A 144,179-nucleotide genomic window follows, 5' to 3' on the forward strand; every position below is an offset into this window, starting at 1 on the left:
ATTTAAAAGTCAGGAGAGATGAGGTCACAATGGAACCGTGCTCTTGAATGCAGAGTAGGACAAGCTTTCGCAGGAGTGAGGAAGTAAGAGTGGAACAACTTGCAAGAGCAGCTCGGGAAGACAGAGGGAAGTTTTATAAGGAAATGTACAAAGACATAGAGACAAAGGCCCAAAGGGAAGCGCATGCTCAGCGCTTCTCAAGCTGAAGGAACGGAACTAAGAAAAAAACTCAGGCCGTGAGCTTCAGTATTGAAGGATTCTCTGGGCAAACTACTGCAGGAGGCGGGAGGCATACAATTAAACCAGCTAAAACGCATCTCACTTTAGTGGCGATTTCTTCAGTTTCTCTAAGCAATGGTCCCTAGTTTGGAAAAAACAGATTTTGAATATATTTAGTTAAAGGGATCCCTAAACATTTCATTCGGGGTGCTTTTTAAAATGGCAATTTTTAATAATTTTCATCTAATAATTTTCAAAATGTAACAAACGTTGCCTTTTTAGCCACTTTAAAGTGTAACTTTAGGAGGATTCATTACAGAAAGAATATTGCACGACTATCGCTACTCAAGAGGTCATCAAGTAATGTGACTCATCTTCAGGATCCCTTATGTCAGTGGCCTCAACCTTCCCAATGCCGCGACCCTGTAATACAGCTCTTCATGTGGTGGTGAACCCCCCACCATAACATTATTTCTGTTGCTACTTCATCACTGTCATTTTGCTACTGTTATGAATTGAGCGACCCCTGTGAAAGGGTTGTTCGGCCCCCAAAGGGGTCGCGACCCACAGGTTGAGAACCACTGCCTTATGTGATGCATTACAATTCTGGATGCTGTATGTGTGGCTGTAATCTCAGTCTGAAAGGAGTTCTCTGCTATCCTAACGGACAGGATTAAGGTGTGGTAAAATTCTGACTTTACTCGAGGGTGTGGTCCAAGCCATGCTCTTTGTCTCCCGGGATTCTAAAAGACAAAGACCACACCTCCATCAAGGCCATTCCTCGGTGTATATATAAGAGCCTTCTTGGACACAGAGAAAGCCCAGGACCGTCGAAAGAGTGTATTCTAGATTTCCGTCTGACGTGGTGGAGGCTGAGACGCTGAGATGCGAGGCCCCAGAGACTGTGGCCTGGAGACTCAGAGGATCGGCACCAAGTCCCTGAGGTACCTTCTCCTCATCAGGCCCCAAACTATGGCAGGGGGAGGCAGAGTGGCACATGGCTTCCTGCTTCATGAAGGCACAGCCCAGAGAAACACTTGGCTGAGAAGCTGAGGACGAGAGAAACTTGGCTGCTAGCTGAGGAGAGGAATGGTGTGGGCCCGTGACTGCATTTTTACTGTTTACTGATACTGACTTGTGGTAACCGATTAGCTTCCCTAACAATCGTCCATACTTCTGAGAAAGACAATGGAAGGAATCAAATCATTGTGCCACGAAGAACGCGTCAACACTCAACCATTTCACAAGGTCCAGTGGTCTTGAAGGAAGAAGTCCAAGCTGCATCGAAGGTATTAGTGCAAATCGGCAAAATACGAGTTGCAACGTTCCAGAAACGGCTGCAGCACTGGGGGATGGCTGCATGGCCCACGGCTGAAAGAGATGCATGTCCGTGCCCATTCCACAGCAAGGTGACCCCGTATCATTCAGGAACTGTTGAACAATGCCATCAATATCACCTCCAAGGAACATTTTCCTGAAAATAATGAAAGAATGGTGGCGGCAACCCATGGACAGGGAGCCGCCGGGAATTCCAACCAGATTCTCAAGAGGCCGTGGCACAAGACATACCATTCCTGATGTCTTGGTGGATCATGGCTGAAAATAGCAGGAAGCTGTTTAGTTGTGTTTCATTGGCTATGTGTGTGGATTATAATGAATGGCGTAGAGAATGGGAATTCCAGAACACTTAATTATGCCCAAGGAGAACCTGTACGTAGGCCCAGAGGCAGTCGTTGGAACTAAACGGTGATCCTGCATGGTTTAGAATCAGGAAAGGCACGTGCCAGGGTTGTGTCCTTTGACCTTACTCAATCAATCTGGAGGCTGAATAAAGCACCCGGCCCGCCGACACTCAACTATCACCCACGATTGTTTTGATTCTTTCTTTTTGTTTAAATCACTTTATTGGGGGCTCATACAACTCTTATCACAATCCATACATCCATCCATTGTGTCAAGCACATTTGTACATTCTTTGCCCTCATCAGTCTCAAAATATTTGCTCTCCACTTCAGCCCTTGATATCAGCTCATTTTTCCCCCTCCTAATTTATAATTATTATTTTGTCATGTCTTACACTGTTTGAAGTCTCCCTTCACCCACTTATCTGTTGTCCATCCCCCAGGGAGGAGGTAACATGTAGATCCTCATCATAGCGACAATCTCTGGAGAAAAATGTCTGTGTAATGGCGGTTGAAAAAAAAAAAGTTACATTGTATCAGAACATAGGCATGTGTCAATGACAACAGCTTGGTCTAGAGGAGAAACTGATGGTGAAGAGGGGACGGGGAGAATGGAGGGAGCAAATTCCTTGAGCAGGTGAGCTGGAGTGGAGTCCAGACCAGAAATAGAAATTCTTCATTCATGTGACCCAAAGGGAAGATACCAAGTTTGGATTTAGATGCTTGCTCTCTACCAGTAGGCTGGTAGGTTTGGTTGGAAGACGGAGAGGGAGGCTGATTTTGTCCAGCAGAGGAGAAGAAAGGGTTATGTGTGGGGTTTGAAAGCAACCTGAGGTAGATTCACTAACATTCCAACTTCTTCGTTTCCAAGGGGAAATACCTAGCCTGAGGGCACAGCTCTCTGGGCTTGACACCGAAGGCTGCTTAGCGAACAGATCCCACAGACAGGAAGTAGCCTGAGCGAAGGGACTAAGACTCCCTCGGCCTGCTGCATCTATCCATCTCGCCTTTGAGATGAACTTGCCACTGGGCCCTGAAATGCCAAGCTGTTTGGCTTGGGTCATCTGGATCTGACTTAGAAACGGACAGAGGCCACGTTTCCCTCTCTCCTAGGCAGGACCGAAGGGTCCCCGGTGGTTCTGTGGTTCAGTGCTGGCAGCAAACCGAAAGATCGGCAGTTCAAATCCATCAGCCTCGCTGTGAGCAAGGGCTGCGGCAGTCTGCTTTCCAGAAAGATCCCAGCCTTGGAAACCATCTGGGGAAGCTCTAGTCTATCCCAGTGGGTCTCTAGGGGCTTGAATGGACTCCTGGCAACCGACTTTGTCTCGGAAGAGACACCGCTCACCTTTACCCTCAGGGTCCTCACTTCGGTCTGCTCCCTTTGGACCAATAGAGTCTTAGCTTAGATCTCTAAGACATGCTAAATAGGCAATAGTCCAGAAATCTTGCCCCCCAATCTTTAGGTGACATAGAGCATATCTCGGACTCTGATCCATTGATTTAAATGGCCTCTCAGAGCCTCATCTATTCCCTTCGTCCCCACACTTTCCACTGCTCGTCTGTAATAGAACGAAGCTCTCCCTTGACTTCCCAATGCTCTCCTCCTTCCCTTCCCTCCTCCCTCCCAAACGGTGCCTTCTCACCTCCTTCAAGGTCTTTGATCTCCTTGAACTTTGACATTACTGTCCTGAACTGGACACCTTCTTCCCCGGGTGCCTTGATCCATGTCCTTGGCTTTAGTGGTGCTCACTGGTGATCTGATGAATTCCATACACGCACCTCCAGCCTAGAGCCCTCTCTTGAGCTCTGGACCGGTAGATCTAATATCTCCATTTCATCTTTTCCAGAGCTAAAGGTCGCCTCCATGACAGAGCCCTTCGTTGCTTACTTCCCACTGCCGATAGTATTGTATTCATTGTTAGTCTCTGTGCAGATTTCAGTCTTACCATCTGTAACACAAATGTTTGATACTTGTCAGTTTTCCAGGAAGCCTTGGTATAATGGGTTACGTGCCAGGCTGCTAACAGCTGGGTCAGCAGTCGAGGCCTCCAGCCTCTGCAGGAGGAAAATGAGGTTGTCTCCTCCTGTCAACATTTCTAGGCCAGTGTGTGATCATGAGGTGCTGAAGAGATCCGTTATCAGACATCAAAGAACAAAAAATCGTATCATTGTGTGCTCACCTCCTTGACATGATCACCGAAGACAAAGCAGGTGCATAAGCAAATCTGGTGAAGAAAGGTGATGGAGCCCGGCTATCAAAAGATATAACGTCTGGGGTCTTAAAGGCTTGAAGGTAAGCAAGTAGCCATCTAGCTGAGAAGCAACAAAGCCCACATGGAAGAAACACACCAGCCTGTGTGATCACGAGGTGTCAAAAGGATCAGATATCAGGCAGCATCAAAATAAAAAAAAATTGTGAATGAGGGGGAGTGCAGAGTGGAGACTCAAAGCCCATCTGTAGACAACTGGACAACCCCTTATGGAAGGTGCAGTGTAGCAATGATGAAACATACAACCTTCCTCTGGTTCCTAAATGCTTTCCTTCTCCCCCTCCACTATCATGATCCCAATTCTACCCTACAAATCTGGCTAGACCAGAGGATGCACACTGGTACAGATAGGAACTGGAAACACAGGGAATCTGGGCGGGTGATCCCTTCAGGACCAATGGTAAGAGTGGCGATACTGGGAGGGTGGGCTGGAAAAGGGGAACTGATTATAAGGATCTACATATAACATCCTCCCTGGGGGACAGACAACAGAAAAGTGGGTGAAAGGAGACATTGGACAGTGTAGGATATGACAAAATAATAATTTATAAATTATCAAGGGTTCATGAGGGAGGGGCAGAGGGGAAGGAGGGGGAAAATGAGGAGCTGATGCCAGGGGCCTACATGGAGAGCAAATGTTATAAGAATGATGAGGGCAATGAATGTACAAATGTGCTTCCCACAATTGATGTATGTATGGATTGTGATAAGTGTTGTATGAGCCCCCTAATAAAATGATTTTTAAAATTTCCAGGCCAGAGATCCTAGACCATACTTCTACTCTGCCCTATAGGGTCACTACAAGTCAGAATTGGTTGGCAATTGGCTTGTCAGTTGACCTTTCTCTCTCTCCCTCTACTGTAGAGTAAGCCCTCAAGGGAGGGAAGGCCAAGTCTCATAACCAGAGCCCCTGGGCGAATATCTAGTACTGAAGTGATTCTCAACAAGGATTTGTTAAATGGATGAATGAATGAATGAATGAATGAATACTGCTTCCTTGGTATCCACAACTCCTTATGTCTAAAGCAAAATAAAGTCTCTCATTTGAATTCCCCCTGTTACCAAATGATCCGGATACTCAGCTTAGATTTTCTATCTCATAGGATGTGACCTGGGCAAAAAAAGAAGCAAGAACCTAACAAGCCCTGGAGATAGCCTGTTTCTTTGTTCTTCTTCACTCCCCACACCCAGCTATCACCCAGGTTCTACGGAGCTCACTCTTCAGTGTCTCTCAAAACGTACAATACCATCTCACCACTGAAGCTCAGATGTGATGAATTTCTCAGCTGTATTATTTCAATAGCCACCATATCTGTTTCTCACTCTGTGTCCACCTGAGTGGTCTTTCTAAAATATCCCCTCTCCTACTTAAAATTCTACACAAAGCCCTCACGCCTTTGGGAGTACAATGAAAACATCTTATGAAGGCATTTCAAAGCTATTCATGACCCAGTCCCCGAGATGACATATGCAAAGCTCTCAGAAGAGTGCCTGAAACAGGAAAAGCACAATAAATGTTCACCATCATTACCATTATTGCCGTATAGCCTAGAGATGAAAAGAGTTTTCGAGGACATGAGAATTATCCTCAAGTATTTGATGATCTGGCATATGAAATATGCATTAGACCATTTCTGACTTGTCCCAAGAGACAGAACTGGACGGATGGGTGGAGGCTGCATAAGGCAAGGCTCATGTCCATAGAAAGAAGACATTCCTAATGGGCAGAAGCATCCAAGACTTGAAGGACATGACCACTCCTTTGGGGAAGTCATGAAAACAGAAGTGGAGGAAATTTTGAAGCCTAGTTGAGTCATGCACTGGCTTCTCAAAATCCAGATAGTTTGCCAGGGAATTCAAGGATCAGGGTCCAAGGGTCTGAGTGTTGATCCTATGAATTCATGGAACACCAACGTTCTGTGAGATGGCAGAGAGAGCACTGCACAGACCAGCTCTAAAGGTGTCACTACCTACATTTATCAGTTACCAAATCCTCCTCCTTATTCCCTCCTAGTCCCTCCAGTGCCATTGCCCTGACGGCCTTCCAACCTGCCTATTTCAGGCACCCACTCGAGCTCTCCAGGCCGGCATCCTTCTCCCAATCCAACCCAGCCTCCACTGTGCTTGCAAAAGAGAGAACATCCCACAGCAACAGTCGGGACTCTTTCATTTCTGTTCTCAAAGCCATTCCAGGTACCCACCTCATCTCACTTCCTTCATCACGTCAGATGCCCAAGCCTGTCCTTCCCGGCAGCACAAGCTCAGGCATCAGATACACTTAAGTTTCAATCCCAACTCGCCACTTACCTTCTGACAGACCTTAGGCAAACCACTTGTCCTCTGTGGGTCTCAGTTTCTTTCCTTGTAAATTGGGAGTGATCATTTGAACCCTGACATATCCCCATGAAGATGAAAGAACAGTTGTGACATCGCAGACATGGAACCAACCACCATGGATCTCAGGACCCCGGGGCCCTGGAACCTCTTTCTCGCACCACATCTCACCTGCCTGCTCCACTCCAGACCACTCACTGCCCTCTGCTCCCGACGTCCACTGTGCCACTGACTATGTGTCAACTAAGTCCCTTACAGGGAAGAGGGTGCAAATTTATTCACGATCAAAATTCCTACATTTGGCACAAACCCTGGAATGCAAAAGGCGCTCAATAAATGTTGACTTCATCCTCTAAATGGACACTCAGGAAACATAAGAGCAAGGCTGGGTCATTCCTCAATCACTGACACCTTAAAAAAAAAACTCTACTCTTTCTCTGAGGGGATAACTCAGACGCCACTTTATCCATGAACCGTCCCCTCAGCATTAATTGACCAACACAGTCATTCGCACGGCATGTGTCCCTATCTCCCTTGGAGAGTGTGTGTTATTCAGTCGGCCTCCATGTCTGGCTCCCTTTCCATCATACGCTCCTGAAGGCAGGAATCTCATCTTGTTTAGCTTTGCCGTCTCGGCCAGGCCATTGCCTAGGAGGCGTCATTCAAGTGGGGGGTTAGATGGATGGGCCTCAAGGGGTGTTATGAGTCCTTGGGAAGTGCAAACCGTTAACTGAAAGATGGAAGGTTTGAGTCTATCCAGAAGCATCTTCAAGAAAAGCTCTGGCTATCCAATTTGGAAAAGCCAGCCATTGAAAATAAAGATGTTTATGTGTGTTTTATTGACTACGCAGGAGTATTCAACTGTGCAGATACATTTTCAAAATGATGGATCGCATTGTACAGAATGTGCCATTTCAGAACACTTAATTGTGCTCATGTGGAACTTGTACATAGACCAAGAGGCGTCTCTTCAAACAGAGCAAAGTATCATTGAGCTATGTAACGGCAGGAAAGCTGTGAGTCAGGGCTATGCCCATTCTCCATCCTTATTCTGTCTGCGTGCTGAGGAAGGAATGTGAGAAACGAGACTCCGTGGAGAGCCTGGCATCTGCACTGGAGGAGAGCCTGCTAACAGCCTTTGACATGCAGAGGCCACCACCTCGCTGCTGCAGAGGACGGGGAACACTGCCTGAGTCAGATGGGAGACCACAGTCTTCAGTGTGGATTACACGTTCACATAAAGAAAACAGAAATCCCCACAACTGGGCCAATAAGCAACGCCACGATAAGCGGAATAAAAATTGAAGTTGTCAAATATTTCATTTTACTTGGGTCCACAATCAACACTCGTGGAAACAGCAGTCAAGAAATCAAAGGAGGTGGGGGTGGGGGAGGAAGGGGGAACCAATCACAATGATCTACATATAACCCCCTCCCAGGGGGACGGACCACAGAAAAGTGGGTGAAGGGCGGCATCGGTCAGTGTAAGACATGAAAAAATAATAATAATTTCTAAATTATCAAGGGTTCATGAGGGAGGGGAAAACAAGAGGCGCTGATACCAGGGGTTCACGCAGAAAGAAAATGGTTTGAAAATGGTGATGGCAACCTACGTACAAATGTGCTTGACACGATGTACGTATGTACGGATTGTGATAAGGGCTGTATCAGCCCCCATTAAAATGATTAAGAAAACAAAAAAAGGAGATCAAAGGATGTATTCCGTTGGGAAAATCTGCTGCAAGAGACCCCCATAAGGTGTTAAAGAACAGAGAAACAGCTTTGAGGAGTAAGATGTGTCTGACCCAAGCCATGATATCTCCCATCGCCTCCTGCGGGTGTGAGAGCTGGGGGGTGGACAAGGAAGGCCAGAGAGGCGTTGGTGCATGAATTCTGGTGTTGGTGAAGAATTTGGGCTCTTCCTGCTGGAATAATGAGCAACTCTCCTTTGGAAGATTGCTCCTTGCTGGGCAGGATGGTGAGACTTCCTCTAGCCCCAGAGAAGGTCGCCATGCTAGGCGAATTGGAGGGTAAAAGGGATGAAGACCTTCAATGGAAGGGGTTGACCCACCAACTACAACAATGGCTCCAACCTCACAAGAGTAGTGCAGATGGCTCCGGACTGGGGCATGCTTCCCTACGGTGTTGCCCATCGTGTTGCTATGAGTTGGAAGCAAATCGCTGGCACCGAACAACAACAGCGCCAATCTGCTTTGAAACATAAATCAGCCTTTCAAAATGAGATTGCTAACTCGCGTCCAGCCAAAGGACTACACCTCTGACGAAGTAAGTGCACCCCCATCTTCCTTATTCCGAAGAGTGTCACCATCAAGCACTGAATACTGTTCTCGGGCCTGGAGCCACAGCCTCAAACATGAAAGATCCTCTTCCTGTCCACAGAGAGTGCAAAGACCAATTTCCTCATGTTTAATATGGAACTCAACATGCCTGAATCTAACAGTCCTGGACACCACAGGAAACCAAAAACCGTTACCCGGTTCGCCATTTTCCCCCTTCTCTCCTTCCAGCTCTAGCAACTAGTGTTTTTTTTTTAATTATGTGTGTAAAACTTTACTTGACTTTTTGTAATAATGGACTCAAACAGTATCTGTCCTTTTGTGATTTGCCTATTTCACTCAGCATAATGTCCTGGAGGCTCATTCTCATTATGAAGTATTTTGCAAATTCATTATTCTCTAATATTGCATAGTATTTGACTGTGTGCATGTTATATAAACTATTTATCTATTCATCTGCTGATGAGCACACAGGTGCATTATCAGACACACACACACACATATATATACATACACATACATATATCAATGGATAGGATACATACCCTGTTTCCCTGAAAATAAGACCCACTTACAGTTTTGCCTTTCACTGAAATATAAGGCATCTCCTGGAAAATAAGACCTCCCTGAAAATAAGGCCCCCCGAAGCTACCGTAACTCTGGACCCTGGACCATAGCGGCGGGTGCCGCCACGCAGCTCACTGTTGGCTGCAGTGCAGCCGGAGCAGACAGGAAGTGTGAGGTCTCTTTTAACAAAACAATAAGCAATAATTGTGTACTGTATTCTTCTTCGTAGAAAAATAAAACATCCCCTGAAAATAAGACCCAGCACATCTTTGAGAGCAAAAATTCATATAAGACACTGTCTTATTTTCAGGGAAACAGGGTAGGCAGACCCACAAGGCGAACAGGCACAAGCAGGCAAAGAAACTGTATTCATGACGATATAAGTTTGGCAGATGATGTTCTGCTTACACGTTTGTATGCACTCGGTGATAGCGCAAACAAGAGTCAAAGGCATACAAACTTTCCAAACACCTTGAAGGAAGGAATCACGGAGAGTGATGACTAACGACTAGTGGCGATGACATCAAGGTCAACAGGCATAACAGTCCACAAAGACAGTGTTTTACATGCTAATTTGTTGAGTGGCAACTGAAGTCTTATAAGTTAGTGAGCCACTACGTCGGGCACGCCTACTGGTGTCGCCCTGTCCAGAGCAGTGGAGAGTGAAGAAAGCTGATGATGCCCAGAAACAATTAGTCCAAAGGACGAACGGACCATGTGAACTACATCGCCACCTCTCGGAGACCAGAAGAACTAGATGGTGCCCGGCCACCACTGCTGGCCACTCTGAAAAGGGTCACAATAGAGTGCCCTGAATCGAATGGGAGAGACCTGCTGATCTGAACAGGCGAGTCTGCGGCCGTTGGTCATCCATCGGGTCTGGAACGGAACTTCCCCCATGGTTCACCTTTCAGTCAAGTGAGCAATCAAACCATGCAGCTAAGCTCTCCTGAGAACAACCAACTACGCCCATCTCGAGGGCTGCATTTGCTCAGGGATAGCGCTCACAAAAAAAGGAAGGAAGGGTGAAATGGGACAGGAGGAAGAATGGAAACAGGAAGCCCAGGAAGGAAGCGGGAGCGGGGCTGTTCCATCAATGTCACGTGACAATACGTGCACAGACTGTGCCATGGAAATCCACTTTGCTCTGCAAATGTCCCTCAGATCACAGTGCAAAGTCTAAAAAACACAATAAAAGCAAAGACCAGTTGGGTGGTCTTTGCCAACTCCTATAGCTACCCCAGATCAGACCTACTCTCTGGAGAGCCCAGCACTGGCTGACTTTCTTCGGAGCTTGCTAATTGTTGGCCCTCTGTCTTCTTCTTCTTCTTCCCCAGAGAGCAGGGACTGTGAATCCGTTTCTGTCGAGTTTCCTGTGCTTAGTTCCTGGAAGGCAATAGGTGCTCAATAAATGTTGGATTCCTTCTTTAAATAATCATTTTAGAAGCTAAAGATCTCTCTCTCTCTCTCTCTCTCTCTCTCTCTCTCTCTCTCTCTCTCTCTCTCTCTCTCCCTCTCCCTCTCTGTTTCTCTCTCTCTCTCTCTCTCTCTCTCTCTCTCTCTCTCTCTCTCTCTCTCTCTCTGTTTCTCTCATGCACGCACGCGCACATATGCACACAAATGCCCACAGGCACATCCACACAGCGTCGATGAGCTCGACCCCTCTGTCTCTCAGTCCCCAGGATGAGAAGCTGTAACCTTTAGTCCGTCAATCATTTCGCATGAGCCCCAGCCCCCCTGGAGCCCCACAATCTGGGCTGGGGGAGGCGAAAGGGGAGCTGGGGGCAGAAGCACTGGCTTATTCATAGTCATCCAAGGGGCTAGGCCCTTTCCCTGCCCACTCCCACTTTTGCGTTAATGAAATGAAGCCCCTCGCAGCCCCCAGTCCCAAACCCTCCTAAGGTAAGAGTGAAATTGATTTTCCCTTTTAACTCGAAAGCCAGATAAACACATGGCGCCCTTAGGGGCGGAGGGGAAGCACTTAAAATAGAACATCTCAGGGATGCAGGCTCTGCATGCAGAGCGCCTCACAGACAAGGGCTGAATGCAAACCATGGAGGCGGCCGCTGGGTCCCTGCCTGCCCTGGGGGACAGGTGAGAGCTAACAGCCCCTTCTCCCGCTTTGCTCTTGGCCTGTGAGAGCATCCAGATATTGATCTGTTGGCTCAAACTCTGCCCTGGAAAGCCTTTCTGCTGGGTCCTCCTCACCTATGGCCACACCCCCTCCAGCATTCCTATTAGCAGCCACGAGCCTCCGGTTAGTGCCGCAGGTTTACACACTTGGCTGTGAACGGAGAGGCTGGAGGTTTAAGTCTACCCAGGAGCACCTGGCAAGAAAGGCCTGGTGTCCCATAGCCGACATTGTCAGCCTGCTCCGAAGCACCTGAGTGAGGTCCCCATGAGTCAGAACTGAAACCCATGGGCCCCTCTCCCTCCGGAGAGGCCCATGGGTTTCTAATTACCTGGCCCGGCCTAGGTAACTCCATCGATGAAGACGTGTTCCTGAGCCTGTGACCTTTCACAGCACCATGGGTCTGTGCCGCTGGACTGCCCTGCAGGGATTGGAAAAATTGGAAAAGGCTCCCCACCCCCACCCCTCAGATTTCTCCTGGGCACCCTCAGGTCCCTGGCCCTCTACTGCGGTGCTCGCTCACGTCATTTGCCCCAGTCGGCTTTGAGGTAAAACCCCAGGCCTCTAAGAAGTAGCTCTTCCAAGATGTGGTGGAGGAGGAGGCGGGTGAGGGTGGACAAGCACTTCCTAGCTGGAAGGCAATGTGCCCCGACCACGGAGGTGGGCCATCGCACAAGCCCAGAAACACCACCCACCCGTGTGGGGATCCTTTCTCTCCTCCCCTCTCCCCCCTGCATTTGTGTATGCAAGAGGGGATGATGCCACGGTGGACCACGTAGCTGTCACTCAGGATTTATTGACACGGAAAGGCGTCTACGACATATTGTCGTGAGGGGTAAAAATGACACCCCCTACCACAGCCTGGGGAGCGGAGTCTGCTCCCACGTCTTTCCCACCGCACACTCACCGGCAGACAGCACCAAGGCTTCAGGGACTGTATAAATGGGCAGGAGAATTTCCACCTGGAAAGGAGTCCCTGGGACACAGTCCTGCGTGCTTGGCCGCTAACCGAGAGGCTGCCGATGTAAGCCCATGTCCTGGGTCACAATGTGGGCTGCTAGCCGCCCAAGGTCAACGGTTTGACTCCAGCAGCCTCTCTGACACAGGTGCTGTGCTCCACGGAGATTTACCGCCTCAGAAACCCACAGAGGCCGCTCCCCCAGATCCTCCGGGGGCACACTGGAGGCCAGAATCGCATCAATGGCGGCGGGGTTCATGGGACGGAGCCCCAGAGATGACAGCCCTAGAAGGCCAGCAGAGCAATTCTGCCCTGTCACCTATGGTCAATAGGGGTCAAAATCAAGGTGACAACAACTACCCATCCCAGCAAGGATGGAAAATAAAAAAGCTAACGTGTGCGCCAGCCCTGCACGGCACCTCCCCGCGGCTGGTGCGGAGTAAACGGTTGTCCGTAGTGACAGCCCTGCACCCCTAGGAAGGCAAGGGGCCCTGGGCAGGTACGGTGAGTCCATGGGGAACTGCTGGGAGGCAAGGGGAGGCTGTCTGCTGCCACAGAGCCACCTCCTCAGAAACCCTGGGAGCAGCTCTGCCCTGCTACAAGCTTGCCGTGGGTCAGCATTGACTCGAAGGCGGTAGCTTTTCACAGAAAGATCATTGGTGGTCAGTGTGAATCTACCTCCTAGTGCCCGGAAAGAAAGGTCTGGAGCCCCACTTCCTTCTATGGCAATCCCTGCAAGCCCTCTGCTCACAGTCCTTCTCTGGCCCCTGAGTGGGGAAGGGGCTCGCGGTAAGATTTGGTTAGGTTTTATTGGGAAGGCTAGAATGCCCCAAACCTCGGGCACAGCCTCTCACCAGCGTGAGGGGAAAGTGCTTCCAAGTATCTGCAATGGCCGGCCCCAAGTCCCGCCGTTCCCAGCCACCGCCTGATAAGCTTCACTCGGCTCATCGCAGCCCCTTTTGGTGTGGGTTTAAGATGCCTTTCAGAATGGCCTTCGTGGTGGTAAAGGGTTGAAGGCAAGCAGAGCCACGGAGGCGAGAAACACACTCTATGACAGAGACCAAACCTGGCCCAGAGAGTCCGGGTTGATTGCCTGGCCCTTTGCAGAGAAAGCCCTGCCGCCCGTCTGGCCGGGATGCAGGTGCATCTGCAGAGCCCCCGAGTGCTGGCCCCGTGACAGCCCAGAGCACAGGGCCGCCTCTCTGCACCATGTGGTGGGTGCCAGCAAGCCCTAGCCTGAGTCATTGAGAGAGAGGTTATTTCAAGCTCCTCTGGCTCGGAAGGTGGGGACGGGTGCGACATTCGGGGATCATTCCCTTCCCAGCGCGGATTACGGGCTTGCAGTGGTGAAAGGGAACACTGCGGCCTTGACGTGGGGTCTGTTCTCATCATCACCATTTGAGAGTTGCACACAGCACCCCAGAGAAGTCGGGCAGTGGCTCCCAGGTCGCATGCCAGGAGTGGAGGGCAGGGCTTTGCACTCAGGCAATGCGCTCTGAGGTGTTGAGACTTGCTTACAGGGTTGCTTCAGGGCAGAGTAGGGTTGGGGAGATGTAGGCCTCAGGGAGCCATTCAAACTAAAGCCATGTCAGTTGTCATCAAATGGACTTCAACTCCTGGCCCCCACTATGTGCCAGAGTTGAACTAGGATTCCCAAAGGCCCATTTTTCAGAAGTAGACCACCAGGCCTTTCTTTCGCGGTGGCTCTGGGTGGGCCTGCATTTCTAATCTTTCCATTTGCAGCCATGGGTGGGAATTGTTTGGACCACCCAAGGCTCCCTGGGGAACCTACTTGCTTAGCCCGAACTGTGTGGCCTGGTCTCTGCTGAGCTGAGAGGCTCCTTGGGGAAGATGAGAGAAGGGAGAGGGAGAAGCCATGCTCTGACCACCCACCAGGTACCTTACATACCGCATCATCTCCTTCCAACGCCCATCCACCTCCAGGTCTGGGACGATGACCCCACTTTGCAGGGAAGGAAAACAGAGACCCAAAGAGCTTACTTCAGGTCAGGTGCTTTCTAAATCTGGAGCCCAGCTCTCTCTGATTCTGAGTCCTACTCCACAGAGATGCCTGTTCTGTGCCTGGAGGATACCGCCTCACGTGTCCCTGGAGACCCCCTTCTGTACCAGGACATGCATCAGCAAGTGCACAGTCTGCCCAGCTCCCACCAGCTCTGTCCCAGAGAATCTGAGCCAGTCAAGTGTGGCAGGAGTGGCTCTGCCGAGACACACTAATGAAGCAATTTAAAAACAATCGTTTGGAACACACAGACATCTGGGTAATAATAGACTACAAGACAACTGACCAGTGAATTTTCTCAGGGCCACTAACTGTGCCAGACTTACCTCAGCGCATGCAGATGGCCTGGGCCTTGTTGACGGGGGTCCTACAGGCATCTCTGTGATGTTCTGAGGCAGACCACCTCACAGCATATGCCTGTCCACTCCTTCCAGGTGGCCTGGCAGGGGGCTACCCTGTGTGTTAGAGGCACGCTTCCATGCAGACTTACAGCAACCAAGCCAGCCTCACTCCGATGCCCTCATGCATCGACATGCTATGCATACATCTGCAGAGATGTGGAAGGACTTGTGGGCACACATGCACCTGTACATTCTCACACACGTGAGCATAGGCAAATGTGTGTGTGCATCTGTACAATGTTGGTCCCCATTCTCCGCCTCCTCCTTGGCCATGTAACTTTGCAGTGTTTCCCATTGAAGGCTCAGAATGTACTTCTCAGCTCTTTGACTTTGTACCAGATCCTGGGATTGCTCAGACCAACAGAATAAGGCAGAGGTGAGAGCGGCTAGGGCTTAAGAGGTCTCCTGTGTTTTCACTTGGCCTCCGTCGTGATGCCGTCATTATGAAAATAGCATGTCTGGGCAAGCTCATGGGTCCCAGTGGGGGATGAAGAACACTTGGGGCAGAATTGAGTCCAAGCAGCTCCCGTTGGGCTAAGCCTGGGCCAGTCAACCTTAGCCAACTCCCAGGTGCATGGACCGTGACAACTGGCGTGTTGGTTATGAAGCAATCGGTAACCGATACATACTTCCATAGATGTACCTGAACACACGTGCTCACTCTCCTGCACATGTACATATTCGGACATAAACACCAGCTTTCCCACGAAAGACTGTGTCAAAGGCAGCAGGGAGAATGAAGCCCTGTCCCACGTGCATCCATGCTCTCGCGCCACTTACTCAACCTGCAGCCTGAACAAATAATCGAGCAGCTGGATGGTACGAAGAACGCGGCCGCAGGATCAGAGGAAGGCTTACTAACCACCTGCAACATGCAGCTGATGCCATTTTACCCGCTGAAAGCCGAAAGGACTCAAAACACACGGTGAAGTTCAAGGGCCGCAGCCTTCCATGGGGAATCACAACGCCACGCACAGAAAACCTAAATTGTCACAACAGGCCCAACAGACAAGGCCGTGACCAGGAGAGAACAGACTGAAGTGGTCCAGGGCTTCGTTGTGCTGTGATCCACCATCCATGATCCTGGGAGCAGCAGCCAAGACGTCACGCCAAGTGGTGAGGACCAAGGATGGCCCTTGGAGGACTAACGTGAGTCTGACCCAGGCCGAGGTGTTCCCATCACCTCCTATGCATGCGAAAGGTGGACAGAGACCCGGGAAGACTGAAGACTTGATGTAGTCTAATTATGGCACTGGAAAGCAATATTGCAGGGACCGTGGGACGGCCAGAAGAACCAGCAAATCTGCCTTTGAGGAAGCACAGCCAGAACGCTCCTTAGAAGTGAGGACGGAGAGCCTTGGCCTCCGTATTTAAGGCATGTTATCTGGAAGGGCCGGCACTTGGAAAGGGGCATCGTGTTGGTCAGAGAAAAGGGGGAAGACCCTCAAGGAGCTAGATTACTGCAACAGTTGCTCCAAGGCGACATTGATTTGGGGGATGGCGCAGGACCCAGCTTTGCTTTGTTCTGTGGTACATACGGGCGCCATTAGTTGGAACGGACCTGAGGGCACCTACCACCACCATGTGCATACAGCCCGTGCATACATGTGCACACAGCCCGTACATACATGTGCATACAGCCCATGCATACATGTGCATACAGCCCGTGCATATATGTGCACACAGCCCCTGCATATATGTGCATACATCCCGTGCATACATGTGCTTACAGCCTTGCATACAGACACGTGCATTCATGTGCATACATGTGCATACATGTGCATACAGCCCGTGTATACAGACATGTGGCCGTGCAAGCTTTGCATACACGTGAAAGGCACCGATCCACCTTTGCCTCTATATTCTCACACACGCACACAGACAAACATGTGCGTGCAGACAGTGATGGAGCCCAGTCTTGGCCCCGGCTCTTGTCTTCTCCCTGTGGTCCCATCCTTCACCATGGGACTTCCACAATGGGGAGACACTTTTGTTGCCAGTGGAGAGGCTGTCAGTGGAAGATATTTGCCCCCAAATTATTCCAGAGGCTTCAAGCCCAGCAAGCTGTGCCCTCAAAGAGGCCAGGTTTTCGTAAAACCTCCTCTAAGCACCTCTGAGAGAGGAGCCCGGGCTTGACTCAGATCACTCAGGATGAAGAACAGGCAGGCTGTCACCTTGTGACTTGGGAGCCAGAACAAAGGGAACTGCAGGAGTGGAGTAGGTGGGGCAGAGCGGGGGCGGCTCCACCTGTGGGGGCATCTGAAGGGCACCAGCCGGGTCTTCTCACTCAGCACCCTGGATGGGGTTACCAAAGGGAGCAGCTGTCCACATCCTCTGCAAGGCTGACCCCACAGGAGGCTCCACACCCATGCGTGCCCTTGGCCTGGGCTAGACCCCACATCACCTGCTTCTCTCTGAGCCCCAGGTGCAGACTCCTCAGTCATTAGTAGTTAAATGTAAGCATGGGCCCACTAAGGGGCTGGGGTTTAATGGAGGGGAAGGGACTGGTCAGGCTCTTAAACAAAAATGCCCCGGCTGCTCCTGGCTTCCACATTTCCTAGCTGGGCAAGTGACTTAGCCTCTATGCACCTCAATGTACACATCCCTGAAAGGGATTGTATCAGATTGGGGTTATCAATATAAAAACCCAACATAATACCTGGCAGAGCCCCTAACCCACTGCATCAAGTCCACTCAGATGGCCTGTGTCCTGCAGAACCACCAACGTGTTGGTTAGTAGGCAAGCACCAACCCCTGTGGCATCAGTGCCTGGCATAGAAGCGTCTAGGCTAGTGGCTCCCAAGGACGGGAGCTCTATCTGGTTTGGTTCAGGTTTCTACAATGGTAGCTCTAGTCTGACCCATAATTGGTGTTCAGCAATCATGTGGAATGTGTTAATTGGTGTGTGTGTGTATAAATAAATGAAGGTCTGTCTCCAAGGTCATTAACAATTAGGCTACAAGACAGACGTGATTGCTAGTCCTCCCCACGGAGGGGACATGGAGCAGTCTCTGTCCATACCCCTTCCCTGGACAGAGCCCCTGCAGCTTCTCGCCTGTTTGGTCATTGACTGCTCCCTACTTTTCAACACTTTAACAAGGTCTTGTGCAGCAGATCTACATAATGCAAAGTGTCAGTTGATCTCTTGACTGTTTCTTCCATGAGCATCCATTGTGGATCCAAGTGGGATAGTTAAAATCTATGAACCCCCCGTGGAATGGCCTGATATAATGTACTCACCTCCATAGTGGGATCTACGACAAGCGGCTCATCGGTTGGGAGGTTCGGGTGGGACACAGTTCCCTCACTCAGATCACAGCCTGCCACAATGAAAGGAAAAGAAATTTCCTCAGGGATGTGACCTGCTTTTAACATAAGTAAGGCCATAGGAAAGCTCGTTTATTTCTTTTGCTGGATATGGATTCTGAATCTGGTTTATCCACCTCTTGTTCTTTGAACCCGAGCCAACAGCCTGCCGTATTGCCTGTCAATCCCGGGAGTCATTAGTGGTCTGTCATGAAATATCGACCTTGGATTCATTCACCTCTACAGTCACGAGTCTGTGGTCTTCCTGTTGATCTTGGGTTCATCAACCCCAACAGCTGTAGGAGAAGCCTCCAGCTTACTTACAGACTTGGAACCTATCTGGACTTGGATGGGTCTGCCTCTACAACTCTGTGAGCCATTTTCTTAATATAAATCTATCTATCTATCTATCTATCTATCTATCTATCTATCTATCTATCTAAATATCTACAAGTTTCACTGGTTTTGAGTCTCTAGAGAACCCAGTCTAAGACACCTTTAGCAGAAACACAGTGTCCTTTAAGTAATGACTTTTCCTTCCCGTCCCTCTTCCCCTGGAAACCACGAATTAGCTTTCCTGTCTATACATCAGAGAAGCCGTGGTGGTGTAATGGTTACACAAGGACTGCGAGCCAAAGTAGCTTGAAACCACCAACTACTCCGTGGGAGAAAGACAGGCTTTCTACTCTTGTCAAGTCTTGGAAGCCCAGAGGGGCAATTCTGCCCTGTCCTGTAGGGTCGGTATGAGTCAGAACAGACTTGATGGCAGTGAGTTTTGGTTTTGTTTATGCACTTGCCTACTGTTGTCATTCATGAAAGGGGAACCATTGCACTTATCCTTTAACAACTGACATGTTACTCAGCATCATGTTTACAAGATTCATCCAGAACTTAATTTCTTTTTACGATTAACATTCCATTGTATGTGTGTATCACATTTTGTTTACTCATTCATCTGTTAATAGAAATTTGGTTGTTTCCACCTTTTAGCTGTCGTGCACTGTGCTGTAATAAAACAAGGGTGTTTGGGTGCCTCTTAGCACTAAGGAGAAGTCCTAGTGGTTTGGTGGGTTATAAGTTAGGCTGCTATCCACAAAGTCAGCAGTTCAAAACCACCAGTCACTGCCCAGGAGAAAGGTGAGATTTTCTACTCATATAAAGATGTGCATCCTCAGAAACCCACCGGGGCTGTTCTATATTGTCCTATAGGGTCACTGAGGGAGTTCGTTTATTGTGCCAACCTGGCCGATAAACACATGTGAGGTTAATTGAAGGGTGGAGAGATAAATGACTCAGTGAGCCTCGCCTTTCTAGTTCTTGGGTCTCTTGCTTTGTGGTGGTTGACCAGGGTACAGCTGCCTTACCCAGTTCCCTGCTTCAGTTGGCAAGGCTCACTTCCTGCAAGACATCCCTGAGGAGAAACCACATGAACCTACTCTGATGCATCCCTGGGTGCTGGAACAACCGTGTGGAGACCCCTGCCAGCGCTGAGATGCTTACATGCTCACTGATTCAGCTTTCCTCCTGCAGTCGGCATCATTGCGTGTGTTTTGAGATGAAGGAGGACTTTGTGGATCGGTGTCAGACATATGGGTTAATGTTGCACTTGTGGGCTTGGGCAGCACTGGGTTGGGATGTTTTCTTGATGTGCACTTACCCTTTATATAAAACTCTCTCTTATACATATGAGTTTCTGTGGATTGGTTTCTCTAATGTACCCAGACTAACACAGTCACTATGAGTCAGACGCGACTCAAGGACAGAGAGTTTGGTAAAACTAAGTGTCTCGGCCAACTGGATGGGTTGTGGCTGTTTGGAAGTCATTGGTCAGAATCCAACCTGGGTCTCCCACATGGAAGACATTATTCTATCAGAAGCACCACTATGCCAGGGAAAACCTGCAGGAGGGGTATGGAAACCCTGACTCCTCCAAGATGAAAGCAGCGGACTCCCATCGTTGCCATGCAAGATGGAAGGAAGGAGAAGCCAAGGGCTCAGGGAAGTCATCAGGGCCCATATGGGGCGGGGTGGTTTGCCTGTCTACAGACGGATCCCATGAAGGACAAGGGAGGGACCGGTGAAGTTCCTTGCTTCCTTAGGAAGCACAGAGGCAGGACCTGACTTGGCCATGAGCACCACCCTCTTCCTGTCACCCATCCTTTTGTTCGCACAGCATGTACTTGGAGAGAGGGGCAGAGAGGCTGACCATGCATCACCTGTGGGCCACGGTGGGGACCTTCGGGTTTGTTCCACATGCTGGGGGGAATCCTCTGGAGGGCAGAAGGGTCAGGCTGAATGGACCTGAAGAAACGGAGCAGCAGCTAGATGCAGCACTAGTTGTTTAGCGGGAGGCTGCCGGAGGAGGAACAAATAACATGCAGAAAGGCTCCAAGGAGAAGGCTTTGTGGTGCTGTGGAGGGGTAGAGCTGACCCTTGAACTTGGCAGCCTGGCCATCAAGGAAGCCAGACCTTGCTTAATGGAGAGATGGGGCTGGTGCCTGGTTGGAGGGAGTTCAAGAGTGAATGGGAGAAGATGGTGTGGGGGCAACAAGTACTGGCCGCTTCCTGTGAAGTTTTGCTGGAAAGAAAAGCAGAGCGGTAGGGCCAGAACAGCAACAAAAGAGAGGCCAAAGGAGGGTCTTCTGAGAAGTGAACCATCTCAGCCTGTATGGTGGAACAGTCCCGAAATCATGGGGCTAGGTGACTGAAGAGCAACGACCATGAGGAGGTTGGAGGGGATGGTGGAGTGGACTCTGGACACAGGCCAGAAGGTCCTCTAGAGTCGCTGGAGAGAGGACACAGAGCAGGTGGACACCGCTGCAGGGACGGCTAGAGGGGAGCGGCTGGTGAACATGTGCTGCGATGGCTTCGGTTTTCTCCGGGAAATGATAGCAAGGCCGCAGCTGCCCACAAAGGGTGGGAGAGGCAATGGAGATGGAGGTGACGTCTCTCAGAGCTTGCTCCATGGGCCGTCCCCCCAGCATCTCTCCCGTCTGGCAGAGGGGAATAAGGGCACAGCTGCCCCGGTCTGGCCCTGAGTTTCTGTCTGTCTCTCCCACACCTGCCCCAGACCCCAGAGAGCCCAGAGAGTGCTCCGCTAGCAGCTCAGCTCCTCTACAGTGCGGCTCAGCACTTTTCCTGCCGTCTTTTTGGAAACAGGTCACCAAGGGTGCAGGCTGTCCTGCTCCGTCAGGCTGTGCCCCAGCCAGTCCGAGCCAGCCCTGCTCTGCAGACAGGAGGGACTGCGAGGCACCAGGTGCCGTCTAGATGAAGTGTCTGCAGCCAGCTCTTCTCAGCAAAACCCAACCAAACCAAAGCAACCAATTAATCAACCCAACTCAACTCAACCCAACCCAACCCAACCAACCAACCAACCAACCAACCAACCAAACCAAACCCACTGTCATTGAGCTGACTCCAAATTATAGCAAGCCTATAGGACAGAGTACACTGCCCATAGGGTTTCCAGTCTGCTTTATGGAAGCAGACTGACACATCTTTCTCCTGTGGAGTGACTGAGTGGTGGTGGATTTGATCCACTGGCCTTTCAGTTTGCAGCAGAGTGCTTTAACCATTGGGCTAACAAGGCTCTTTTGAGCCCTGCTCATGAAATCCCCCAAAATAAACCTCCTGCCATAAAGTTAATTCCATCTTACAATGACCCTCTCAGGAGGAACTTCCCCTGTGAGCTTCCCAAACTTTCTATCCCTAGGGGAGCAGATAGCCTCATCTTCCTGCCAGAGAGCAGCTGGTGGTTTCAGACGGTTGACCTTGTGGTCTGCAGCCCAATGTGCAACCACTACACCACTGGGGCTCCTTGCCCTGCTCATAGTCAGCAGCCAATCTTATCTCTGGAGGCTCTTTGGTGCTCCTGCTATACATGATATGATAGTGGGCAAAGCCCTGGAAGGAAGGCACAGGTGCCCCGGGCCTCCAGATACTGTGAGCACCTATCTGCCTCTGTCTCCCTCCCCACCCAGCTGCCGCTCTGCCTCCTCACCAAGAGAAGCAGGAGGGAGGCCCCCAGGACAAGCCTCCAGCCCCAGCAAGAGCAGCTCACCTCTGAGGGGCCCTTACTCTGAGCAGTGGCTCTCACACATGGGCTCCTCTACCCTCAAAGCAACCACCAGTCACCCCCAGTTCACCACTGAGGCTCAGAGAAGTTAAGTAGCTTACCTCAAGGTCATCCAGAAGGGAAATGGCAGAGACGGGACTCAAAGCTCAGTCCATCTGTTAAAGTATGTACTCTTAAATACGCAACCAGGGTGCCACCCACGAAGGCCCCTCCTTCCTTATACTCCTGAACGTTCCAGTCAGACTGTGGGGTTCAAATCCGAACTGTGTCATTCAGTAGCCCTGAGCCTGTTACAGAGGCCTCTCTCTGTCTCCATTTCCCCATCTGTAACGTGGAGGGCGTGACAGTCCCTCCCTCTCAGGGCTGCTTCACTAGCCCTTGCCAGCCCGAGCCTGCAACCCTCCTCTCAACCCATTTCAAACTGTCGTGTCAGACCCCAGGCCCAGGGCCAAAGCAAGGCACCTCTTCCCCATCCCAGGCTTGGTTGTGTTAACGATCCCAATGACTGCATAAAGCTGTTCCCCTGGTATTCCTGGCTCTCGTCTTTATAGAAACAGCCTGCCAGGGCTCGCTTCCATGGAGCCATGGGTGGGTTCAAACTTCTACCCTTTGGGTTAGCAGCCAAGTGCTCCACTGTTGGGCCAGAGCACTTCTTTCCCGGACACTACTCACTGCCATCGAGTCAGTGGGACTCACGGTGACCCTGCAGGGCAGGGTAGAACGGCCCCTGTGTGTTTCAGAGACTGCAACTCTTTACAGGAGTTGAAAGCCTCATCTTTCTCCACTGGAGCCGCTGCTGGTTTCAAACTGCTGACCTGATGATAACCAGCCCTGTGTGTAACCTCTCGCAACCAGGGCTCTTTCCTGGACATGGCCCGATGGCTACCTCTCTTCCTTGGCCCACGCAGAACTTGCAGTGCTCCCTGCCTCCCACACCTTTTTCCTAGAAATATCAATACCCAACTGGGGTTTGCCTTAAAGAGAGCGAGTAGCCCCCAAGCTGGGAAAGAGCCTTCCTAGGGGCCCGTGTAGTCCCACACCTGCTCTCGTCATCCGGGAGCCAGCTGCTGCGTGTTCTGTGTAGCTGAGGTGTATTATAGATGCAAATTGGGAGTGGGCTGGAGATTGACTGGGGGGAAGCAAAACAGTAGGTGAAGACTGAAGACGTGGAGAAGGGAGCTGAGGAGAGACAGCACTGACGAAGGAGCCATAGCCAGGCTTGCATTCAAGGTCGACAAAGGCGCGCTTGAAAGAAGGTCCCCTAATGGTCACAGAAAAGCTCTGAGAACCGGAAGAGCTCTGGAGAATCTACAGACATAGGGTGACATCTGGGAGTCAGGGTGGAGGCCGTCCAGTAGGAGTGGCCTTCAGTTCTCCAGGGACCAAGTGACCCAGCGAGCACGGAATCCTGCACTTTAGTTCTCACACACCTTTGGGGGCGGGGGTCGCCAGTCTCCCTGACTCTCTGCATGGTGAGAAATCACCACAAACCACTTGCAAACTGCCAGTGATGGTGAGCTCATGGCCTCATGAACTCTGCACCGAGTGACTGGATGAACACTGGGATTTATATACAGATCCGCTTGATGCCAAGTCCGGGGTGCATGGGGCTTGCACACCACACGATGGGGTTCCCTGCCTTTGGGATCAGGTTTACTACAGGTTCAGTGAGCATGAACTGCCTGCTATGAGGCAGTTCATGCTCACTGCCTCATAGCAGGGCTCAGAGAACCAGGTGCTGCGCTGGGTGCGGAGGGGGACGGGGGTGGAGATGCGGTGTTTGTGGGTTGCCTACCGAGAGGTGTAACCTAGAGGCTGGGAACAGCCTGTTATTCTGGGCCAACTTGTGATTGGAGATGGAAGTGGACTGGACTCTATTGAGATGAACATAGAGAGAAAGATAGATAGATAGATAGATAGATGGATGGATGGATGGATGGATGGATGGATGGATGGATGGATGGACGGACGGACAGATAGCTAGACAGATAGATGAGTGGATGGACAGATTATTCATTGTTGTTGAGTGGTAGAGTGAGTTCCAACTCATAGCGACTCGTGTACAACAGAATGAAATGCCATCCCATCCTGCGCCATGCTCACGACTGCGGTTATGTTTGAGCCCATTGCTGCAGTCACCGTGTCAATCCATCTCAATGAAGGTCTTCCCCTTTCACTGCCCTTCTGCCAAGCAGGATATCCTGCTCCGGGGACAGGTCTCTCCTAATAGTATATCCAAAATACGTGAGACAAGTCCTTGATTGTAAGGAGCATTCTGATTGTACTTCTTCCAACACAGACCTGTTTGCTCATCTGGCAGTCTACAGCCCCATCAGTGCTCTTTGCCAGCATCACAAGGCACATGCATTGAGTCGCCTTCTAGCTTCCTTATTCTATGTCCATCTTTGACATGAATACGAGACATTTGAAATACCGTGACTTGGGTCAGGCCCACCATGGTCCTCAGAGTAGCATCCTTGCTTTTCAACATTTTAAAGAGGTCTTATGCAGCAGGTGTACCCAATTCAGTTCATCTTCTGATCCCTTGACTGCTGCTTCCATGAGCACTGATTGTGGATAGACCAAACAAACCCTTGACAACTTCACCCTTTTCTCCACTTATCATTGATCCAGTTATGAGGGTCTGGTGGGACTTCTTGTTTTGTTATATTGAGTTGTAATCCACACTGAAGGCTGCAACCTTTGATCTTCATCAGCAAGTGCTTCAAGTCAAAGCTGTGTCATCTGCCTACTGGTGTTTTTTAAAAAACATATTATTAAATATTTGTATTGGGGGCTCTTACATCTCTTATCACAATCCATACATTCAGCCAGTGTGTCAAGCACATTTGCCGCCTCCATCACTTTCCAAGCATTTTCTTTCTCCTTGAGCCCTTGGTATCAGCTCCCCATTTCTTCCCCCTCCCTCCCTGGCCCACCCTCCTTCATGAACGCTTGATAAGTTATATATTATTATTTTCATATCTTACATCATCTTCTGTTGCTCCTCATCCACTTTTCCATTGTTTGTCCCCCTAGGAGGAGGTTATATGTTGATCCTTGTGATTGATTTCCCCTTTCTCTCCCTACCTTCCCCTAAACCTCCTGGTATCTCTGTTCTCATTGTTGGCCTGGAGGAGTTTATCTATCCTGGATTCCCTGTGTTGCAGGCTTTTATCTGTAGCGGTGTGCATGTTCTGTTCTAATCTGATTTGTAAGGTAGAAGTGAGGTCATGATAGTGGGGGGGAGGAAGCATTAAAGAACTAGAGGAAAGTTGTATGTTTCATAGGTGCTGTGCTGCACCTAGACTGGCTCGTCTCTTCCTTGTGACCCTTCTGTGAGGGGATGTCCAATTGTCTACAGATGGGCTTTTGGTCTCCACTCCATGAAGCCTTCCCCCCACCCCCAATCACATTGGGTATGATTTTGTTCTGGGTCTTAGATGCCTGATACCTGATCCCATAGAAGCCTCAATATCACACATGCTGGTGTGCTTCTTCCATGTGGGCTTTGTTGCTTCTCAGCTAGATGGCCAATTGTTTATCTTCAAGCCTTTAAGACCCCAGATGCCATATCTTTTAACAGCCAGACACCATCAGCTTTCTTCACCACATTTGCTTACGCACCCGGTTTGTCCTCAGCAATCATCTCGGGAAGGTGAGCATCACAGAATGCTGGATTATTAGAACAAAGTGTTTATTGGTGGCTTTTAATAAGCCTTCCTCCAACCTCGATACCATGTTTGCCTTCATATAGTGCAGTTTCTCAGATTATTTGCCCAGCACACAGGTTGACTAGGTGTGGTGAAAGGATACAACCCTTGTGCACAGCTTTCCTGATTTTTAACCACCCAGTAGTGCCTTATGCTATTTGAATGTCCGAGTCTTGGTCCATGTACAGGCTCCATGTGGGCACATTTAAGCATCTCAATCCTATTCTTCTCAATACTATCCATAGTTTTTCATGGCCCCCCAGTCAAATGCCTTTGTATAATTTAGGAAACACAAGTAAACATCTGTGAGATATTTTCTGCTCTCAGTCAAGATCCATCTGATATCAACAGCAATATCCCTTGTTCTAGCAGCTCCCTGCAAACGTATTTCTTCAACAATTGTTGAATGATCTTCAGCAAAATTTTACTTGCATGTGATATTAATGATACTGTTGGATAGTTTCCAGGTTCTGTGAGGTCATCTTTCTTTGGAATGGGTCCAAATATGGAGCTTATTCATTCAGTTGGCCAGGCAGTCTTCTAAATGTCTTGGCACAGACTAGTAGTGAGTGCTTCTTCAGCATGTTGAAACATTTCCATTGGTGTTCCATCAATTCCGGTAACTTTATCTTTTGATAATGTCTTCAATGCATCTTAGACTTCTTCCTTCAATATCATCAGTCCTTAATCACACGCCGTCTCTTGAAATGGCTGAATATCAATTAGTTCTACAGTGACTCTGTGTATTCCTTCTATCTTCTTTTGATGTTTCATGAATCATGCAACATTTTGCCCTTAGAATCTTAGAATACTGCAAATCGAGGCTTGAAGTTTTTCTTCAGTTCCTTCAGCTTGATATAAGTTGAGTGTGCCTTTCCCTTTGGGTTTTATAACCCTAGATCTTTGCACATTTCATTAGAAACTTTCTGTTCTTGGGCTGTCTTTTGAAATTTTCTATTCAGTTCTTCTTTCTTCCATTTGATTTAGCTACTCTCAAAAATCAAGGGCAAGTTTCAGAGTCTCTTTTGACATTCATTTTGATCTGTTCTTTCCTGTCTTTTTAATGATCCTTTGCTTTCTCGGTATGATGTCACCCCACAACTCATTCATGTCCAGTGTGTCAAATCTACTATTGAAATGCTCTTGAATTTCAGGTGGAATATACTCAAGGTCGTATTTTGGCTCTTGTGGATTAAAACTTTTTTTCTTCAATCTAAACTTGAACTTATTCTCATGAGCTTCTCCCCAATTAGCCCCTGGCCTCATTTTGGCTGCTGATATTGAGCCTCTCCATCATCTCTTCCCATAAATGTAGTCAATATGATCCCAATGTATTCTATCTGGAGAAATTCACGTGTGTAGTCCATGTGGATGGATGGATGGATACATAGACAGCAATGAGAATGAACTGAAATCCAATCCAGGTTCCCTCAAGTAGACTGCCTTATAGAGCCCGTGAACATGCCAATTCTTCCCCCCAACTGAGACAGGAAACAAGCTAGAGATTCTCTGTGAACTGAGACCTGACTTTCTCAGCAGAGAGAGGCAAGCAAGTGGGAAGAGAGGCCACTTGACCAGGATATGAGAGCCCAGCTGCTGCACAACACACCTACCAATTCCCTTATTCGCTTCCTGTGGCAGACATCATTCATCGATTATGGAGCTCCTTCTTCTAAGGCAAGATAGTGGTTTAAGTCAACAGCACACAACCTTAGGGCCTCCAGTTCCCCATAGTTATAACGTCTGGTAACTGGAAATTCGTGAGGGATGAGAAAGTCAGATTGAACTTCGTCCTAGAGAATCCTAAAGGGCAAATCTCTAACAAAGCTTCAAATCCACTTTTGCAACGTATTGATTCACAAGCTACTTGGGTTGTTTGGTGCCATTTCTCTCTCTTTCTCTTGGCACTGGTCATCAGTTGCCAGTGTTTGTGCCCCGAGAACAGGGCAGAACCCACATCTGTGTATCCTTGTCATTTGCTCCTCTGCGCCAGCTGCACACCCAAGAGCTGCGACCAGCCATCCAGTAACTGAACGCCGGAGGCTGTCACGTTAGCTCCACTTAACACCCGGCCCTCTTACTTCCCTGGAACAGTCTAATCAAAGACTCAGGACTATTTTTAACTGATGAAAAGGGAAGCCTGGAATCAGGGTTTCTGTTTCAGCAGCTGTGCCGCTCCGACAAGGTGTTACTACAAACAACTGCAATCACTCCAGAGAAAGTGCATAAGGACTCGGGCGCAGCCTGACAAGAGCACCCATCTCATCAGTGTTGGCCCCTCCACCTGGGCCGTGAAGAGAAATTAGGGCAGCAGGAGAGACAGCCACCCACTAAGGATGGCCTCAGAACCCGAGCCCAGAGGATTAGCCCAATCGTCTCAGGTACTCGCAAGGGCCTGGGGCCCAGCACAAGGATATAATTGGTTGACTTTAAATAACGAGGCACCTACAGACCCAGGAGCTGGGAGTCTGCCTGGAACATAGCCATTCATAGTGTAGGGTAGCCTGGAAGAGAGGAATCCTCGGAAGGAAGCGTGGCTAGCTGTGTTCCTAGAAGGTGACTGGCAGGGGCACAACAATGGACATCGCAGCTGGGTTTCCGCACCCTGGTATGTGTCTGCAGCTTCAGCCTACGTTTTCTTCCAGCACAGAGCATTTTAGAACAGGGGTGACACACTCCAGCATCCTTTATATAACTCCTGTTGCAGACATTACTAATTGATCACGACCTTCTTTCTTGCTCAGGGTGGATGTAGATTCAGACTACCACCACTCGGTGTTCCAGCCAGCCACTGCTGATTGAACAGAGGATGAGATTGATCTAGTTCTGTTGTGTAAGCTCCTTTTCTGATTAGGTTGGATCAGAATAGGAACTGTTTACCTTCCATGACGGGCCATGTTGGCATTGCCTGACCGTTGACATGTGAGTGCAGGGCATCTGAGATGCTCATGACCTAACTTGCATGGGGCCTGAGCTAGTGCTGACTAGCTGGTGGTGCGTTGAATGTCCTGCCTGGCCAGCATTCTGCCTCTGTTCAGGAATAGTAGCTCTGCTTCTCTCGTCAACAGTGTGATTGCAGACGAGTGGCCAGTTTACGCCATGGCTACGGTGGCTAGTTCAGATGCAGACTAATTGTGACAAGTGACCTCTGCTGAGTCAGAGAGAAGCCTTGGCTGGAACAGGGGGAGAGAGGATGTTCCCTCTGATGGTCAGACTACGAGGTGTGAGATGTGGACAAAGCTGGTGGGCATTTTTGGACATGTGGAAGAAGTTGGTGGGAGGGACTAATGCTGACCCATAAAGATGAAGGGCAAGGGGGGGGGGGGAGACTGACTCCAAATCTCCCCGAAGTTAAGTGACAGTCCTTCCAGTAGGCATATGTGCCATCTAATAAATTGCCCCTTTTGTTCGCATGTTTGAACTTGGGGTCTGTCACTTTTGGCCAAGGGCCTGGATAGATACCACACATAGCAAAGACCCACAAGAGGAAGCTGAAAGCACTGAATGGGACTCTGGAGGCCAGCATCCTTGGGGAAATGGGTTCCACTTCCTACCGTGGATGCGGCTGGTCGTGATGGTGGAAGGAGCCTGACCTGGCAGGGAAGGAATCTGGACAATTTCACTTTTTATAAAGTTCATTCGTATGGGCTGCTTCTGAGATGACAGACTGCTTTATACCAAGAAGCAATTATTTATCAAGAAGGCGTCCCAGCCCAGTCCAAATCAAATCCATACGTCCAACACTAGTTCATCAGTCCTGCTTCAGGCTCACACCGCCACGTGCAATGATGCAGACAGAATACATGGAGATCACAGGCCAGTGGATGCAGGGTCGTGTGGATTGAAGGTCGGTGGGAAGATGGCAGGTCTCAGGCACCTCTGAGGGTGGGCAGGAATCAGGAAGTGACATGGCAGAGTGAGAGAACAGTTTCCAGGGACCTCCTTACAAGAAGGTGACATCCTCAAAGAAATAGTATCAGGCCGTGACCTGATTGGCAGGTTGGATTCCACCCCCACATGCTCATCCATCTTCAAGTTGACCTACATTATCTAACTACCACACGCTCTGTCAGTGAATTCTGACTCATTGTGCCCTATAGGACAGAGAAGAGCCATTCCTTAGAGTTCCTGAGCAGACAGCCTCATTTTTACTCCCACAGAGCAATTGGTAGGTTTGAAATCCCAACCTTGCAGTTAACAGACTGATGACTAAACCATAGAGCCACCAGAGTTCTCACCTACATTGGAAGCAGGACCAATTCTTAGGCTGCTTTCATGGTCAGAGATAGAGGTATCCCACACCCCGTGCTAAAGAGCACACACCTCTTAGAATAGCTAGGACAGGAGGGAGACTTCTACAGGCACCCACATGCTCATCCACACTTGGGTCCAGCATGGGTCTTCTGGTGCCTAGTGAATGCATCTTAGATGTTTGCTTGATCTCCGGCTGGGAAAATTCACATAAAACACATGGTCCTGGCCTTGAGGAATGGTCAGTTTGATAGTTTCGTGGAGGATGGAAGAAGTAGCTATTGTAAGAAGCTCTGATGGCGTAGTGGTTATGAGTTGGGCTGATAACCTTCAGGTCGGCAGTTCGAAACCGCCAAACATCGAAAGATGAAACTCTCTACTCCTGTCATGAGTTACAGTCTTGGAAACTCACCTCGCCGGGGCAGTTCTACCCTGTCCTATAGGGTTGCTATGAGATAGAATTGACTCAGTGGCGGTAGGTGAGGTTAGACTTGTTGCTGTGTGTCTGAAAATCTAGTCTGACTCATGGTGACCTCACAAGATAGAGCAGACCTGCCCCCCCCCCCACCCCAGGACTGAGGCTGTGATTTTTCTGGGAGAGTACCTCACCAGGGCTTTTTCTCTCATAGAGCAGTCCATGGGTTTGAACTGCCTACCTTTTAGTTTTCATCTGAGTTGTTTAACCCTTGAGCCACTAGGGCTCTTTAATGGAAGACAAACCAGACCAAGTCCACTGATAGTGAGTCCATTCACCCTATAATGACCCCATAGGGCAGCCTAAAACTGCCCCATAGTGTTTCCAAGGCTGTAAATCGTTACAGAAGCAGACTCCCTCATCTTTCTGTCATAGAGCAGCTGTGGGTTTGAACTGCTGGCCTTTCAGTTAGCTTAACAAGCTGAGATAGTTAAGGTTTATTGTACCAACCTGGCTGATAAACACATGTGGGATCAATTGAAGGGCGGAGAGATAAATGGCTTGGTAAGCCTCGTCTTGCTAATTCTTGGGTCTCTTGCCTTCTGATGGTCGGACCAGGGTGCAGATGCCTTAACCAGTTTCCTGCTTCAGCTGGAAAGGCTTACTTCCTGTAAAACCTCCCCAAGGAGAAGCCACATGGACCTACCCCGATGCAGCCCTGGGTGCTGGAGCAGTCACTTAGAGACCCCTGCCCGCGCTGGGATGCTTACATGTTCACTGATTTGGCTTTCCTCCTGCAGTGGGTGTCATTGCATGTGTTTTTGTGAGATGGAGGAGGACTTTGTAGATTGGTGAAAGACATATGGGCTAATGTTGGACTTGTGGGCTTGGGCAGCACTGGGTTGGGATGCTTTCTTAATGTACACTTACTCTTTATATAAAACTCTCTCTTATACATATGCGCTTCTGTGGGTTTGTTTCTCTAATGTACCCAGACTAACACGCAAGCATACCACCAAAAGGGGATGTAAATCAAACACTGTTCGATAGTTTTCAGCAGAAGTGAGCATAAGGGATTCTAGAAGTTTCTCAAAGGGCATGGTAAATTGGCTTGAGGGATTAGAACAGGCTTCGCCAAAGAAGTGAACCGTGGCTGAATAAAAGCTTATGGAGGGTCCCAGAAATCCCAGAGGAAGCGGAGTGTGGTAGACACTGAATCCCCTCCCTTCTAAGGATTCCCGTGCAATAGAGACCAGGGAGCCGACAGCTGGGTTCTTCTGACACCCTTTGCTCACGAGGATTTCACGCGTGCCTAGGTTTCTCCAAGCAGACAACGGAACAAGACGTGGGAGGTGGAGATGAAGTGCACTTAGTAGTTGTGGGGTCCCCTAGAGAAGCTGCTGTTAAGTCTCCAATCACAGCGGTTAAGCAGAGGGAAGCGGTGGCCGCGAGGCTTCCTGGAACAAGTCCATGTTCTGGTGGGGAGCATTCAACCATAACTTGCTGACCCATCCCGCTGGGGTAGATTCTGTCTGCAGCTAAGAGCCCCGAGTGATGCCCCAGGTACTTCCTTGGTCTCCCTTCACTCGAAGGTACAGTCATAAGGCACATTAGTGTGGGCATCAGAAAGACCGCGGTTCAGGTCCCGAGCCTTCTCATTTTCTATCTATGAGACCTTGGGATTGAGGTGGGTTTCTCTACCTGTGAAATGGTGTGATACTCACATGTGCCTCCTGGTGTTGGTATGAAGCTCAAGGGAGATCATATATGTAAGACTCACAACACAAGGCACTTTCTTCTCTCTGATGCCACAGGCTCTAGCCTCTCATAATGAAGTTGGGGCCGTGTGACTAGGTTCTGGCCAATGGGTGATGGAGGCAATCAGTATATATTCCTTCTGACCATAAAACCCTCTTGGGGTCCCCTTCATCAGTGACCTGTTGGTAGAGTGACATGGAGGTCATGTGTGGGGGTGGCAGCACCAAAAGACGGAAGGTGTCTGGGCTATAAAATGGACAAGAACTCCCCCTTCGGGGAGTAAGCTACGGTGCTGATCAATGCCCGGCTGGACTGCACACACATGGGCTCCGTGTTTTTCCAAGTGTGGTCTGTGACCGCCGGCATTCGTCACCCAAGCAGCTTGGCAGGACGCACGCTCCTGGCTCCAGTTCAGCGCCCCCGGAAGGGCAGAGCCTCGGTGGTGGTTGCTGTGAGCTGCCCCCCAGTCCACTCAGACTCAGGGCGCCCTTACGCAAAACCAAACCAACTCTGTCTGCTCCTGTAGCGTGTCATCGCTCCTGGGCGGGCCTGGAAATTCCCCACTTTACCAGAAGTTTCAGGACCACTGCTCAACTACACTCACAGAGCCAATTTATCACTTCGCAGTGAGAAAGAACGGCCTCGCGGAGCAGAACTGTTATGGATTGAATTATGCCCCTACTCAGCCCCTCAAAAAAATTGATGCTGTAAATCCTACGGCTATAATCCCATTGGGGAGCTGGCTGCCTTTGTTATGTTAAAGAGGTAGGATTCATGTGGGGTGTATCTCAAATCAATCTCTTTTGAGATATAAAAGAGATTAAACCAGTGAGCGGAGTTGAGAGGGGGGCAAGACTGACGCCAAGAGGTGAGACGTTGAAGAGGCACGCACTTTGCACGGAGCCACAGAGAATGTCTCCCCCAGAGCCTGTTTTCTGAATGCAGACGTCAGCCTCCTGAATGCAGAGAAGAAACGCTTCCGTTGTGAAATCTGTCCACGTGAGGTATTCCTATTGTAGCAGCGCTCCATCACTGAGATGGGGTTTGGAACCAGAAGGGTGAGGCCCTGTTCACCCAGATGTGGACGTGGCTTTGGAATTGAGTCATGGGTAGAGGCTGAAGGAGCCTCAAAGTGCCTGGATTTCCTGGAAGGGCCTGCTGGTAGAAGGATGGCCAGCAGAGACAATTCTGGTGAGGCAATTCTGGTGAGGACTCAGAGGCAAATCCGTAGACCCATGGAGAAAGTCCCCATCATTGTCAGGAATCTCTTCGCTGCTGGTGCAAATGGGGGCATTGAATGTGAGGCTCTGGTGAGGTGTTAAGAGGAAGTGATGAGCTGGGATTGGACAATGCTTTTTTTAAAAATTGTTTTATTAGGGGCTCATACAACTCTTATCACAATCCATACATACATCAATTGTGTAAGGCATATTTGTACATACATTGCCCTCATCATTCTCAAAACATCCGCTGTCCACCCAAGCCCCTGGTATCAGCTCCTCATTTATCCCCTCCTTCCCCACTCCCCCCTCCCTCATGAATCCTTGATAATTTACAAATTATTATTTTGTCATTTCTTGCACTGTCCGATAATGCTTTTTACGCAGTGATGGTGGAGGGTAAATGGAGGTGACAAAATGGGCTATCTGATCGATAAGAATTCTAAGCAAGAGCTCAAAGGGGCTGCCTGGTTTCTCTTTGCCACTCAGAGTCAAATGCAAGATGGACTTGGAATGAACTGTGTGCGATGCAAACAGAATTTAGAGGTTTGTGCAAACTAAGGACACGCATCCTTGAAAGTTCACCAAGGACATAGCTGCACGATCGTTGGCTAAAGAGATTAAGCCTGTGACTGATGGAGCTTCCCCGACACCCACAGCAGAAAGGCCGTCAGCTTACAGCGAAGGAGGTGAGAAAGAATGGAAGAATGCAGGCTGCCTCTTGGAATTTTACTGGCAGGAAATGGGCCAAAGGAGTTACATCTATTACTCTCCGAGAAAGAAATGGACCAGCCCTGCAGCGCTGCAATGTCAGCAGAACCGTTGGAAGGAGGATGGGAAGCGGGGCATTCTCAGTGTCAAAGGCTGCGTGCGTGCGGGCCACCACCTCCCAGGTTCCAAGAGTCAGCTCGGTGCCGCCTGCTCTGTGGGGCTGCTGCCTAAAGCGAAGGGCTGGACACACCACTCAGATGGACGAGGAGGATGGAGTCACCCGGAATGGAAGCAGCAATTAAGACAGCAAATGACTTTGAGCCGCTGAGTCCGGCGAGGAGCCTGCACCCCTCAGTCCTGCAACTTTCCTGAACAGATTCACAAGAAATCTCCTGTTGGTGAAACTGAAGTGGGGCATGGAGTCCAAGATCTGCCTGGTATCTGTAGATGGCTATATGAACATGGAGCTTGAGAATACAAAAGCATACCCCCCCCACCACCACCAAAAAAAGCAAATGGAAAAAAGTTCCACTGGGCGGAGCTTTCATGGTACACATTTTACCCGATAGGTGGGCATCAAGCAACTCTCTCTGAGTTGGTGCACCCAGTGGTGTCACCTGGGAAGGTTCCCTCTGGTCACAGTGAATTTTTTCATGAAAGCAGTTTCACTTCAACTTCATATTTTGTAATGGCCAATTTAATTTCCAGGTGGCTGTGAAATTTTTGTTTCCTGCGCAGGAAAAATGTTGCAGAAACTGTTGTGATGTTGAACAGAGCGTACAAGGACAGCGCTGTGGGGAAAAACTCAGGTGTGGGTGGCTTGTTCACTTCCAAAAAAAGGTGAAATGGCAATTGATGACAAACCTCATTCTGGACATCCATCAACTTCCCAAACAGATGAAAATGTCAACAAAATTCATCCACTTGAGCTTGAAGACCGACAACGGACCATTGACGAGATGGGGAAGTTATCCGGATTCTTTTGGAGCTTGGTTCAGCGAATTTTAACAGAAGATTTAGGAATGAGAAGGGTTGGTGTGAATTTGTGCCTCGCATTCTGACTGACCAGGAAAAAGAGCACTGAGTGGAAACATGCTGGGCTTTGAAAGAACAGCTCCTAAAGAACCCAGACATTTTCCAAGGTCATTACTGGTGACGAAACATGGTGCTATTCTTATGATCCCAAATGCAAACAGCAATCAAGTCTGTGTCACGTCACCCCCCAAAAAACCCATCAAGTGAATTCAAAGATCAAGAAGATGCTCATTTGCTATTTTGCTGTGAGAGGGTTAGTGCCTTTGGAGTTCATTCCACCAGGTCAGACTGTTAATCAAGGTTTCTATTTATAGGTTCTGAAAATATTGCATAACAGTGTGTCACATAAAAGGCCCGATTTGTGGCAGAAGGGGGACCAGTTTTGCCACCATGACAATGCACCTGCTCACACAGCCATCTCAGTGTGCCAGTTTTTGGCCCCCAAAACCCTGCATGCCTCTCTTACCCCACACACCTGACTCACCTGACCTTGTTCTGTGTGACTTCCTTTGGCTTCCGTGAGTGTAGAGGGACATGAAAGGATCGTGATTTGATGAAGTAGAAGAGGTGAAGATGAAAACGAGGGAGGTGCTGTCAGCCATCCAAACAGATACATTTGAAAAATGTTTCCAAGGATGGAGTCACAGATTTGACAAGTATATTAAGTTAATGAAGAGTGCTTGAAGGTGATAAGGTTGTTTTGTTTAAAAAAATGTAAATACATCGCTTTGAAAAAAAATCAGGTTTTTTGTGGGTCACTCCTTGCAGATGGGGCAGTGTCTGGTGAAGCTTTAATAAGGTATAATAATTCCCTTTATATCAGAGGTGTCGCAAAGAGGAAGAAGACGGAGAAAGGAGAGAATCGCCTCTTTTGTGGTTTTTAAATATGTATATTTCTAGGCAATAAAGATTTGTTTGTTTTTCCAAAGGAAAATGACTTATTGCATTGTGCAAATCTGCTGCACAAGACATCTTTAAAGTGTTAAAGGATAAATATATTACTTTAAGGACGAAGGTGCACCTGACCCAAGTCAAGAGTATTTTCAATCGTCTTAGGTGCATATGAAGGCTGGACCATAGAGGGACCGGAAAAGAATCAATGCCTTTGACTCGTGTTGGGGAAGAAGACTGGAACTACCATGACTGCCAGAGCAAAAAATAAAACAAACATATCGTGGAAGAAGTACAGTCCGATTGCCTCTTAGTAGCGAGGATGGTGATACTTCCTCTCACGTACTTGGGCTATGTTATCAGAAGAAACCAGTGCGTGGATGGAGAAGGATAGCAGACTTAGTAATGTGGAGGCCCAATGAGAAAGAGAAAGGCCATCAAATAGCTGGATGGACACCGGCACTGCAGCCATGGTTGTGCGCATGGTGCAGGGTTTGGGACCAGGCGGGGGCTTGTCCGGTTGTACATAGGTTGCTATGAGTTGGAACAAGCCCACCAGCACCTAACAGCAACAACACGACTCCGTGTGTGTGTTCTGGTGTGTATATGCACGTGTGAGTACATGTGTAAGAACATAATAATCTCATTGCTATCGAGTTGATTTCAGCTCAGAGTAGCCCTATGTGACAGAGTAACTGCTCCAGATGGTTTCTACACCTGTACATCTTTACTGAAGCAAGCAGCCTCATCTTTCTCCCATGGAGTGGCTGCTGGGTTTGAACCACTAACTTTGCAGTGCAAAACCCAATATACAGCCCACTGTACCGCCAGGGATCCTTAAGGACTAAATAGCTAGCATTTGTTATGTGCTTCCCACGTGGCAGGCACTGTTCTAAGCCATATGCTGTGGCAATCCATTTAACCCTCAAAACAACCTGCGTGGGAGGGAGGTGTTATCATCATCGCCCCTAACAAAGGTGAAGGCTGAGCCCCAGGCTTGGTGTACATTGGCCAGACCTTTCGGCCTGAAGGTATCTCTAACCTTCCATTTCTCCTCTAATGCTCCAGCGTAGGACGCGGTGGGAGGGGCAGATGTGGCCCTACATCTCGGTGGACCCCCACGCCTGCCCACGCAGCAGTGGCTGTTGGCCTCACCTGCCTGTTCAGCCGGGGGCTATGTCCCGAGGACCGCCATGCATGTCCTGTGTGAGAAGGACAAGAAGGGCAGAAGGGACAGGGTGTCATGGGTTCTGCAGAGCCCCAAGAGGTCACGGTGGCCACATCCCAACCTCCTCCTCCACGGGACCATGACTGACCTAGCCTGGTCTCACCGGGCCTCGTGGACTGCAAGCAGGGATCCAATAAAGCCAGGAAGCCTCACTGCTCGGACCCAGCGATGCTCTCCTAACGAACACACCTGAGAGAACCACTTGCCGCGGGCACCTGGCGACGTAGGCAAGACCATCGTGGCAGCGGGATCCTACTCATCAGAAGCTGCATACCTGTGCTATGTGACAGACATGCTCATCAGTGCCTTTGGATGATGGTGCTGGTGAAGACTATTGACAGGACCAGGGATTGCCAAGCAAACAATCTGCCCCAGAAGAGGACTGGCTAGGATGCTCTCTAGAAGCAAGGATGGTGGGACGTGGTCTCACGTACTTTGGGCATGTTGTCGGGAGAGACCGGGCCCTGGAGAAGGACGTCGTGCTTGGTAAAGTGGAGGGGCAGCGGAACAGAAGGAGGCCCTCACCGAGCCGGATGGACACCGTGCTGCCACGGTGGGCTCGGGCACAGGAAGAATTGCAAGGATGGGGCAGGACCGGGCAGGGTTTCGTTCCGCTGTATCCAGGGTCGCTGTGGGTTGGAGCGGACTCACCGTGGCGCTGTGGAGGTCCACCTGGCCGAGGGCCACACGAATGACCCGTCGCACCCACGCTGAGGAATCTTTGTGGCTCGAGGGACGAAAAACGAAGCTCCACGAGCTTTGGGTTGTTTAACAACAACGAGGAGCTGGAAAGCACAAAATCCAGGAAGGAGTCAACCAGAGTTTCACTGACTTGGGAAGGTTCTAGTTCCTAAGTTCAAGTGGGGACACCAGTGAGCATTTTAGTCTCTTCAGAATCTGAGAGCTATAAGTAGATGCGACTGTAATCGTCAACATAGATATGTGAGTATCTGATGGTTGTTCTCCAGTTTCTGATGTGTGTGTGTGCCTATATCTGTACCCCCCACACCCCCACACGCACTTTTGTATAAATCAGAGGGAGTGGGAAAGAGAACAGAGGAGCAAAAATCAAGGTCAAGTTCTCGTCATGTTGGGCCAGCATCTCCCTGTAAGAGTTACAGCAGCAAATCCCCACCCCGTTTGCGTCCTAAGTCTGCACATCACGTTCATCAGGAGACTCCGGCCCTGGCCCCATGCGGAACACTCCCTCAGCGTCAATATTGCTGTCGTCTTAGCTTCCTTCGATTCCTACGCCTAGACACCCAGGTGCCACAGGAGGACTGCCCCACATGGCCCGCCAGCTTGTGATCTAGGCGAGAGCAGATTGCCAGACCTTTCTTCTGCCGAGTGATGGTCAAGCCACCAACCTTGGCCTCCATGAAAACCCAACAAGGTGAGGGCCACCGATCACCGGCAATTTGCAGAGAGGTGACTTCTCCCAAAGACTAGCTCCTACTAGGCGGCAGACTCAGAGTCTGAGCCCAGAACGTTTCCAGCTTTGGGGTCTCCATGCCTAACTGGGTGTGCCACCGCACAGCCTCTCTTCTCCTAGCCCACGACGCACACACTCTGGGACCTCTAGGGAATGAGTGAGAATTCCCATCGTGCAGACCCAGCCCTGGGCTGCTCCACATCTGGCCAATAGCTGATGTGTGCAGAGCTCACTCTCTTGGTCAAGCCAGTGACTGATAATGGCACAGACTCGGGTCCCCCTCCAGCCAGCTGCCCTCATCTCTCAGCCACTCACAACTTGGGCCCCACCACACACCCCTTAGCTCTGAAACGGGGCTTCTCATCCTTCCTAATGCTGCAACCCTTTCATACAGTTCCTCATGTGGTGGTGACCCCCAACCATAACATTATTGCTGTTGCTACTTCATCACTGTCATTTTGCTATTGCTATGAATCGGGTGACCCCTGTGAAGGGGTCGTTCGACCCTCACAAAGGGTCTCGACCCACCGGTTGAGAACCGCTGCTCTAAAGGGTCTCCTAGCCCCGTAGGTCCTCAATCTCCCGACTCAGCTAGGATGAGCTGACCAGATAAGGCAGAATGAGCTTTCTTTCTTCCACCTCCATGGACAGGGCCCAGCAACTAGTCCCCAGGGGCTGATGGGCCACAAGCTTCAAAGCCAGTGCCTCGTTTTCCCCAAACATCAAGCAGACACAAAGGCTGCACGGTCCAGCTCCAGCCCTTCAGGGCCAGCTACTGTTAACCTGGGATTTCTACTTCCCCTCGGAGGAAAAGATTGCCTGTGGACCAGCCCCATTTGCGGGGGGTGGGAGGACATGGAGACTTTGGGGGCACGTTGGCCTCGCCCCCCACGAGTACTAGATTGTACCTCTGGCAGCTCAGGATGGCAGCACATTGCAATAGATATTAATTGCTACATTAAATTCTATGATATTGCTTAAGAGAATGTTCATTTAATTTCCCTGCAACTGTGGTCAACCTGATCTTTAATCGAAACTGACAGGCACAATTTAAATCAGGTAGCAGACTCCCCTCTCTTTAAAGGAGCCAAGAATGGCATGAATATTAAATGGGTCAGGACAGTTGGCAACACTAATACAGTTTAAATCGGAACAAGCCTCGGCTACAGCTTTTAATTATTCATGCTCTCCTGGTAAGTCGGGCCCTGACAGCAGAGTCACCAGGAGTTCAGGAAACTTCCTCAACGTGACGGGAAAGACAAGGGGCCAGGGGTGGGGGCAGCCTGACCCTGGGCCCCCAGTCAGGCTGAGCGGCCCGAGGGCAACCTGGCTGAGGGATGCGCTTGCAGCATTTGGCATCTCTTCAGTGGTGTAGGCACATCAGGGAGGGACAGAGACAGGGGTTCAGCGGGCACAGGCAGAGGCAGGCACAGCTGGGCAGAGCTGTGGGCAACCAGCGGCATGGCCCAAGCTCAGAGACGCAGACAGATGGGGGTGGTGTATGGCCATGGATGGAGAGATGGAAGCTGAGCTAGAAGCAGAGACAGAAGTAGAATCAAAGGCTTAGAGAGACATGGAGGGGGGCAGACAAGGAGGAAGACGGACAGGGAGGGGGCAGACAGAGCAAGGAGGGGGTGGGGGGTAGATTGGGAAGCGGACAGACAAGGAAGAGAATAAACACAGAGACAGACAGTTGGGGGAATAGACAGAGGCGAGGAAGGGGGCAAACAAGCAGATAGACAGAGGAGAACAGAAGAGCGGGACAGACAGGGAGGGGACGGGAGCAGAAGCAACCTGCCCCAGAGGCAGTTGTCTGGGGAGCAGGGTGGAGCTTGCCCCATGGGCACCAGCCAGCGGGTGGGCAGCTCAGGCTGTTTCTCAGGCTGAGCCAGGTCCATAAATCACTCACTGGGTGTGGGTGCAGAGAGCCTGAGTGCAGCATCTGGCCTGGGAAATGTAGGGAGGGGCCACGCAGGGCTTCGGGGAGAGGAAGGGCAGACGGAAAGACAGCTAGGGACAGACTGAGAGGAGACTGACAGAAGGAGAGACGGGAGGAGAGAGCTGGTGCTGGAGGTAGAGGCTCAGGAACATGGGGAGACAGAGAGAGGGACACCGGCAGTGAGCCGCAGAAGCCAACGATTTATGAGAGAGAGAGAGAGAGAGAGAGAGAGAGAGAGAGAGAGAGAGAGAGAGAGAGAGAGAGAGAGAGAGAGAACGTCCTTTCAACAGCTGACCTTTCGAGTGTTATTTGCAGGGAACATGCTACCCTTAAGAATAATACCCCGTGTGAGACGCCTGACGGTGTCTAATCGGGCACTTACCAAACAGAAAGAATCCTTGGTGGTGTAGTTGTCCTGCGTTAGGCTGCTAACTGCCAGGCCAGCAGTTCGAAACCACCAGCCACTCCAAGGGAAGAAGATGAGGCTTTCTATTCCCCATAAAGCATTCCAGTCTCAGATACTCACAAGGGCGGTTCTACCGGGTGCTATAGGTTCACTCTGAGTTGGCATTGACTCTGTGGCAGTGAGGAGCCCAAAGAGCAAGCCCGTTGCCTTTGCTGACTGGCCCGTGGCGAGTCGGGGGTGTATGCTAGGGTAGCGCTGTGCAGCCTGGTTCTTGCAAGAAGATTGCCAGGCCTTTCCTCCAAGGCGCCTCCAACCTTTCCATTAGAAATCAATTGTGTTCATGATTGGTGCACAAGGCACTTAAAACTCACCCCACCCCCACTCCACTGCTGGCAGGTTGATTCTGACTCATCACAGGTGTCTCATCCATGCTCTCACCTGATCCCTGCCCCCTTCCCACACTCCTCAGCTCCACCGGGCCTTCTAGCACAGCCCGGGCAGCCTGGGCCATGCTGAGATCAAGCACGTGACCAACCCACATGGACAGTCATCCAGGCACTGGTTAGTGTCTCCTCTCCCCTCGCTTATTGTCACCCCGGTGATGGACAGGCATGCTGGGGGCTTGGTGGGGGTGGTGTGCAAAGAGCGCTGGGCAGGGTCACCTCAGCCCTTGGACAGGAGCGCCTCAATTTCTCCATCTGCTTGATGCAGTGTGACAACTGGGCAGGACGCTTAGCGGAGATAACGGTGAGCAACGAAGCCCAAGGACTGTCCCTGTGCACCACGGAACAGCCACGACCACAGAAAAGGGTGGCTTCTTCTGTGGTGTTTGGTAGAGTGTGCAATGGGCTCTTGGGCCTGGGTGTTCACCCAGTCCTACCCCTCCCAACCACATCAGCCTGGGCAGGGGGCCCTTTGGCTTCCGGAATGCTCTGCCTTGGACTGCCCAACCCTGGGGGAACCCCAGGCCGGCGCTCCTGCTTGGGCTCTGTGGTTAGAATTTCCATCCCCTCTCCTGGGCTCGCTGATCTCTGGCCGAGGGCAAGGTAAACGAAAAGGCAGCTGGCTTCAGGAGCATGTTTGTGCTCCTGAACACTTAACATTTACACACACGGGGGAGGCGGGGAGCCGTCTGAACCCACCAGCCGGGGAGGAAAGGCCAGTCTCTGGCTGCACCAGGCTGCAGGGCTCGGTGAAGGTTTCCATATGTGGTGAGTCCTGCTCTCTGGGTAGGCACAGACTCTGGTGAGCAGGGTCTGCCAGAGCCCTTCTGCCTGATAGAGGCAGAATGGGTACCCAACACTGTGGGTGCAGCAAGGGCCCAGACCACCCAGATAACACGATCCCATCTCTGAGCAGCCCTGTGTCCTGGTGTTTCTCTGGTTCCTTTTGACATCAGAAGCCCAGAGAGGTGAAGTGACTTCCCGGAGGTCACACAGCAAAGAATAGTCGAGCCAAATCTCAAGTCTCCTTCTCCAGGCCTGTTTTCCAGCCGAAGTCATTACCTCTTACATACGGACTGGATGCCCCTAGACCTGGTACCAGGCTGGGTGAAAACAACAACAGCAAACTCACTGCCATTGAGTCAATACCGACTCATAGTGACCCTATAGGACAGAGTAGTACCTATGGGTTTCCTGGACTGTAACTCTCTATAGGAGGAGAAAGCCTCTTCTTTCCCCCAAGAAGCAGCTGGTGGTCTCAAACCGCTGAACTTGCTATGGATAATCTATTAGGCCACCGAGGCTCCTGTGCCAAGCCGTGAGCAAGAGGCAAAAAGAGGACCTTGTCCTGCGGGATGTAAGTCTAACTGGGGAGAAAGAGAGAGGACTGGCTACCTCATTTGCAGGGACCAGTGTAAAATGACAATATGGAGTTCTTTGTTCTGAGCTTGTTAAGAATTTGAAGATGGTGACAGCAAGGCATCCAAAGAAGCCACAGTCTGCATACTATTGACGTGGTTAAGGGATAGTCAAGACGTAGTGACAGTATGCGGCACACAGTAAAGCATCCAATGCATGACTGTGCTGGTCATTGGTTTGCTGTTGATCGCTATGAGCAAGGTCTTGCTCACCTGCGACATGTTATCAGGAGGGACCAATGTCTAATGAAAGGTAAAGGAAAGGGTCAGAGAGAAAGACGAAGACCGGCCACAGATGGCTCAGCACCATGGCTGTAGTGTGGGCTCAGGCTAGTAAAGGTGGTGCAGAACTGGATGACACGCCGTTCTGTTGTACCGCGGATGACCATGAGTCAGAACTGACCTGAAGGCCCCTGGCAACAATGTGGCCAAGAGAGAACCCACGGCAGCCTCTCCTAGGCCGCCTTCTGAGGAATCAATAGTGAGTTGGCCGGGACACAGGTCAGCGAGACAGTTCCATGCTGGGGAGGGCACCCACCTGCTGGGGATTGCCCTAGAGTTTGGACTCTCGGGGGATGCTGTTAGACTCTAGCCAGAAGGACTTCTAGCTCTAGGATATGTTATAACCCACACAGGATGTCCATCAGGCACTCAAGTGTTTAACGAATATGTAAGAGCCAGGTACAAGCAGAAGCACAGGTCCTCCACCCTCATGGGACTCTGTTTAGTTCTTGCCATGGAATAGCCAAAGAAGTGCTATCACAGTATCAGGGAACATTTTATTAAAATTTCCTATATTCTAAATACTTCCAAGTGTTGTTGTTCTGTACCATCGAACCAGTTCCAACCCACAGCGACTATGCACAACAGAATGACACACTGCCAGGTCCTGCACCATCCTCACAAGTGTGAGGTCTGAGCCCTTGTTGCAGCCACTGTGTCAATCCTTCGGTTGAGAGCTTTCCTCTCTTTCACTGCCCTCTGTTTTACCAAGAAATATGCCCTTTTCCAGGAACTGATCTCTCATGGCAACATATCCAAAGTATGTAAGATGAAGTTTCATCATCTGTATTAGGCAGAGTTCTCTAGAGAAACAAAACCAGTCAGTACACTTATGATTAGATTGATAGATAGATAGATAGATAGATAGATAGATAGATACAACATGAAGGAATATAACAGCTAATTAGTCCACACAGCAGTACAGAGAGCTCAGTTCAACTCACTGCCATGGAACAGTTGATAGACTGGAAGTCCTTCAACTCAGGAGAGCTGCTGGCTCCAAGGTCAAGGAAGCAAACAGCTCAGTCTTCCCTAGGGCAATGCAGGCAGAGTCTGCCCACAGACAGGAAACAGGAGGGTGAGTCACCAACAGTCAGCAGCCTCAGGAGCTTAGTGATGGGGATATTAAACTCAAGCAAAGCAAGATGACAGGATCCACCAGCCTCAAACTCAAGCGATGGACACACCAGCCATGTGAGAAGTAGGTCTCAAAGGAACCTCAAGTTCTAGCAACATGATCCACAGGTTGGCTGTTCCACAGGTAGTGTAGATCACAAGTTGAGTCAGAGAACTAGCTAAAGCACTAGTCCGCTTACTGATGCAATCACCAGAGAGGCAAGAGAGCAAGGGGCAGGTCTTACCAAGCCATTTATCTCTTTGTCCTTCAATCAAATGGTAATCTGAATAATCCCACATGTTTCAATTGGCCAAGTTGGCACAATGAGCCTACCTCTCACACCATCCTTGTCTCTAAGGAACACTCTGGCCATACTTCTTGCAATACAGATTTGTTTGTCCTTTTAGCAGTCTGTGCTACATTTGATATTCTCCAGCACCACAATTCAGAGGCATTGATTCTTTTTTGGTCTTTCTTACTCAATGTCCAACTTTTCACATGCATATGAGGCAACTGAACATACCATGGCTTGGATCAGACTCACTTTAGTCCTCAAAGTAACACCCTCAGTCTTCAATGTCCTAAAGAAGCTTTCTGCAGTAGAGTTAGCCAATACAGTGCGGTATCCGACCTCTTGATTACTGCTACTGTGAGCATTGATTGTGGATCCAACCACATGAAAGCCTTGACAACCTCAATCTTTCCTTCACTTACCGTAATGTTACCCGTTGGTCCAATTGTGAGGATTTTGCTCTTCTTGACATTGAGTTGAAATCCATGCTTGATCTTCATCTGCAAGTCCTCCAAGTCCTCCTCACTTCCAGCAAGTACGGTTGTGTCCCCTGCAATCGAGCAGGTTGTTAATAAGCTTGCGTGCCTCAAGCCTTGTCAGTCCCGATGCCTCGTTCTTCTCTATATAATCCAGCTTCTCTGATGATTTGCTCAGCATACAGATTGAATACATATGGTGAGAGGCTACAACCCCGACACACACACTCCTTTCCTGATTTTAAATCATGCAGTGTTACCTATTTCTGTTCACACAACCGCCTCTTGATCCATGCGCAAATTCCAAATGAGCACAATGAAGTGTTCTGGAATTCCCATTCTTCTCAAGGTCATCCATAGTTGGTTATGATCCACATAGTTGAATTGCCTTGGCACAGTCGATAAAACATAAGTAAATATCGTTTGGGTCTTCTCTGCCTTCAGCCAAGACCCACCTGACACCGATAATAACATCCTTTACTCCACATCCTCTTCTGAATCCGCCCTGAACCTCGGTCGGCTCCCTGTCGGTGTACTTCGGCAACTCTCGCTGGGCGGTCTTCAGCGAATGTTACTTGCCTGTGACACCAGTGCTATTGTTCAATGGCTCGAGCGCTCTGTGGGTCACCTTTCTTTGGAGTGGGTACAGATCTAGATCTCTTCCAGTCAGTTGGAAGACAGCGGCTGCCCAGTGTAGTATGCGCATCCTCTCACTTCTGTCTTCACAATACCCCCGTGAGCTTGTCACCTTTTATTTACCCATGTCAAATAAATGTGGAAAAACACCTGGCACTCAATCATCCAGCGCCTGTTTCCTGCGCACCGGCTGGTGCTGGGCTCCGTGTGGAGGAAACGCGCCGTGAACCTGACGCACTGGCCCCGGCCTCCTGGAACTCGCCTTCTAGTGGGAGGACAGTCATGACCAGGAATGAAACACATGCGCCTATAATCCGGCAGAACAAGAAGAGCGAGGTCGGGCTCCGTGAGAGTCGCATGGAAAATGGAGACGTTTCAGCTGAGCTTCCAGCCAGCAGCAGAGCCTACAGCCAACCAGGCCCAGCCTCAGGGGACCGGAGCTTAGTCAACACCACATGGGGCACAGAAACCACCCAGTCAACCCCCTGACCCTCCAGAGATCAGTGGCGGTGGCTGTGATTCACTTTGTGATACAGCCATGAAAACAAAAGTGAAAATCCCATGGCCACCCAGTCCACCCCAGGGGGGAGTAACCCCTGGGCCACCCGGGCCACAGGGCAGTGGCCACACTGGATTGCCAATGCTGTAGCTCTCATGGGAGCTGACGGCCACATCGTTCTCCCATGGAGCGTCTAGTGAGGTGGTTCTCAACCTTCCTCATGCCCAGGCTCTTTCGTATGGTTCCTCATGTTGTGGTGACCCCAACCACAAATTATTTTCATTGCTCTTTCATCATTGTCACGTTTGCTACTCTTATGAATAGGGTGACCCCTGTGAAAGGGTCTTTGACCCCGAAAGGGGTCGAGGCCCACAAGTTGAGAACCGCTGGTCTAGTGGGTTTGCACCACTCACCTTTCCGTTATCTGCAGAGCCGTTCATCTCTGCACCTCTGTGCTCCTTACAGGGAGATGAAGGAGAACGAAAGCAGACATCAGGCATGAATTGAATTCGGTGCTCAGGCTCGCCAAGCCATTGCCGACTCACCCAAACTTGAGGAATTCCCTCTCCCCATCCCCACCGACTCAGGTCCCATTCTTCTGCCCGCTGTCTCCTGCTCCTGACTGCCCTGGGACACACACACCACCACCACCACCGCCACCCCACCACCACCCCACCGCCACCCCACCACCACCCTACCACCACCCCTACCCCACCCTGCTCAGCTGGCTGCTTATAGAACCCAAGGGAAGCCAGAGGGCTCCCGTTCATCCTGCTCACTGCCCTGGGCCAAAGCCAGGCCTGGCCTGTGGCGAGAGCACCCCTCCCGTGACCGCTGCCCCATTGGCTCGCCCTGCACTCAGACTTGACTCACTGACCTTTACGAGCCTGGGACTTGCTGGGCCTGGTGTTTTATTAATCTAATAAAAGGCAGCCTGGTTTAGGGGCTTAACATTTCTGCAGAGAGGAAGTCTCTGCCCCCCGGGCTTTGGGAGGAAGAAATACTGTCCTGGGCTGAACTCCCCCAGCCCTGGTCTCTGGCACTTCTCCTGCAGAGGCAGAGAGCAATGCATTGTATTCGCCCATCAAGAAGCAGCAGCAGCAGCCACCGAGCTTAATTTAATTTTGTAATCAGTGGAAGCGCAGGCGGAGGAAGCCTGCTCACTGTTTTCTCCACTTGGCTTTTTAATAGGCTATGTGACAGCACAGGGGCTTTATGCAATAAAGAATGTATGCGCGCATGCAACATGTGTATGCAGCGCGAGGCGGCTGTGGGAGAGTGCAGAGGAACTGGGGGGGGCGGGGAATGTGGGCTAGAGGCCAGAGACCCTTGCCCTCTGCGGCTTTGGGGTAAGTCTCTCCACGTCCTGGTACCTCTGTCATCATTAGCGAGGCTTAATCTGATTTTCCCGACCTTTCTCAGATTGGGAGGAAATACAGCCCATCTTTATTTAGGGCTTCATACAAGTGGCTGGGAAGGGGCAACGGGTCTCTTCGGATCTTCCGAACAAGCCTCTGAGGGGACTCCTGTTCCCATTCCATTCTGTTGAGGCGGGACCTGAAGTACAGAATGGGGGAGTGACATGCCCAAGGGCACACGGCTCTGAAGAAGCATAGCTGGCTCTCAGGAGAGCTGTTGGTGGCAGGCGACAGAGGCTCACCCCAGCTGATGAAGCAGACACTACAGCTGTGGAAGGGGTGGTAAGCAGACAGAGACCCTAACTTGATGTCAAGCTTCCAGGGACAATGCCGACACCCTGGTCACAGAGCTGGCTGACGGGAAGCCACCACCATGGCCTCTGTCAAGCACCTGGCTGTATGGTCACTGGATGACCAGGGGCTTTCTTCTGGTGCAATTGTCTCCGGTTCTGCCCCCAAGGCAGATTCTGCCTCAGCATTTCCTCCACGGGCCGGCTGCTTCCCCAGAGCTAGTAGCATCCAGCAACGCCCTGCTCAATGCAGGATGCATTCCACGGGAGCCTCCTTCCGAAACAGCTCCTTCTAGAGAGAGGCTGCGCAGGTGAGTCTGATGGGAGGAACCCAGGCCAGCTGCCACCTCAGGGCGGCAAGGGAGGCTAGGCATGTGAGTTTTCCAGGTTCGCCTTCTGGCATACAGAAGGAGGGCAGCTGGAGGTTGGTCACATGTGGGAGAGGAGCCAACGACATGTACAGTTGTGCACACGGCAGGTGTCTACTACCTACCTACAGTCCACCCTGACCTGGATGCCAGAGGATGGTGGCCCCATGTCCAGGTCGGTGAGGTCGCTATGAGGCAGGGAGACTTGGCAGCAATCAACCACAGTGATAGGGGAGGGGGCTTCAAAGGGGTTGCAGAAAAGATCTCTTTCCATCCCATTTTTCCACTGTTTGTTTTTTCAGAGCCCCCTCCTATCTGCACAGGCATCCCTGAGGGGTGCAGTGACTGGACTCGGCTACCAACCGACTACTCGGCTACCAACTGCAGGTTCAAGTCCATGCAGAAGCACTTCAGAAGCAATCTCTGATCTACTTCCAGAAAATACCCCATCAAACACCCTGTGGTTTTACTCTGATTCTCCTGGAATCACCGTGAGCCCAAATTAGTCAGAATTGACTAATCATGTATCCGTCATTATATCTTCATATACACAGCGGCTCCAGAAAGTTCGTGGGGAGAAAAAAATTGTAAATTTCGCATGCACTTGGTGGAACCCCCTCACACCTAGACTTTAACATCTTTCCCCTGTGGACCAGCACTGTCCCAAGTGTTTTCCACGTGTGAACTCCCCAGGGAAATTAGATCACCATCTCCATTTACAGGGGAGGGACTCAAAGAAGAGAGAGGCTGACTCACTCGCTGAAGGATGCACAGCCACTAAAGGGCAGTGCTGGGCTTTGAAGCCAGTCCCTCTGGCTCTGGGGGCCACATGTGGCACCACGGTGTACACAGACACTCAGACAACACCTCCTGTGTGAGGCTTTCCAGCAGGGCTCCATGCCACCCCCAAGTCCCCCCCCTCCCGCTGCCCCGCCCTCTGCTCTGATCCCACAGCATCCACCTGGCCTCCTAACCCAGCAGGACCATCGTGCTCCGGTTTCCATGATCCATTTATGAGACTGGGGTGGGGGTGGGAGCGGACCAGGGCTGCCGGAGGAGGTTGGCTGGCGGGTTGGTTTCATCTCTGACTCCCCAGTGCTCCACCCAGCCTGCTCCACAGGAGATGCTGGAGGCTTGTTGAGCAAACGCAGAGTGTAAAACAAGACCAAACCAAACAAACTGGTTGAGATAGCCAAAGAGAGGAAACACCCGAGTTGCTCTCATTCACAAAACACAAACCAACCCTGGCATCTGGAGCCCCACCGCTGGGGGAGAGGGACCTTTGGAGACCCTTGCCAGGAGTTAGAGACCCTTGCCTGGCTTTGTGGAGCAGGTGTGCTTAACGGCAAACAGCAATTCTTTCAAGCCATTGGGTAATCTGGGACTCTTCATTAATCAAACCTGACCTGCCCTATTAATTAGGAAAGCATGAGAAAAGGGGCGGGATCATGATCTTAACCTTGATGAAGAGCTTTCCTTGCATGCTTCTTTTCAGTGGGTCTCAAACACTACCTCTGGGCCAGCTGCTGATCGTTTTAAACTACAGGTGCTTGCTCTCAAGGAAAGTGAGGAAGACTGGGAGCACTTGCCGATGAAGATAAACGCATCACAGCCTTCTGTATGGATCACAACTTAATGCAGAGAAAACCAAAACTCCTCACACCCGGGCCAGCAGGTACCATCCAGACACAAAGCAAAGGTTGAAGTGGCCACGGAGTTCGTCGCGCACATGGACGCAGCAGTCGGGAAAGCACATGGGTGAACCTGTGCACAGATCTCTCCAGAGTGTCGAAGAACAAGGATGTCACTTGGAGGCCTGAGTCACGTCTGACCCAAGACTTGCTCTTTTTAATCACTTCACGTGCATGTGAAAGTTGGACACCGACTACGAAAGAGGGACGAAGAATCAATGTGTCTGGATGCTGCTGCTGGTGAGGGACATTGAAAGTACCACAGACTGCCAAAGGAACAGACGAGTCTGCCTGGGAAAAGTACAGCCAGAGTACAGCTCCTTAGAAGCAAGGACGGCCAGACTTTGTCTCACATACTTTGGACGTAGTATCAGGAGAGACCAGTTCCTGGAGGAGGACATCATGCCTGATACAATAGAAGGGGAAGGAAACAGAGGGAAACTTGAGGCGAAGGATCGACACAGTGGCTGCAGTGATGGGCATGGTAGTTACATAATCTGGTGTCAATTTGAGGATGAAGAGTGTAGCAGTGGAGTCTAGCCTGTCAATCCAGAGACAGCCAATGAGACACCTGTGTGGGCATGGCCTTCTCCTGAGAATTCTGGGAACTGCTGTACTTTCCTCCTTGGAGACACTTCTCTCTCTCTCTCTCTCTCTCTCTCTCTCTCTCTCTCTCTCTCTCTCTCTCTCTCTCTCTCTCTTTCTCTGCCACTCCCTGGGAGACATTGCAGCTGACAAGACGCATGGAACTACGCTAGTGCCCTGAGCTAGAGAAGCCACATGGACCTACCCTGATGCAACCAGACCTCTGAAACTGGAGAAGCCACATAGAGATTCCTGCCAGCGCTGAGATGCTTACACAGCCACTGGATCTAAAATCATTCTACCCACTGCCCTGTGATCATCCTGCATGTGGCACCATTGCATGTGTTTCATGAGCCTGAAGAGGACTTTGTAGATAGGTATTGGATATATGGGCTAATATCAGACTTATGGGCCTGTACTGGACTGGGTTGGGCTGCCTTCTTAATGTACAATTACCCTTCATATAAAACTCTCTCTTATTCACATATGTGCTTCTACGAATTTGTTTCTCTAGTCTACCCAGACTAACACAATGGCCTCAAGCAGGATGGCCTAGGGCCAGGTCGTGCCTCGTTCTGTTGGACACAGGGTCTCTGTGAGTCGGGACTGACTGACAGCACCTAACAACAACACACATTCTTCTCCTCTTTGCCACGGGAATTCTAGTTTTGTAGAACTCACGCCTGGCACCTGCTTTTAGAAATAGTCCCAGGCAAGGAGGTGAGAGAGAGAGAGAGGAACTTGGTGGCTATTATGGATTGAATTACAGTCCCACCAGAAACAACATGTGTTGGAGCCTGAAGCTCTATTCTGTGGGTGCTCTCCCCTTTGGGGAGAGAGTTTTCTCTGTTGTGTTAGTAAGGCCTCATTGGTGTAGCATGCGTCCTAAACCCAATCATGTCCGAGTTCTAAAATCCCAAGCCAATTGCCCTTGAGTTGATTCAAACTCATAACTTCGCTCTATGGGATTTCCAAGACTGTCGGTCTTTTCAGGAGCAGACAGCCTCAGCAGTGTCTCAGGAAGTGGCTGATGGTGGGTTTGAACTCATGTCGAGTCTGTTCTGACTCATGATGAGCCCAGTGTTGCCATGGCTGTGATTTCTTAAAAGTAGGTCTCCAGGACGTCCAGCCAAGGTGCCTCTGGGTGTGTTGAGACACCAACCTTCGGGTTGGGAGTCAGGCACTGGACTGCCCCATGCAGGGACTCCCGGGAATCCCAGGCAGAGGAACACAAGCATAACCTGAGGAGAGGCAGATGCCGCTTGAAAAGTGCAGAGAACTCAGGATCAATGGGCGCTGGGAGCTGAGACAGGACCAGCTGGACCTTCTCCAGAGCCAGCAGAGAGCGAGCCTTCCCCTGAATCCTGACCTCAGGCCAGGTCTGACGGAAAGAAAATGCATGGCTGCTCCGTAGTTCCCACTCGCTCGGGGTATTTCTGTGACAGGCAGTATCTTCCAGGCCGTGGAGAAGGCACCTAGCAGAAAGAAGACAAGAAACGGAATGGAGCACCAGGAGTTGCCCGCTGAGGTCTCCTCCACCTGGCTGTGGCCCTGCTTCTTCCTTGAGTCATCCTCCAGGTCCCTGCTCCTGCCCCAGACCTACGTTTTCTTCTGGGCTTGGGATCCGCCCTCCTGCACCTGACTCCGCTGGCAGCCTGCTCCCGTCTCTGGGTTCAGCTCTACCCTCCCTGCCCCATCACCGAGCGCATAGCAGACACGTGAGAACATCTGTAGAGCCAACAGTGATTTCGCAGGGCCAACAAGGGGAAATGGGCGTGACATCTAACCAGCCAGGGTACACAAAGCTCCCGGAACGCCCCTCACAGAGAGAGGGAAGGGAGGGCCCCTGCCCTGGGGGTTCATGGTCACCCCGAGGACTTCAGATACTCAAAACGAAGGAAGGGGAGGAAACAAAACAGCCCACGATCAAAGGCAGCGCCGTGACTCTGAGGAGGGTGGACTGGGGGAGCACAGCTGGACCTTCCCTGCACGTGAGTGGGGCAGGAAGACTTCTGCTCAGGACGGTGATTACTCAAGCGGTTGATAAAGTGGGGGCAGGGGGGTCCCAATCCAGGGAAATGGGGTGAGTGATGGGGTATCTAGCATTGACCCAGAGCTTCTGAGGTCCAGGCCCTAGTCTAAGCTCTTTGCTCCTTTGACCTCATCTAATCCTAGGAGGGAGGCCCCTAGGGGCAGGCCATTCTACAGAAAAGACTGAGGCGTGGAGACATGCCAGGATCGAGGAGGCTCAGCTAAAGTAGCAAAACTGGACCGTGGCCACCGGCAGTCTGGCTCCTGGGTCTGCCGGGCTGACCACTCTGCTTCATTGCCTTTCAGTGTAAAGGGCTGAGAGGGGCCAGCGTGGTCTTGAGAGTGGCCGAAGAGGACACTGTGGGGCCTGAGAAGGGAGGGCATGGGTGCTGGCTGGCCAAGGGAGCACGGACTTTTCTGTGGTTGGTCGGGGGCTCTGGGGGATGTCCCAGGCCTGTGCTTGAGGAAGAGGAGTCTGGTCCGAGTGGACCAGGTGACCTGCGGTACCTGAAAATGAAGGCTGCTGGTGCAAATCGGGGGTGCGAATGAGGGCCAGCCCCCAGGGCTGGTGTGAGCATGCCAGGAGGACAGCAAGGAGGAAGTGCCCATTCAGTGCCCTCCTGGCCCATCTCCCCGGCTTCAGTCACCATCCCTGCCACTGGTGCGCTGTGTGGCTTTAGGCAAGCAGCTTAGCCTCTCTGGTCATCTGTAACATTCGCCTGGAAGACCTTGAAACCCCAAACTTAAACTCACTGTCATGGATTCGATTTGGATTTGGCTTCTGAGATTGTAACACTTTATGAGATTAGAAAGCCTTATCTTTCCCCTATGGAGCTGTTGGTGGTTTTGAACTGCTGACCTTGTGGCTGGCAGGCTAATGAATAACCACCACGCCACCAAGATCCTCTGACAAATCATCAAGTGCCATTCAAATAGAAGACGTCACCTCTGAGCCTGGTGGCCTTCTCCCTCTCCATCCATGTGCTGGCTGATCTCTGGAGTCACGGTGTAGACTTTGATGAGTATTTGTGTAGAAAGTGACCTGGCATCTTTAGGGACACAGGCAGGATCATAAATTAGAAGCAAGGAAATGAGTCCACTCCTGGCTCGTGCCCCTGCATTTAAACTTGCTCGCCCTCCTCTGGCCACCAACCCGTCTGTCTGTCCGTCCTTCTGCTGGGCTGCAAGCTCCTGTGCTTATGGCCGGTGGTCCAGCCCAGACCCTAAGCTCCTTCATGGAATACTAACCAGCCCACAGGAGCACAAAGACTCTCAGCCTCGTCCCGTCCCATGGCCTCTCCCTGTCCTGCCGGTGGAGCCCACCGCCTCAATGAGTGCTCACGGAAGAGACTGGAAGGAAGGCTTTCAACAGGCGCCCCTGGTGGCTTAGGGGGTTACGAGTTGGGCTGTCAGTCCCAAGGTTAGCAGTTCCAAACCACCAGCTGGTCTGAAGGGAAAAGGTGAGACTTTCTACTCAGGTAAAGATTTGCAACCTCGGAAACCCACAGAGGTAGTTCTACCCTGTCCTGTAGGGTCGCTGTGAGTCAGAACTGAGTCAGTGGCAAGGACTCTTGCTTGTATTATTTTATTTTATTATTACTTTTTTGGGCTTCAATAGGAGCTCTCATGGCACAGTGGATTATGCATTGGCCTGTTAACTATAAGATCAGCAGTTCTAATCCACTAGCTGCTCTGAGGAAGAAAGATGAGGCTGTCTGTTCTCATAAAGACCAACAGTCTTTATGTTTGTCATGTGTGTAACCCTATGTAGGTGTATTTGTTGCGTGTGTGTATGTGTGTGTGAGGGAGGCATCTAGGGAGAGGACAGGCTGTACCCACGCTTGGAACTCAGGTGCTTGAAACACGAAACGGGGCCAGTGACCAAGCTTGGGGAGGCAAAGAGTGTCTGGAGGCATTTTCAGCACAGGCAGCCGGGACACTGTGCAGTGGGAAGCTTGTAGATATGCTAAAAGCTGGGGAAAGTTCCTTCCTGGGAGCTCCTGGCTGGAGACTCATTTCCATCAAGGGTTCTATTTCAAGGGGATGCTTCTGCTAGTTTGGTCTCGGTTGAGTCTGATGATGCTGGAAATTAGCTGTTGTTAAACAGTCATCATGTTATGAAAAAACTGAAATAAATCACATATTACATTCATTCATTGGTAAATACCAGTTGAGTACCCACTGTGTGGTAGGCATGGGGGGCGAGGGCTACAGAGATGAATAAGACATAAGGTTGCTGACCTCTGGAGCTTAGACTCTGGGAGGCAGGTGCAATGATACAAACACTCTTTAAACTATAATTCTAGAGACTAATTCACTGCCATAGAGTTGTTTCCACTGATGTTCAACTCTACAGGACAGAGTAGAACTGCCCCTGTGGGTTTCTTAGACTGTAACTCTTAACAGGGGTAGAAAGCCTCCTCTTTCTCCCACGGAGCGGCTGGTGGTTTTGAACTGCTGCCCTTGCTGTTAGCAGCCCAACACATAACTCACTACACCACCAGGGCCCGTCTGTGGAAACTAAAGAGGAAAGCCCAGCGGCCCTAACCTGCTGGTCTGGGGGTGAAAGAAGGCTTCCCTGGTGAAGTGCCCTTTATGCTGAGAACCAGATTATGAACGGGAGGAAGCAGGGGAAAACATGCCTACAGAGGGAACAGCCCCTAGAGGGAGGGCCCCAGGCAGGGAGGAGCTTGGGGCGAGGGAGGGATGCAACCAGGCCCAGGTGGCTGTTATGTAGGGGGGGGAGGAAAGGGATGAGGGTGGAGCTGTAAGCTTGGTGACATCACGCGGGACCTCGGAGGCCATGACCAGGATCCCAGCTGTTACTGTCGGAGCCACAGTGAGTCCCACTGAGGAGTTTAGGTGGAGGGTGTCGAGAGCCATCCCACTGGGACTACACGGGGAGGGGTGCATTGAGGAGTCTTAAATAGAGCCACGTGTAGGTCTGATCTCTGGCCCAGGTACACTTGTGCTTAATCTAGGCCGACTCCAGGCCTCGTCCTCGGTCTCTGTTTGTTTGTTTGCTTCAAGAAAATAAACGACCTGCTATGCAAAGGCCCGAACCAGACGCTGGAGTCCCTGGGACTGACCCCACCCCCCCTCTTACTCCCGTAGCTACCTCTCCAGATCCTGGCCCTTCCATCCCTGACCCAGGCAGGACACCATTCTCCGCTTTCTCGGGTCCTGTCCTAGCCTCCTGAGAGACCCCTCCCATCAGGCTACCCCACTGCTCTCCACCTCCGGCCCACAACCAGGGTAACCCAGTCCCAGCCCTCAGACGGCCCTCGTTCTTCACTGCTTAAGACAACCCTCTCTGTCCTAACCCATTAGATCGCCCAGTCCTCTGTTCTCTGGATGGATATGCTCTAGTGGCTACGTGTTGGGCTGCTCACCTCAAGGTCAGGAGTTCAAAACCACCAGCCACTCCTTGGGAGAAGAGTGAGGCTTTCTACTCCCATCAACAGTACATTCTGGCTACCAAACAGAGTACTGGAGAAGTGGCTGTAGATCAAAATGAGAGCTCTGACTGGAATTGTCAGAACTTTGTCACTTGGTCCATCCCCCTCTGCGAATACGCATTGGGCCTGGTCTGTTTCTCAACATTTTCTGTGTTCTTCACCCCCCCCCTTTTCAATATTTGGGGTTTATCTCTAATGTGTTTTGTCATTGTGGGTAGCCCTCTTGAATTTTTGTTACGTTTTTCTGTTTTTCAGTATATGAAACCCAGAATCAATGAACCTCTAGAGACAGCAAGTGGAATAAGGGTTCCAGGAGGGGGGAGGGGAGGAGGATACAGGGGAAGTGATATCAAGGAGTCAAGAAGGAAGGGCATGTTCTGAAACTAACTGTGGTAGCAATTGTACAATACTCTGTGATGTAATAGAACTAAGGAATGATGCATCTGTATTAGCTCCCAATAAAACAGTTTTGGAAAAGAAAAAAAGAGACTAACAGTCTCAGAAACTGACAAAGTTGTACATCCTGTCCTGTAGGGTCGCTATGTGTCTGCATCAACTTGGTGTCAGAGAGAGTTTGAGTTTGCCTCTGAGCCTTTGCAGATGCTGTTCCCGCTTAGCTGTTTGCATCTAGCTAACTCCTCATATTTCAGGTCCCTACTGATGTCACTCTCCATCCCTTCTGGACTTCCACAGGCATCCATCGACCTTGAACATGTGCGCAGCTCTGGAGCTACATGGGAGCACGGTGGCCCTGTCCCCGGCGCACATGGCACTTCCAGCCTGGCTCGCTCTATGCCCCTGCAGCGTTTGCGAGTCTGCAGGATAGAGCTGCTACTTGATCGTAACACTGTGCTGCTTTCCCTGCTAGTCTCCTGAGGCTGCTGGAATGGGGTGCAATGCAGGAGGCGACTGAGCAGGACAGAAGCATGTGGTCTCACCGTTCAAATCCAGGGTGTGGGCAAGATACTGCTCTCCGGAGGCTCTAGATCAGTGGTTCTCAACCTTCCTAGTGCCGCGACCCTTTCATATAGTTCCTCATGTTGCCATGACCCCAGCCATAATATTATTTTTCTTGCTACTGGTATGAATCAGGTGACCCCTGTGAAAGGGTCGTTTGACCCCAAAGGGGTCGAGACCCACAGGATGAGAACCGCTGGTCTAGAAGAAGATTCACACCTGGTCGCAGCTTGGGTTCTGAACTGAAATCCCACAGCCATCGAGCTGTTTATTACTCCTGGAGACCCCGTGGTTACAGAGTACAACCATCCCGTAGGTCCTTCTTGGCTGTGAGCATCACAGAAAGAGATCTCTAGGATTTGATTCCACAGTGCCAGTGGGCGGGTTTGAATCACCAGCCTCTGGCTTCATAGAAGAGCCAACTGTCTGTGGCACCCAGGATCACACAGCCATCTTCCCTCTGTGTCTCTCTCTTTCATAAGGATGCTATGCAGATGGGATTACAGGGAACCCTGGTGGCACTGTTGGGTAAGTGTTGGACTGCTAAACACAAGGTCGGTGGTTCAAACCCACCGGGTGCTCCTCAGGAAAAAGATGAGGCCAACTGTTCCCATGAAGATTTATAGCCTCAGAAACCCTGCATGGGGTTGCTATCAGTTGAATTTGATGGCAGTGGGTTTAGTGTGGGGCATACCCTGACTCACAGCAAATGAGTAGAACTGCTGCTTTGGGCTGTAGAACTGCTCCTTTGGGCTTTTGGAGATTTTAAATCTTTACAGGACCAGACAACTTCCCTTGCTCCCAAGGAAGAACTGGTAGGTTCGAACTTCTGACTTTGTGGTTAGCAACTCAATACATGGTCCATGAGAGCCCCGGCGCTCCAGACTCAATGGCGGTGGGTTTTATTATTCAGCTGGGAATAGGACCCACCTTACACAGGTACAGCTGTCCTGGTGGTGTAGAGATTATGCACTGGCCACTAGCTGTAAAGTCAGTAGTTCAAAACCACCAAAGGAGAAAGAGGGGACTTTGTACTCCCAGAGAGTTAAGGTCTTGAAAGCTGACATGGGCACTCGGACCTTGTGCTCTAGGGTCACTATAAGTGGCCATCTACTTGATGGCGTGAGTTTGGTTTTTTGGTTTATACGAGTATGACATCATCTAAACTGGTAATGTCTTCAAAGATGCTATTTGCAAACAGGGTCCGGGTCATGGATTCCAGGTCTTCAGACTTCTGGGATGACACAATTCAATAACACTCTCGTATCCTGCAGGCTCCACAAGGACAGGGACCAAGCCTGTTGGGAGGCATCCTGCCTTCCCGGCACCTAGGACAACGCCTGCACATAGTAGGCTCTCATGTAAGGTGGATGCTGAGTGGCTGAGTGTGAACTGACTGTGCATTGTCAGAGGTGCCATGGCAGTGGCACAGTCGGCTACGGTCTCCAGCATCCCATCCCCAACTGTGGGTCTTTCTGCCCAGCCCTCACTGTCCCAGAAACTAGCCCCACCCTCATATGCCCCCACCATGGCCACACCATTCTCCCAGCCATCCCCGGGCCCAGCAGCGCACTTCTGCAGAGCCAGGAGACCCAATTCTCTCGAAGGCTATCTTGAGGCCACTGCCACCCCTGGGGGCCCTCCCCTGCCACAGAAAAATGCTAATGGAAAAATGTTAATTAGCCCAAATGTTAATCCACCCGAGCTTACATTTTATGCCTGGCAGCTGAGGCAGGTGACATGCAGGTTCACTGCCTGCCATTCTCCCATCTCCCTTCCCCACGCAGTCCCGTGGGCTTGGACTTGTCCTGCCACTTGGGGGGAGCTGAGGACAGACACAGAAGTAGCAGCCCCGTGCTCACTGCCGAGGGAGGCGGGGACCATGAAGAGCTGTGCTCACCCCAAGTAGAAGCAATGAGATACATTTGCTAAGCACAAAGGCGCCTTTATTCCTGACCCAGCCCACGCTGCTGCTGTGGGGTCAGGGAACCAAAGGTGGACCCTGTGACTTGTAATGAGTGGGGAATGCACCCCTGGCTCCTTGCCCTGGGTCTCTGCTTTTCATGGCTCAGGCTACTGGAAACTTCTCAGCTGACTCCCCCACCCTTCCCTGCCCCCAGTCCTGGCCTGGGTAATAGTTCTAGAAGCCCAAACCCAACAGCTCGGGCAGGACAGGGCCCCCCTGATCCACACTGGAGTCTCTTTTTCCAGCTAGCTCTCTGATCCACCCCAGAAAACGTGGTCTGCTCCCGCCCCCAGGTTCTGGACAGAACCATGTTTTGCAGGACCAGAACCAGCCTTGGATGAACCATGTCCTCTGCCCAGACCTAAGACCCCATAGTCTCGGTGGAGCCCTGTGTGACTTGGCATCAGACAAGCCTGCAAGCCAACGCCAACTCCATGCCCAGCTGATTGTGCTGCCGGAGGTCAAGTTTCAATCCCTTAGTCTGCACTGATGCTTCATGAGGGTCCCGCGGGAGCATGGGGAGGGGCTTTGATTGAGCATCCAATGAGGAAGTAGGCATGGGCAGAGTGCAAGGGGCATCTGTGTGTGGCCCCATCCTTTCTCTTCCCTCCATGTGTCCTTGCTGAGGCTTGATTCTGCCCCTGCAGATTCAGGACTGCCAAGGTCCCAACCCTGCCCACAGAAGGAAAAGTAGCAGTCCTATGCCCCACCACCGCCACCACAACGGCCCCAGGGACTCCTGTGGGCAGTTCCATGCCATCCTGACCCAACCTAGCCACCCAGAACTATCTCCAGAAGCTGTCACAGTTCAGAGACCAGAAACCTCCCTATTCTCTCTGTTGGCAAGTTCCTGTACCAAAGTGCACCGTCTCAACGCTGCCGGCCAATCCCTGGGCTCCGCACCCTATTGGCCGGTCCCTGTTCCAGAGCCTGCCTAACTCCTCCCTATCCACCAGTCCCTAGGTCAAAGGCTTCCTTCCACTCTGCTATTGGCCAGGACACTCTATTGGGCTTCTGCCTTCGTCTCCAGCCCCTAATAGTTGTCAACCTTGGCTCCTGGTAGAGGTCAGACTTGCATGGCTGGCCTTCACTACAGCTCTGTGCCCTCCTCCCAGATCTTCCTCCGGACCGGAGAGCTGCCAGGGATGGAGGGCTAAGATAGGTTACAGATAAGGAGTGAGTGACTCATTTTCTAAGCCTTTCTCTGTCCCTAACAATTAGTGGCCTTGAGCAAGTCATTTCATTTTTATGGAAATGTCCACTTTAGGAGGTTGGTGGGAGCATTACATAGGATGATGCCCGCATGATGCCTGCACGATGCCTGGTGCGTGGTCATTACAGGAGCCAATACGTTTAGTGCCCCCAATGTTACTAGAGCTTCCTGGCTGGCTCGCCAGAGCATCACCACGGTCTCCCAGGCCTCACTCAGCCTGGCTAGAGAAACAGGTTGAAAGCAGTAGTAGCAGCTTTACTTGGTTGGCCAAGCACCATGGTGGCTTTTATTATTAGTTGTCAAGGATTTTGTCTTGCTTGGACCCACAATCAGTGCTCAGGGGAGCAGCAGTCAAGACATCAAATGACACATCGCATTGGGTATGTCTGCAGCATGAGGCCGCTTTATAGTGTTGGAAAGCGAGGATGTGATTTTAAGAACTAAGGTGCACTTGACCCAAGCCATGGCATTTTCGATCACCTTATAGGCATATGAAAGTTGGCCATCGAATGAGAACTGGGAGAAGAATCGTTGTATTTGAATGATGGTGTTGGCGAAGAAAATGGAAAGTACCATAGACTGCCGACAGAAAAGACAAATCGTGTCTTGGAAGAGGTACAGCCAGAATGCTCCTTAGAGGCCAGGCTGGTGAGACTCATACTCACAGACTTTGGGGATGTTGTCAGAGGAGACCAGTCCCTTGAGAAGGACCTCGTGCTTGGTAAAGTAGAAGGGCGGCCCCAAAGAGGAAGGCTGTCAAGGAGATGGGTTAACACAGTGGCTGCATGAGTGCTCTGTGGTACTTACAGCATCTGGTGTCAATTTGGGACCTGAGAGGATTAAGAGTGAAGGGGTGGAGTCTTTCAATCGGGTCATAGCCAATGAGGCCTCTGGGTGGGTATGGCCTTCTCCTGAGAATTCTGGGAATTCCTGGATTTCCTTCTTGGAAGTGGGAGACACTTCTCTCTCTCTCAGCTCATTCCCTGAGAGATGCTCTACTGACAAGACACATTGCGCTAAGCCCCAGGAGCTGGAGAAGCCACATGGCCCTACCCTGATGCAACTGGACCTCTGGAGCCAAAGAAGCCACATGGAGACCCCTGCCAGCTCTGAGATGCTTACAACGCCACTGGATCCACAAGGCTTCCAACCTACTGGCCTGTGATCCTCCTGCATTCAGCATCACTGCATGTGTTTCCTGAGTCTGAAGAGGACTTTATAGACTGGTATCAGACATATGGGTTAATATTAGACTTATGGACTTGATCAGGACTGGGCTGGGACATTTTCTCAATATTCAGTTGCTCTTGTATATAAACCTCGTTCTTATACACATATGAGTCTCTCTGGGTTTGTTTCTCTAGTCTACCCAGACTGACATCATGGTCTCAAACCTAAGAGCCATTGTGAGGCTGGCCCAGGACCGGGCAGTGTTTCGTTCTGTGGCACACAGGGTGGCCCTGAGTCAGAACCAGCCCGACGGCACCAACAACCACAACAACACAAGACGCGCCTGGCGTTTGTCAGCACCAGCCTTCTCTGCACGCTCAGCTGGGGACGGGACCACTGGCGTTTTGTCCACATCCGGGCCGTCCAGGGAAGTACACGTGTAGCCTCATGACATGAGAAGGTCCGGTCGAGGGCACATCAGTTACTCTGTTAGTCCCTGCTGGGCACGATTGGTAGGCCAGATCTGGCGGTAGTCAGTTCGAACACCCCAGCCTCTTGTTTTCCCTGAGTTCCACCGGAAGCTGGCAGTTTGCCTACTAAGGAAGCCACTTACGACAGAAAGTTCCTTCTTGTTCTCTATACAAATAATAGCTGCCACGGAGCAGTCGGCCTCAGGAGCGCTTGGCTAACTCCGCTCATCCTCACCCTGTCCTCTCATTTCACAGGTGGCAAAACCCAGCCATGGAGCGCTTACGTGACGTGCCCAAAGCCACGCAGCTAGCAAGTGGTAGAAGTTGGGTTCAAACCCGAATCCCCCAGGAGAGCAGATTGAGCGTCGGTGCTCTGAACCACGAGGCTGCGTCCGCTCCCCCCTGCGAAGTCGCTGTTGCCATTCTGGTGCTGATTGTCAGGCATCCAAACCCCACGGCTGTCTGCCAGAATCCCCCCCCCCCGCCAAAAAAACCCATGTTCTAGAGTCCCCCCCGCGCCCCCCCACTCCCCCCTTGAAGGTCAGAACACCTTCAATAAGGCCGCACACCTGTGTAGGTGGGTGGTGGGCAGGGAGGAACCGTGGACCCCCCCGCCCCCCGCAAGTCCGATCCCAACCTGTGTGTGCGCATGCTGGGAGCACCAGAGAGCCAGCCAGAAAGGCCGGTGGACAAAGAGTCCGAGACAAAGAGACATTGCTGCCAAATCCCCCTCATCTCTGACAGGGAGGGGCGGGCACAGCAGTGGGGGGAACGACTAAGTGCCCAAAGAGGGGGAGCCCCAGGAAGACATAGGAATGGCAGGGCGCCAACAGCATGCAGCCTGGTGCGGGAGAGGCGTGGGTGTGTAGCCACGTGTGTGTGTGCGTGTGTCTGTGAGTGTGTGCACAGCCCCTTGGTGGGCTGGCGAGAGGGAGCGAGTGTGTGAGAGAGCTGTGAATCGCCAAGAGTTGCAGGAGCCGGCAGCCGCCTCTGTGTGTGTGTGTGTGTGGTTGCGTGTGCACGGGGAGCGTGTGTGGGCACGCGTGTCGGTGAGCTGGGGAGGTGGCTTTGTGCGTGTGTCTCTGGGAGCTGTTAGGCCTGCCCCAGGATGAACGGCATAAACAAGGCTGAGCTTAAACCGGCCCTGGGATAACTTGGGTGGCAGGGAGGCCAGGGGGAGAGGAGAGCGAGCTGCTGGGAGGAGGAGAAAAGGCAGCAAGCTCATGCACCGGGGAGCCTCATGTTGGATGCCTTCCACTGCCTAACGCTCCTGAAAGCCATCCCATCCAGCAGAATAACAATCACAGCGCAGCCCCGAAAGGAGCTGAGCTTGGGCCTTCCCCAGGGGCTCGAGGCCCGGCTCCTGCTCGCAGGCACTGATATTTTATTGATTATGTAACCGCCTGGAGGCAATTACAGTTGGGGCAGTGAAAAAGCAATTTTCCTCTTCTTCATCTTGGGCTTTTCCTGCCGGGGCCTCCCCACGGAGCTGAGGCCCATCCTGCCCGGGCTCCCAGGCTGGTGTGCAGCACGCTGGCCACAGACAGGAGGCCCCGCGCTGGTGACTGTGCTTAGATTCATGTGAGGGCAGCCACATGTATGGAGGACAGACGCATAGCCGGGGTCAAGGATAGTGACCACACAGGGCTGGCTTGGCGCAGTGTCTTTCTGAGAGCTCAATGTCCTCTGTGTCCTGCCCCCGCTCCGCCCTTCTTTTTCTGCCCTGTCCTGGCCAGGGAGCTGGACATGGCTCCTGCTGACCTTTCCGGGTAGAGCAGGAACAAAGACCTAAACTCACTGTCATCGAGTCGAAGGCGACTCATAGTGACCCTACAGGACAGGGTAGAACTGCCCCTGTGAGTTTCCAAGAGTGTCACCGTTTACGGAGTAGAAAGCCCATCTTCCTTCCATGCAGCAGCTGGTGGTTTTGAACTAGAGGACTCTGTTTTCCTGCTTGATCCCTGCTTGATACACACCAGTGATCACCTCAAACCCCACTCTGTACGTCCATCTTCCCCCTAATGGGTTTGGAAATCCAGACCTGTTGTCCACCTGAGCTCCTTCCTGTCTTGCTCTGTGCCAGGGCTCTGAAGACAGAAGGCCAAAGGAATGGGAAGATGGATTTGGGGAAGGAAACCAACCACTCAGTACCATCGGCCTAAATTCACTATAGCGACTGGTGGACTTCTCTCTCTACCTCATCTTGGACTTTCCTTCCCCCATAACTAGCTCCATACCTGCCCTAACCTGAAGGAATGTGGAGGGTCCTCAGTGAAAACATGCACAGATTCTTCAAAGCCCACCTTGCCCTCCACGTCTACACTTGATCTTGTAAGGTGGTTGAAAAGCCAAAAGAGAGAGAGAGACTTCCTGGAGGAATTTCCACTGTAGCTCACATTTTGCTCTGCTCCAGAGTTCAGGATCCTCGGGCTTTAAAAACAAGTGCATTGAGCTGACACGTGTATGACCAGCTTTGCTGGCTCTGGCCACTGTCCCTTCTATTCCTGCCCGTCCAGCCCTGGGAGGCATATCCAGAGGAGGACAGTGTGGCTCGGGAGCTTCCGTGATTGTCACATAACTAGCACAGGGTAGAGGGTGGTCATCAGGGAAGATGTCAAGGAGTCTTCCTGGCTAGGGTGGAGCCAACCCGTCCATCAAGTTGCAGCTTGATGTCATAAGCACTTGTCTAAGAGCAAGATGAACAGAGAAAATCTCTATCTGTCTATCTCCTTCTCCCTCTCCACCCCCCACCCCCCGTAACCCTCTCTCTTTGTCTCTCCGCCTGCCAGATCTTGGCCTGCATCCATGGTCCTATGTGGGCTGCCCAATCCTGAGAGCTAGTTGTTGGTGCCGGCCATGTTTCCACCGACCTTGGATCCACACACACTGCCCACACCCACCAGCCTGTGATCTCTGATTCATGCTTCACTCTTCACTGTCACTGGCCAGCAACTACGTGAGTCCTAAGAGAGACTTAGGGACTCGCATCGGACTTAAGCACTTTAGTTGGACTGGGCTGGGGTGACTTTTTTGATATACAGTTACTTCTTAAGATAAAGCTCTTTCATATATTATATATGTCACTGGATTTGTTTGTCTAGACAACCCGGCCTAATGCACAGAGGTGGGGCTTGAACGAAATTCCAGTGACTCCAAACTCTCTGGTCTATAGATACAGCTTCCATGCCTTACAGTAGCCTCTTGGCAGGCGCTGTGTCTGCCTAATACACCAAGCACACGGTAAGCCCAGTTATCTATGTGTGGAATGCATGAGTGAGCGAGGCTGAGTCTGGAGTGTTTTTCCTCTGGCCCTAGTGTAGTAGTTTCATAATCTGTTGTCAACTTGAGACTATTGTGAATGAAGGGGTAGAGTTTAGCCTGTCAATCAGGTCACAGGTTGAGTGACCGCGTTTGGAGGCATGAAGGAGATGCACTCACTCCCCGTGAGACAGTCCTGTTGACAAACCACATGGAGCTAAGCTGATGGCGACCACAGCCTTGGAGCTGGGGGAGCCAGATGGAGACCCACACCTGCACTAATGCTCCCACCACCACTGGATTCCCCAAGATGTTCCACCCACTGGCCTGTGATCTTCATGAACCCAGCTTCATTGCATGTCTTGCGTGAGTCTGAAGAGAAATTTACAGACAGGTACGGGACATATGGGTTAATTTTGGATTTATGGGCTTAACCTGGATTGGGCTGGCATGTCTTCTTAATGTATGATTTCTCTCTCATATAAAGTTCTCTGTTACACACATGAGTGTCTCTCTGAATTTGTTTCTCTGGTCTACCCAGACGAACACACCTAGCTAGCACTTAGACTGCATCAGGGCAAGGAAAACGGATCCACCCATATCTCTGTCTTGGGGCGGCTGTGATCAATCACCACAGAGATAGTGGGGTTTATTATTATTATTTGATGTATATTTTTAATGAGAGTTCGACATATAAACGCTGGAGCCAGTGAGAAAGAGGACGAGGGCAAACCAAAGATCTCTTCCTGAAACAACAACAACATATGAACAAATAGAGAAAAAGGAAATAACAGTGTTGGTAGAGATAAAAACAATAAACTAGAAACAAGCTAACCAAAGCCGGTCTTTTACAAAAGAAGATGGCAGTTTTAAACAACAGAACTGTAGTTATGGAGGGAAGAGTCTGAGATTACGGTGTTGGCTGTGTCGAGTCCTTCCGAGGCTTTGAGGCAGCGTCTGTTCCAGGCCTCTCTCCTAGCTTCTGGAAGCTCCAGGAACTCCTTGGCTCCCAGCTGCCACATCACATGACCTCCTCTGGGATGCCTTCCTGCCTCGCTATAGCTGCTCCTCTGTACACTCATCCTGCAGGATTAGGATCTAGCACACTCAGGAGGACCTCACGCTAACCCCACGGACATCATTTTCAAAGACTTTGTTCCTAAACAAGACCACGTTCTCAAGGACCAGAGGTCTGGACTTCAACGGGGCTTGGCGGGGAAAGAGAATTCAATCTACCCCAAGCGCTTGCACTCTTCGCCAACAGCCCAGGGACGCCTTCTGATACATCGGGGTAAGCGAGGCCTGCGTCACCAGAACTGGGGCCAGGGCCGTGGCCAGACTCAGGTCCTCTACCACCACGGCCCTGCCTCGGGCCGGATGACTCAGCCCACCACCTTTTCCCGCCCCGTGCCATAGCTGCCAGCCCAGCTGTGGGAAGGGACCGAGAGAGGCTCGGAGAAAGCCCCTGAGACCTTTGACCCTGGCAAAGCGGCCAAAGGATGAAGACGTAACGCAGACGGCACCGTCGAGGTTTGAGGAGATCTCACTGGCTGCTGTGGACGAGGGCAGTGTGATGCGGACACCATGCTGATAGAGTGTGAGTGGTGGAAGTGATCTTTCCGAATTATTGTAAAAATAAGACCATATTTATGTAAATGTGTGTGTGCATATATATATAAAGAGAGGGGGGGCTGACAGATGGACGGGGTATTCGATGGAATATTTTTAATTCTGGAGTCAGGATTATGTAATGGTAGGAAGAGAAAAGTGGAGGCAGCTGGTGAGTCATCTGGAGCAAAGATGGGAAGCCAGTCTCGCCTGAGCCTCCCTTCCAGCTCTGGCAGCACCTGCAGGGGCCCAGGCCCACATGGCCCGGGTGCCGGGGTGGGGCTGGCAGGTCTAGCAGCGGTGTGGGCAAAAAGGCAGGGCCCCAGCCTGGCCCACGCACAAAGCCTGAGTCAATTTCCAGGAAAGGCTGAGTCAATTTCCAGGAAATTGGAAAGACCTTGAAGATACTTTCGAGTGAGTCCTTGGCTCCGCAAGGCCGACTCCGGGGCCTTTTTGATTTCCCATAATTGACCGAAACGAGAGGCTGCGAAGGCTTCCATCTGAAATCACGGCTGTGGCCGTGAGGTGGGGGTGGGGAATTTCGGGGTGGGGGAGGCTCCCCTAGAAGAGTCTGCCTGAAGGCCAACAGCACTGAGTCCCTTCCCAGATCTGCACAATACCCCCCCCCCCAACAGGCCCGTGCGAAAGCCATGGGACATAAGGAAAGACATCCCTACCCACACGGAAACAAAGTGAGAGATGGCACGGAAGAAGCTGAGACGTGTGTGCCCCAGAGAACATTCCACAAAGAATACCTTCCATCTGGACCAGCCGGCCAGCTGAGGCTGCCGCACCCTCTGGAATTCTTGCATTCTGGATTCATCCCTGCAGAAATCCCATGCAGCTGTCTTGCAGGCGGTAGCCCCAGGCAGGGCTCCCGTGGGCTAGCCCCTCTGCCCCCACTAGCACCCACCCTGTGATTCCCATGGGCCAGGCACCACGCTCACCATACACTGTCCCCTTCACAGATGGTTCCACTTCACAATGTCCCCATTCCACAGAGAGGGCAAGGCACCGGTCGGCACTGTCAGTGCCTGAACCCTGCACGTGCAATTCCAAGTGCCCATCTCATGCCTTTAACCGTGACACTGTGAACTTCAGATTGTATTCTTGCAAGGCTGGCCCTCCCCCAGGGATTGCAATATGTTTGGCTAAAGTCATCAAGGCAGTCGTTGATCCAGAGAGGGGACTGTCAGTTCCAGGCATAATGACATCCATCTCTGATCTAGTCCACGGGCATGGCAGAGGCCTAAGGAGCAAGCGTTGCTCCCACAAACCCAGCCAGGGTGAGTCAACTGCAGTCACTGCCCAGAGCAGCTCTTCACAGCTCTTGAGCAGTCAGGCAGCAGGGCGGGGGCAGGGTGGGGGGCGGATGAGACAGGGGCATGAGCAACAAGACTGCCTTTGCCTCCTGGGGGGCAGGGCTGATGCTGTTTGCATCCAAACAAAGGGCTCCTCTCTTGTGGTGGTTGCCACGGGAGAATCCCAGAAACCGGTGCCCAGGGTGCGAGGCAGCAGCTTGGTGTCTACGCTGGCTCAGGCGGCACCCTCAGGCCCAGCTTGTGCTGCTGAGGAGGGAGAGAGATGGAGACTGTCCAGGAGATTCCAGGCCTCGTCCCTGAGAGATGGAAGCAGTATGGAGTAGAAGGGACCAGGACAGAGAGACAGGAAGCCAGGAACAGATGGAGACAGGGACTGTGAGAGACACTCTCAGAGCTATGGACTTGGACTAACAAGTGACAGAGGGATCAGAGACCCGGGAGACCAGGTAGAAAATGATCTAATACTTTCTGCGCCCCACCACATGCCAGGCACCGTTCAGGCCCCGAGGATACAGTGGTGAGTAAGCAAAGCCTCTGCTTTCAGGGAGCTTTCTGTCTATCAGAGCTGGGAGTAGGGGTCAGAGAGACAGGCAGCCCCCAGGTGATCCCCACACGTGATGATCTCGGGTCTCTATCTCACTGCCATCAGGTCGATTTAGACGTATAGCAACCCTACAAGACAGGGTAGAACTGCCCCTGTGGGTTTCCAAGATTGTACCTCTTTATAAGAGTAGAAAGCCTTGTGTTTCTCCAGCGGAGCAGCTGGTAGTTTCAAGCTGCTGACCTTGTGATTAGCAGCCTGGTGCAGCACCATCATGCCACCAGGGTTGTAGCGATGACCTCGGGAGGCAGCAAGAAAGTAAAGCAGGGTTAGGTATAGAAAAGCTGAGCCTCAGGAAGCCTGGATGCCAGGAAGGGGTAGGAAATGTCGTGGGAACCATGACCAGACTCAGTCAGTGGGAGGGGCAAAGAGAGAGAGGGACAACAGAACAGACACAGAAAACAACCAGAACAGCGGTGGCACCAGAGAAACCAGAGAGGGGCTGAGGCCATGAGAGAGAAGCCAACAGTTAAGAATCCTGAGAAACCAAGATCAGGGTCCCAAACAGACGAAACCCACTGCCACCAGATTCATTGGTGCTCACGGCACCCCTGCATGGAGTTTCCAACACTGTCCACCCAGATGGGAGGACATAGCCTCACCTTCCTCCCTAAGAGGAGCTGGTGGATTAGAACCACCAACCTTGCTGTTGGTAGCCCAATGCCTCACCCACAGCACCACCAGGGATCCTTAAGACATGAGAGAGAAAGACATGCCTCGAATCAGAGAGGTTGAAGACTGGAACAGAATGAGAAAGACAGATGGCTTCAAAAATCTGGAGTCAGGGAGACAGACAGGCTCTAGAGAGATGCCGAGAATAGAGCAACGATTGCTGGATTGTCAAGGCCCCCCCCCCCGAGATCCATGAACTCTAATGGGCTCACCACCAAGGATCACTTTCATTCTCCTCCCTGATGGGCACCCTGGCTCAAAGGATATTTGTCTACCAAACAATCTGCATTTCATAAGTAATAATTAATTTGCTTTCTCATTTTTTATTCATCAAAGACATCCATAACTGGCAATCAGAGCATCAGATCAGCAGGCGACGGCGCATGTCGCCGCTCGGAGTGCCTGTAATGCCAGCCCACAGCAAAGCTTCTGCCGAGCGAGGCATCCACCTGGTGGAGCATGATCACAGGTAAACGCATCGTCTGTGTTCGGTTTGGGGGGGCCGTTGACAAGAGGGCAAAGCACACAGAGAAGCACCCCACTGTGCTCCCACACCCCTGCAGCTTTGAGATGACACGCCCAGCAGCCCCTGCATCCTGCCGCCCACAGAGCCGCTCTTCCAGAGCAGGCAGGCCCCAATAACGTCTTTCCTGGAGAGCACCCCGGCAGAAGTGGATAAGCTCTGTCTTTCCAAGAGTAAAGGCTTCCACTTAGCCTTGAGCTATGGTTCTAGTTCTTTCCTTCCGCCACAACCGATGTATCAAGGAACGATGACTCTTGTCTTCTCATCCTTCCACAGCCTGGCTGGCTCCTTTTTCGTTCTTCCAGAACTCCCCATGGGCTTCCAAGTTGAAAACTCCCCATGGGCTTCCAAGTTGAAAACTCCCCATGGGCTTCCAAGTTGAAAACTCCCCATGGGCTTCCAAGTTGAAAACTCCCCATGGTCTTCCAAGTTGAAAACTCCCCATGGTCTTCCATGTTGCCCAAGCCAATGATTCTTTCAAACTCAAGTCTCTTCAGCATTGAGCATGAGGCGCAGTGCCCTCTCACTTGAAGTCTTTCTGATGCTGAACTCAGATCTTAAAGACTTTAGGGTGCAGGTAGGTTTCTCTGTGGCCATGCGTTGGGCTACTAACCTCTAGGTCAACAGTTCAAAACCACCAGCCACTCTGAGGGAGAAAGAGGAACTGTCTATTCCTGTAGAGAGTTGCGATCTCAGAAACCCACAGAGGCAGTACTACCCTGTCCTGTAGGGTGGCTGTGAGTTGACATTGACTCACTGGCAGTGGCAGTGGCTTTGGTTTGGAGAAGGGTACGTTTGTCTGTGTGCCTGTAGGGACAGTCTCAGGTCTTCCAGATCAACAGTCCACCAGAGGCCAACGACTCACTCCTCTATATCTGGTCTGTGATTGACCCTATAAGTTCGAGCCCTAAAATGACCTACACCGGTTGGTTTGTCTTGTGTCTCACCTGGTCTGTGGCCCTGGCTGTGCCATTAACTTGCTTGAAGTTTGTCCATACCCCCTCCTGGGCTCTGGTGTCGGGTGGGGTTGTCTTTGCTTCAGTTACCCATGGCAGAGCTCTTTGGGGAGTCTCCTAAGGCTCCACCTGCAGCATCACTACCTGGCTTGCTCCCTCATGTGATATTCTCCAGATGTCTTCAGGGGTGGGTGCTTGGTACTGCATGATTGCTTGTGTTCAGCGGTTCTCCCTTCCTGTCAACCATGGTTGGAGGAGATGCAATGCCCAAGTAGACCCTTTATTTGGCACTCACTGCTTTACCCATCTGTCCCTCGAGTCTTGGCCTTTATTTCTGCCTTAAAGGCCCTACCACCCTCGAAGGCTCAATTTCTTTTCTATGTTTTATTGCCAGTAGCTGATTGGATAACACATGCAGGATCCTAGGCATCCTCCCTCACGGCCAAGAGGAGGGTGAACTTGGGAAATCCAAACCCAAGGGGATTCAGAAAAGAAACTTAGTGTATCTTCTAATTCGATCAAGGAGTGGGGCAAGCGTGAATTCAAACAGAAGGGTCAGAAGTCATATCCTTTGCAACAAGCTGGCGACAGTAATGGGAGCAGAGCAAAACGAGACACTCTCACACGGCCACGGCCACGGCCATAACTGGGTTCCAGAAACAGCGTTTTCTCCGCTAGATGGCTTGGGGGCCCTGGGAGTTGGAAGCATGAGGTCAGGGCAGAAGATTCCTAACTACTACAAGAGATCCTGCTTGGTCCTGGTTATGGATAAATATTGTGCCACCTAAAAATCTGTATTGTAAAGCCCCAATTGAGAAAAGGTTTTCTTTGTATGGTAAGACCTTCCCCAGAGTCAGCTCAGAACGTCTTCCCTTAGAGCCAGTGCCTTGGATTCAGACTTATATAGTCCCTTAAACTGAGAGAGAATAAACGTCTGTTATAGCTCCACTAGATAATTAGGAGCGTGGTGTTTATACATTTGGCTGCGATGTCCAAGGTCAATGGTTCAAAGCCACCAGCTGCTCTGTGAGAGAATGACAAGGTTTTCCATTTCCTAAATAGTTACAGACTTGAAAACTCACAGGGGGCAATCTACCTTATCCTTCAGGGTCATTGATTCAATGGTAGCGAGTGAGTTTTAGATAACTAAGACAGCTCACTCTCTCTCTCTCTCTCTGTCCTCCCCAGAACTTAGTCTTATTAATGTCCAGGTTTCACTGACAGCCGCCATTTGTGCACAAACACTGTTTTTCTTGTTCAGCTGAAAGCATAACATTTCACAAATATTGGCGTGGCATTATCTCTAGAATTTGGAGAAAACTCCATTTGAAAAAAATTTAAATAAATGCAGTGTCTAGGGACAGAGCTTTTTTTAGTTTCACTTTCAACCTTGTGTATAATTAATTTCTACTTGGGTTCTTGAGTTTGTTTATTTACTCAGCAAACAGTTACTGAGTACCAACAACATGCCAGCCACTGTGCTAAGAACTGCAGTGCTACAAGAAACGAGATAGAGTCCCTGCCCTGCAGGAGCCAAGGATAAATGCAGGCTGATGAGCAAATACGTAGTTAAGGCAAGGAGCTAGATAGCTGCTAAAATAGAGAGATGTGTTCCGTGTTTGAGGAATATAAAATAAGAGCAATCAATGAGCCAAGACTTTGAAGGAGGCCATGGTGAGAGGAGGATGTTGGGTAATAACGTCCCTGAATTCAGAAAACGATATGGTGGTTGGGAAAGGGAAGGCGGGGGAGAGAGAGAATCCAAGTCAGAATGATTCCACGAGGGGAAAGGAAGAGTGTGTCGCAAAAAGTAGTGGGAAAGGGGGGTGTTCCGAATGTCTGAAAAACAGAAAGCAAACTCACTGCCATCGAGTCAATGCTGACTCACAGTGACCCCCGTGGCTTTCTCAACCTGAAACTACTTACAGGAGGAGGACGCCAGGCTTTCTCCCTCGGAGCTTCTGGTGGTTTCAAACTGTGGACCATGAGGATCCCAACCCAACGCAGACACTGCGCCACCGTAGAAAATTGATTGGATGGGCTGCTGTTGTTAGACGTCATTGAGTTGGCTGCCACCCACAGAACCCTATGTGCGACAGAATGACACACTGCAAGGTCCTGCGCCGTCTGCATAATTGTTCCTAGGCCTGAGCACGTGGATGCAGCCACTGTGTCCGTCCATCTCATCGAGGGACTTCCTCTTTTTCACTGCCCCTCCACTTTACCAAACATGATGTCTCTCAGACACGTGTCTGTCTAACACCTCATCACACGTCTGGTAGGCGCAATTCTACAGCGATACTAAGTAAAGATTACAGTAAAGTCATAGAGAGCATGAGAGCTAGAAGAGAGATTGAACTAATGGAGTCAGACACACTTCATGGTAGCATTGCTGACCTCAGCCTCACTTGATGGTCCATGTGGAGAGAGAGGGAGGGAAAGGAGGGCAAGGGGAAAGGGAAACAGGAGAGTGAGGATGGAGGAGGAAAAGGGGGAACCAATGAGAGGCCAAGAGGGGAGCCTGAGAGAGCTCTTTATTGCTAATCCTGGCCTATAGACCTCTGGGGGGCATGCAAGTGCCTAATTACAGGTACAGACCTACGTCACAGGAAGGGGGTGCACTACAGGTTATACAGCATTGAGAGGGGGACAGTCTAGGGACATACACGCAATAGGAAGAGGAGGGATTGCGGTATACATGTGATAAGAAGGGCGGATCTTAAATTTAGGATGGCAGAAACCATTGAAACCATTATTAAACCCCACCCTACCAAGCTAATGGTCCCAAATTGTTAGGGAGAAGTAGCCCGTTGTCCTTAACAACAGGGAGCAGGCCCTACCTTGGTGGGACCAGACAGTTGGCTGGCAACTGACTGCCTTTGGGGAGGATGTCTCTAAGCATCTGGTCTCCCGCCATATGTTGTCAAAAAGCCCCTAATGTTTGGCATGTCTTTGGGGGAGACAAAGCTGAGGAAAAGTCTCTTTATAATCCCATAGATGTCCTTCTTTGGGGACTGGTCTCTCTCCTGACAAGATATCCAAAGTATGTAAGATGAAGTCTTGTCATCCTTGCCTCTAAGGAGTACTCTGGCCTTACTTCTGCCAATCCAGATCTGTTTGTTCTTTGAGGAGCCCGTGATACTTTCAATATTCTTGTCCGGCACCACTGATCAAATGCATTGATTCTTCTATGGTCTTCCTTATTCAACGTCCAACCTTCACATGTATAGGATCACTGTAGCAAATTGGCTTGGGTCAGGTGCATCTTAGTCCTCAAAGAAACATCCTTTCTTTTCAGCACTTTGAAGAGGTCTGCACAGCAGATTTACCCAATGTAATCATTTGATCTCTTGACTACTGCTTGCATAAGCAATAATTGTGGATCCAAGCAAGACAATATCCTTGACAACCTCAATATTTTCACCACTTATAATCTACTGGTCCACTTGTAAGGATTTTCATTTTCTTTCCATTAGATTGTAATCCATACTCAAGGCTGTGATCCTTGATCTTCATAAACAAGTGCCTCAGTTCCTCCTCCCTTTCAGCAAGCAAAGTTGTGACATCTACATATGCAGGATGTTAATATGCCTTCCTCCAATCATAATACTGCATGCTGCTTTGTATAATCCAGTTTCTCTGACGATTTGCTCAGCATACAGATTGCACAAGTATGGTAAGAGGATGCAACCCTGACACACATCTTTCCTGATTTTAATCATGCAGTAGTCCCTCTTTCTGCTCCCACAACTGCCTTTTGATTCGAATGAGCACAATAACGTGTTCTAGAATTCCCATTCTTCTTAATAAATTATCCATAATTTATTATGGTCCACGCAGTTGAATATGTTTGCATAGTCAATGAAACACAAGTTAAACATCTTTCTGGTTTTCTGTTTTGAGCCAAGATCCATCTGACATCAGCAATGCTATCCCTTGTTCCATGTCCTCTTCTGAATCCAGTCTGAACTTCTGGCAGGTCCCGGTCAGTGTCCTGCTGCAACCATTGTTGGATGATCTTTAGCCAAACTTTACTTGTGTGCAGTATCAGTGATATTGTTCTACAACTTGAGAATTCTGTTGGGTCACCTTTCTTTGGAATGGGCACAAATATGGATCTCTTCCAGTCATTTGGACAGGCAGTTGCCTTCCAATTTTCCTGGCGTAGACTCATGAGTGCTTCCAGGGCTTCGGGAACATTTCAGTGGGTAGTCTGTCAAGTCCTTGAGCCTTGTTTTGGGTGATTGCATTCAGTGCTGCTTGAACTTCTTCCTCCAGCACACTTGGTTGTTGTTTCTACGCAGACTCTCCACTAGTTCTGTTTGGTACAGTGACTCTGTGCATTCTTTCCCTCTTCCGTTAATGCTTCTTGCATCATCCAATGTGTTGCCTCTAAGTCTTTCGAAATTGTAATTCGAGACGACTTTTTTTTTAGTTCTTTTTGTTTCAGATATGCTGAGCACCTCCTTCCCTTTTGGTTTGCTAATTCTAAGTCCTTGCACATTTCTTTATAATACTTGGCTTCATCTTTTTGAGCTGCCTTTTGAAATTTTCTATTCATTTCCTTGACTTCATCCTTTCTCCCATTTGCTTTAGCTACTCTATGATTGACATCAAGTTTCAGAGTCTCTTCTGGCATCTACTTTGATCTTTTCTTTCTTTCCTGTCTTTTTAATGACCTTTTGACTTTATGAATGACAGTCTTGATGTCCTCCCACAGCTCAGCTCTCATTAGTGATCAATGTGTTCTTAAGATGGTCTCAAAAATCAGGTGGGATAGATTTAATGTCATACTTTACTCCTGTAGACTCGTTTTCATTTTCTTTAGCTTTATTCTGAACTTACATATGAGCAATTGATGGTCTGTTCCACAGTCAGCCCCTGGTCTGGTTTTAGCTGCTGATACTGAGCTTCTCTACTGTGTCTTCTCACAGTTGTAGTCGATTCAATTTCTGTGCATTCCATCTGGGGAAGTCCATGTGTATAGTTGCATTTCTTGTTGTTGAAAAACGGTATTTGCTATGAACAAGTCATTGGATTTTCATAAATTCTATCATGCAATCTCCAGCTTCATTTCTATCACCACATCCCTATTTTCCAAGTACTATTCCCTCTTCTTGGTTTCCAACTTTTACATTCTAATCAACAATAGCTATCAATGCATCTTGCTTGTGTGTTTGATCAATTGCAGAATGAAGTTGTTGGTAGAATTCTTCAATTTCTTCATCACTTGCTTTTGTGGTTGGTACATGATTTTGAACATTAGTTGTGTTGATTGGACCTCCTTGAAGGCAGCTAGATATAACCCTATCACTGTTAGAATTGTACTTCATGAGAGATTTAGCAAGAACCTCTCTGACCGTGAATGCCACACTGTTCCTCTTGATTGTGTTATTCCCAGCATAGTAAGCCATACAATTTTCTGATTCAAAATGACCAAGACCAGTCCATGTCAGCTCATTGATGCCTAGGATATCAATCTTCATGTGTTCCATTTCATTTGTTACCACTTCCAATCTTCCAAAGTCATGCTCCACACGTTCAGAGTTCCAAACATTAGAATATTTTCTGCGGCTGTTTATCTTGAGCTGTACCCCATCAGCAAATGGAGATCCAGAAAGTTCCACTCCCATAGGCTTTGCCGGACTCAGGTCACCATGGTTGACCCCTCACTCTCCCAATAAATCATCTCTTCCGTCATGTTTCAAGTACCTTCCAAACCAGGGGGCCCATCTGCTGGCAACAGCTCTGACAGAGTATTTGAAAATGCTTCCATGCTGTGCATCAGCCTTCCAGGGACGTCTTCCTCCAAAGTAGGGAGCCGAGACCTTGTTTGCTGTCTGTTCTTCGCCTGGAAACTCCGCTGAATCCTCTTCACTTTGGGGGACCCTGCTGGCATTTGACATACCAGTGACATAGCTTCCAGCATCACAGCCACGGAGAAGCCACTGCAGTAGGACAAACTGACAGACACGTGGTGGAAGGGATGGGCTAGTGGAGAGACAAGAGACGCAGTTGAGGAGGAGAAATGAAATGAAATCGCAAGACCATGTATTCAATGATTGGTTGTTGTTGTCACTACTGTTGTTTGGAGCTCTGTGTTTGACAGAGTAAAAGCCTGTCCAGCTTCATAATCACTGCATCCTTGTCATGACCAATGTCTGCTGCATTGTCGGTCCATCCACAGTATTGATCCGTCTCATTGAGGATTTTCTTCACCTTCGCTGGCCCTTCAATGTACCAAGCACGATGTCCTTCTCCATTTCCAAAGGAAGCATGTCTAGGTCTTAAATTGTGTTCTTTAAGCAACAGGGTTTTCAATGGCTAAATTTCAGAAGTGGATTGCCAGTCCTTCTCCTAGTCTGTCTCAGTCTGGAATCTCCCATGAAATCTGACCACTATGGGCGGACCCTGCTGATATTTTCAATAATCATTGCATAGTTTCTAGCATCATAGCATCATTCAAGTCGTCGCAGTGTGGTATAGCGCTCCATGGGTGGTGGGTAGGCAATGTTAGAGAACGTATAGGTTACGAAATCTTTGAAAGGTGTGAAGCAGGAAAGGGCATGACTGGTACTTAGTGTTAGGTAGAACCTTTCTGGACGATGTGGAAATCAGCTAGTATGATATTGCCATAGTTCAAAGGAGGCATGATGCAGGCTTGAAATAATTCAGCAGAGGTAGACGAATCCGAGTGCTAGGAAGCAGCAAGGGCATCATGCTTTGTTCAGCAGAGATCATCAAGAACAGGAAAACCCTAAGTGAAATTTACTGGCACAGCGGTTACAACCAAGGGCTCAGCTCAAACATAAGAGCGATTGTGAGGATGGCACACGACGGGGTGGTGGCTCATCCTGTTGGGCGTGGTGTCGCTGTGGTTTGGAACAGATGCAATAGCACCTAACAGCAGCAACAACGCAGAACGAGTCGACAGGTTTCAAAGACAGATTGGTGTGCGCACTGTCTCTGAATATGTTCTGGGGTGGGCAGCCTTGTGGGCAGCGCTGGTGCCTCTTGCTGCCAGGACTCCAGAGCGATAGTGGGCCTCACTGCCAGTTGACGGCCTGCCCCAGCAGCTCGGGGATAAGCCATGCTTCCCAAACTGGCTTTTCTTGGCTCTTGTTTTTATTAAAAATCGGATATCACGCCTACTTTCCAGCATCTCCAGAAAAAATCCAGACCAAATCCCATAATCTGAAAAAGAAAACTTGGGCAACTACCTCCAAGTTCACAATGCGCCTCCACCCCCACCTGCTTCCACCTTACATAACTGCCTTTCTTCTCCTCGTTCCAAAGAGCCTGTTGACAAATACGGCTGTTTGCACTTAATTCTATGCTTTCTGTGACTATTTTTTACTTTTTGCCCAATCAGAATCAAAGTTTACCTTGGTTGCCAAGGGAATCCAGGCTATTAGTTATCTATTCAGCGGTCTCTGAAGCTCCCACCAGTGTGAAAGTAACTTTGCATTAATTCTAAAGGGGGCACTCATTAACTTGATTATGCTGGAAGAAACAGTTCTAATGCAAGCGACTCCTAAGCGAAAGTCTTTCCCCCTCTTGAATATTTTAAATACATTTTGTAGAGCAGAATTAAAGGTTAAAGAAAGCCGCACGGTGGTTCCCTGGCAAACAGAAATAGCTGGAAAGGGGAGGGAGGGAAAGCGAGAGAGACTACCTGAACACAGACTAAGGCAGCGATTAAGGAAGAACGTGGTAGAGACAGGCTGGTCACAGAATACTTCGCATCAGAGTTTCTCTAGCAAACAGCATTTTGGAGATCGTCTGTGGGCGAATCATCAGTCGCAGTTCCGCACTTTACAAAGTATACCAAGACCCAAGGGCAACTGCTGGATGGGAAGTAGCCCCCGTGAAGTCTGCTGGTCCCGTGGCTTCCCCGTCCTGCGTCCCTGCTCACAATGACTGGGGAAAATGGAAGTCGACTTTTCACGCAATGCATGGCATGCGCTGCCTTCGTTCACCAGAATGCTAACTTGGTGAGGGCTGTGGCATCCACCTTCCCTGGTCCGCAGCCTGTAAATTGCTCTGATTTCTTTCCTGCATGTTTACAGAAATCCTACTACGTTGCGGTCTCCAGCTGATGAAAATCCCACTGTGGCAGGTAGAAGGACTGCAGTGCCTGGGAAGCGGGAGGTAGGATAGGAGCCACACCAGAGAACAAGCTTCCGTGTGCAGCACCGGGTAAGGACCACGGACAGCGCCCTCCGTGTTGTCTACGCCTCCATTTCAACACCATTGAGTTCATTATACTCAGAAGCAATCCTGCAGCACCAGAGACCTGCCCCTCGGGTTTCTGAGACTGCTACTCTTCCCAGGAGTAGAGACCTGCCTCTGTATCCCGAGGAGTGCTGGTGGTTTCAGACTGCGGACCTTGCAGTGAGCAGCCCAGTGTTCTTCCACGCTATTCCGCAAATACTGACACCATGCTTTCCTAGGAGTTGCGGCTGTGGCCATGTGCCGTTGAATTGATTTAGACTCATAGTGACCCCGTGTGACAGGGTATATCTGACTGGAGGGTTTTAAAGACTGTACTTTTTATGCCAGCCAACCACTCACAGAGCTTCGGGTGGGTTTGAATGAAACACATTTCCATTTAGGTCTCTTTGCCAGAGAGGAGAGAGTCTGTACACACTTAGTGTTGATTGTGGGGAAACGTCGGCAAGACATTCTCTGAATAGAAATGTATTGGAACATCATCTATGTGTGGGTGCATGGGCTGTGCTTTTATAGGGGCTACTGCTCTGTCCCGGCTCAGGCGGTAGCTGGTAGTAGTCGTGGTATGGGATTCTCGTCCGGGTCTGCAGCACTCGAACCCCCAGAGTCTCAGCCACAATACAGAGTCTACATTAGAGGTGGACACCATAACATGAAGGACTCGGCTTCACCACACGGGGAGTTTCCTCTAGTGGCGTGTCTCAGCCCCCGGCCTTGTCTGCACCCACATTCTGTGTGCTCTTCGCCAGCACTGAAAAGCCATCTCACAGGGAAATAAAGATTAAGCCCGAAGAATAAAAGAGAAGCTATTCATTTAAGAGGTGGGGGGGGGGGTGCCCATAACTCCTCTGCACTAACACAGCCGTCTTTCCCTTTTGCGAGTTATCTTGCAATCCTTGTTGACAGGCTGACATCTTTTCCATCACTGCAAGCAAAGCAATTGTAGTGTTTGCATGGTGATTCCACTTAGTGTCTTATCATAAACCTTTCCCCAAGTTGCTATACTGTCTCCGTAATGATCATTTTTAATGTCTGTATAATGTTCTAACAAATGGATACATCATGATTTACTGAACAACCCCCTAATTGTTGAACATTTAGGTTATTTCCAGTTTTTTTTTAATTTTATAGATTGTGCTCTGATGAACGCTTTTATGTGAAAACCACATGGGGTGATTGAAAGAGCATGAGCTTTGAAGTGAAACAGACTAGAATTAAAGGCCAACTCTGAAACTTACCTCCGGGTGTGCTGAATGGGCTCTCGAGGCTTTCTGGCGGGCAGGGAGGGAGGGGGGCTGTCAGAGCAGTGGGGTAAGAGCTTGGGAGGCAGAGGCAGGCAACTCACAGAGAGACGCAAGGGGCAGATGAGAGATGCTGGTTATACACGGTCAAAGCATCAGTGTTGCCTCCACAGACCCGGAGCTGACCAGAAGCAGCTCTCCCCGAGGAAAGTGCCCAAGGAGGAGCGGTCTTTGGTGAAATGAATAGTCTCACACTTTCAATATAGACCTCAAGGAGCTCATTAACTACAACTGTCATCCAGGGACTCTCTCCACACACACACACACACACACAATGTATATAGTATATACACAATGTCCATATGGATACATATTTCAAAAGTTCGTGAGAAATATACATACATACACCTACACACATGAACTTCAAAAGTTCATGGAAATTAAAGGAAAAAATCATGCCTCAAGTTTTAATATTGAAAGACTTTGAGGGCAAAATATTGAATGATGCAGGAAGCATTGAAAGAAGGTAGAAAGAATACACAGAGTCGCAGTACCAAAAAAGAACTGACATTCAACCAATTCAGAATACTCAGAGAAATGTTTCAAAAAGCTGATGAAGCATTGGAAGCAAGCATCTCATCTATGCCAAGAACTCTGGAAGACAAACTACTCGCCAAATGACAGAACACTTCATACAGGACCTGTCCATGGATCAAGAGGGAGTTGTGCGAACAGAACAAGGGAACACTGCATGGTTTAAAATCAGGAACGGTGTGTGTGTGTGTGTGTGTGTGTGTGTGTGTGTGTGTGTGTGTGTGTGTGTGTGTGTGTGAGAGAGAGAGAGAGAGAGTTGTAACTTATCACCTTATTTATTCAATCTGTATGCTGAGCAAATAATGAGAAAAGATGGATTATATGAAGAAGAATGTGATATTTGGATGGAAGGCAGGCTAATTTAACCTGTGACATGCATATGACACAGCCTTGCTTACTGTAAATGAGGAGAACTTGAAGCACTTGCTGGTGAAGGTGAAGGATTACAGTCTTCAGTATGAATTACAACTCCATGTCAAGAAGACCCAAATCCTCACAACTTGACCAGGAGATGATAAGAGAAGAAAATATTGAAGTTGTCAAGGATTTTGTCCCACTTAGATCCACAATTTATGCTCATGGAAGCAGTAGTCGAGAGATCAAATGGTGCATTGCATTGGGTAAATTTGCTGCACGAGATCTCTTCAAAGTGTTGGAAAGCAAGGATGTTCCTCTGAGGACTAAGGTGCGCCTGGTCCAAGGCATGGTATTTTCAGTCCCCTCCCTTGCATGTGAAAGCTGAACATTGAATAAGGAAGGCCCAAGAAGAATGGAGGCATTTGAATGGTGCTGCTGTTAAGTGCCACGGACTGCCGAAAGAGTGAACGAACAAGCAGCCCTGTCTGGGAAGAAGTACGGCCAACATGCTCCTTAGAAGCAAGGCTGGCGAGACTTCATCTCACACACTTTGGACATGTTACCAGGAGAGACTAGTCCCTGGAGAGGAACACCAGGCTTGGTAAAGGGGAGGGGTGAGAAAAGGAGGAAGACCCTCGATGTGATGGGCACACAGGGGCTGCCACAGTGGACTCAGACATAGGGACAGTTGTGAGACCAGGCAGCGTTCTGTTCTCTTGTACATTGAGTTGCTAGGAGTTGGAACTGACTCAATGGCACCTAACAGCAATATATAAATATATATATATTTCAAAGTTCATATATATATATATATACACACATATACATACTTCCAAAGTTCATGGAAAGTACATATAATGAAAACACTGTGCATGGCTTTCATTTTTCCCCTTGTACAAACTTGTTGTAACGTGTCTGAACAAGATCTAGTTTGAGGCTGAGGGGTGATTGGGGAAGTTCTGATGGCAGTAGGAGATAGAGGCTCAACACCCTCAAGTTAAAACTCGAGGTACTTCTCTGCCCCCAACTGACTTTCTGTGAACGTGTTCTTCCTTCTTGAAAGTCTAAAGGCACACCCTACCCCTTCCATCTTAGGGGTCACCGCCACACCTGTGAAATTCGGTTACAGACTGGCAATCCATGCACCCACTCCTCAGGATGTCGTGCTCGACTGATTCTCCCGGAGGACAAATCCACAGTTTCCTTTTTTAAAAAAAATCATTTTACTGGGGGCTCGTACAACTCTTATCACAATCCATTGTGCCAAGCACATTTGTTGCCACCCACAGTTTCCTTAAATTATGATCTTTTCTGATGCTTCACAGGGCTGAGGCCAACCTGAGGAGTTACCAGATTTCTGGAATCAGCCATGGTCTCAATCAGTATTCCTACTTCAGAAAACCTGAAGTTCTGGGGGGATAGTTCCTGGGTTCTTAGACGACTTCCCGGTTCTCTTGAACTCTTGAGAGGGGATCTCAGTAAGTCCGCTTCTACTCCGGGAAGGCCACCCCGTGCCACGTTTGGAGGTATCCCTAAAGAAGACCAAGAGGCAGCTCAGAAACGGTTGGCCATTCGATTCAGAGTGCAGTGGGAAAGTCTGTTCCCAGGGGACCTCCAGATGGAACCCCTCCATTCGTCGGGTCCCCTCTCCACCTCTAGTACGCCATGACAGGACACCACTTTATACCTAGTTCTCAAGCTTCATGGCCAACTCAACTTGAGGTGGATAGCAGAGGTACATGGGTGGGAAGAGAGCAGGTGGAAAGTATATAGGATCGTGAGGTTAACCAGCCCCCAAGATTCCTTCCAGAGAGCAGGCCCCACCTACCACCCTGCCCCAGCATCTTATGCGGTTTCCAATGCGCAGTAGAATCGGCAGCCTGAACTCTCTCGCAGCCCTGGGAAACAGGTAGGCTTTGTCATGGGAAACTTGCTGACCAGCCCCTTCTCCCTGGCTGTCAGGGTTAATCAACATCAGGGCAGTTAATGGGGAACACAAAACCTATTTAAGAGCTACATTTACCACTTGGCTGGTTCCATTACGTGTGTAATATCCAGGTGCCACACGCCCCCTCAAAGTGTCTGTCTCCTTGCTTCCTGGAGCTGTCGGGGTGAGGAAGCCACTGCCAGGAGCCACCTGAGAAGGACTTCCTCACCCCCACCCCCTAGCCGGCCTCTCTGCAGGCTCCACAGGGGAAAGAGCCCCTCCGCCCAGAGAGTGGCCAGCAGGGAGAGTTTCTTGTTCTCTACCCAAGGCTGCCTACCAATCCCACGTCCCACCCACCTCTGAGAATCGGAGTGTGAATGCACCCTGATCTACTGGGGTACCTTCTGCTTCCCAAGCATCACTTTTGCCAAGGCTGCCTCACCCGTCTACATCCTAATACCACTCCTGGATCCCTCTCACTGAAGACCTTACTGGGGGCAGGGGAAAAGTCCGAGATGGCGCCGGCATTAGGCCCAGGGCCTCCCGCAGCTGTCCACCTACCTCCTGGCTCTGCCATCAACGCCCACCCACGCACCAACATTCAAGGCCAGCGTCTCTACGAGGACCCCTGATGCGAGCGGGTAAGTTCCCCAACTTTGAAGGAAGCTTGTCAAAGATCGCGCTCTGTTTCAAAACGTGTCTTACTGTTGTATTGAGAATATACGCCGCAAACCAGACACCAGTTGAAGTTCCCAGGGTATGAGTCTGCGACACGGATTTCATTCTTTGAGTTGGGTAACCACTCTTGTACCTTCTTTTTGGAGTTGCTCCGCCCATTAACTTCAGCTCACTGTCCCCCAAGGTTCCTGTGTCTAGTCTCGCGAGGTGTGTTGTCCTTTTGATTGCCTTGAGAGAGTTCTGCAACGAACACACGCCTCCAGGCAGACTTTTTTTAAGTGTTTGTTTTTCAGAAGATTTCAGGGCACTTCTATGGTGTAAGGCGGGGGTCAAAGGACCCTTTCACAGGGGTCGCCTTAGACCATCAGAAAACACATATTTCCAATGGTTGTAGGAGACACCGCTCCTCTATCCGTCTCCAGGCAGGTCCGCCCACATGCAGATACACCCACATACGAGTCCCCGGCGTGAAGACTGTTACCCATGCTACACCATGCTTCAAGACAACATTTCATTGATTTGTCATTAGAAATAAATATTTCACAAGATATAATGACATATTGTTTTTGTGATTCATCACTATGCTTTAATTATGTTCAATTTGTAACAATGAAACTCCATCCTGCATATCAGATATTTACATGACGATTCATAACAGTAGCAAAACGACAGTGATGAAGAAGCAATGAAAATAATGTTATGGCTGGGGTCACCACCACACGAGGACCTGTCTGAAAGGGTCGCGGCACTGGGAAGGTTGAGAACCACTGGTGTAAGGTTAACGCTGATCCTCAGGGCGGTTGTCTCAGCTCGCCTTCTCTTCTCCCCACGAGCATTTCATGGCTCCCTGCTCGGCGCCAGGCACCTCCGTGGCTCACAGACACAGCAGGGAGCGAAGCCCACAGTTGAGAAGCAGAAGCACAGCGATGACTCACACTATACAGGAAACACACAAGAGTCTGGGAGGAAACACAGAAGCAAAGGGCCCTTGACCTGGACCCAGGATCCCTGCTGGCATCGTGAAATCAGCCACTCGGCAGGACAAAGACGGGGCTGTCTATTCCCGTAAAGAGGTACAGCCCCATAAACCCGCAGGGCCAGTTCCACCCTATCCTATAGGTCACTGTGAATTGGAATTGACTCAATGGCAGTCATTTTTCCACCTGTCCTGGGTCAGGAAAGTCTCCAGGGAAGACCCCTAGGGGAGAGTCGATATTTATCTTTCCCTAGAGCCTCGCGGTCAGACCCACGGAAGCTATTCAGGTTACCTGTGTGGAGGGACTACGAAATGCTCCTGGTCATATCTCCATGCTGTCACCCGTAAGCGTCCCAGCTCTGTTCCGGTGCTGTGAGCTGCCACTGCCAAACTCACGTGGGCCCCGAGCACCAGAGAACAAGGTGCTGCCTGGTCGGTCCTGCGCCAGCTCGGGTCACTTGGTACCAATCAGACCACGATGAGGCAGAAGGATTTCACTGGAGAATTGTCAGAAGTCCATTGCCCATCCTTTCTAAATCTTGGGCTGGACGCTCCACAGAAACCTGTTCCCCATGGAAGCCTACCACCCTCCACTGGCCGTGGCCACTGAGCGCGTGCACATCGCTGGACGTTGAACTCAGCTCTCCCACACAGGACAGACTTCCCTCTCCGCCACCAATGACCCCTCTCTACAGCCAGCCTCAAACCTTTTGTTTGTTTTGCATCCAAGAGTTTGATTGGCACATAATTTACATATCATACAATTCAATCGCTCAATCACATCAAGCGGTACTGAGCAGTCACCCGCCCCCCATTGGATAAATCACCTTTGACATGAATTGTGCAATCACAATCAGTTCTAGAGCTGCCCGCCGCCCCCCTCCCGCCTTCATTATTTACCCTGGCAAGCCCCTTATCGCGCCCCAACAAGTGTCTTGGAACTTGACTGTTCTGTGCTGTCGTCTTTGTAGCAGAAGCAGATCTGCTTGCCCCTCGCTCCCCCACATAATGGCATCCTTCGCCTGAGCCCGGAGCCGAGCTGTTCCGGTGAGATGAGCAATCGACCCACCTCCCTCCCACTCTGACACGTGCAGGCACTCTCTTCTCCCCAGGCGGCGGCCACCTGATGCTCCACCTCCTCCGGAGACCTGGTGAACAAGCCAAGTGGGACTGGCAAGGTCCCTGCTGTGTAGACCCGCCCTGGCTGGGTGCTGGCAAACCTAGACTTTCCAGTGGCCAAGAGCTCTCCAGAATCAAGCGGGTCTGCTGGCAAACCTGGACTTTCCAGTGGCCAAGAGCTCTCCAGAATCAAGCACTTCCAGGGCAAGGAGCCGTTGTTTCTAGTCCCCGCCCAGAGCAGCAAGCCTGCTCTGCTGGGAAAACGAGGGCAGCCTCTCTACTGTGATGTCCTGCAGGTTTCCAATGAGCTGTGTTTGATAGCCCAAGAGGAGAGGAGCCTGGCGTGGAGAGAGAGAGCTTCTGGGGCCCAAGATCCAGGCTCACCCACCAGGGTCATCTGCAGGGGCTTCCCGGCCCACTTGCTCGGAGGGTGCCTCTCCATCTTGCAGACCCCGGTCCACAGACCAAACCGACATCTGGCTTGGCCTCTCCAGCCAACGGAGGCTTGCTGAGCCCACTCCCCAGAGCGATGAAGAACCATGAACCACACCTGCTGTAGGCCAGGAGACGTGGCAAGTGCAGGCAGCCTGAATTTACCGGGGGCCCCCTTCCCTGACCCTGCGGTCTCCCCTGTGAATTTGGGCTAAATCCGTGGGCTCCAGATGTTTTTTCATGAGATCCAGAATTTCCTAAAGGCGAGGGAAAGGCCGAGGGGCAAGGACTTGAGCTACGCCCAGCCCACTCTGCCCAGCCCCTCTCTTGGTTGTGTTGTACACAAAGAGAGTGGCTACGGAAACGTCCCATGGGCAGGGGTGTGGGGAGCAAAAGGGGGCTGGCTTAAAGCAGGTCTGAAAGCCACTAGAGTGTAGCATCCCCAAGACCCCTCCCAATGCTGCTGACATTTTATGATTTATGAGTAAATAAAGTAATGTCTATGAAAGGGCCCGGAACAAGCAGGAAATGGTTTCCCCCATGATTACTGCCTTGTTCCATCTGCGTCAGGCGAGCCCCTGATAGATGTTCAGGGGAAGCCCACAGATGAACTACGCCTTTTCTCATCTGCTAGGCGAGCGGCCACACCTGGAGAAAGGAAAGGAGGGAAAGAGGGCAGGGCACAGGGAGGTGCAAATGCCAGTCAGGAGGTAGGAGCCCTAGACCAAGGCCCCTGGTTGAGAACTCCACCAGTAAGGCCTCACACACTGGTTGCCATGGAGATGGAGGAAGGAGGACCCAAGGAAGGAGGACCCATGGGCCCAGGGCACAGAAAAGAAGGTCTCTTAGCCCAAGGCAGCACCTACAGATCACAACTTTCTCTATTTGGGTGAAAGGCAAAGGTAGGAAATTTTTCACTACCCTTTCCCCATTCCCCCCTCCCCGGTCCCTCTCTCCCCCCATAGGACTTGACTGCCCAAGGCAGCCTGAGGACAAGCCTCTCCTGCTGCTAGGTGTTTATTGTGGTGAAAAGATGCACAAGGAAATATTGCCAATTCCACCACTTCTGCATTACACTAGCTGCCTGCAGAGGGACACCCGCTAAATTCTTCAGCTTTGTGCTTAGGTGGGCTATCCAGTTCCAAAGTATGCCATCTCCGTGAACAGGAACATACTGTCCCCTCAGGAGACTCTCGCCGGATCCATACTCCATGCTCATGGAGGAAGCAGTTGTCAGGAGATCAAACAGTGCATCGGCTTGGGTAACTGCTACACAAGAGTTCTTTAAAGTGGTGAAAGACAAGGATGCTACTTTGAAGACTAAGGTGTGCCTGACCCAAGTCATGGTGTTTTCAATCACCTCTCACGCATGTGAAAGGTGACACGTTCCATGAGGAAGACCGGAGGAGAAAGGAGGCATTGAACGGTGGTGCTGGAGACTGCCAAAAGGACAGACAGACAGATGTGTGTTGGAAGAAGTACGGCCAACACGCTCCTCAGAGGCAAGGACGGTGAGACTTCATCTCGCTTCCTTTGGACATGTTGGCAGGAGAGACAGGTGCCTGGAGAAGGACGTCTATCTACTTAGCAAAGTAGAGGGGGAGCGAGAAAGAGGAAGATCCTTTACAAGATGCACCGACACACAATGGACTCAAGCTGCAGTGAGGACGGCGGGTCGCTCTGGGCTGGAGCCAACTCAATGGCCCCTGAAAACAACAACAAGGACAACTCCCCTTTCTCCCCACCCGCCCACCCCCAGAATTACGAATCATCTTTGATTTCTCTATCACTGTGTATTTCTTTTTTTTTTTAATCATTTCGTTGGGGGCTCATACAACTCTTCTTTTAAATCCTTTTACTGGGGGCTCATACAACGCTTACCACAATCCATCCATCCATCCATTGTGTCTAGCACATTTGTACATCTGTTGCCATCATCATTCTCAAAACATTTGCTTTCTACTTGAGCCCTTGGTATCAGCTCCTCATTTTCCCCCTCCCTCCACTATGCATTTCTATACGTGAGATTGTATAGTCGCATGTCGGTGCCACAGGCAGTCACAAAAGCACACAGTTCACCCACGTGGTGGCATACGTCAGGACCTCGCGTGCCTCTCTGGCTCGGCAGCTATTCCAGTGTAGGAACATGCGCACATTCTGTTTGTCCGTCCCTGTTGATCGACATTTCAGTGGTTTCCGTCATGGGGCTGTTGAGCGCATGGGTGCACAGGTTTCTGTGGGTGATCCTGTCTCCGTTCTTCTGGGAGTACACCTAGGACTGGATGTTTGGGCCATGTGGTCCAGCTCGATGTTCAGTTTTTTGAGCTGCACCACTAGCCATTTCCTCAGTGGTCCTACCAGCTCCTCTTCTGATGGAGATGCAGGTGTGCATGTGCACAGACCAAGGGTACAGTGGGAACAGGGCAGACCCAGTCAGAGGTGAGTCGAGCGGACGTGGACTTGGACCAGGCTTTCGTGACATGCAAGTTCACGTCAAGCATATGGAGGAGGAGGAAGAGGAGGAGAAGGAGGTAGGTTGAGGCAGGCTGACCGAGGACATAGCTGTGATGTCTTGTCTGGTGAATGGCATGATCAAAGAGGAGTGTGAGAGGGGGTCCAACAAGTAGGGAGAGGGGAGCCCAGGAGCAGAGGCAGGGGGCTGGAAACCAGACATGATTGCAGCGAGAGAAAGCCAGGGCTGGCGTTGGCAGGGTCAGGGAAGAAGGAGGCACCGAAGAAGGAGCCTTGGCGTTCTGAGAAGGCAGCAGATGCTGGGTTGGTTCCTGGACCCAAAGTCTGAGAAGGCCTCAGACTGGCTTTCCCTGCGGTGCCCTCCTTCCCTGGTCCACCAGGTGCTGTCGGGATGGGGGGTGCTCGGATGCTGGGGACCCCCCATGTGTCAGTGTAGAACTGCTCTCCATGGGTTGTCCAGTGACTGACGTTTTTGGAAGTAGATCAACAGGCCTTCTTTCAAGGTGCCTCTGGGTGGACTCCAAGCTCCCACTCGGGGGTGGCAGCACAGTCTGCTAGCTGTTGGCTTCGCCCAGGGCTTCTTCCCGGGAGTGCTGGTCCCAGAAAAGGCGCCTTTAGAAAGATGCTCATCATTGTGTTGGCTCTGGGAATGCTGAGCCCCGCAGTTCTGCCTGGGAAGGAGTGTACACCGGATGTAAAAAGACTCACGGGAGACCTGCTGCGACCCCGCTTTCTCTATTTTTAATCCAATCCTGGAGCTTTGTTTAACCCAACTTTGTAGTTTAGTTTTGGACCGGGGGCTTCCCGGGAGGAGCCCTGGTGGCGTTGTGGGTTACGTCTCAGTCTGCTAACCTCGAGGTCAGCGGTTTGAAGCCATCGGCGCCAAGAAAGGAAGCTGAGGCTTCTGCTCTTAGAAACCCACAGAGGCAACTCTACCCTGTCCCATAGGGTCGCAAGAGTCGGGATCAACTCAATGTCAGTGGGTTTCGACAGTTTCAGCTTCCCTGGTGGGACAGAGACTAAGCGTTGGGTTGTGGGCTCACCGGCCACTATGTGGAAGAAGCTGAGGCCCCTTAGGATACCCTACGAGGAGCCCTTCTCCTCTGCCCTGTAGGGCCTCCGTGAGTTGGAATCCCTTCAACAAGACAGGACTTGGTTTGGCTTTTTATGGGGCATCCCCGCCCTCAGTAATACTTGCTAGTGCCTTCTAGAACTCAGGAGATCACCAGTCTAATGCAGTGTCTAAGTCACACAGAGCCAAGAGTTACGTGGTTCCTGGAGAGAATCGCGTCCAGGATGCAGGTAACCCACCTGTGCACATCAGACCCAGACAGGAGCACTTAACACAGAAATGTCTACATTAACGAGGGTGTGACATGGTTTAAAACCAGGAAATGGCCAATCAGCAATGATGTGATTTCTTGACGGAATGTTTTGGGAGGTGACTGTGCAGTTATAAGGATTCACTTATGATGGAATAAGTAATAAGGATTAATTGGTTACCTTTTGTTTTGTTTTTAAGAAAAAAATTATATGCGTGGAGACAATAAAGACAGAAGGTTTGCTTGGTTTTGTTTCTCTGGAAAGAAGGTTCTCTGGGTGGAGAACGTAAGTGTTCTAGTCATGGGGAAAAAACCACTCTCTCTGTAATAAGTAGCAAGTGAGATATACATCTGGCGTCTGTGAATTGAGTCCTTTTGAGTTGACTTCTTCCATCTCATCCCCTGCAGTGATCCTGAGCAGCTGAAAGGACAGGATTGGACTCTAGTATACCTGTCACAGGGTGAGACTGACCCCACAGAGCCACCCTGCCCCTCTAGCAGCCTTGACTCTCATTCCCCAACAGGACAAACAAGGCTTGAGACCAATAAAGGGCGGCAGTTGATTCAGGCAAGACCTCTGGGGAGATTGCTACATGGCTGTTTGGTTTTCAACTTCGTTTGCAAGTTGGAAAAGTTTAAAAAGCCTTAAAAGAAGATACCAATACCTGGGTCCCGCCCCCAGATATTGTGATTTAACTGGCCTGACTCGTGACCTGGGAGGTGTTCTTTTCCAAGCTCCCCAGGTGTCTGATGTGTGACCTCCCTGGACCCGGTGGGGTGAGAGCCAAGAAATCCAGCCAGATCCCAGACGCCTGTCAGGTCCCAGAAGGTCCTTAGGAATTCGTTGCACTGGCACTGATTCTGCAGGGTGCAGGGAGGGCCCCTTTGAGGCCACCTAGCCTGCGAGGTCTCCAAGACAAGCCGCATTTTGCAGGGTCTTATGGGATGACTGCAGGTCCCCCGAGAGGGGCCAGCGAGCACCGCCAGTGCCTTGGCCTGTGAGCAGGAGTTAGGGACCTGGAGCCTGATCACACCCCAGGCTGGGCCCCAGGCACGGGCGCCTGCTTCTCCAATAAAGACATTGCCACTCGCCCAGTGGACCGGTCTGTCAGGCTAAATGACTTAATATTTCTGAGGGCGAAGGAAGCCAATTGCGGCAGGACACCGTTGTTTCCCTCCCCCACCCCGTAATTGATGGGACTCACTCCTTTCTGCCGCTAAAGCACAAGCCGAAGCTATTTTTCTTTTTTTAACCAAACACCGCTGAATTCGAAACATCGATTTTTTTTTTTTAAGCGAGGTTTCAAACTGAGAAATGACTTGATCCCAGAAGTCAGTCACCTGGGCGTCACAGTAACTTCCAGTAGGGCCATTGTGCACCTGACAGGGGACTGTCACGCCCAGCTGGTCTCCCAGGCCCTTTCCCGGGCCCTCCCCCCACTGTGCTGTGAACTGAGCCCGGCCCCCCCAGCAGCAGGCTCCTGGCTCCCAGCCCACCCTCAGCTCAGCAGGAGGCGTCTCCAGGAGAAGAACCTTCCAGTCCCTCCCAAAGGCCCGGGAGGATGGGCTCCTGCCTTGCCTGGGTTTCTCAGTCCCAAGGGCCCCTCCCTCTCTTCTGGCCGGTCAGCATCGCCCCTTTGGGCCCCCCGGGGGTGCCTTGTTCAACTGTGCTGATTACACATGTGTCTTAGGAAGTCCTTGAGAAAGGTACTGCCACCTGCCTTTCAAAACCAGTCCGTGACAAGGCCCCAGCGCCTGCAGGAGCAGCCTAACCCCGATGTGGCTTCCACGCTTCTACCTAGCACACTTCCCTCCCTACTCACCCCCAGGTACTTAGTTCCACCTCCCAGGATTTAGTCTCTGCCCCCCCCCCCTCAATCCACCCCTCCCTGCCCCCACATGTTCACTCTGCCCTTAGCCTCCCATGAGCTGTTCTTTCTGCCCCCCGCCACCTACCCCCACCTCCTCCATCAGCACCCAGGAAGACATCACTTCCTCTGAGAAGCCCTCCTGATCTGCCATGCCCTGCTGGCGCCCGGACCTGGGTGCTCCGGTGGCAGCGCTTACATCCTGTGAGAGACGTGTCCTCTCATGTCATCGCCATTACTGTTCACATACATCTGTCTTCTCTGCGTGGCTGGGGGCTGGGGCCGTCTTGGTCCCGTCCATCTCCCTGGTGGCCAGTCCAGACATTGGTCGGCTTGCAGGAGGGGCACAGTTCATTGATTCTGAGCCAGGGGAGACCCCAGGCTGCCTCTCCTTCCATGTCCACCGCGTGTGCGCCATCTGCCCGCCGACTCCTGGCTCAGCTTCTTGGATCAAACCAGAAGCCTACTTACCCCAGCTCTGAACTTCAACTCCAGACTGTGGTGCCTACATAGCCCCTGCTTATCTTGATTCTCGGATCTAGGTCCCCCTAGAGCCCTTTGCTGCCTTGAATCTGGTTGCAGGTGGGCTGATTTGATGACAGCCAGGTGCTGCTGGCCCCCAACTTCAGCTCTAGGTGAACCCCTAGATCCTTAGACTCTCCCTGCCCTGCCTCTTCCACAAGGTCGCATCAGCAATGGGGTGAGTATGATAGAGTTGTCTCATTTCAGCCTCACGACACACCTTTGAGGTAGGTCCTGTCACTATCCCATTTTGCACACGAAGAACAAAGGGGTTAAGGAGCTCATCTGATGTTGGGTCACAAGCGGTAGCTGTGCTTGGATTTTAACATAGGACAGGCTGACGCCCGTGCCTGTGCTTTACCTGACCGAATACACCAGGACTAAGCTGAAATCAGGTCGTGATGTCGGTGCTCACTGCTGAGTGCGTCCCTTCAGGACCCCCTTCCCTAGATCCCACCTTCCCTGGCGTCTGCTGGCTCTGTCGAAGAGTCCGTCCCCTCTGGCTGAATGGAGCTAGTATGGCCCATCCCTCCCTCTCTTCCAGGAGCGCAGCCAGTCTCCTGGGTCAGTGCCTCTTCTGCAGGCTCCGTGTGCTCCCTGGAGCAGAGGCCGACACGGCTGTCCCCGTCTCTCCCTGGACAATCCTTCAGCTGCAGCCATGTGGCCCTCAATCTTCCTCTCCCGGAGCTAAGCTGCCTCATCTCTCAGATGTCACCGCATTCCCTCCGCACGGCCAGTGTCACCTTGGGCTGTGACGGTACAAACAGCCCTCCCATCATGGGGGAGAGGGACACAAAGAAATCACATTTCCTCCAAAACTATTGTGAAGAGGCGTGTGTGTGTGTGTGTGTGTGTGTGTGTGTGAGAGAGAGAGAGAGAGAGAGAGAGAGAGGCTTGCCACCTTTGAGTTGAATTCGGCTTTAGCTGTACCTTTAGCTGTACCTTTCCAGTCCAATGCATCATCTCCGCAGAAAAATTGAAGGCAGTGGGTTACAAGGGAAAAGGCTGGTGCGGAACGAGGATGGCATGGATTCCAGTCCCAACTTTGCCAGCGACCTGGTCACAAACTTCCACGGTCGCCCTTTGTCCTCTAGGCCATTCCCTAGCTCGTGAAGACGGAGGAGCTGGGGCCGAGGGGAAGGTAGCCACTCAGCGGGAGAGATGCGGTGGTCTGCTCCAGTGAAGGGTACAACCTTGGAAGATCTGGGGAGCAGGTCTTCCCTGCCCTGTGGGTCACTAGGAGTCAGGAGAGAATCAAAGGCAATAGGCTTGGGTTTGGGAAGAAGGCAGACAAGAACCTGCACCATCAGACTGGGTTCCTTCTCCTCCATTGCCCATCCCCTTAGCGTGGCCCGCTTTCACCATGTGACTTTCTCCCGGTTCCTCTGAGGCCCTACTCGCTCTCCTGCCTCTGACCTTCACAGATGTCATTCTCGTTTCCTCCCTTCTCCCCAGAAATTCCTTCAACCTAGACACCTCCTCCTCCAGGGAGTATTTCATCACCCTCCAGGTTCATTCTTACTGTTCCATGAATTTCTCCTTCTATGTAAACCGGCGAGTCAGGTTCAGTTGTCCGACAGCCTACGACGTAAGCTCCTGTCTGTCCAGGCTTGGTCACCACTGTTCCTTCAGCACCTCGTGCGGCGTCAGACACACCGGAAGCACTGGAAACGCATGTGCTGCTTGCAGGAATGATCCAACAGAGCAGCGGGGACGGCGACTTACAAGCAATGGAAACCAACCGGCCTGACTTAAGTCAAAAAGGAATTTGCTAGAGGGGCAGGCCCATGAAGTTCCTGGGGGAACCCAGGCCAGGATCAGCAATGGCTCACGTCATGGTAAGTCCACCACGGCCACCCTCAGCTCCAACTCCTGCAGCTCAGACCACCTCTATCTCTGGTCAACCACCCCTGAGCCCAACCCCCGCCCGAGCGACCGAGCTCTCCCGTTGCCCTAGAAATGCAAACTTGCCGCCTTCCCTGCCTGCCTTTCTAGGTTCTTAACTCTTGGTTGAGTTTCTGGGACTGGTGATCCAATTGGTAGAGCCTGCATCACATGCCCACTCCCTGGGGAAGAAAGGGAGCCTGGGGAAAGGAGTGCTTGGCAGTTCCAGCTTCTGGCATGGGAGATGGGCTCTGTTTCTCATCAAGATGCAGAGGGCAGGGAATTCCTGGGAACTGGGTGCCGTGGTGGGTGGTTACAAAGGATGGGAGACATCCGCTACATGAATGATCAAGAATCCCTAGCCCTTAGGTCATTTCTGTCCCTCCATCCTGCTTTGTTGCCTCCTTCCTAACAGAGCCGACTGAGTGGTCTTCCCTGAGGCAGTAGCTCTCCATGGTCCTGGTTTTCAGCTGTTCTCCACCCTACTTGGAGGCCACAGCCTGCTCCAGGGAGAGGCGTGTCTCCCAACTTCTTTGGTTAAGTAGTACTAGTCTGGGTCACACCACGGCAGCAAATGAAGCCCCAAGCCCCAGGAGCTTAACACTTCAGAGGAGTTTGCTACAATAAGACAGAGGTTTGCTGCTGAGAAAAATGAGACGTTTTGCCCACAGCAGTGGGCGCCTTTCAGTGGCAGGGTCTTGTGCTTTGGCAGCTGGGAGTGGGGCGGGTTGGGTTGTTGGGGGTGCCCGGAGGTGAGTTGGTGCAGGCTGGAGAGGCAAAAGCCCTTGATGGTTGGCATCCCCGTGCATGGAGCCCCTTGGCCTGAGTACCAGGACCTTGCATCTGTGATTATTATTGATTAGCCAGTAAGTGAGCTCTCGATGTAATCCTGAGGGTGGGGTTGCAGCGGCGGGGGGTGGGGTGGGCGGGGGGAGCTTGGAGGAACATGAACTAGGGCTTGGGGCTGATTAAAACATTCCTGACTTTTTTCCTTCTTAGCTGTGCGGCTGGTGTCGGGGTGGTTATCGGGGAGCCGGTGGAGTGCATTGAAATGAGGGCTGACAGCTCAGCCTGGTAGAAAAACGCCTGGTTTGGATGGTGCTGGGCAGCTGGCATCACATCAAAGAAACTGCCCCTCTAACTGTGGCAGAGAAAAACAGCTCCTCCGGACCTGCAGAACGGGCAGAGACCCCAAGTCCATGGTTCTTAGAATGCGCTGTCCTTTGAACCAGATTTACTGTTGGAAATGGGGAGTGTGTGTGTGTCAGGGAAGGGGATTGTGAGTGTGGGGAGCCCTACACTCTTTTAGAAAATTTTTTTTAATTTTAAGGACTCACCCACACTCTTTTAGAAAATTTTTTAAAAATGTTAAGGACTCACAGGGAAAAACATACCAAAAATAAGCTGCTGGGGGTGGGGTGCTTCTTAAGGATCGCTAGGTCAGAAAGGCTAAAGAAACTAGTTTTTCAACCCAGAGGTCAAATTAAAAGTAAGGTAGTTTCACAGAGGAGGGTTCATCCACAAAAACACTAAAGGTTGTTCAAGAAAGAGACAGAGAGAAAGAGATGAAGAATGGGTGAGTGAATGAGTGAGTGAGTGAATGAGTGAGTGAGTATGAGAGAGTGAGTGAATAAATGAGTGAGTGAGTGAGTGAGTTAATAAGAATAGAAACATGCATAGAGACCCAAGCTTAAGGGAAATTACCAGGGGTGGGGAGGAGAATCACTGTTCAGGAAGCACTGAGTTTCTGTTGATGGTGATGGGAAACTTAGTGACAGATATTGGTAATGGTTGTACAACATGATTGATGTCACTGATAAAATTCACTGAATTGTACATGAGAAAAATATTGAACTGACAAATGCTGTGTTATTTATATTTTCACAGCAATTCTTTTAGAAAAGAATTATTTGCGGCGCATCTACTATGTGTCAGGGACTGTGCCGTTCACTGGGGATAGACTAGAGAATGGGATAGAAGAATCCCATGCCTGCCCCTTGTGCTGATAGTCCAGTGAGGGAGGAAGATGGGAATCGGGTAAACAAATCACAAAACAAGCTGTGGCAGCTGGGGATGGATGCTATGAAACATTACACAGAGTGGGGCAGCAGGGGCACCAGGGGCATGCCAGCCGGGTGGTCCAAAGAGATCCTGCTGAGATGACCTAGCACTTGAAATCTGAACACCAAGAAAGGGAAGGGCAAGGCAGACAGAGGGACCAGCCCAGAGCAAAGACTGAGGTGGGAACAAGGGCTGGAGTGGCGTCCGCAAGGCAGAGCACTCGCCACCATGGCAAGGAATACATGTCACTCAAAGTACAACGGGTGGTGCTGCAAGGGAGTGACATGCTCTGATTTGGTTCTGTTGTGTTGTGTTGTTGTTGCTGCTGCTGTGGGAGATCTCTCCGGTTGCTGTGTGGAGAGTGGATTGCAGAAAAACAAGAATAACAACAGAGCAAGTATGTAAAATGCCGAGCTCAGTAGGAATGACAAAGCCTGCAGAGACTCGTGAACTTAGTGACTATCACAGATGGAGATGTGTTGACACCAGGTAGGGAGCACGGATGGCCAGGGGTAGGGAGGTACATGGGTCTGTAAATTCCTAGGAGGAGAGTCGTGTGAAGATCCGCATATTAGTCAGGATGGAGTAGGTGATGCCAACAGAACAAATTAAACCCCAAACCCCAACAGCTTAATAAACAAAAGGTGTATTTCTTACTCTGTCTGCATGCACGTGGAGAGTTGGCCCAGGGTCTCTGCTCCACAGTCACTCAGGGCCCCGCGCTCATGGAGACCCCACCCTTTACAGTGTGGAAACAAGCCCCTGTGGAGATTACCCACACTCCTCGGCACTCATACCCCGTCACACCGCATTGGCCAGAACCAGACACGTCTCCATGGAACTGCCGAAGACCTAGGGAGTGTGCTCAGGAGGAGGGGGGGCTGAGTATCTGTGTGCACTGCCAATATCTGCCATGAGGCTTGAGGTCAGAAATTACTTTTTCTGTAGAAAAGGTTTTTTAAAAAAGTGAGAAAGAGCAATCCATCAAAATATCAGTCTGGGTGAATGAGTGACCAGGTCATCCCTCAAAGAAGAAATAAAGGCACTTATTTTTCTGCTAGAAGACCACCCAATGGAGTGCAAGAAAAAAACGAACTCTTGGTGAAGGGTTTGCATTGATAACATTAGTGCACACCTGCACGGGTCAAACCCTGACGCTGGAGGGCCATCGGTATGACGATGAGGAGGGGATTTGCCCCGTGCCCCTCTCTATTCCACATCCGTCCCCTTGCCTCCGTCTAAGGTTTTTGTAGGTACATATACAATCTAGAGGATTTTGTAACCTGTTTTTGCACCATTATGTGATCTTCCTTTTTGTTAAAATACATTCTCTAATACCATTCTCATTCTTCAGCAATAATCACATCGCTGCTGTCATTAGGACCATCGAGCCAGTGCCAGTGCATAGCAACGTGATGAGAGGAGAGAGTATCTCCAGTCTTGGACCATGCTCATCTCATGATGATGCTTGGACCCATTGTTGCAGCTGCCGTGTCAATCCACCGCGTAGAGAGCCTTCCTCTTTTCCTGTTTGCTGACCCTCTACTTTACTACTTTACTGGGTCAGTGTGGGTGGACTAGAGAAACAAATCTGTAGACACTCATATGTGTATAAGAAAGAGCTTTATATACAAGAGCAATTGAACATGGAGAAAACATCTCAGCCCAATCCAGATCAAGTCCATAAATCCGAATTAGCCCCATATGCCTGATACCAATCTATAAATTGTTCTTTAGACAAACCCAACACATGCAATGATGCTGAAAGTAGGAAGATCACAGGCCAGTGGGTGGACAGTCTTGTGGATCCAGTGGTGGTGGAAGCATCTCAGTCCTGATGTGGGTCTCTACGTGGCTCCTGCAGCTCCAGGGCTCTAGTGTAACTCCATGTGTCTTGTCTTCAGGAAGACAAAGCAGAGAGTGTCTATGTGTATCTGGCCTCCAGTTAGCTATTTATCTCCATCAAGCCTCCAAATGAGGTCATCAAGCTGCGACCTGATTGACAGGCTAAGCTCCACCCCTTCGCAAGTTGACAGGGGATTATGTAACTGCCACATTTACCAAGCATGATATGTCCTTCTCCAGGGACTGGTCCCTCTTAATAACACGCCAGTGTGTGAGACAAAGTCACAGCATCCTCACTTCTGAGGCGCTTTCTGACCGTGCAGCTTCCAACAGAGAATTGATTGTTCTTCTGGAGTGCCATGGTACAGTTAATATTTTTGGCCAACATCACAATTCAAAGGTATCGATTATTCTCCTGTCTTCTTTCTTCATTGCCCACCTTTCCCGTGATTCAAAGACAATTGACTGTACCATGGCTGGCGGCAGGTGACCTGCATCCCCAAGGTGATGTCTTTGTGTGATAGTACTGTCAAGAGGTCTTTGGCAACCGATTTTCCCAAAGCAACAATGTTATGGGTGTTGATTATGGGTCCAAGTGAAATGAAATCCTATTTCAATCTTTTCTCGGTTTATCTTAATGCTGTTCATTGGTCCAGCTTTGAGGATTTTTATTTCTTTTCATTGAGGTGTAATCCATACTGAAGGCTGTAGTCTTTGATCTTCATCCGTAAGGGCCTCGTGTCCTCCTCGTGCTCAGCAAGCAAGGTTATTTATGCCATCTGCACATCGCAGGTTGTCCAAGAGACTTCCTCCAATCTTGATGTCCCAGTCGTCTTTACATAGTCCAGGTTCCCGGATCATTGGCTCAGCAGATAGATTGAACAAGTCTGACCACAGGATAGAACACTGACACGCCTCTCTCCTGAGTTTAAGCCGCGCAGTGTCTCCTAGTTCTGTTTGAACAACGGCCTTGTGGGCTGTGGGTAGATTTCCCGTGAGCACAGCAAAGAGCCTGGGATTCCCATTCTCTGTATCATTATCCAAAATGATGGATAATTATGATCCACGCAATCAAATCTTTTTGTGTAGTCAATAAATTGACAAACACCTTTCTGATGTTTCGGCTTCAAACCAAGATCTATCTGACATTAGCAATGATATCCTTCATTTCATGTCTTCTTCTGGATCCGGTTTGAGTTTCTGGCAGCTCCCTGTTGATGCACTATTACGGCCTTTTTGAATGGGCTTCAGCCAAACTTTACTTGGGTGTGGTATTCGTGGCAGTGTCCAATACTTTCCACAGTCAAACTTACCCGGCGGTGCCACCGCAGGAAGGGCAGGAGACCTGCTTCTGTGCAAACCACAGCCGAGAAACGCGGATGTCGCAGTTCTGCTCTGGAACACAGGGCTGCCACATGTGGAAGCAGACTCACGGCAACCTTTTAAAAAAAGTGAACTAGCTTAAAGTGGGAGAGATGGAGTTCGAACAAAATGACCCTGCCTTTTGAGTTCCCTCCCTCAAGCTCTCTATCACACTGCCTGTGGCATGGAGTGTGTACCAGAAGACTGGAACGAGACCCACGTTTGCACCAAAGACCCATGGTGTCCAGATGGGATGGAAGAGAGCAGTAGATTCTCAGCCCACCGGCCTGTGTTGTGGTGTGTGATGTCATAGTAGGTGATCCGTCTCCAAAGTACACAAGCAGAAACTAGCCTGAGCACAATCTGTCAATGTGGGAAACAGAGAGATTTCCCTCAAGTTGTCTTCCCCAAATATGTTAGACTCAGGACACCCCTTACAGCTAATGGTAAAAGGTACTTTCCTGGAGGCAATCAGCTGCCAGACTGCTGTCTTCTCCCACCACGGTGGGCCTGCTCCCTGCTGCTGGGGACAATGGGCTACTTCTCCCTGAGGCTTGTGACCATTAGCTTGGTTCCTGCAGGTGGGGTTTACACCCTACTGATAATGGTTTCTAGGGAGAACAGATCAAACTGGGTCAGTGACATCCAAAGTTAGGCTGCCATCCTGAATCTAGGATGTGCCCATCTTGTCACATGTGTACCCCCAATCCCTCCTCTTCCTATTGGTGTATAACCCCAGATTGTCCCCTCTCATTGCTGTATAACCTATAGTGCACCCCCTTCCTGTGATGTATGACTTTACCTGTAATTAGTGGGCTTGCACTGCCCCAAATATATACAGACCTGGGTTAGCAATAAAGATCTCTCTCGGCTCCCCCCTTGGCCTCTCATCCATTCCCCCTCTCCTCTCCCATCCTCGCTCCCCTGTTCCCTTTCCCCTTGTCCTCCTCCCCCTCCCCCTCTCTCTACATGGACCACCAAGCGGGGCTGAGGTGAGCATTGCGACCATGAAATGCATCTGACTCCATTATTTCTCTCATGCTCTCGATGATTTTATATAATATTTATATATCTCAACCATACAATTGTACATATCGAACCCATGACTAGTCGGGGGTGGGCCCTGGCACCCCTTCCAACCCCATGTCAACAGGGGCCCTCTGAGTACTTGAAAACAGCCGAGGATGAACTAAGCGGACAGAACCAAAGCAAACAGTTTAGAAGCTCGTCACATCTCCTTTCTCTCTTCTGCTTCATAGTGTTTAGTTTATTTTTTCCAGCAAATATTTGCCGATGGCATCCTACAAGGAATGCACTCGGCTCGTGCAATACTGAAAGATAAGGAGAGGGAAACGGGGAGCGTAAGACACTATCTCTTCCCTCACAGAGGTCTGTCATCTAGTGAGGAAAATGAAACAGAATCACAATGCAAGCTTCATACAAACAAAGAAACGAAAAGATATTTCAATTCTAGGCAAGAGGTGAGGCTGGACAAGGTCCTGATCAGACTAGGGGGAGAAGGAGGTGGGGGAAGGGAGCAGTGAGCAAACAGCGCCATAGACAGGGGAACAACTAGGGAATTCAAATCAACAACAAGGATGTAGAGCTCCTGGGGGTGTTGGAACAACAGCAATCTAGCTGAGAGGAATTTCTAAGAGGGAGAAGGAGGGCTAGTGTGATGGCGGGGTAGGAGGAAAGTGAAAGGAAACAGAGAAATGATCGAGGAAGCAAAGATACAGATAGTGGTATAAGCATAGGTATGTATATATGTTAATACATTAATTCATAAAAATAGAGCTATTAGCCCATGTACATATGTTTACATGGCAATACACTGAAGTTGTGGATAGACTTCCGGCCTCTGCTCATGCCCTCCCTCAATGCAAGAGAACTTTGTTCTAACAAGCTGGCATTCTGTGATGCTCACCCTCCCAGCACAATCTCTGAAGACAAATGGGTGCATAAGCAAATGTGGTGAAGAAAGCAATGGTGCCCAGCTATCAAAAGATATAGCATCTCTGGGGTCTTAAAGGTTTGAAGTTAAACAAGCGATCATCTAACAGAGAAGCAACAAAGCCGACATGGAAGAAGCACACCAGCCTGTGTGATCATGAGATGTCACCAGGACTAGATAACAGACATTAGAAGAGCCATAACAAACAAAAACGTATTTTTGAGAACAATGGGGGTCGGAGCAGAGACCCCAAACCCATCTGTAGACAATGGAACATCTCCCTACATAGGGGTCACAGGGAAGGGATGAGTCAACCAGGGCACAGTAAAGTACCAATGGAACACACAATATTCCTCAGGTTCCTTGAAGCTTCCTCACTCCCACTATCGTGACCCCAATTCTGCCTTTCACTGTGGGCTAGACTGGAGCATGTGCAAGGTTCAGATAAGAGATAAGAGCTCGCAACACACAGAATCCAGGAACAGGAAAGGGAGTAGCAATACCAGGAGGGTAGGAGGAAGGTGGGGAGAGGAGGTGAGGAAGGGGGAACCACTCTCGATGATCAGCACATAACTGCACCCCCAGGGAGACAAACAACAGATGCTGTGGGGGAAGGGAGATACAATTTATCAAGGGACCACAAGGGTGGGGAGGGAGGTGGGGGAGAGGAGTTGACACCAAGGGCTCAATAGAAAATAAATGTCTAGAAAATGATGATGGCAATGTATGTACAAATGTGCTTGATACCATTGATTTATGGATTGTTACAAGAGCTGTAAGAGCCCCCAATAAAGTGTTTTTTTTTTATTATTAAAAAAGTAAGTCATGGTCAAGAAGAATAGAGGTGGGAGTGAGGGAGAGAGGGGAGACAAAGGAAGAGAAGGGGTTTTGAAAGCGATGGCCAGAGCCAAATCGAGCAGCCGCTGGAGGTAATGGTGTGGGCACACGGGAGCCAGAAGGAGCTCTGTTAGCTTTGAGCAGGGTCGGAGACCACTGGGCAAAGGCTGAACAAGGGCCCTGTAGTTTTACCTGTCCTCAGTGAACCTCCCACAGTGGAAAAATAGAAAAGGCTCATAACAGCAGGACTGTGGAGCCGGCTGGAGACAGGACAGCAAGAGCGAAGAGCTGTCGTTTTACCTGTAACAGCAGGACGACGGAGTGCTTGTGTGAGGGGAGCCGCTGACCCCCCTGAGCGTGTGCGGAAGCTCTCGCGGGGGCCGTGGGGTAAGTCTTCAGCCCCGGCACCGCCAGCCTGACGTCAACACCCACTCTTTGAAGCACTTGCCTTCCTCACACACACGCACCAAGCAAAACAACAAACCCACACACACATGAGTCAGAACTTGTAACTTTCCTCGCGGTTTAAGAAGAAAATTAATGTAATTTTTTTTAAAAAAATCATTTTATTAGGGGTGCTTACAGCTCTTATAACCATCCATAATTAATTGTATCAAGCATTCTTGTCCATCTGTTGCCATCATCATTTCCAAAACATGTTCTGTCTACTGGAGGCCTTGGTATCAGCTCCTCTTTTTTCTCCCTCCCGCCCCCACCTTAGAACCCTCATGGATCCTGGATCAATTGTATAGTATTATCCTTGTTATTTTGTAGCTCATAAAATGACAGAGTGGAACCAGTCTTCTACACTCTCAAGAACAACATCCCAGTCACAGAGCTGACCCCCTTGGGCATTTGGTCCCACGGCCCTGGGAACAGGCACTGAAGCTTGGGGTGCAGAGCAGGGCTCCTGCAGAGCAGAAGACCAGGAGCAGGGGAGGCCATCCCCAGAACCTCCGCTCCAGCTGTCTCCGCCACCCCACCCTTTGCTAACAGCATGGCTTCCACGTGGCCTGTCCTTCCGCAAGTTGTCCTCTTCAAAGCCGAAACCTCTCCTGGAAACCTGCGGCTGCGTGCAGGAGGCCAGGCCACAAAGGTGGCTGCGAAGGTAAACTCTGACTTCGGTCTTGGGAAGGCGGGATTCAGGATGAGGGTAATTACCAGGGTAGCCATGCAGCTTGGCTTCTCATGAAAGCCCCAGTCTCAGTACAATGAACAGTCCTCATGTTTATCCTCAAAAGTGTGTTGGCTTGGATCATAAACTAGATAGACACCCTAAAAATGACCAATCATAATTAAGGTCAGCTATCACAAATGTGTTTATCTCCTTCCTTTCCCCGTCTTCAAACCCTCCCACCCAAGAGGGAGGTCCTCTGTCTGCCAAGCCCCATCTCCTCCTCACAGAGCACAAGGGGGGCTCTTCCAGTCGTACGCAAGGGAAACCCACATCTCACGTCACGTCAGATCAGAGGCCATTCCTCCTGCTAAGGGGGGAATTTCCAAGGGAATTCCCAGCTGCACGTGCGGGAGAGCGAAGATGGAGATGCGTGTGAAGAGCAGCCAGTTGACCAGTTGAGTTCGGAATCTTAGCCAGCTCGTGGAGAGCGCTGAAAGCAAGATAGACAATGTGGGCTTTATCCCTGGGAACTAGACACATGGAAGGTCTCTAGCACAGTTCAGGGTACCTGAAAGGGCAGGGTCCATGCACACTTGAGTTGAAACTATGATATGTTATCTTGGAACTATGGATAGAGATAGAATGGGAGCTTCTTTAATATCTATGATCCTCAGATTCCTCATTTATAAGATGGGGGTGGCGAATCGAGGCTTATTTTGGAATAGCTGTGAGAATTAAAATGCCATTCCCTGTAGAGATCTTGGCCCAGTATACTAACGTGTAGTAGGCACTTTCCAGAGGCTAGCTGCCTGAGCTGCAATATTTTGAGAAGATCCATATAGCGAATATGAGCATAAGATCGGAAAAGGGCAGAGATGGAGGCAGGGTGGCCAGTGAAGGAGGAAAGGGTGGCAGAGTTCAGTGGAGGAAGGAAGCACTGAAGACTTCCTTCCTGGGTGGGTGGGAAACCAATTGACGGCAACCTCAAAGTGCAAGGTCAGGGTGGGCGGCTAGTCTGGAGGGACCTAAAGAAGATAAAGATGAGGAATTCTATTTGGGCCATAAAGGATTAAAAACTCCAGAGTATTACCCTTGTGGTAGTTACATAATCTCATGTCAACTTGATAGAGTGAAGGGGTGGAGTCTAGCCTGTCAATAGGGTCACAGCCTGATGGTACCTCCTTGTGGGTGTGGCCTTCTCATAAGGAGGGTCCTGGGAACCTCTCTCTCTCTCTCTCTCTCTCTCTCTCTCTCTCTTTATCTATCTATCTATCTCCCTTCACCTTCCTGCTGTTGAGTCACTCTGAGAGCTGCCAGAGCCACCACCATTGGACCCACGGGACTTTGCACCCACTGGTCAGTGATGTTCCTGCATCCTGCATCACTGCGTGTGGCTCTGTGAGTTTGAAGACGAATTTATGGACTAGCATTGGACTTATGAACAAGTATTGGACTTATGGAGTGGATCTGGACCAGGCTGGGATGTTTTAATGATGCACGAACGCTCCCTAATATCAATCTCTTTCTGATGCCTAGTGAGTGCTGCTGCATTTGTTGCTCGTCAGCAGGCCTAACACACTCCTGGAGCGGTCTTCAGCGGGAGGGCTGGCTTTATACAAAGGCCTCAAGGACAACTTCGAAGTTATAGTTACGTGATGTTCATCATCGCAAGCTGAGCACCTCTGCCCTTGGCTGAGTAGGTTGAAGTGGGTAGAAAGGATATAAACGAATACACACCTAGGTGAAAGAGGCCTGGGTGGAAGGGATCTTATAGGGTAAGAGGAGATCTTCCGGCATTGAAGAGAGGTGTCTGAACATATTACTATGCTTGCAAACAGCCAACAAACAACATAGAAGCTGCTCGAGTTAGAAGAGAAGTGAGGAGAGGGAAGGCGAGCGAGCCAAGGCATCTTCCAGGATGGAGGCTCCGAAATGCAGCAGCCCAGGGCCTGGGACTCAGAAATGGAGGGTCCTCTGTCCATCTCCCAGGGCTGCTCTCTCGTGGACACTACTTGGCCTTTTAGATGGAACTCCCACCAGCACCCAAGCACAATCCAGTGTCTCCTCCAAGATTAACTTCCCAATATCCAGTAAGTATCTGGTGAAAACAGGGGGATCTGGGAAGTCAGGAGATGGAACCATTTAGTCCAGGAGAGCCTGCAGACAGTGACCGATGCTGCCTGTTCCCTCTGCGCCACCGACGCCAAAACGGGTGGGTAGAGGAGAAACTTGGAGCCCTGGATCTCTGAAGAAGGGGTAATTGGGTGGGCTGAACACACCTACGGGGCAAATCATGAAGCAGAATCCACAGGTGGTCATGGGCGATTCTCCACTTGCTGGAACCAAACTTCTCCACCTGCACTGCTGGGCAGGCTCCCACCCAAGAACCAGAAAGGACAACCAAGATATACCCCCGGGCCAGCTATCAGCAGACTAACTCCTCCACATCACAGAGACAAGAGAAAGAAGGGAGCCCTCTGGCTCTCCACAGCCCTCAGGCAAAAGGGGAAATGACTGGCCCCCAACCAGGGCACCAGCAACTGGTTGTTCCCTCCCTTTGCATAAATCCATGCATCTACCGACATCCAGCTGTCAACAGAAGGCCAAAATACATTAAATGGAGCAGAGATCATCTCTTCAACAAATAGTGCTTGGCAAAATTGGATTGCCATTGCAGGACAATGAAATAGGAGCCATACCCCCCTCTACATACAGAAGGAACTCCAGGCAGATCGAAGATCTAAATATAAATCCTAGAATTATAAAGATAATCAATGAGAAAATAGGGACAAATTTAAAAGCACTCATACATGGCATAAGCACACTAGCAGACACGATGGAAAACACACAGTGGAGGAGAAATAGATGGCTGGGCGCGCCTCAAAATAAAACACTTCGATGCATCAAATAACTTCATCAAAAGAGAACAAGGAGACCCCACAGACTGGAAAACAATTTGGCAATGAGACATTGGAGAAAGGACACATCTCAAATCTATGGAAAATAGAAACGTCTCAGCAAGAAAAGGATGGATCGGCCGGTTTAAAAATGGGCAGAAGCAGTGGAGAAACAGGTCACCAAAGACTACACCAAGGTGGACGACCAACACGAGAAGAAAGGTCCTGGTCACTAGCCATTCCGGGGGACAAATCAACGGTAGCACGGCTAGCAAAACAAACTGCAGGCTGACGAGGGTGCAGAGACGGGAACCCGCGCACACAGTCGGGGTTCTGTCGAACCCTGTAACCACCGTGCAAAGGAGCATGGTGCGTCCTCAAACAACTGGGACTAGAAACGCCAGGGGACCGAGCAAGCCTTGACTTGCTATACACCCTAAAGGACCATCCATCGTATGAGCAGACCCATGTTCATCGCACCTGTGTTCATCGCAGCATCATTGACAACAAGGAGACGGAGGCGGCCCAAGTGCCCGTCCATGGACAAAGGGCTCAATAAACGTGGGCGCAGACCCGCAAGAGAGCGCAGAGCTCACGAACAACGATGGCGCTGGGAAACACAGCGTGGCACGGGCAGATTTGGAAAGCCTTGTGTTGAGTTCAGCCATTCAGTCACAAAAGGACAAAGGTTGCATGGAACCACTATGATAAACGGGGCCGGGGGGGCGTTGTTTATACCAAAAGAAACGGAGCTGGGTGGTTATCGGGAGTGGGAGGGAGAGGAGGTCGGGAGGGTGTGCAGGAGGCTAACTGGGCGAAGGAAGGAGAGTAAATATTCTACAAGAGGGGGGAGATCAAAGGGAGCAGAGCACGCTATGGGGAAGAGCGATATGTAGTTTAATTTGTTGAGCACACAAAAATATCTGAAATGTAAGCCCCATCTATTTCATAATAAAAGTTTTTTTAAGGATAAAATTAAGAATTAAAGCAGCTCTCCTACTATTTACTGTAAGAGAGAGAGAGAGAAATCAGTGAGCCTGTCAGCATACCCTTCAGGACCCAGACAAGAGGCCCACCTGAGTCCAGTCTTGGGCGGGCAAAAGGGGTGCAGAAAGAGCACAGAGGGAGCACCTAAGATGTGACCCCAAGTTTGCTGGCTCTTCACCCACTGTCCTCTGTGTGGACAATACTTTCGAAGGTACAAAAATAAGGCCGCAAGAAATATGTTCACGAATCAGTGCTTAACGGATGGAGCCCCCCAGTGTGCGGGGCAATACCGGGGGCTAAGAAATGAGCCTGAAAAATCTCGTAGGAGCCCCTCCTGCAGGACCCTGACAGATTGTGCTAAGAAGATGGAACTTTATCCTCAGAGTAATGGATGAAACCGTGGCGCTTTCTCTTTATAACATTTTTTATTGAGATATACTTCACATATCATAAAATCCACCCTTTCGAAGTGTTCGATTCAGTGGTTTTTAATATGTTCAGAGTTATACAACAATCACCACTTAAGTTTTTGCATATTTTATCACCCCCCAAAGAAATCGCACATGCATTAGCAGTCAATCCCAGTCTCTCCTCTCTCTGCCTCTGACAACATGTAATCTATTGTCTGTGGAGAAGTAGCTGTTCAGCCCTTGCCCATTGTGAAATGGAATTATTTGTCTATTGGTGCTTAGGGTTAGGGAAAATGGAAAGCCGCTTGCAAACGTATCTCCTTTGGAAAGCCAAATGGGCCCAAAGTGCCCCTCCTGGGTACCAAGGACTCTTTCCTACCCGCTCAGGTACAGGAAGTCTCCATGTAGTCTGGGGACAAGGCACTTACCAGGTATCTGCCCCATCGCTTTCTTAATGCATTTTGATGCTTAAAAGAGAAGTTTTCATTTTAATGAAGTTTGATTTATGTTTTTGTTTTGGTGTCAACTCTACCAAGAATGGCCTAACCCCAGGTCTCGAAGATTTACTCCTTTGTTTCCTTCTACGGCAGTGGCTCTCAGCCTTCCTCATGCTGTGACCCTTTCATACAGTTCCTCATGCTGTGGTGACCGCCCCCCCACCCCCCACCAAGCATAACATCATTTTCGTTGCTACTTCATCACTGTCATTTTGCTACTGTAGTGAATTGGGTAATCCCTGTGAAAGAGTTGTTCGACCCCCAAAGGGTTTGCAACCCACAGGTTGAGAACCGCTGTTCTATGGATTTGATAGTTTTAACTTTGATATGCAGGTCTGTGCTTTATTGGGGGTTAATTTTTGTGTAGGTGTGAGGTAAGGGTCTAACTTTCATTTGTATGTGGATATCCACTCGTCTCGGCACTATTTGTTGAAGTATTCTGTTCCTATGGAATGGTCTTAATACCTTTGACGAAAATCAGTTGCCCAGAAGCGCACTGGCTGACTTCTGGAATCTCAGTCTCACTCCATTAATCTGTATGTCTATTCTATGCCAGTGCTACGGTTTCGAGTAATTTTGCATTGAGTTTCGAAGCTGACCAGTGTGAGTGCTCCGGTTTTGTACCTGTTTCTGGAATGGTGGCCTTTTGTTTATTTGAGTTGTGAATTAGGAAAGGGCCCCAGAGCAGACCATCAGTTTTACATTCAACAATTTATGTGCATTTTATTTGGACCCATCAACTACAATCCCCTCCATGTATCATCCCTTTACCCCACTTCTTCTTTGTGTTTCCTGCTTCCAATCCTCTTTCCTTCTTCCGAGGCCACTGAACCTTGTCCTGGGGTACAGGCTGCCCCGATGCTCTAATTAAAACATGGGGATAATTCAAACATGGGGAGGGGTTTCATTCTATAGTCTTGGAGTTTCTACCAAATCATTATCCAACTAATAAGCCTAGTTTTTATGATTTTGAGTTCTATTCTACATGTTTCTTCCATTCTACCCAGAATCTCCTCATGTGATTCTCTTCGGAGCAGTTGGGAGGTAAAACCAGACACCATCTAGCTCTCGGATGGTCTCAAGACAACGGAGACTGATGTTTTTCTCATTAGTCCTTTGGACTGCTTCTTTCCATGTCTTTCAGTTTTCACCAATCTTCTTTCCTCCATATGAGGTTGCTATTATTTTTTAAATTTAAGATTGTTCAGATACCTAGTTCCATTGCTTTTCCATAGAAATTTTAGGAACAGATTGTCAACTTCTGCAAAAAAAGAAGCTGTGATTTAAATATAGATTGTGTTTAATCTATAAATCAATTTGGTGATTATTACCATGTTAGCAATTCTAAGTCTTTTTCTCCATGAACATGGGATGTCTTTCCATTTACTTAGGTCTTCTTGAATTGTTTCAATGATATTTTGTATTTTTCAGCTGTGTACGTGTTACACTTATGTTAAATCTATTACTAAGTATTTCATTTTTATGTTATCATAAATGTAATTGTTTTCGTCATTTCATATTTCTCATGGGCAGTGTACAGAAACACAAGTGATGTCTATATACTGGTCTCATATTTAGCAACTTTCCTGAACTAGTTTATTTTTTACAACAGTATTTGTGCATTCTTTGGGATCTTCTATATACAAGAGCATATCATCTTCAAATAGAGTTTGTCTTCTTTTTCAATCTAGAGGTCCTTTGTCATTGTCTCTTGCCTAATTGTTCTGTATCAGATGTTCATTACAGTGCTGAATAGAATTAGTAAGAGGGGATGTCTGTGCCTAGTTCCTAATCTTCAAAGGAAAGTATCCCGTCTTTCATTATTAAATATGACGCTCACTGCGGAGTTCATTGTCAGTGACCTTTATCAAGCTGAGAAAGTTCAATTTATTTTCATGAGCGTTTTCATTATGAAAGGGTGTTGAATTTTGTCATGTTTTTTCTACATCTATCAAGATGATCCTGTGGCTTTTGTCCTTTATCCTACTAATACGCTGTATTATACTAATTGATTTGCAGATGTAAAACAACTTCCCCATTATGGAGAAAAGTCCCACTTGTTCATAGCATATCATCTTTTTTACATGCTCCTTGATTTTGTTTTCTAGTATTTTGCTAAGAATTTTTGCTTCAGTGTTCATAAGGCATATTGTTTTGTGGTTTCCTTGCATTGTCTATCTGATTTTAGGATTAACATGATGCTGGCCTTCTACAATTGATGGAGATGTTGTTCTACCTCATCAATTTCTTGCACATATTTGTGAAAGAATGGTATCAATTCTTCTTTAAATGTTTCGTAAAATTCACCAGTAAGGCTTCTGGATCTGAACTTTTCTATTTGGGAAATTTTTGTGATAACCCATTCACCTATTCAATTTGTCTAGTTGTTAAAGACCTGCTCAGATTTTCTTTTTCTTCTTGAGCCAGTTTTGATAGTTTCTGCCTTTTTAGGAATCTGATCATTTTATCTTATTTGTTGGCATACAGATTGTCATAGTATTCTCCTAAAATCCTTTCTTTTTCTAGAAGCTTGGTTGTAATGTTGCTTCTTTTGCCCCTGATTTTAGTTACTTGGGTTCTGTTTCTATTTTTCTTGGTCAGTTTACTTAATGACTTTTCAATTTTATTGTAAGGAATCAAATTTTTGCTTAGTTAATTTTTCCATTGTTTGTCTATTCTGTACTCACATATTTAAGCTCTATTATTTATCATTTTCTTCCTACTGCTACTTTGTGCTTAAGTTGATTTTCTTTTACACATTTTTTAAGGTAGAACGTTAGGCTATTTGGTTTAAGAGCTATCTTCCTTTTAAAATTTAATCATTAATTTATTTAAACACTGTTTTAGCTGTGTTCAGGGATTTGGCGTGTAGGATTTTCCTTTTCATTCACCTCAGACTATTTTGTCATTTCCTTTGTAAGTTCTTCTTTGACTCATTGATTATTTATGAGTTTGCCATTTAGTTTCAACATATGTGTAAATGACTCAGATTAGCTTCTGTTGTTGATTTCCGATTTCATTTTATTGTGGTTTGTAGTGTAATATGGGCTTCTAGTCTTTCATGGTCTTGTGATTCCCACAAAGTAACTGCTGGGTACTATGCACATACTGGGCTTGTGGCCCATCGATGGAACTGACCTGTTTTTCAGCCATGCAAATAAGAAGCACATGATCAAGGACAATGTGGCTAAGAGGAATTACTTAGAGTCAAATGAAGGTCAAACATGATAGTGTAACAGGAGGAAAGTAAAAGGAAATAGAGGAAAGAACTAGGAGGCAAAGGACATTTATAGAGGTCTAAATACAGGCATGTACATATGTAAATATATATGTTTGTCTTTTCAATGTATTATTTATTTTCATGTTTTTAAAAAATAATTTTATTGGGGGCTCATACAACTCTTATCACAATCCATACATACATCAATTGTGTCAAGCGCATTGTAAATATATTTATATATAACAATAGGGATATAGGTCTATGTAAATATGTCTATATGTTTAGTATTAACATTTTAAGTATTAGTATTAAGTTAAGTACTAAGGTACTAAATGGACATTGGTTCTCTTCTCGAGGACTCTCTCAATGCAAGAACACTTTGTTTTAATAACCTGGCATTCTGTGATGCTCACCATCCTGACGTGATTGCTAAAGACAAAATGGGTGCATAAGCAAATGTGATGAAGAAAGCTGATGGTGCCCAGCTATTAAAAAATATAGTGTCTGGGGTCTTACAGGCTTGAAGATAAATGAGCTTCCATCTAGCTAGAAAGCAACAAAGCCCATATGGAAGAAGTACACCAGCCTGTATGATCACGAGGTGTCCACAGGATCAGGTATTAGGCATCAGAAGACTCAAAACAAACAATCACATTGATGCAAATGAGGGGAGCAGAGTGGAGACCCAAAGCCCATCTGTAGACAATTGGCCATCCCCTTACAGAAGGGTCACAAGGAGGAGAGGAGCCAGTCAGGGTGCAGTATAGCACCGATGAAACACACAACTTTCCTCTAGTTCTTTCTTTTTTCCCATACTTTTATTGGGAGCTCTTATCACAATCCATACATTTGCATATGCCACCATCATCATTTTCAAAACATTCTCTTCCCCCTTGAGTCCCTGATATCCTCTAGTTCTTTAATGCTTCCTCCCTACCCCCCGCCACTATCATGACTTCAGTTCTACCTTACAAATCTGGCTAGACCTTAGCATGTAAACTGGCACAGAGAAGAGATCTTGACACATGGAATCCAGGACAGATAAACCCCTCGGGAACAGTAATGGGAGTATCAATACCACGAGGGGAGGGGGAAGGTGTGGGGAGAAAGGGGAACCAATAGCAATGATCAATGTATCCCCTACCCCAGCCCACCCCCCAAGGTGACTAACAACAGAAATATGGGTGAAGGGAGACAGTGGATGGTATAAGATATAAAAATAATAATAATTTATAATTTATCAAGTTTCATGAGGGTGGGAGGGTGGGGGGAGCAAAAATGAGGAGCTGATACCAAGGACTCAGTAGAAATAAAATGTTCTGATAGCAACATATGTACAAATGTGCTTGACACAATGGATGTATGGGTTGATATAAGAGCTGTAAGAGTCCCCAGTAAAATGATTTGTTAAAATTTTAAAAATTAATAATAAGGTGCACAGAACCTTAGTTGGGGTGGAATCATCCAAATTAGGTGTAGGAAATGAGTGGTAGTGGTTTGGGTTTGGTACAATAAATCAGGAGCCCTGATGGCTTAGTGGGATAAGTGACCGAGTGCTAAGCACAAGGTTAGTTACTCGAGCCTACTCGCCACTCTGCAAGAGAAAGATGAGGCTCTCTGCTCCCACAAGGACTTACAGCCTCAGAAAACCACAGGAGACACTCCACTCTGCCCTATAGGGTCAGTATGAATTGAAGTCAACTCATTAGCAGTGAGTTTTGTACAAGAAATAGAGATTCATATGTTCTGAAGCCCAAAATGGGTCTGACAGAGCTCAAACCCTGATTAAAATTAAAACATTCCCGTCTTGTTATAAGATGGCACAGCTTCTCCAGCGGTTCACAGAAACTCTTACAAGAAAGGTTAGGAGAATCTTGGAGTCAGCTTTACCTCTGAAACACAATAGGAAGCATCCATTGACGTCAATGTATTAAGACGTGTTTTGAACTGGTTCGTGCATCATTTGAAGAACAAAAACATCGATCATCAAAATATTTATGAAAATTTCTCGGAAGCCTTTCATTTCCCACACCCCAAATTGCCCTCACATCTGCCATGCAGGTGTTTTTTCAAGGTCACGGTTTACTTTCCCCTCATTTCAAGCTGTGTTCTGACTTTGCAGGGGTCTGTCGAGGCTGCCCAGGCACCCAGACCCCAGAGAACAGCCCACTGCCATGGAATCGAGGAACTCACAGTGACCCTCTAGGGCTGAAAAGAGCTGCGTCTTTAGGCTTCCAAACCTTTCAATTTTTTAAAGGCTGCAGAGCAACTGGTGGGTTCAAACCACTGACCTCATGACAGGCAGCTCAATGCATAAAGAATTAACACCACTGATCCAGATGACGCTTCCCCTGGAAGTCCCTTAATACCTACTTCCTTATCAAATATTCTCACTGTTTTTGCCTTACCCTGCAATTAGTAGGTCTGACTTATTCTCATATTTGAGACTAAGATAATAAATTAGTATAACTTAATAGCTGGAATATAGTGGAACGCCTTATCTAAGAAACTAGAGCTGATATAGCCTGTCCAATGCAGTTTTCTGAATCAGCGCCCTACATAACCCCAGGAACGGGTCTAAGAACCAGACATCAAGACTAATCTGTGCTGTTGTTGGGGTGTGACTGCAGTCGAAAGTGCCGCGGAAGGGACGATTGGTTTCAAAATTGGTGAAAGGGTTGAAAACTATATTTTACATGATTTCATTCCTTTGGAGTGTATTATAATGACCCTCTCTTGGTCTATCTTGGATAATGTTCTATATTCATTTAAGATGTGTATTTTGTATTTTCTGCTATTAAGTGAACTGCTGTGCAGATGTCTGGTTTATTGTTGTGCTAAGTCTTATATTTCCTTGCTACTCTTCTCCGTGGTTTTGAAAGTGAAGTATTGAAATCTCTAACAGTTACTGTTGAATTGTTTATGTCTCCCTTCAATTCTCTCTGCTTCCTGAGCTATGTTGTTAAATACATATATGTTTATAATTTGCCTTGTCTTTTTAATGGTTTGAGCTTTTTATTGTTATAAAATGCCCTCTCCAGTAACAGTTTTTTTTGAAGTCTCTTTGTGTTCTCAAGTTCTATTTTGGTTACTATTTTCATGGTATAGCTTTTCCATTTTTTTCTTTTCAACCTATTTGTGTCTTTGAATCTAAAGCATGTCTCTTACCTCCACCAGATAGTTGGAATGTGTTTATATAGACCTATGTAGTTGTCTTTTTATGGTCTTTATTTCCTTCTGTATATTTATGATATTCTCTAATGTTCTTTTATTTCTGCCTAAAGACTGACTTTGGTACTTCTTGTAGGGCAGACTTGCTGCCAACATCTCAATTTTTGCTTCTCTGAGAATGTTTTAATTTCTCCGTTATATTTGAAGGATGAGTTTGCGCGAATGTCTTGATTGACATTCTTTTTGTTTCCTCATCGTGACTGTCATCCTGCTGCCTTCTGGCCTCCGTGGCTTCTGAACAGAAGTCAGCCGATAATCTTACTGAAAATCTCTTGCATCTGATGAGTCATCTGATTGTAACTTCAAGATCCTCTATACATCTTTTGATTCTGACAGTTTGATAATGGGGTGTCTAGGTGTGTGTATCTCTTTAAATGTATCCTATTTGGAGTATGTGGAGTTTCTTTTATGTATGATTTTTTCCATCAGATTTGGGGAATTTGGGACAATAATAGCTTCAAGCATTCTCTACGTCCCTTCCTCTGTGCATAGCGTGCACTTCTGATGGGTGTCCCGTGGGTCTCCAAGCCTCTGTCCATTTTCTTCATTCTGTGTTCTCTCGGCTCCACAGAATGGAGCATCTTGCTGGACTTACCTTCTTTCTCCTGCCACCTCAAGGTGTTGTTAAGCTTGTCTAGTGAACTTTTCATTTCAGTTACTATACTTTTCAGTTCCAAAATTTCTATTTGCTTCTTTTTAATAATTTCTACAATTTTACTTGTATTCATTATTTGTTCAGATATTGTCTTATACTTTGATTTGTGGGGAAGTCATTTCCTTTATTTCTTTGAATATTTTATAACAAATGACTAAAAACCCATCTAGACTACCTTGGGTATGGTTTCTATTAACGGCTTTTATCTCTGCATATGAACCATACTTTTCTGTTTAATTTTCTGAAGGTTTCATATTTTTAATTGAATATTTAAATAATGTAATTGTCATAATTCTGGAAATTAGATTTCCCCCCATGGGGTTGCTGCTGTTTATTGTGGCGGCTGCTTTCTGTTTGTTTAGTGAATTTTCTAAACTGTTTCTGTAAAGTCTGCATTCTCTTCATGTGCAGTCACCAAGTTCTCGGCTCTGTTAGCTTAGTGGTTAGCTGGTGATTGGGCAAATATCTTATGAAATCCCTTCAATAAATAAGTCTGCTAACCTTTCTCAAAGGAGACACAGCCAAGGCTCCTGCGGCCCATCCTATCGCAGCCCACAGCTTTGGTCTTCTTTCCCGCCGAGGGCAGACGCTATGACCTTCTCAGGTCTTTCCTGTGTATGGACAGCCCTGAACGTGCCCGTGGTCTCCTCGACCCCCAGAAATATGCCAAAGATTGTCAACGTTTACTGTAGATAACTCATTCACTAGATTGAAGGGTGATTTGTGTGTGTGTATGTGTTGTATTGACTTCCACAAGTATTGCTGCTTTAGACACCTGCAAAAACTAAACAGTTGTTTCTGGTTGCATTTGCTAAGTGGTCTAGGAATGGGGTGTTTTTTTTTTCATGGAATCAATGCCGGGACAGTTCAAATAAAGACATGAAAACTAATAGCAGCATGTATCTGTTCATAGGGTTTGGGGAGAAGCTTCAGGCTGCTGGTTTTTAAGACACTGAAGAATGGGACAAAGAAGATGAAAATAGGAAAATCTAAAACCCCATAAAGCTCACTCTGTCTGCTTAGATTAGGGTGCTTTCTTTGAATAAACACTTTTCAGGTGGTCACAAGCTTTTGATTAATTTCCAGAGTGGTGAAAGAGCCACTTAAAAAATTAAAATTAATTGGAAGTCAATGCATATATCATATCATCCCACAGTTCGATCACATCACGCGGAATTATACCGTTGCTGCCACAGTCAGCGCCCAATCATTCTTTCCCTTCCTGGGCTCCCTGACACGCTCAGGTTCTTATTGCTCGTGGGGGCAGATTGTCGGAGGCCCTCTGTCTTACCAAAACCATTGCCGCGAAGGTGTTAACAAAATCTTCATCTTGTTCGGATCTCTCGGCCACTGTACTGAGAAGCCAATGAAGGTCACCTTGCAGTGGATACCTTGACTAGGAGAAGGCGATCAGACCAGAAGACTCACTAAAGACACTCTTAAAGAATTAAATTCTTTCATCCAAACGACTCAGTCAGCAAGGCCATGCCTGTCAGACAACCGTGTCCAGGAGGAGTCAGCCCAGGCATGCCATGCAGGGAAAAGCAGGAGCTGATTGCTGGGCAGTCCAACAAACCCTGGTGTGAGGGCAGATGAGGAGATACGTAATGGAGGATGAGAAGGGTGTGAGGAAGGTGGAGAGAGTGGCCGTGAGGGGACACGGGCCTGGTTTGTCCTTGGTCTCGGCATCAGGGGCCGCTGGGCTAGCAGGCGGCGTTGCGCCATCCAGCATGTTCCAGGTGCAGGACTCTTCCCTGCCCTATCGTCCTTTCTTGAGAGATGCCCTGGGTGCTTGGAGCTCCTGCTGGAGCTGAGTAGAAGAGCAGGTGAGGGGTGAAGTGGGCTGCTTTCTTCCTCATGCCTTTCTCTCCCGAGCAATTCTCTGAAGAAGCCTTTGTGTGTCCCAGATGTTCCTGCCTTTGTTCAGATTTAATCCTCCCTAGTTATCCCCCCCTGGTACCTGTTTATTTTGTTCCATTTCTCTTTGGGAGCTGGAGCTTGGCGGCTCTGCCAGGACTGATCTTATCTACTCTTGGGCAAACACAATCGTGCCCCTGCCTTGTCAGCCAGCTCCTGGATGAAAGGGCCAGAGAAGGAGAATTGAAGCCAGCACAGCCAAGAACAGCAAACCCAAAGAGATTTAAAAATAAACACGAGAGCTGAGTTAGGTCCTGTTCAGAGGTGCTTGCAAAGCCCACCTGTGGGGACACAATGGAGCCCAGTGCCGCCACTCTCCCAGCCCCGCCCTTCCATTACTGGGAGCCAGGTGGCCTTGGCGCTTGACGCCAGGCAGAACTGCAAGGACAAGGAGCCAGAGGGTTTGCTCCTGCTCAGAATCCACATCTTGGAACGCTGAAGCAGCTGCCTCTGTTAGAAACCACACTCTCCATGAGGTCCTGAGGCTGATGATGGTCCTACGGGGAGGCAGGGACTCAGGCAGCGTGAGGACACAGGTCTCTGGTCCCTCCAGCCCCAGACCTCTTCCTCCGACATCACACTGCGTTTGCAGAAGATGGAAAACGCACGTGCACTCTCACAGCAATAGCAGGGGAAAGAAAGGGAGAGCGAGACAGAGAGAGAACCATAGAGAGAGAGATTTCATTCCTCAGCACCCTTAACCAAACAGATTCCCTCTAACCTGATCCTCCGGAGACATCCCTCAACCTGGAGCCTTCAGGTTCCCATCAGTCTCACCGTTGCACAGGCAGGAGTGGAGGGGGGATGAAATCTGGTTCTTCCCAGTTCCAAAACCCAAGGAATTCTAGACACTGCTGGTTGGGGCAAAAGTCTTGGAAACAAGACACAATTAAATTCTGTCCTCTGTGGGAAGGAGTCTAAGGGCTTCTCCTCATCTTGGGGGTCCACACTCCTTCTCCCAATCACCATGACTTCACCCCAGCCTGAGTGACAGGGTGCCAGGACGTCCTGGCTTGACAACACGCTAGCTCTTTCGGGAATCGTGTGAACTGGTCAAAGTCTCTGACAGGTTACAGGTACATTCCCAAAGTGGAGGAGGGCAGTTTTAGCCTGGAAACCTAGGCTGCTTGGCTCCAACGGTACTGGGCGGTGCAAGCACGTTGTGATCCACAGCAAACGTACAGGTTGGTGGCTGGAAACCACTCGGTGTTGCTACATATAGAAGGTCTGACATCAATCAGAAAGCATAGGACCATCAATCTTAAAACAAGCAGCCATCTAAGTGAGGCGTCAACTAAGCCCACGAGGAAGAAGCACACCAGCCCATGTGATCCAAGGATTATACATCATAAAATCCCAATCTGAAGGAGGGAGTGGAATTAGCGCTTATACGTTGAACCCCAGTCTGCAGTAAGGCTGCGGAGGACAGTGAAAACCACAAATCCATTTTCCGGTTCCCCACACGGATCAAGCCTCCAGTGAATGCCCTCTGACCATAGTCAAGGGGTGTGAGTAGCCGTGTCACCAGACAGAGAGCGCTCGACAGTCTAGTATGGCACAGTAGTTAGGTTAAAATGTTGAAATCTCACCATTTGATGTCCCTTGGACCCATTTTAAAGTTGTTCCCGTTTTTAATGTTTTCTGCTCTTTTTCCAATAGAGGTTTTTCTCTGTTTTATTTTATCGCTGGTGTTGGTTGCCTTTTTCGTTCGCTTCTTTTCTGTTTCCCTACCACGTGCTTTTCGGTGCCTGAAATCCGGCATAGGTACCTCTATAGAGACAATACCTGGATTAATAATCACCTGGGGGCCCAGCAGGGGAGGTTTCGGGGAAATGGGAAGGTCATCACAATGAGTACAAGAAAGAAGAAAAGGTGCTGAAATTAATTGTGATGGTTGCGCACTCTTCTTAATGCGATTGGACTAGTCAAAACGATCAGGGGAGAAGAGGGGGCCCCGACATCCACTGCCAGCCAAGAAAGCCCTGGGGAAGTGCTCTCTGCAGCACGGGGTGTTGCCCTGAGGGGGCCGCACTAAATGGCACGGAGCACCCTCCACCCTCCACGGCCTGACGCTCCGGGGGCCATCCGCTCTCGCTCTCTGGCCCAGAATGGACAAGCCCTGTGCCCATCTGCTGGGGCAGGGAGGGGGTGCAGGGGGCTGAGGAGGCAAGAGAACGGGGTGCTGGGACAGACATTCCGCGTGCATCTCTTCGGGCCCGGCCAACGGCTCGTTTTACAGTGGCGGCTGCGGCAGGCGCCTTTGCCTTACAGGATCCACATCAATCCTCATTCAAATCAAACTCCTTCTGAAGCATGCTCTGGTGGAGTGGAATTTTCTGCGAAATAAGGGGTTATTAACCCAGCTCGCGGCTCCGCGGGCCCTGGCTGAGCTCAGCAGCAGCGGCAGGCGCTCCACACCGATGCACGCACTTAAATAGCGATTAAGAGGCAGTGCCGCACTGGACCCCGTGGACCCGGGACCCCCACGCTCCTCGGGGCTCCTTGGTCCACAGCGCCAGCCAACTCTCCGTGGCATCTCCCCGGGTTCTCACTCCAGCCTGCCACTGAGTCGTGATTGGCTGCTTCATGGCCTGAGGATGAGCAGATGGGGGTGGGGAACAAGAAAGGAGGTAACCATGTTCCTTGTTAGCTGTTTCCTTCTATCAGCCTTCAGTGTCTGGGGATGAGGCGTGGGAAGGCCACAGATCGGTCCCCTGGACAGGAAGATGGGGGGCCGCTCTGCTCTCTTCCACCGGACTCTGAGCCCCACAGCGAGGTAGCAGGGGCTCCTGTCACACTGGGGGTGCCACGAGGAGCATTCTGACTTCAGATGGGAATGGACACCGACAAAATACTATTGTATTTCGGGTGCTTGGATGTGTCCAACCCAACCGCTTCAGTCCTAGTAAGTCCAGTTTCTGCCTCTCCCAGAGTTCACGGTTCTGCTGCCAATGAAGGAGCCCTTGGGAGACGCTGCTCCAAGTTCATTTTACAGCTGAGGAAACTCAGAACCGGAGAAGGAAAAGGTCATGCCCAAGGTCACATAGCTTTTAAGCAGCATAGCCAGAGTACTCACCCAAACCCTCCAGCCCCCATTCAGTATTTCCCCTGTTCTCCGGCTTCGCTCCCTTTCAAGAGCACAAAAGGGCCCTTGATAGCCAGAGAGTAATGACCGCCTTTCCGTCATTTCCCGGTTTACATGGTGCAATGGAGAGCAAATAGCACTTAAGTGATACGCTATTAAATAAAATCAGAGAACATGAACATGGATTTCTAGACTCTGGGAGTGTTTATCTGTACGCGCACACACACCCACACACCCACACTGTATTTAGTCATCTCTTTTTGGCAAATGTTTGCTGGCCATCTTCTGTGTGTAAGGGATTTTGCAGGGTGCAGACTCTACAGGGTTAACGCCTGGGGACTGGTGCATGGCCTGCACCAGCTTAGAGTCCAGTAGAGGGGACAGACGGAATCAGATGGACACACACACACACACAGGCCATTGCTAACTGTGTGGAATGTTATGCCGCAAAGGAGTAACGAGAGAGCAGAGCAGGGCCATGAGGAAGGTCTACTTAATGTGGAGAGGGTTTATGGCAGACTTCTCAGAGGAGGTGACGATGTCCAAGTCAAGACCTGAAGGATGCGTCCAGGTCTGCTGTACAAGGAAATGAGGAGGGGCAATCCAGGCAGAAGGAATCAAACGTGGGTCTTTTATCATGGACAATGAAGTGAAAATATTTTAAAATTACTACAAGCCTATAATTTTAGAGACAGGAAAGCTATTCCATTTTTCTCACCTAATTGCGCTGCTTCTTGGAAATGGTGCTTATTGATCAGCCTTTTATGTTGGTGTTCTGCCTTTGTGTGTCATTTGTGCAATTTGGGGTTGAAAGGCGCTCTTTCAGAAGTTCAAGGGAACTCTTCGTTTCCCTGCCCAAGCCCCAAACAATGCGGAGCCGAGTGGCTCAGGACGCAGGCTCTCACACTCCCCAGAGATGCCACCTCAGCCAGGGCACTTCTTCTCCAAGCCTCAGTCTCTTCACTTCCTCAGTAGAAGGCACCATAATCGAGCTGATTTCAACCCATAGTGACACTACAGACCCGCCCATAGGGTGTCCACGGCTATACACCTTGACAGATGCAGACTGACTCACCTTTCTCCCGTGGACCAACTGGTGGGTTCAAACCATTGACCTTTCCATTAGCAGCTGAGCGCTTTAACTGCCGTGTCACCAGGGCTCTCCCTTTATGCCTATACAGGGGAGCAATAACAACACCAGCTCCCCGAGATTGTTATGAAGCTTAGTTGAAATAATGTGTTAAATCACTCAGCACAGGGTCGGGCATATTGTGATGAATCAATGAATGTCAGCTAACCAGAACTATGACTGTAAGCTACGTTTACCACAAACCAAGAACCTTGCAGGTGGAAAGAAGAGCATGCATTGGGTTGCTAACCACTGGGTCAGTGCCTCGAACCTACTGGCTGCTCCTCAGGAGAAAGAGGGGGCTGTCTGCTCCTGTAAAGATGTACAGTCTTAGAAAGCCTGAGGGGCAGTTCTACTCTGTCCTACATGGTGTCCATGAATTGGAATCTACTCAACAATAATGATTCTTCAAATTTTCTTTCCATGAAGCCAAAGCAGGTGAACAAGCAAATGTGGTGAAGAAAGCTGATGGTGCCCGGCTATCAAAAGAGATAGTGTCTGGGGTCTTAAAGGCTTGAAGATAAACAAGTGACCTTCTAGCTGAGAAGCAACAAAACCCACCTGGAAGAACACACCAGCCTGTGTGATCACGTGGTTCCAAAGGGATCAGTTATCAGGCATCAAAGAACAAAAAAATTATATCATTTGGTGCACACCTCCATGATACGATCGCCGAGGACAAACGGGTGCATAAGCAAATGTGGCGAAGAAAGCTGATGGTGCCCGGCTATCAAAAGAGATAGTGTCTGGGGTCTTAAAGGCTTGAAGGTGAACAAGCGGCCATCTAGCTCAGAAGCAACAAAGCCCACATGGAAGAAGCACACCAGCCTGTGCAATCATGAGGTGTCGAAGGGATCAGGTATAAGGCATCATCAAAAAAAAAAATCTTGCCATAGTGAATGAAGAGGGCAGTGCAGAGTGGAGACCCAAAGCCCATTTGTCGGCCACTGGAGATCCCCTCACAGAGTAGTCTAGAGGAGGAGATGAGTCAGTCAGGGTATGATATAGCACCAATGAAGAATATAGCTTTCCTCCAGTTCCTAAATGCTTCCTCCCCCTCCCCCCGCCCCACTATCATGATCTGAATTCTACCTTGCAAGTCTGGATAGAGCAGAAGATGTACACTGATGCAGATAGGAGCTGGAGGCACAGGGAATCCAGGGTGGATGATACCTTCAGGACCAGGGGTGTGAGGGGCGATACTGGGAGGGTAGAGGAAGAGTGGGTTGGAAAGAGGGAACCGACTACAAGGATCTACATGTGACCTCCTCCCTGGGGGATGGAAACAGAAAAGGTGGTGAAAGGAGACATGGGACAGGGAAAGATATGACAAAATAATAATTTCTAAATTATCAAGGGCTCATGAGGGAAGGGGGAGCGGGGAGGGAAGGGAAAAAGAGGACTTGATGCAAAGGGCTTAAGTGGAGAGCAAATGCCTTGAAAATGATGAGGGCAAAGAATGTATGGATGTGCTTTATACCATTGATGTATGTATGGATTGTGATAAGAGTTGTATGGATCCCTAATAAAATGTTTAAAAAAAATTTCTTTCCATGTACGCAACTTGTGTTCATTGAAGCCAAGGACAGACACTTTGTCGGTTGTGCCCAGGGATCTGGACTAAGGAACTCCTAGCAGGTGGGGTCAACATGCAGCATTGGTTGGACCCCAGACCTGGGATTAATAGTGTTCAGGGTCCAGTCCAGGACTGAGGTCAGCCCTGGAAAGAATGGCATGGGGACAAGTTTAGGAAAAAGAAGAAGAAAGGGCCTACGAGACAGTTGCCAACTGTGGCTACTGCCTGTTCCTAGTCAAACACAAACCAGTAGAGACCAGGAGTCTCCAACCACCAGGGAAAGCCCAAACAAGGCCACATTCAGCGCCCCAAGGTGAGCTCCAAGGAGGCCGCAGGATTCAGGTAAGACCAAAGAACTGTGATGGTCAAAGATCTTGTCCAGCTCCACTCCCTCTGGAAGCTTGTCCATCTGTGTGTGAAGAGCCAAAGCATCCAGCAAGCCGACTTGGGCTCAGCCAGGAGATCCCATGTACATCTAATTGCACACGGACCTGTTTCTAGCTCTCTCCCCACCCAATGATCTTGGCATTTCCTTTCTATTTCCACTGCACTCTCTGTTGGAGGCATGTCCAGTGCTGCTTCTGGAGCCCACGCAAAGTGACTCCCAATATCCTGCCTCTTGAGCAGTGGAGCAAACCCAAGACCTGCTGAAAGCTTTTGTAATTATAACTCCTCTTTCCCTGACCTTGGTAAGACCCGTGTCCAGCTGATCGGAGCTACTCTCCTAAAGCCAAAAGCAACAAAGTTCGACATTAATCAGATGGAATCAGCATTTCTTAGGGGCCTTTCTACCTAGCCCTCTTGGCTTCCCACTCCCTACCCAGCCACATAGCTCCCAACACCTGAGTCTTCACCAAGCTCTGAAAAGCTATCTAAGAGTTGCTGCTTTGATCCAATGCCCTGTAGGTAGAACAGGGAAATTAAAGCCCAGAGTCTTGGTCTCAGCCCCATCATAGGGCTGGCTCCTTGTTCAACCTCTGCTTTAAGTCGAAGCCAGATGAGGATGGAGAGCCAAGTAGGAAGGCTCTATCTTCATGGGGACTTCCCATCACCCTCCTGCCTCTACCTTCCCAGATTCCAAAGCTAGATCTTCCTGTAGCCCTATCCAGTTACTGGCAACGTCCTGCTGTGGGGTTACAGACACATCCTCAGTACACTAGCCAGGAAGACTCAGGAATGAGCCGCTCTGCTGGCTGGTCCTGCTTGCCCCCAGACCACCTCTCTTCCCTTTTCAAATTTGCTTCGTGACCCAGGAGGCTGATCGCTGATGCTGAGCTCAGCATAGCTGAACTGGCAGGGTAGGAAGAAAGATTGAGTTATTTCTTTTCATTCCTATCCTGTTTTTACACGACATCTTCTGTAATAGTTATGTCCCTTTGAGACTGACAGCTCTCACCAGACCTCCTCAATGGCTTCAGCTCACACTGTGACCCAGTAACATGATTTATCTCCCCTAGGTTCTCTAACCCTGTGGGCAGACCCTGCTTTCTAGAATGCCCCTCTTCGGATAACTGATCATCCCCTGCTGGGTCCTTTAATTCTGTCCCCACATGTATAATTAGTCCCTTCATTCAAGGTTTTTATTTGAATCATTTGGGATGAATTCTCTTTCTTGCTAGATCCTGAATGATACAGTCAGATTTCCAAAACCCAGAGTCTGATGACCAACCACGGTGGCTATACTTGTGTCTGCGTGCCGGGTTCTAGGCTCCCACCCAGGTCGAAGACCTTCTTCAGGATTGTGGTCCTGGGTACCTTTGAGGTATATCTTCTCTACCCCGTCAACCGGCATGTCCGTCCCAGGTCCGGTTTTGCTGCCCAGCCACTTCTCAGCCCTGGTCTTTGCTCTGCCTGGCTCCAATCCTGAATGGAGGATTTGAATCCTAGCTCCTCCTCCACTTGCCAATATCTAACCTTGGAGAAGCCAAGTTGGCGCTGGGTCTCAGTTCCCTTGTCTGTCAAAAGGAGCATGGATGGCACACACACACACCCCGCACCCCTGTTGTGATTAGCTGCTTTCAAGTTGCCCCACACATGGGGGTGGGGGGAGGGTTGTTTCCAGATTAATGATCACACTAATAGACAATATTCTTTTCTTCTCGGAGGTTTGTTTTCTTGGAGACACCAAATGAGGAATTTTACAGGTCCCAACACTTTAACTGGCCCGGACTGTGGTGGTCTATAGGGCTTTCCTTGGCTGAGTTTGGGAAGTGGAGTCCCAGGCTTCTCTTCCTGGACAGGTCATTTGGAGTCTCCTCTGAAGCCTGGTCAGTGTCATCGCAGCGCACCAATCTCCGCTGACATATGCAGGGTGGCTGCCCTTGTGGCCCGTTGGCTGGGGGACTGAACCCAGGGCTCCCTGGGAAAGACGAGAACCACCGCTGAGCCATTGACCCGCTCATGCCTGACAAGGCTCCCTTTCTGTGACTGTGTGAGCGTTCATGAGACCCTATGGCCAGGTATTCAGTCACTAAGTCCAGCATTAGACAGACACATCTGAAGTGTTCGATCAACAGCAGCCGTCATCGCGATGATGAATTCACTCAGCAAACACTCGTGAAATGATCTGTCTTATGCAGGAAGCTGAACTAAGATGGGGGCCGGTCTCAGACAGAAAGCACAATCAAATTATTATGCTGAGAACATAAAAGAGGCCCAGAGGGGGTCTGCAAGAGTCCCATGAAGGGAAGACCCTGTTGCCAACCTGTGTGTTTGGGGAGCTAGAGGCAGTGTCGCCCATGGAGGAGAGCACCTGGGCCAGGCTTGAAGGATACGGGAGCTTTGAATCTAAGGCCAATGGAAGGGGAACTGCCAGGGCAAAGGCCAGAGGGAGCACTCCGGACACAGACCCCCAGCGCTCCCTGCCGGCCTCTGGTGCCAAGCTCAAGGGTAAATGGCCCCACGATGGGACGTCAAGTTTGCAGCCACCACAACCCCCACTCTTCCCGGCACAAACGCTGGGACGTGATCATTAGGTGATTATATTTTTAAGGACCAAATTGTTTTATTTGTTTCCCTGCCAGCTTTCATGAGGCCATCAGTCATTCCCCACACAGATAACATTTCTTATGCACATTGACAGAATAAATTACATGGTTCTCATCCGGCAAATCAACATTACAGGGGAACATTATCTTTTGCCAAACGCTGCTTGGGCACATCATAAATCCTAACCAGGTTTATTACATCTGTCTTGTCATAGATTCATTTTACGGAGAAGTGGTTGTTTGTAGTTTTTTTTTTCAGATTAATAATCACATTAATAGGCAAGATTCTTTTTAGAGGACTGTTTTCTTGGAGACACCAGAGGAAGAATTTCACGGCTGCTGAGCACTGCCACGCTGGTGGCTGGTCCAAGGAGGCTGGCCCTGTCGTGCTGACAATGTCCCAGACAGCTGGGAGCGTGGTCTCCTCCCTGCCGCTGACTTCACAGCTCTCTGCAAAGCCTAAAGCTTCCAAGATGGGGGTAAAGATGTATTGCTATATTAAACCAATCCAATCAATAGTTAATGAGGACTTCACATCTGTTCATCTGACAAACCACTGGGGGAAGGAACGCTACCCCATGCAGAACAGGGAGAGAACAATTCAGGGCGGGTTGGGCAGACAGGCTTCCTTCCTCCTGCCCTCCTGGAGTGCTCTGGGGCCTCGGCCACCAGACCACGTGGGTTACTGGGTCAGCGCTCCCTTCTCTTTTGTTAATCGAGATGGTTGATCTAGACCGGGGGGTGGGGGGAGGCTGGACAACAATGGCCCTTGGCCAAGTCTAGCCCATTTTAGTAAATGAAGTTTGTGGGGCACATGCTCCCACACGCATGTTCATGTATTTCCTCTGGTTGCTTTAAGGCTGCAATGGAGACCCTCTGGCCTGCACCCCTAGCATCCTTCCAAGCTGGGGCTTTACAGAAGCATTTGCGGGCCCCTGGTCTGGCTAAGTTTTAGATGGACGTGTTAAGGGCCACGTTGTGGAGTCGCACTGGCACTGAGCCCTTCACTGCGCCGAGAGCTTTCCCGGCAGCGCCTGGGTGAGTTGGCAAGCTGCCTTCATGAGAAGGCTCTGAGGAGGCTCTGAGGAGACCCAGAACTTTTCCAAAGCCGCCCAGAGTTTGAAGTGAGCTGAGAACCCGGGGCTACCTGGTACCCCAGAACCCTCTAACCTCCACAGTGCACTGCATGGTTGTCATGGAGATGTGAACCACATTTGAGTCCCATGACCACATTTTAGATGGGCGGGTTTCCTGTGGTCATCAACAAGTGGGGGGATAGAGCACAGAGAGCCTGCCGCTTGTGGAAGGTCACACAGCAGGTGAGTGGGCTCCCTTTGCACTCACATGGTCTTGCTGAGTTTGTGTCATTGTGGTTGTTTCTGCCAGGCTGTGTCACTTGGATAAAGAGAGAGGACGGAACGAGACGCTTCGGGGTCTAGATTTTAGAGTGAGATCACTGTAGCCATGGGGATGGAGGGATATGGGTGCAGAACAAAGGGGAGGGCAAACTTGGGGAAATGAGTGATCACAAAAGGTCATCAGAGCGGCTGACTGTGCCTGTCTGAGAATCATCGTTCAACCCACTTCTCTGGTCAAATCAAGGAAGGCATTTCTGTCTGAACAAAGGAGCTGCCACGGGACAAGAGGACAAGCTGAGGAGATGGACTCTGTCCAGCTTTCTGGCCTGCCATCCGGAGACCCACAGGCTGCTCCACATCTCCACCTGGACTGCTGTCTGGAGAATCAGGAGCCACCTGAATGCCATGAGCCTTGATCAGCCCCCAAAGCCTGCTCCTGCCAGGGCCTGCCTCGTAGAAGCGAACAGCTGCCCTAGCTGGCTGGGTGCTCAGGGAGAAAGCTGTGGGCTTCCTTGACTCCTTCTTTAGTTGAAACCCTAGCGCCAATCAGTTACCAAAACCTAGTCACTCTGAAATGATAAATAATTGAGGTTCTTATCACTTCTGCCCATTTCTCTGATGCCAACTCGTCTCAACGCTTCAGCTCCAACTCCAAATAGTCTCCCTGCTTTGTCCTCGCCCCCTCCCCCCCAGCAGCCCCAGTGATCCCTTTGAAAGATCGCTTCTCGGCTCCACTCGCTCTCGCCCAGTCTGACTTTCCTGGGGCTGGTGCAACAGAAAGGCCACAGGTGGATGGCATTCATAAACAGACGTTTATTGTTTCCGCTCAGAAGGCCAAATTCAAGGCATCAGCTCTAAAGGAGAAATTGTTTGCTTTGGGAAAAAAAACCTTCTCTGATTCTTGAGCCTTCCTTGCGGAGAGATCTACAAGGCCTCGGGCTTGTCCCCGAGGGCACTTTCTGGTGTCTGTACCTGGTCTGCTGTTTTTATGTCTCAGAAATTATGGCCTCAAGGCACACCCCACCTTGATATGGCTTTTTCAGCGTGACAACAAAAATACGCAAAGCACCAGCTCATAGCGCACTGCGTACAATAGAAGGAAGCGCCGCTGGCCTCTCAGCGTCCTCACAGTTGCCGTGAGGTTTGCGTCCACTGCTGCCACCGTGTGTCAGTCCATCTCGTTGAGAGTCTCCCTCTTTTTGTTGACCCTACTGGACCCAGCGTCACATCTTTTTCCAAGGACTGATGTCTTCTGATAACATGTCCAGTACACCTGAGACCTAATCTAGCCATTCTCGCTTCTCAGGAGCATTCTAGTCACATTTCCTTCAAGACAGAACCGTCTGTTCATCCGGCAGTCAGGAGACTTCCAATGTTCTTGGCCAGCACCCTCATTCAAAGGCGTCCCTTCTGCGGTCTTCTTTATTCGTTCTCCAGCTTTCGCGTCCACGTGAGGCGATGGAGAATACGGTGACTGGTCAGTTCAGGTACACCTGAGTCTCCAAAGTGACATTTCAGCTCTTTAACCAGGTCTTGTGCCCCATATTTGCTCAGTGGAATAATGCATCGTTTGATTTCTTGACTGCTGCTTCCATAAGCATTGACCATGGATCCGAGCAAAATAAAATCCTTGACAAATTCAGATTTTCCTCCGCTTATCATGATGTTGTCTATTGCTCTAGTTGTTAGGGTTCTTGCTTGTTTTGTATGAAGTTGCAGCTCCTACTGAAGGCTCTAGTCTTTTGTCATCATCAGTAAGTGCATCAAGTCTTCTCTTTCCGGAAACAGGAGTGTGAAATCGGTGTGTGGCGGGGTGTTAACAAGCCTTGTGGATTATTAACTTTCTTGGAGTCTTCTCCACTTCATCCAGTTCTTGTCAGCATGCAGATTGAACAAACCTGATGGAAGGATACAACCCTGATACACGCCTCTCCTGATTTTTAAGCTCTGCAGTGTCTCCTTGTTCTGGCTGTGCCCAGGTCCCACATGAGCACCATGGTGTGTTTTGACATCCCCACTCTTTGCAGTGTTGTCCAGCGATCCACACAGTTGGATACCTTTGCAGGGTCACTGATGCACATTGAAACGTATGTCTGGCCTTCTCTGCTTTCAGCTAAGATCCAGCTGACGTCAGCAATGATATTCCTTATTTCAGGTCATGATATTCTTCTGAACCAGTCTTGCATCTCGGGGAGCTTTCTATCAATGCACTGCTACAATCACTTTTGAGTTATCGTCAGCAACATTTTCCTTGCCTGGAAGGTTAATGGCATTATTTGATCATTTCTGCATTCTGTGGGGTCTTCCTTCTTTGGGATGGGCACAAATATGGATCTCTTTTAGTCCCTGGGCCAAGTAGCTGTCTTCCAAATTCCTTAGCCCAGATCAGTGAGTGCTTCCAGTTTCGATCGACAGTCCACTGGTTCCCGGAGGCTTGCTCGTCACTAAGGTTTTCAGTGCAGCTACGGCTCTTCCTTTCGTACCATCAGCCCTTGATCATGTGGCACCTCTTGAAATGGTTGCATATGGAATGATTATTTTTGGTCCAGTGATTCCGTGTATTCTTTTGATGCTTCCTGCATCATTCAATATTGTGTCCATAGAATCCTTCAGTATGGCAACTCAAGGCTTGACTTCTTTCTTCAGTGCTCTCAACGTGCGATGTTCTTCTCTTTGGGTTTTCTGCTGCCAGATCGTTTCCTATCTCATGTTAAAGCTTTACTCTGTTCCCTTCAGCTGCCTTTTGAAATGTTCTGTTTGGCTTTTACGTCATCATTTCTTCCATTCTCTTCAGCTCCTCTTTATTCAAGAGTAACTTTCAGAGTCTCCTCTGACATCCACTTTGATCTTTCTTTCTTTCCTGTCTTTTTCAATGACCTTTCACTCCCTTCATGTGTGATGTTGTGCTAGTCTGGGTGGACTCGAGAAACAAATCCAGGGAGGCTCAGATGTGTATGAGAAAGAGCTTTCTATACAAGAGCAATTGAACATTGAGAAAGCATCCCAGCCCAGTCCAGATCAAGCCCATAAGTATGATATTAGCCCATATGTCTGATATCAATCCATAAATTCCTCTTCAGTCATGTAACACATGCAATGATGCTGAATGCAAGAAGATCACAGGCCAGTGGATGGAAAGTCTTGTGGATCCAGTGGTGGTAGAAGCATCTCAGCACTGGCATGGGTCTCCACATGGGTCCTCCATCTCCCGGACTCTAGCGTAGCTCTATGTGTCTTCTCCACAGGAATGTCTCACAGAGAGTGAGTGTGCGTCCGGCCTCCAGCTATTTATCTCCTTAGCACCTCCAAACAAGAACATCAAGCTGTGACCTGATTGACAGGATAAACTCCACCCCTTCACTCTTAAGTCTCAAATTAACAGTAGATCATGTAGTCACCACAGATGTTCTTGATGGCATCCAGGAATTCACCTGTATGTGGAGCTGCAGTCTCAGAGAACAGCAGGGTCAGTTTTCCCCTGTCCTGCAAGGTCACTGTGAATCAGAATTGCTTCAGCGGCAGGGAGTTTGGTTTAAAGTTTGGTCATTAGGGTTCAATATATCAATTCTTTTTCTTGAGATGGTCTCTAAATTCAGGTGGAATATTCTCAAGGTTGTATATCCATAGGTACAGGGATTGGGATTTACAACGCATGTTTTGTGCGGGGAACACAATTCAAGTCTGCATAGTGATCTAAAAAGCTCACCCACTCCTTTCCCAGTTACCCCTCTGTCTGATCTTCACTATTGTCCCCTCCATCACTGTTTCAGCCATTTTGCACACCCCACCCCTGTGCTGGTGGCCATTACCCTAGTGTGGGAAACAGAATGATTTCTCCCAAGTTCTCTCCCCAATATATATCCCAAACCTAGCTACTTGCTACACATGGCAGGTGACTATCCACTTGGTCAACAGAAATAGGTCAGGGTTTTTTCTCCCTAAGGGTTATCAGCCATCTAGACCAAACAGACATCACCGTTTATCCCACAACAAGTAGGGCCCACTCCCTTCTTATGAGGATAGTAGTAAATTATTTCCCTGAAGGAGAGTCCAGGGAGGTCAAGCCCACTCAAAGGTGACCAAGGTTAGGCCGCCATCATGAATCTAGGGTCCACCCATCTTGTCACATGCATACCTCTGGTTCCACCTGTTCCTATCATGTGTACACCCCTAGCTCATTCCCCTTCCTGTTACGCCTATACCCACTGTATATCCCTCTTCTACTGCTTGTATTGCCTATTGTACAGTCCCTTCCTGTGACATGTGTGGTTACCTGTAATTATGTCTCCTAAGTAGCTATAAGCCTTAGTTAGCAATGAAGTTCCCTCCTGCTGGCTCTCTCTGGCTCTCTCCCCTGCCCTCAGCCCTTGCTGTGCGTGGACCCGGCTGGTAAGATCATGGCCATCCACGAGGTGAGCATGCTGCTATGAAATGTGTCTGACTTCTTTATTTTACTCTCTCTCCTATATCTCTCATGCTCTATGACTTTATTGTAATCTTTAGCTATCTCAACTGTACAATTGCGCCTATCAAACCCGTGATTAGTTGTGGGGGACTGGCCTTGCCCCCCACACCCTAGGAGCTGCCCTTCACCTAGTGGCTGACCTTCGTGAAGCTGCCCACAGAGTTGGCAACCAGGCAGCCCCTTGCCTCTGGATCTTTGCTCTTGCTTCCTTCGCCTTGGATGCTCTCCCACAAGGCGGGTCTGCTCACCTCCTTCAGATACTTGCTCAAAGTCATGTTCTCCTTGTAGTCTGCCTGATGATTTTTTTGTGTGTGTGCAAAATTACAACCTCCGAATCCCATCCCCACCTCACGTGCCTAATTTCCTCTATATCATTTACCTCCCTCTTTTTGTTGTTGTCATTCATTGTCTTCCTCACTTCCGCCCCCCCCCACCTAGAATACGTCCTGACACGTCATCCACACTCAACAGATAATTGCGTCAGGAAGCATAATATGTGTTCATTTTGTCCCACCCCTTCCTAGATTTGACTCTGTGGACAAGGGATTTCATTTCCCTAACCTTCGGTTTTCTCACGTGTAAAATGGGGGTAATAAGACCTTCGTTACTAGTTCATTTTCGGAATAGCTGAAAAACAAACAAAAAAGAAGACATGTCATAACATGCCTGGCTCAGAGGCTCACACAGAACCTCAGGACACAGGAAGTGCTGGGAAGAGAGGTTCCTTCTTTCTCGAGGACAATCACCAAAGCCGACATAGATCTGTACCCGAGGACCAAGATCGCCCACTACTGCGCTCTGCTGTCAGCCCGCGGGGGGAAGCTGGGGCCACTGCTTATTAAGGGCACAACTCGCAGAGTTCCTTCCTCAACTTGCCCCTCAGCTGCTCACCTGTGCAATGGGCAGGAAGAAACTGACTGCATGGTGCTCTTTTGGACACGAGAGTTTCTTGGCTCAAGACCTGGCCGAAATGAGCTCAGTAAGTGTTCATCATGATCAGGGTGCTAATGAGAACCCCAAGGAAGGAGCCTAGCTAGGAAGGAGGACATTTCTCAGCCTGGAAGTCCTCTGGCCCTTGGCTTCTGTACAGGAACAAGCTCCTGCCACACATCAGACCTGAGCAGGTTAATGTGTAACACTCACTCTCCCGTGTCTTTTTTTTTAAGCACTAAAAATCTGTCCCAGCACCTCTCATTATCCACTTCATCAGTCTCAAACTGTCGCTAATTGCACTCCCCAGCAGCCCCTCCCTCCCTGCCTCTCCAACAAGCTCAATAACACACAGCTGCCTCTCTCTCTCTCTCTCTCTCTCTCTCTCTCTTTCCCTCTCTCTCTCTCTGGCCCCTACTGGGGAGCTATAAGCAAAATGCATCAAGGGATCCCCAATTGCCTTCTCCAGGCTCCCTTTCTCTCTTGACGGCTGCCCCTTACCCCCATCCTGCCCCTGGGAGAATGGCCCCAGGAAAGCCAAGGGCAGACGGGGAGCAGGGAAAAGGGCAGGGACAGTATGCTAGAGGGCCCCATAGAGATGCAAACACAGTTCATGGTTTTCTGCAAGACTAACTTCTAACTGGCCTCCGTGACTCCACCCGGTCTCCCACCTCTACAATACAAGTCTGGCCCTCCTCAAATCCAGGCATCCTCCCACCGGAGAAAGATTAGCCAACTGCTCCAGCAAAGACTGGGTCTGGGAGACACCCAGGGCACTTCTTCGTCTGGTCGGGAGCCTTCCCCGGCCTCCTCGGAGAGGTCCCTCACAGGGTCTTGTGGGCTCTCACAGCCCCACCAGGTCTTGAGCTCCTGGAGGACATGGCCCTGCATACATTCATCTCCACCTCCCCTGCCCACACTGAGCTTGGCAAAGGGGGGGGGTCTTTGTGAGTGGAACTGAATCTACGAATAGAGCTCCTTTGCTTCTGTTTCTTGGGGAGCTGTGGTTACCGCAGACAGTTATTCTAAACATTCCCCCCTTCTGTTGCCTGGATAAACTGAGTGCTGTAGGCTGCGTGGAGCCCCTTCTGCTAGCCAGGCCCCTGGGTGTCAGCAAGCGGGCTGCGGGGGCTCCAACCTGCTTACAGAGTATACAATACTTACACCAACCCTCTAAGATGGGCTGCCTCGTTGGAAGACCCCATCGTGTCACTTTTAAAATTGGGTGGAATGGGGGTACTGATGGGATATCAGTAGAGGTTTCTGAGCCCATGAAAATTTTAAAGAAATCTGAAACCCTTATTCTTGCCCCTAAACCCATAATAACAGGGTATCCACTTTGGGGATTCTGTGAGCTAAGAAGGGTCTGTAATGTAGACTCCACCCACTCATTAAGGTGAGTCGGAGGCTTTAGGCTCAGACCTAGTTGCTGTTGCTATGAAAAACAAAGTTCTAAGAAGAAAACAAAAGATCTTCTTAATTAACATACTTCAATAACTCATATAATTTAAACATTCAGTAATATATTCAACACGAATGTCACTGATGGAGAACATAGTATGTAGCAGTCACTCCACCACACCTCTCACACACTTGCTGTGAAACATTGTGAGCTGGAGGTTCTTTTCCCCACTTTATAGATGAGAAAAATGAAGGTCAGACTGGTGACCACACAGCTGGAGGTAGGTGTGTGGTGCAGTCGGGATTAAAAGCCAAGCAATATGTCCCCAAAGAACATGTTCATGAGCACCACACCATGCTGCCTGCTTATACACACATGGCACAGCAATGGCACGTGAGTGCTCACTTCCAGGATCCAAGATCAGGTCAGAGTTAGGAAGGAAAGCGATAGGAAATTCTGGGAGGGTTGGAAATCAGGTGCTCAAATCAGGAGGGAGCGTGAGGAAGGATGTCTGCAGCTAGCAGAGCTCCAGCCACAGAGGGACCAGAACCCGGGAGAGAGGAATTCAGTTAGGGACATTGCTTGGCATCACATAAATGAGACAAGCACAGAGGACAGGCTAAAAGGCAAGGATTCGGGACTTTTGTCTTAAGCATGGTGGAATCACAAGCATAAAACTGTGAGCAACTAAAAAAAAACTGGAAGCAAAAAAGTGTATGAAAAACTGTTTTCAGACATTAGAACAGAGCTGTGATCCTTGAGCAAAGGGAGACACACCAGGTGAATTTGGCTTTCGTCCCAGCTTTCCACCAGAAGCCTTTTTCCAAACCTTGGTGCAGAGACCAGCGCCCCGGAGAGATCAGAGGTCTCTCTGGGTGGAGGACACATAGCGTTGAAGGCAGCTGGCATTTGTGAAGCAGGATACAGGCCAGGAAGACAAAGCAGAGAGGAGGCCCATAAATGTGTGTGGGAGGTCCCTTGGACCTTGGGTGGGGTACGAAGCTGCCATGTACAGGACGAGGCTGTGTGCTGCCTCTGTGCTGTGTGTCCAGTGGAGATTGTTAAGGTCACGGAGCGCTGGCACATGGGGAAGTCATGGCCGGCCAGAGTGGAGGGATTTTGCTGAACACACAATGCATTCAATGGATGCCCCAGGAAGACCACACATTAAGGATGACTCTGAACCCACCTATCAAATCGCATAATCAATTCATGACAGAATCAAGCTGATGCACCAATAAATTAACTGCCTACCAGAACGAAAGTTAGCCCTCTTTAATGAAAGAGAATAAATATCCAGACTCTCACAGGATGTCATCAATAATGTCCAGCCTACAACATTTTTAATTATATTAAATGCAAAGAAATAGAAAAAGTGATCTTTTATCAGAGGAAACAGGCCTAGAGATGACATCAGGATCAGAATTAGAATAAGCACTGAACATTATGTGATTAGGGATTTAAAGGAGAACATCTATATAATGAGTGAGCCAATAGGAAATCTCAGCAGGGGTGGGGGTGGGGGTGGGGGTGGGGAAGAAAGCTATCAAAAGGAAAGCACAGAACTGAAAAGTGTAGTGTTTGAAATTTTAAATTGGCTGGATGGATTGAATAATAGATGTAAAACTAAAAAGAAAGCTCCGTGCATTTGGAAACACAACACTGGAGGCCAGACAAACTATAATACATCCAGGCCAAAGATTGATGCCAATCAACAACATCTCCATAATCTATGAAGTAATACCAAGGAGTATAATAAAAATGCAATTGTAGTCCAAGGGAGAGATGAAAAGGATTGAAAAAGAAAACAATAGAACAAAAAAGAAAGACTGCTACTAAATCACCTTTTTCTTTAACGATGACGACATTAACTCGCCAACCCCAGAATCTCAATGACTCCCAAGCAGTATAACCACAGTGACAGAGAACACCAGGGCATTAGCAGGCTGAAATGGACTGGTGTGGGTAATTTTAAAGCTAACGAAGGAATGCTTTACCATTCCAGGAATGCCACATTCAAGTGGAATGCTCATCAAAAAGAACATTTCAAGATCTGTCTTGAAGTAATGTGTGTGTGATAGGATCATATCTACAGGCCTTCAAGGGAGTCCAGTTAATATAACTCTTATTCAAGTTTATGCACAAACCACTGAAGCTAGTGATGAAGAAAATGAATTCTACCAACTTCTCCAGTATGTAATTGATCAAACATGCAATCAAAGTGCATTGATGATTATTGGTGATTGGAATGTGAAAGTAGGAAACAAAGAGGAAGCAATATGAACTTGGTGATAGACATCAAGAACATCATACATGAAGAAAACTGAAATTCATTAAAAAAACAGAAAAGAATAAAAGAACCAAAGTAGATGTCAGAAGAGAGTCTAATACTGGCTCTTGAATGCAGTGCAGCTAAAGCAAATGGGAGAAATGATGAAATAAAAGAATTGAACAGAAGTGTTACCACTAAACGTGAAAAGACCTGGCGTTAGAAAGTTGGGCAAGAAGACATGCTATGCACATCTCAAGCTGAAAGAAATGAAGAATTCAAACCTTGACTTGTAATACTAAACATTCCCTGGGCCAACATTGAATGATGCAAGAAATCGGATGGAATAACCAGAGTCACTTTATGACGAAGGATTGGTCAATGGTCAGACATTTCAAGAGGGAGCATATGATAAAAAAAATGAATGATATTTAAGGAAGATGTCCAAGGTGCACTGAAGTTATTGATGAAAAGCAAGGTTCCAGGGGCTGATGGAATCCCCACTGAAATGCTCAAACCACCTGAAAGCACTCAGAGAACTCACTCACCTATGCCAAGAAACCTGGTAGCTAGCTACCTGGCTAACCAACTGGAGGAGACCCATATCTGTGCCCATTCAAAAAGAAAGTGAACCAGAAGAATATAGAAATCATTGCGCGATATGAGTAATAGCACATGGAAGTAGAACTTTACTTGAGAAAATTCAAAACCAGTTGCAGCAGTACATCCACAGGGAGATGCCGAAAAGTCAAGTGAGATTCAGAAAAAGATGTGGCATGAGGGATATCATTGCTGACCTCAGATGGACCATGGCCCAAAGCAGAAAGTACCAAGAAAAACTGTGTACTTGTGTTTTGCTAACAATGCAAAGGTATTCAATTGCATGGATCATAACAAACTATGGATAACATTGTAAAGAGTGGAAATTCCAGAACATTTCATTGTGCTCACGGAGAACCTGTCATGCAAACAGAATAAGGGAATGTTGTCTGGATTTAAATCAAGAAAAGTGTGTGTCACAATTGTATCCTTTCACTGTACTTGTTCAATGTGTACACTGAGAAATAACCAGAGAAGCTGGACTATTTGAAGAAGAACACAGCATCTGGATTAGAAAACAGCTTATTAGCAACCTGAGATGTGCAGACGACACAACCTTCCTTGCTGAAAGCAAGAGGACTTGGATAACTTGCTAAAAAAAAATCAAACAAATAAAAAACTGCAGACTTCCAGATGGATTGCAACTCTGGTTTTAAAGAAAATAAAAATTCTCACAAATGGACCAATAGACAACACCGTGATAAATGGAGAAAAGATTGAAGTAGTCAAGGATTCAATTTTTCTTGGATCCGCAATCAACCCTCATGGAAACAGCTGTCAAAAAATCAAATGATTTATTGCATTTGAGTAAATCTACCGCACAAGAACTCTTTAAAGTGTTGAAGAACAAACATGTCACTCTAAGGTCCATGGTGCACCTGACCTGAGTCATACTATTTCCAATCATTTCATATGCATGTCAAAATTAAACAATGAATAGGGAAGACTGAAGAAAAATTGGTGTATTTAATTTGTGGTCCTGGAGAAGAATATTGAAAGTACCATGGACACTCAGAAGAACAAGTGAAGCCTGTCTCGGGAGAAGTACAGGCCGAATACTCCTTAGAAGCTAGGATAGCAAGACTTCATCTGCTGTATTTTGGACATGCTAGAAGGAGGACCACTCCCTGGAAAAGGGCATGATGCTTAGTATGATAGAATGTCAGGAAAGAGAGAATGCCCTCAAGCAGGTGGATTGGCACAAGGAATGCCCTCAAGGAGGTGGATTGGCACAAGGAATGCCCTCAAGGAGGTGGATTGGCACAAGGAATGCCCTCAAGGAGGTGGCAACAATGGGCTCAGACCAAACATCTGTGAGGCTAGCAGAGGACTGGACAGCGTTTCCTTCTGTTGCACATAAGGTTGCCATGAGTTAGAATCAACACATCAACATGAAGGCCGACAATAAAAATGAACAAAAGTCATTGAGTTGCTTGCACCTCAAAGTAACCCTATATAGAGTTTTCTAGACCGCTTGTCTTTACAGTAGCATACGTCACAACCTTTCTCTAAGGAACAGCTAGTGGGTTTGAACCTTGAAGTTAGCATCCTAGGATGCAGACATGCCAACAACAACAACAACAAGACCACCAACAACAAAACACCCCTATTGCTGTCAACTTGATTTAAACGTATAGTGAGCCTATAGGATAGAGCAGAACCAGCCCATAGTGTCTCCAAGGACTTAAACTGTACAGAAGCCTGCAGCATCTTCCTCCTGTGGAGCAGTGGGTGGGCTAGAACCGCCAACCTCTCCGTTAGTAGCCAAATACTTAACCACTGGAAAACCAGTGCTCCTGAGAAAAACACAGTGAACTTAAAAGTTAAATGATGTTTTAAAAGATATTCCATGAAAACTCTAATTAAAATAAAACTCAAGTGAGTATGTTAATATCAGACAAAGTACCTAAGTCTATTATTTAAGTAGACTGAGGAAGAACATTTACGATACCAAGAGTCAATTACTCAAGAAGTCACAACAATTTTAATAGCAGAATTATAAAAAAGTTAAAACTCTTTGGTTAGGTTTGCCAGCGGTCTATCAATTCTGTTAATTCTTTAAAAGAACCAACTTTTAGCTGCATTGATTTTTTTTCCCCCATAGTTTTCTTGTTTTCCCTCTCCTGTATCTCAGCTCTGATTTTTATTATTTCTATCCTCTTGCTATTCGTAGGGTGGCTCTGTTGACTCTGCTCTAATTGGTGTAAGTTTTGTGCCAGCATATCATCTACAAGTCTCTCTTTTTTCATGTGTGTATTTATTGCTATCAGCCTTCCTCTGATGTGGGGGGAGGACAGAACTCACAAGCATCCTCCCTGAGGGCCTGTGAGTTGCCAGACTGCAGTGGGCCCCTCTCCCTGCTGTTAAAGACAATGGATGCCTGCAGACATCTATTTGGTATTTGGTTCCAGTAGGTGGGGTTTACACCCTACTGATAATGGTTCCTATTGAGATCTAGGGAATAGGTCAAAGTTAAGCGCCATCCTAAACCTAGGATCTGCCCATCTTGTCACTTGTATAACCCCAATCCCTACCCTTCCTATTGCCTGTATGTCTCTAGACCACCCCCCTCTCATTACTGTATTACCTATAGGACAGCCCCTTCCAGTGACCTATGTCCTCACCTGTAATTAGGGGGCTTGCACATCACCAGAGAATATAAAAGGCCTGGGCTAGCATTAAATCTCTCTCTCTCTCTCCCTTCACGTGGACCATCAAGTGGGGCTGAGGTGAGCATACTGCTATGAATCATGTCTGACTCCATTTATTTCAATACTCCACTTCTATCTCTCATGCTCTTTATGACTTTACTATGATCTTTACTTATTATTGCTGTACAATTGCGCCTACCAGACCCGTAATGATGTGTTAGGGGCTGGCTTCCCCTGACACTCTGATAAATTCCTTCGCTGCAGAGGTTGTGCATTGGTACAGATAGGAACTGGAAACACAGGGAATCCAAGTCAGATGACTTCTTCAGGACCAGTGGTAAGAGTGGTGATACCTGGAGGGTGGGGTAGAAAGGGGGAACCAATTACAAGGATCTGCATAAACCCCTTCCCTGAGGGATGGACAACAGAGAAGTGGGTGAAGGGAGACATCAGACAGTGTAAGATATGACAAAATAATAATAATAATTGATGAATTATGAAGGGTTCATGAGGGAGGGGAGAGTGGGGAGGGAGGAAGGAAATGAGGAGCTCATATTAAGGGTTCAAATAGAAAGGAAGTGTTTTGAGAATCATGATGGCAACAAATGAACAAATGGATGACACAATGGATGGATCTATGGATTGTGATAAGAATTATATGAGCCATCAATAAAATGATTTTTTTAAGTCAAAACTCATAGAAGCAAACGCTGGCCTTGCTAACACGCAGAATGCATTGGAAAGCAGACTGTTGTAGATGTATGTAGGTTATAGTTTAGCACCCTGTCAATTGATCAAATGAAAGCAGAGGTTATTGAAGAATATTGAACATGACCTGGATTGCTAAGAGGACAAACAGACCTGTATTGGAAGATGTGCAGCCAGAGTGCTCCTTAGAGGCAAGAATAGTGTGTTAGGCCAGATTGGTAGAGAAACAAATTCAGTGACATTCATATAGGTCTAAGAAAGGACTTTATGTTAAGGAGTAATTGTGCATCAATAAAATATCCCAGCCCAGTCCAACTCAAGTCCATAGTACTAGCCCATAAGTCCCTCTCCAGACTCACACAGCCGAAGCAATGATGCAGAATGCAAGAAGAACACAGGCTGGTGGGTGAACAGTCATGTGGATCCAATGGCAGAGGCTCTAGCAGTTCTCACCGGCAGGAAGGTGAAGGCAGAGAGAGATGGGAGGTTCCCAGGGCCCTCCCTATGGGAAGGCTACGCCTATAAGGAGACACCATCAGGTTGTGGCCTGATTGACAGGCTAGACTCCACCCCTACACTTCTATATATCTTCAAGTTGACATGAAATTATGTCGCTGCCACAGATAGTGAGACTGGGTCCTGCATACTTCAGACATATTGTCAAGAGAGACTCGTTCCTGGAGACAGACATCATGCTGGGTACAGTAGAGAGGCAATGGGGAGGAGGAAGACCCACAGGAAGATGGACTGATGCAGTAGCTGCAGCACTGGCCTCAAGCATAGGGAAAATTGTGAGCATGGCGCAGGACCAGGCAGGGTCTCATTCTGTGGCACCTGGGGCAGCTATGGGTTGGACCCGACTCAATGGTACCCAACAACAACAACATCGACAAGGTGATTGGAAATACTATGGCTTGGGTCAGGTGCACTTTAATCCTCAAAATAACCTCCCCGCTTTCCAACATTCTAAAGCAGCGGTCCGATCCCTTTGGGGGTCGAACAACCCTTTCACAGGGGTCGCCCGATTCATAACAGCAGCAAAATTACAGTGATGAAGTAGCAACAAAAATAATTTTATGGTTGCGGGGGGGGGGGGTCACCACCACATGAGGAACTGTACGAAAGGGTCTCCGCATTTGGAAGGTTGCAAGTCACTGCTCTAAAAGGATTTTTTGCAGTAGGTTTGCCCAATGCAATGCATCTTTTGATCTACAGTCTATCAAGATTACTCCTTTGGAATAAAAAACAAACAAACAATTACTATAACCTTCTGCTGACCTCTTTGCCTTGAATTGAACCAGGCCCAGCAGATCCTCCGGCCCCCAGAAACCACTGATTTGATTGGATATGTTTCTAAAGGCTCCCTACCAGACAAGCATATTACTGAGAGGACTTGTCTGCAGCTGTCCACTGATGACAGAGACATGTTTAAAATGTTTTATTTAAATAAACCTGTTCAAATACTAACTGGAACCCAAGTGGTAATCATGTTGATGTAGCTTTGTAGATACTTCACTCTTAGAAGAGCTACCACCAGAATGCTCCCTCTGGATGGATGGATGGACGGACGGAGGGACGGACGGATGGACGGACGGATGGATGGATGGATGATGGATGGATGGATGGATGATGGATGATGGCTGGCTGGCTGGATGGATGGACGGACGGACGGACGGACGGATGGATGGATGGATGGATGGCAGGATTTGATCACATGTGCTCTGGACATGTTTACAGTAGAAGCCAGCGCTTACAAAAGGGCGTCCTGCTGGGTAAGTGGAATGTCAGTGACAAAGAGGAAGGCCCTCAAGGATATGGACTGACAGAGTGACTGCAACAGTGGGCTGAGACCTCGCAGTGACTGTGAGGACAGCATAGGCCCAGGCTACGTTTCCTTCTGTTGTGCATCGGGTCACTGTGATTTAGAAGTGACTCCACAGCACCTAACAACAGCGAGGGAGATGGATATGTTTTATGGACTTAAAAGATCAATAAAATTGATAACCCACAACTAGGCTAATTTAGAATACTTTGCTGTTGTTAGGTTCTATTGAGTCAGTGCTGACTCATAATGACCCTATGCACAAAAGATATAGATAGATAGATAGATAGATAGATAGATAGATAGATAGATAGATAGATACCATATATATATATATCACTCACTACCAATATATCATAGAAGGCCCAGTGGTGGGGTGGGTTAGGTGTTGGCCTGATAATCCCAAAGTCAGCAGTTTGAACCCACCAGCTGCACCACAGGAGAAAGATAAGGTTTTCTACTCCTGTTAAGAGTTACAGTCCCACAAATGCACTAACATTGAATCGATTCAAACTCATACCAACCCTATAGATTAAGGTAGAATTATTCTTGTGGGTTTCCAAAACTGGAACTCTTTATGGGAGCAGAAAGCCTCAGCTTTCTCCTTCAGAGTAGTTGGTGGTTTTGAACCGCTCACCTTGCAGTTAGTAGCAAAACTACTAACCCACTGTTGCACCAGGGCTCGTCTATATGGAGAGAGAGACAGAGAGAACTTAAGGCTAGCAGGAGGAGAAAAATAATAAAAGTAAGAGTAGAAATTGATGAAATAAAAAACAACTGAGAAAGATCAATTAAACCGAAAGTTGGTCCTTTGAAAAGATCAATACAATTGATAGGTCATAGCTGGGCTAATTCAGAAAGACAGAAACACATATTACCAATATCATGAATAATAGAAAGCACATCACTGTATATCTACAGATATCAAGAGGATAATAAGGGAATATTATTAACAACTTTATGCTAATAAACTCAATAACTTAGATAACATGGACAAATTATTCAAATTACTCAAATTGCCAAAATTATCCACGAAGAAATAGAAAATCTGAAGAGCCCTATTTCAGGTAAAGCGACTGAATTCATAATTAGAATCTTCCCATAAAGAAAACGCAAATCCACAGGGTTTTTTTTCTAATCACTCCTAGCAAATATGTAAAGAAGAAATAACGCCACTCCTGCACAATATCTTTGAGAAAATGGAGAAGGAACAGAGAGACTACTTCAGAAGTCATTTTAACCTTGTTAAAACGCCAGTAAAACTCTGATACCAAAACCAGACAAGACTATTTCTAAAACTCTTCAGCTACAGAGTCACAGAAATCCATGAGTTGCAAATCAAATGGGACAATGCATAACAATAATAATACATCATAAGCAAGTCAAGTTTATCTCAAGAATGCAAGGATGGTTTATCATTTAAAAATAGTAAACCAATGCTCTCTGTCCTACTAACAGAGCAAAAGAGAAAAACCAACGAGGATACCCAACTCTTCACGGCAAAATTCTCAGCTCACTTAGCATAGAAGGGAGCTTCTTTAATGGGTACAGTGAAATACTAGTTGTGCTACCAGAAGGGATGAGCTACAGACACAGGGAGCACA

Source organism: Tenrec ecaudatus, chromosome 1 (assembly GCF_050624435.1).
Source record: "Tenrec ecaudatus isolate mTenEca1 chromosome 1, mTenEca1.hap1, whole genome shotgun sequence".
In the NCBI taxonomy this organism is placed as follows: domain Eukaryota; kingdom Metazoa; phylum Chordata; class Mammalia; order Afrosoricida; family Tenrecidae; genus Tenrec; species Tenrec ecaudatus.